At 38.8% G+C, this 144,179-nt stretch overlaps 1 protein-coding gene across 4 annotated transcripts; it reads right to left on the bottom strand.

Annotated features, from left to right (window-relative positions):
• Window positions 1-36,137: 36,137 nt before the first annotated feature.
• On the bottom strand, window positions 36,138-124,927 carry NDFIP2 (Nedd4 family interacting protein 2). 4 transcript variants are annotated; one of them, XR_011246248.1, is made up of 11 exons: window positions 124,607-124,927; window positions 88,233-88,398; window positions 84,104-84,237; window positions 81,093-81,186; window positions 73,081-73,205; window positions 68,069-68,135; window positions 65,264-65,369; window positions 59,599-59,724; window positions 50,164-50,199; window positions 46,973-47,036; window positions 36,138-36,197 (listed from the first exon to the last, which is right to left on the bottom strand). XR_011246248.1 is itself a non-coding variant. In XM_059995682.1 (8 exons), exons 1-7 carry the CDS (start codon window positions 124,925-124,927, stop codon window positions 65,266-65,268), a joined length of 1,011 nt encoding a protein of 336 aa, XP_059851665.1. In that variant the 3' UTR covers window positions 58,944-59,724; window positions 65,264-65,265. The 4 variants fall into 4 exon arrangements, 3 of the variants coding, with proteins under 3 accessions (XP_059851665.1, XP_059851664.1, XP_059851663.1); XM_059995682.1 differs by lacking the exons at window positions 36,138-36,197; window positions 46,973-47,036; window positions 50,164-50,199 and having other exon boundaries at window positions 58,944-59,724; XM_059995681.1 differs by lacking the exons at window positions 36,138-36,197; window positions 46,973-47,036; window positions 50,164-50,199; window positions 59,599-59,724 and adding an exon at window positions 60,329-64,989.
• Between the last annotated feature and the right edge of the window lie 19,252 nt (window positions 124,928-144,179).

Raw genomic sequence — 144,179 nt, 5'->3', positions numbered from 1 at the left:
TCCCTAGAGCCGGACCCAAGTCTGTCCTTGATGTGTGAACTTATGGGAAAGGACTGGGCTTCACACAGGCCCATCCTCAGTTTTCACTTTCTCCCCTCCATCCCCTCCATGTCAGTAATCTCTCTCTCCTCACTCCATCCCTAGAGCTTAGCAGGAATTGCCATCTTGTTTCATGGCCAGAACGGACTTTACAATGTGCAGGTGGTATCCTTATCCTGCTAACTGTTCCCAAATATGAGTTCTGGAAAGCTGCTTTATTTTCAGAACCTCTTAACTCAGGATAAGGTATGAGTCCTACAAACTGTTAGAAAGCTTTGGACTTTGGTTTAAGGGAACTACTCATAATCTGCTCCAGTTATTGAAAATAGCAAAATAAAGTTCCCTGTGGTCTTTTAGTATGTCGGTCTCCAAATACCGAGAAAATAATGTATCAGCTGAGTTGGACAAATGAGTTGGTTAACAATGCTCTGAAAGGAGATAACACTTAACCAACATCATCCTCTGTGCAGTAGAAAAGGAAGGGCCATAATTAGCACAGAGGATTTACATTTATTTTTCCGTTATGATCTGAGCTTAATCAAGATATACACTGGTCATATTTATGTCTATCCAATACAAAATAATTGAGTAAAAGCAATCATTATCTATCTTTCTTTTAACACCTGATGCAGATGCAAATACTCCCAGAATGTCTACTGAAGCTTAAGGATCAAATTAACCGCAGCAATTCCCCACAGCAGAATATTTAATTATATTCTAAAATGTGGATAAAGGGAAACAGTAAAAACATTGATTTGGAGACAGCATAAAAGGCAGATGTCATCAGTAAGATTACACTTTGAATTTTATTTAATGTAGGGCAAAAGAGAAAAAAATGCTTTTCTCCCAACTATATTTTTTCATAGAGGACATAGGCACTTTTTGTCCCTCAGAAAATTACTGAATGGAGGAATACAAATGCTAATAAAAACCTTTTGGCTTCTTTTCAGTTCCTAACACATACTCTAGAGTTCATGCTACGGTTATCAGGAGAAATCTATGGAAAATAAAGCTGAACAGAACTGCAGATCATCACCTGGCTTAACCTTGTCAAGCAGGGATGAGACCGGAAGTGCCAGGTGACACTGACTGACAGAAATGAAAACCCGTGAAGAAAACACACTGAGGAATGGATAGTGAAAAACTTAATGAGATCTGTACCCTACCATGGCCAAGAGCAGAGAAAAGTGATATACGCATTATGTGTTCCAGCAAACGGATAAGTTCCAGCAGCCTTTTTTAGCCTTTCCACAACCCTCTTTACACAGTCTTGATGATGGGCAGAGGGTCATTTGGAGAGATAATATTTCTAATTGTATAAATTATATTCCTGATGTCCTAATACCAAGGTTATTACAGTTCAAAAATCATTCAGTGGATTATGCAAGGTCATAAATTAAAGAAAAAAGATTTGGAAACCACAGGAATTTTTAATTTCCTAGAATTTTTTATTATATTCTTGTTTTAATTGTGGTAAAATATGCATAATATAAACTGTACATTTTTAAATGTGCAGTTCAGTAGTATTAAGTATAGTCACACTGACAACCAATCTCCAGAACTCGTTTAATCTTGCAGAAAACTGAAACTCTATTTCTATACCCACTAAACAACAACTCCCTCCCCCCAACCCCTGACAAACACCATTCTACTCTCTATATCCATTAATTTGACTTCTCTAGGTATTTCATATAAGTAGAATCATACAGTGTTTGTCTTTTTGTGTCGGGCTTATTTCACTTAGCATTACGTCCTCAGTGTTCATCCATGTTGCATATGTGTCAGAACTGCCTTCCTTTTTAAGGCTGAATAATATTCAGTTGTAGCATGTATCACATTTATCCATTCATCTATCGCTGGACACTTGGGCTGCTTCCACCGTTTGGCTGTTGTGAACAACGCTGCTACAAACTAGTCTTTCCACTTTAATCCTATGTTTGTGCCTCAGACCTGCAATCATGAAAAACTGCCATATCAGGTCCTTCACATTCCTGCTGAATGGGAAGACTGACCACAAAAATGTGATGCGTCTCCTACTAAGATACTGAATTCTATTAAAGAACCCTGCCCCATCCCTCCTCCCTTCTGTTGTTTTAATGTGTACCTATAAGACATTTACAAAAACCTTAAGGAAGAGGCATAACATACGAACTTTGAAAAATTATATCCCACCTGGGGAGAAGGAGGTGTGTCAGAATCTGGGGCAAGGGGCTAATGTGTATGACTTTAAAAATCCTGTACTTTATCCTGACACACATAACGTCTTGAGACCTACACCAATGGCTCCCTGGCTTTAAGATTTGACTGCCCAGTTAAATGTAAAAAAAATATTCCTTAAAGAAAAACATTCAAAATTAAGTAGTTTGGAATTTAAGGAAATTCCTTAACTGTAAAAGATTTAACTCAATGAAAAATTCACTTCTTTGCTAGAACAAATAAAAACTATCTCAAGCACATCCCACAGGAACCAATGGTCTGTAACGTGAAATCAGCACCTCACTAGTTACAAGTCAAGTTCCTCCCTTCCTGCCACATGACCTTCACCAGGCCCAAGAGAAAGAGCAGGAGCTGTTAGATCCGTTTCAGGGCTAAGAAAACTCATGCGCTGGGTGGGTAAATGAGCTGCCATAGGCACCATGATCAGCAAATGGCAAAAATCAAATGTAGAACCCTAGACTTTTCTGTGGAACACAGAACTGAGAGTGTTTAGAAACCTTTATAGCAATTTACAAAGCACATTCTGTCTGCTGAATCTAAAAAATAAATTAGGGTTTGTACTTTATGTCCTGGGAGTTTTCTTTTTTTTTTTTTTAACATCTTTATTGGAGTATAATTGCTTTACAATGGTGTGTTAGTTTCTGCTTCACAACAAAATGAATCAGTTATATATATACATATGTTCCCATATCTCTTCCCGCTTGCGTCTCCCTCCCTCCCACCCTCCCTATCCCACCCCTCCAGGTGGTCACAGAGCACAGAGCTGATCTCTGTCCTGGGAGTTTTCATTTCATTTCTCATAATTAATTTCACTGTATTCTAAAAAGTATATCAGCCCACAAAAATTTGAGGGTTAAAGAAACTAATCCTTCACCACGGTTGGACTCAAATTCCTCTCAAAAGCAAATCAACCCCTAATGGGTGTAGGTGAAAATAAGCATGTATCAGGAATTCTATACACCATCTCAAAATACTTTATAAGTAATAGTTAAGAAATGCAAATATTCACAAAATATGAGAATTTTCTAACCAGCTTATCAAAAACAGCATACAGTGCACAAAGAGGTAAACACTGCACTTCAAAATACCAGATGTCAAGGACAGAATCTGAAAGTGAAGGTTAAACGTTACCATCAAGGACAAAAGATGGTTTGACAAGGCATAGTTCCTTCTTCATGGCACATAGAAGAAACCACAGCCCTGCGCAACCACTGCCCCGTTGCTGACCATTCCAGGGGTCTCTGGTTGTCAACCATTCCTTAGGTCACTGAACCTCCCTGCTGGAGAGAACATCCAGTGTCTTCTCGTCACCTAGGGTCACTCTACAGGTCAGGAATAAATGGCAAAAGGGGCATCTTTGGCACCCAGCTAAATAACCACGTCATCTGCTTAGTGCACTCCTGTAGTGTTTTCTTTTTTTCTTTTAGATAATAGTTAAATTCAGGTTCAATACAATTTATAGCATTAAAACCAGATTCTTTTTTGAGGTAATAAACTAGGTTCTACAGTTTCTCTCTCTGGTAAATTGGTCCTTTAAAGCCGCAAAGTTTATAACAGATCTGCCATGAACACTCTTGTAAACATGAATTTTTTCATATTCAGGTTTCTTTTCGTTGCCTTAATTTTCAGGTAATTATACTCTTTTGTTCCACCCCAAGCAGCACGTTACCTTCCTTGGTATTTATACATCCCAATAATTGCAGATGGTTATCAAAGCCTATCTTTGCTGTCGCTAAGCCCAGATGAACCTATTTAATTCCCTTACGTGTCCTCTTAAGTCAGTCCCTCCAGCCCCCTCAATCATCTCCCTGACTCCTTGTCGGAATGTTTTCCAAGAAAACGTCTACATCTTTCCTGGTCTCGGCCTCCCAGAACAAATGTGGTTTTCAGGTGCCATTTCATCAGGATCACTTCCCTACCCCGGGGTAAATCTCTTGAATTCTTCACATCCCTTTGGTCTTTTTCCCCCTTCCTATATCCAGCATGGGTCCACGGTATTTTGCTGCCCAAGGCAAAATGAGGCTTCTCTTCTTTTATGCCATGTAATTGGATTTATTTCAGAAAGTTTCACATTCTCTCCTCCACTCTCCCCACTCCTCCTTCTGTTCCTGAATTATAGATACACTGCTAAATTATCTGGCTGCAAAAGACCATCAACAAATCCAAAGTCTTGTAGTATTTGGAAAGGTCAAACGCTCTAGGAAGTGTGGACTCTGATAAGTCATTTCTAAAAGCCTCGGTGTCCTGTCTGTAAAAGTGGGCAATGACAAAAATAAGAAAATGTTTGTAAAAATATGAAAGAATATACAAAATTATTTGTAACAGGGAAGGAATTCTATAAAGTAAGCGTTTTGTTCTTTTTTATAATAATTCAGGCTTTGTTAGAAATAACAAGGTCACAAAATGACTTAGCAAAAGTAAATACTGCATGTGGAAGAAATGCTACCAGTAATCCCGACTTTATGCTTCCTCTCTCAAAAGTCTTCAAAATCATGAAAGGTCTGTTGCTTAAATATTGTCCTGTATATTTAAGGACTATAAATATAGTCCTATCCGGGAAGGGATTTTGTATAAGGATGAACAGTTGGCCTGCTGGACATAAGGACTGCCTCACTGGGAGAAGGGAGAGCACAGAAAGCCCCTCCCACAGGTAGCAGTTCAATTGTTAAAACTTTCCCAAGTGGAGATCTGGGCCTCCGTGCCCGGGAATGCATGCGCTGATGCCACATATCAGACATTTGGATGCATGTTGCTGGGATCAATAGATGCTTTGGGGAAAGACCATAAACTCCTGAGAGTGACTGTCACCAATTAAAGCATAACTGTTCACGCCAGGGAACTCCTTAAGCTTTACACAAAGAGACTCTCATCTTTTACAACCAGAAGGCAAGAAAAATTTAGGATCCAACCCCAGAATTACTTTAAGAGCAGCAGAGCTCCAGGAGAGGTTGTATTCTCAATCTTGACCCATTCATGACTCCAAGGTCAGGGCTCTGATTCTGAAGTAGTGGGAACGTAAGATACGGGGTGAAGATACCTGAGTGGATACATTAAAAAAAATATTAAATCCTAAGATTTTCCTGAGCCTTCTGGGCCTGCAGAAGTGGTCCACTCCTCCCTGTTAAAGGCTAGTGTCAATGCAACTAGTCACTAAACAATCTATGATGAGGAATAGAAGAGAGTTTTGTTCGAGCCAAGTTGAGGACTCTAGCCAGGGAGCCAGAGATTCGAGAAGCATTCGAATTGTGTTCCACTGGACTACAAAGCAGAGGAGGCTTATCTAGGCAAAAACTGCAAAATTGCACAAATTGTTTGTCAAGAATTAGGATTGGAGCTGGCAAGAAGTAAGGGTGCTTGTTAAACAAGGATTGGTCACATAGTGACAAGGGGAGACCTCAAGACCTTAAGGTTGCAGCTAGGAGCTGGTAGCAGATAACTGTTTTGAGTACAGCTGGTGGTATCCTTGAATCTGATACAGTTCAGAAAATTCAAGTTCTCAGTGATGCAGAAACATGTCTGAAACCACACCCATAATGGCCACTCGGCTCCATTTTGGATGCCTGAGCCACAGTTACTCCATTTGGTTTGTAAACGATTTTAAATATGTCATCACTAGTGACAGACCTCCCTTTCTTAAAAATTATGAAGGAACTTCTGCCTCACAAGATCTCACACACACACACACACACACACACACACACACACACACAGCATTCTTGATCTACTCCCACTTGCTGGCCACCAGACAATAACTAGGACTAAGTCAAAATAAAATCCTGCTGAAGAAGTATTGGATCTGCTAACAAAGCAAAGAGATTATAGCTTAATATTGCCTCAGGGCCCAAAGATGTACGAGCAGAAACTGGAGGAGTACAAGATGGAATTCCAAGTACCACATCAATAGGAGCAGAACATACAACTGGACTAGAAAGAGTTTCTAGGATGGCAGCACTCTTCTGGGATACACAACTTCACATACCGGCAAGGATCCCGGGAGATAATACTCCTACATTGCTAGGACGGCTCTGGGAAGCTTGGAGAAAGTGATAGCACTCACTAAGTGAGTAGAAATGCCACAACTATCACGGTTAATAGTAAAGAAGGGGTCAAAAAACTCAGAGACGTGGGCATGCTAGAGTGGAATATAAATGGTAAAAATGAATGCATAAATGAATAAATATCTTCCCTTACCTTGGAAAGACACATTTATACACTGCTGCCAGAATTTTCTTTCTAAAACTCAAATCTGATCACATGACTCTTCATTCGCACATACCAAACAAAATTTAATTGTTTTAGATTTTTTATTTTTATTATCTGTGCCTGGCATGTATTTGCCATATCAAAAAATATTTGTTGAATAAATGAAAGGACCTGCTGAGCTCTCAAGACTCAGTTCCTCCCGCTACCTTCTCTTCTAAATACCTCTCATTTGAAAGGACAGACACGATGTCTTTCTCACCACTCCCCAAATACGACAACCATTCACAGCCTGGGCCTCTATATAAGCTGATCACTCTGCCTCAAATGCTATCTCAACCTTCTTTCATCCATTCACCCAACAAATGTTTACTGAGTGCTACACACACCCTCTCTGCCAATTCCAATTCACTCTTTATGACATCCTCTCTGAGAAGGGATTCCTGTCTTCCCCAAGATAAGCGGGCTTCTCTGGGCCATGGCACCTTGAACCTTCCCCTCTAGACACCTCCCCTTTGAACTGCTATTTGTCAGTTTACATGTCTTTCTCTCCACTTCACTGAGTGCACTCAAAGCAGGAAGACCACCCTCTAGCTCAGACCCCAGTGAACAGGAAGATGTGTTGCGGATACCTATTTCTTTCATCTGCCTGGTCTCATTTTCAACGTTCTTGTAGCAACACTCCTGCTTCTTTGAGGAACTACTGCACTCTCCCCCTGCTCCCCACTCTGTGTGGCTCCAACTTCTAATCCCAGTTCATCAGTCATGGGTATCACACATGCCCTTAGTCACAGAGGTGGGCACGTGACCCAAGCAGGGACCTGTGTGGTCCCTGCACAGGAAGGAGCTCCCTCTTCCCAAGGGGTGGGGGGGGTCACTAACTTAAAGCAGCCTGTGGCCATGACCTCCTGCTCTCAACCACGTGAAGGAAGCACATCTGAAATAGGGAGAATGTGGCCAACAAGCAGAGAGAAGTAGAGCGGGGATAGCAGACCTAACATTGTTTTAGTCTCTGAAGTCCCTGAGGCCGGATGCACCCCGAGTCATTCAGGTAAATCATCCCAAAAAATTGTTGAATGAACACAAATGAAAATTTTAAATATACTTTCAAAACAGTGTTCATTGTCAAAACTCAAATCAAACATATTAAATTATTCGATAAATTATTATCGAGCCTCTACTGTGGGCTGGGCCTTCTTTTAGATGTTAGGCTGGCACAAGCCACTTACTCTTTTCATAATATAATGCTAATTCGAAATTAGCACTTACCTCCAAAAAAGGAAACAAGCCCTTAGAATTTTATTAAATATTTGTATTTTAGAGTGATAAGCCCAGTCTTTTTTATTGTATCTATTCTTGGTTATTGGGATAATTTATGTTCTAATGTGAAAGCAGATAATAGCCCTCCAAAATGGTATAGATATTGGATCAGTCATGCAAAAGTCAGCTAAACAGTAAACATAATATATCAAATGAGGTCAGGAATAAAAATGTATATTTTACCCACAATTGTATATATTTACCCACAAGAATTAAGATGGATTTGATTCTCAATAAGGCAAGAATGATAATGTAAGAATCGTATTACTTGTTAATGATCTAACTAACTTGCCACCTAAAGGCGCTGACACATTTCCCCTGAAATAGAGTAGCATGGAGTGGAGGTACCAGATGGCACACTCAAGAGGTCAGTGTTCTCTTGGAAAGCATGCAGCCTGAAACTTAACATCCCTAAAGATGTGATCTACCCCAAACAGAATACAGGATTCCTACCACCTGGTACTGTGAATCCTGACTGTAGAATTTTGGCATTCAAGGATTAAATACATGAGGTATAAACTCCTAGAGAATAACTCAAATCAGTGACATGTATTTTTCCCAAGGCACCAAATAACAAGGCTGGTAATTTCAAGCAAATCTCTTAGCTAGACCTATGTGTGTTTCCCAAATCTGGCTATGTCTCAGAATCACAGCTTTTTAAAACTAAAGCTATCTGGGTACTTACCTACCAGTCAGATTCTGAATCAATGGATCTAAGATAAAGCCTGAGCACCAGTATTTTTTTTTCAGTTCCCAAGATCAAAGCGATGTAAAGCCAGATTTGAGATCTAGGAAACAGTCCAGCACTCCTATCTGAATAAATCTTTCTTTTTCTCTACCAGTCATCATGCACACTCAACTTTTTTTGATGTCCATTAAGTGAGATATAAAATTTCAGCTAATATTGGAGAGATGGTTAACTTGCGTCATGAAGCTATACTTAGGAAATGTGATGTTTTTCCATATCCAAGAATTGGGGAATTCATGAAGATCTTAGAACACAACCCTCCTGAACATCAAGAGTCTACTATATCTTATAAATTTTAAGATTGCAATGGCAGCTATATTATATTTAAAAATCTTGAATTTTAGAACTCACATAGACTTGGGAACTCATTCAGTCTAACTTCCTCATTTTACAGAAGAGAAATCAGAGCTATTGATGTTAATGTATTAACATCATTAATGGATTTCATTCGGATGGCAGATGAACTCTGAAATGTATATTTTAGTGTAAATTTTTCAAATTCTGCTTTGGTGAACACAGCAATGTCCTAAATCACAAAAGCCTTCCAAAATACTGAAACTGATCTGTGGAGTCCACTGTGCCATTGGGTCAGTAAATAAATTGGGAGCTGATTCCATCTGTAAAAGCCTCTCAGTTGGCAACCATGACTACCTTCCACCTATTAAAATGGTCAGTTGATCATTTAGATCAACTGATCATTTAGAAAGGCTCTAATCTGAAAAACAAGGAAATTTCTATAAATCAAGTTGAAAAAAATGTTGACAGAGTACTGTGTTCTAAGATGGAGCATATTCTAAAATGGGGTGGATCATAACATAGGTTTGTGGCTCAGGGTTACCTCCAGGAAACACTCAAGGCTTCTGAAGTTTGATTAGTGAATCTGAGCAGAACATGTAACTTTCTAATCATAACAAACATAATGTTCAAAAAGAATACTACTTATTGGTTTTCAAGAGAATTCTACCTCAAGTGAAACTGATACAACATTTCTTGTAGACATGCACAAATTGGTTCATTTGTATACAGTGCCAGCTTTTATAACATTGAGAATAAATACACTACAAAGTTCTCAAAAGTTATCTTCAGATGTTTAATACCTGTATAATTGAGGAGGCTTGTGGCTCTAGGTGACTTATAGTATGTCACCATTTTATATAGCAACACTCCAAAGAAATCTGTCAAGTTTAGACTAAGTTTGTACAAGGCAAGACTCAGTGTGAAACCTATCTCAGATCACTTCAGACATTTTTAGCATACATACGAAGCTGGCCAGAGACAGAATGCCCACACCAGATCTACAGCATCTACCATCTGTAGCATATGTCATTGGTCAACTGTGCTTCAGACCGTGGGGGAAATATTCCTGAGATGCCGGTGATTTTCTAATTTGTAACAAACAGAGACGTAGAACCAGGCCCAAAAGGGTCAGAGCTTGAAGGGGGATTATTTCTTTTGTTCATTAATTTGTTTATGCAATAATCCCATATTAAGCACATTCATTACAAATACAAACTAGCAACTTAGATCTGGAGCTTTCCATTGATAAGTTAACAGGTTATATAGTATAACCTTGTCTGTTTGAGATTTACTGAACTGGAAAAAGAAAATTTATTATTTCAGTGTAAAAATTGACTTAGAGAAAGAAAAATACATATTCTCAACGAGTTATTCATACTGTAGAAATTATTGAAACTGTTATTTAGGAACTATCACAAGACTGTGCTCTAAGATTTTCCCAATAAGGAAAATAAATCCTCCCCTGAGTCTCAAATCAAAACCAATAAGTTCAAGTACAAAGTCAACAAGTAAGGTCATCCCATCTGTGAAGATTTCTTTAAATAGTGACATAATACAAGGTGGATCCCTCCTATTACTTATTTAGTAATTTCATCTTAGCACATCTGAAATTTTAAGAAATAGTAATTTTTTTCTATGCCATCAAGTTTACTGGTTATTCATCCATGAATAATATCAGAGGTAACAGATGCTACATTTAGGAAAAACAATGTCACATGCTATACCAGGAAGTTTTTAAAAGAAAAGAATGGTTTGGAAAAAATAGAACTCAACATCACATTAAAGAAATTTTTATTCTAAATATATTAGAGGAAGTATTTGGAGGGCATAGGCTCATATTTCTAGTTCAGAACTTCCTTTCAACTCTTTCTACTCAGTCAACAAGTTTCTCATTCCAAAAACACGTCTAACCTCACCTAGGCTGTATAATTTTTCTAAAAGCACTCAGTTCTCAAAATGGCCAGTGTCCCAAACCTTTCTATTTGAAAAAAAAGGGCAAAAGACAAAGAAGAACTCAATCTAATCATCTGAATTTCTCTTTTTTCCTATTCAAGAATGAGAAGTATTTCAAAGTAAAAGGTTAGTGACATGTAGAAAAATCCTTGTGCCATAATGCACAGTATAGAAAATACTTAGGACACTTATAATACAATATTGTGTTACCATAAAATGTTTTATTTAAGTCCCTCATCTTTCTCAAAAATAAAAAAGCTTGGAAGAACCCAACAGAAAAAGACATCTTAACATCTTAACACTGATTAAGAAATGAAATTATAAAATAAAAACTTAAGTATTGAGGAGAAAGCAAATATTCTAAAAACATAATTGAGAGTGAAATTTATCTGTGATCATCCTGAGAGGTAGGGATAAAATAAGAAACACAATCACCTATGTTGACCCTTTGAATGTAGAAGTGGAAGCACATCAATTTCTTGACTAAAATAGTATTATTAATATCATCTAGGATTTTATACTGTGTGGCTCAATAGCTAATGTTCTTGACAATGGTTTTCCAACAAATACAGAAGTCCTCTTTAAATGACTCTTTCTTATATAACCCCCAGCTTTCCAGAGAACACATCCTGGAGATAAAAATAGGGTCATGAGAAGAGTATTCTCCAATTCTATGCCAATTGAGAAAGTGCAACCCATGGTAAATTCCTCAACAAATGAAAAGTCCCCAAGAAGGGCCTTCTTGGCTACAATTTGCCATCCACAATTTTCTTTCTATCCTGTTCTATAGTGACAGCTCTGTCACTGCTGAGGCCAAAAATGGTGGCTACATCACTGTAGCTCACAGAAGTGGCCATCACCAATGGTTAGCAAGGACATTAACGTTGTTGCTAAGAGTTGATGTCTGTCCTGAGACTGCCACCTTCCATTTGAATACACTAAGCTTGACTTTACCTTCGGGGCTTGCCCTAGCTATTCCTCTGCCTGGGAAGCTTTTTCCTCATGTCTTCATGTGGCTAACTCCCTCAGGAGCCCGTGTCTCTGCTCAGATAGCCTATGTTTCCCTGAACATGCTACCTAAAGTTATCATTATCCCCTAGTCCCTCTCTATCCCATAACCCTGTTTTATTTTGGACTTGGACCTAGTCACCAAAACAATCAATCACTCCTTCTTTCTGATTCTTCCTAGAGGACCAAAAAACAAAAACCAATCAAATCAAAACAAACAAACAACAAGAAAAACACTTAAAGTTGGCCAAGTTAATGGGCAGATAGTGGGATGAGTTCCTCAAAGTTGTGCAGCATCAAATAAATAAAAAGCAGTCAGTGCCCTCCTTCTATCTGGTTTTGAAATTCAGGTTTACTTCCAATGGGTCCTGATTGGACCTCGTGCAGCAATATAGCAAAATGTTAAAAGGTAGCAAATATATTTCAGGAGGTTTTTCCCAAATTAAATATCTGCACAAGGGGCTTCCCTGGTGGTCCAGTGGTAAAGAATCTGCCTTGCAATGCAAGGGATGCAGGTTCGATCCCTGGTCAGGGAACTAAGACCCCACACATCACGGGGTAACTAAGCCTGCAGTGCCTCAACTACTGAGCTCACACACCTCAACTAGAGAGCCCACGTGCCACAAACTACAGAGCCCACACGCTCTGGAACCCGTGCACCACAACTAGAGAGAAGCCCGCACACCACAACGAAGAGCCCACGCGTCCCAACGAAAGATCCCACAGGCCTCAGTGAAGATCCCACGTGCCGCAACTAAGAGCCAATGCAGCCAAAAATAAATAAATAATTAAAACAAATAAATAATAAATCTTACCCAAAATATCTGCACAAATTAATAAGGTTAATGTACTACTAACCTCAAATTTTCCATTTGTCCCCAAAGTATGATCAATTAAACATACTTTGTTAAAAGAAAAAGTGCTGATCTCTAGAACAGAGGTGTCGGCACATGTGGTACAAATAGGAAGAATTTCGACTGAAACAAGTACATCTCTGAGAAACAGGCACTCTAAAACTTAGAGCAGTGAGGAATCCAGAAAGTTTGGTTAGGTGTGAGAGGAAGTTCTTTACTTAATGGCAAGCCAGAGCATGTGAAGATGGCAGAACTATTTCATAAGATTACACAGTGGCTCCTTACAAACTGAAAGGATTATTTAGCCATAATCTCCGTACTTCCCAAAACAATGACACTGTGATTACAGCGCATGCCCAACACCGATAAGAATATTTTTATTACTCACCAAGCTGACTTCAAAAAGGTTCAGGATTCGTTTGCAGAATTTAAGACAAGATTTAAACAGCTAGAGTACATAGTATTTGTTTAGGTTGTCCTTTTTGAATGTTGGCATGAAATTGAGGCTGATTATGAAATGTTAATATGCTGACCGCCATGGTGTTACCTGAACTGGATGACCTGGCATTGCTGTTGAAGTCTCAAGGCCACAACAAGGTATATTAAACTTTGGGAAATACAGCCACAGGACACACCAGCAGAACTTGCAAAACTCTGCTGTGATATCGCAAGGACTGTTTAATTAGTATTTATAGTTGATGTTTCCCAGCCAAGTCTCTCAGTACAAAAAAGTAGATTTGGCATTGCAAGGACTCATCTACCCTCTCAGACTTCCAGCACCAAGTATTCATGAGACTTCATGACAGTAAACTTAATTTTTTTCCATTAATGTCTGTTACAAAATTGGTGAGTGACTTGAGGAAAATATTTTGACCAAATCTAAAGATCATAAACAAAAAAGAGTTGGTGGGGGGGGATTCAAATTACACTTTTTCCTATTTCCTAAATACAAATTTGTCCTGAGAAGTAGAATCAAACATCTTTAGTTTAAAAATAAAAACTAGGTTTAAAAAAAAAAAAAAGAAAGATATACCATGCTCTTTGATAGAAAGGCAAAAGTATCAACTTGGATTTTTCCTAAATTAGTATGTAAATTTAGCTTAATTCTAATAATCATGCACATGGATTTTTTAAACTAGATATACTAAATGAAAAAAAATAAAAAATTAGAAATAAAACAACAAAAATAACCACAAAATTTGATGAAATAGCAATAGAATATTTCTATATGGTAAAAAAAAAATATGTGTATATATATATATTAAATCAAGTCAAAATGCTAAAAACAAACTGGAAATATTATTTGCAATTCATGTACACAATGGGGAAAGGACAGTCTCTTTAACAAACTGTGTTGGGGAAACTGGACAGCCACATGCAAAGGAATGTAACTGGACCACTATCTTACATTATACACAAAAATTAACTGGAAATGGATTAAAAACTTGAACCTAAGACCTGTATCCATAAAACTTGTAAAAGAAAACATAGTCGGTAAGCTCCTTGACACAGTTTTGGATGATGATTTTCTGAATCTGACACCAAAAGCTAAAGCAACCAAAGCAGAAACAAACAAGGGGGACTACATCAAGCTAAAGAGCTTTGGCACGGCAAAGGAAACCACCAACAAAATGAAAAGGCAACCTACTGAACAAATGAATGTATTTGCAATTCATATATCCGATAAGGGGTTAATATCCAAAATATATAAAGAACTCATACAACTTTATAGGAAAAACAATTTTTTAAAGAGCAGAAGATGTGAAAAGACATTTTTCCAAAGAAGACATACAGATGGCCAAAAGGCACATGAAAACATGTTCATCATTAATCATCAGGGAGATGCAAATCAAAACCACAATGCGATATCACCTCACACCTGTTAGAATGGATATTATATCAAAGAGACAATAAATAACATGTTGGTGAGAATGTGGAGAAAAAGGGACTCTTGTGCACTACTGATGGGAAAGTAAATTGGTGCAGCTGCAGTGGAAAACTGTATGAAGTTTCCTTAAAAAATTAAAAATAGATCTACTGTATGATCCAGCAATTCCACTTCTGGGTATTTATCTGAAGAAAATGAAAAGACTAACTCAAAAAGATATATGTACCCTTGTGTTTATTGCAGCATTACTTACAATAGCCAAGATAACCTAAGTGTCCATCAAATGGATAACTGGATAAATAAAATGTGATACATAAAATATATATATACACACACACACATCACACATGCATGCGCATGCACACACACACACGTGCACACAATGGAATATTACTCAGCCATAAAAAAGAAGGAAATCTTGCCATTTGCAACAACATGTATGAACCTTGAAGGCATTATACTAAGTGAAAGAAGTCATTCAGAAAATAGAAATACCATATGATTTCTTGTATATGTGTAATCCAAAAACAAAACAAACAAACAAAAAAACCCCACAAAAAACAAACTCATAAATGCAAAGAACAGATTGGTGGCTGCAAGAGCAGGAACAGGGGATGGGGAATGGGTGAAATGAGTGAAGGGGTCATTAAGTAATTTTTTTATAAAAAGAAAAGTGGCATTCTTGGAATAGGCTGCATACTCACAAGAAGCAGAGAGATAAAAACACTAGATATACTTATTTATTATGTGATGTGATACAAAATGGTTTGTGGAAAATGCTTTTAAGACACCATATCTATGGTGGTAAGGAACTAATTTTGGATCTAATCATCATTCTTTAGAAAAGACTGTAATCCAAGTTAGAATTAAATAAATAAGTAACCTTAAAACAAAACTTTTTAAAACTCAGTACGGAAACTTACGTTATAACACAACACAACTGAGATTTTATGGATGTGGGTGGTTAAACATGTGGGCCACTGAAAATTTAGTTAATCTGAAAACTTTCAGAATATATTTCCTTATATGTATTTGTCCATAGTAGTGTTAAAGCTTTTAATCTGCAGTCTGTCTAGTGATCAGAGAGGTAATAGTTAAGGAAAAAAAAGAAAGAAAGAAAATGCCCAAAACAAACTGAGAATAATATTTGCAATTCATGTCAAAAAAAAGTCTAATTTCTCTAATACCAGGAGCTTCTAACTATCAATAAGAAAAGACCAACAAAAAGCAATCAAAGTTTAGAAGCAGATTAGTCACTGAAGAATAAATACAAATGTCTCCTAAAAATATGAAAAGATCTTCAATAAAGAGTAATTTTAAAATGCTGAACTCTACTGAAATTCCATTTTTCACCCACCAGATTAGCAAAGTTCAAAAAGTTTGATGAGGTACAGTGATGGCAAGTATATAGTGAACCAGGAATTAAATTGCTGCTGGTGTGTAAATGAGTCCAAACTTCATGGAAAGCAATTGGCAATATCTATCAAAATTTACATGCACATACTTATGGAAATTCCGCCTCTAGGAATTCATCCAGTGGAAATACTTGCATATGTGCAAAACAATATTTACATAAAGATCTTCACTGTAACATAGTTTGTATTAGCAAAAGTTTGGAAATTGCCATCAGTAGGGCATTGCTTAAATAAGTGACAAGTCATCTAAACCATGGCAGCACTCTTGCTTTTCTACATGATGATCATTCTCCAACATCTGTTTTGCTAACAGGCCGTACTTCGCTAATCCTCTCCCCAGCCCTAGGAGATTAGTCTTGAAGTGTGCAAATCGATCATGGTCATTCCATTCTCCCTGTTGGAATACAATAAAACCTCCAGACCACTGTCTCTGGAGGAAACCAGTGGCTGGGGGATAGGAACTGAAAGGAGATTTACTTTTCTCTAAATGCCTCTTTGAACTTTCTGAATTTTTCAACAAGGACAAGTATGTATGAAAAAAATACATAAAATTTGTAAATAACGTCATCTTCCATTTCTAATTAAGAAAACTGAGGCCTAAAAATTATATTTTTGAAGGTTTTGAAAGTAGCAGCAGAAATGAAACCTAAGTCTACGTACTCTAGCTGTAAAGTGAGTCCCAGCAAGGCCCAGCCTATCTGGATATAAGGTCTGTTGTTATTTGCTTTAATATCATCTCTTTTCCCTGGTGAATATGCAGAATGGTTTAAAAACTGATAACCGTAAATTCAGGCAAAAGAGTTCAAATTCTATCTCTGCCACTCCTTGAGAGCTATATGAGTTTAAACAGGTAATGTACTTATTTGCACCTCAGCTTATTCATCATCAAACAAGATAACAATGAAACCTCAGGGCTGTGAGTATTCAGTTACAGTTGACCCTTGAGCAACACAGGTTTGAACTGCAGGGGTCCATTTGTACGCGGATTTTTTTCAATAAACACGACAGTACTACTTACCCCTCCTTGGCTGAGTCTGCGCACGCAGAATCGTGGATGCGCCCACCTTGGGACTTAAGTAGCAGTGGCTTTTGATATCCATCGCGGGTCCTGGAACCAATCCCCCAAGATACCAAGGAAGGACTGTGGTTTAAATGAGATAAATTAGAAAAAGCTGTTAGCCTTGTGCTGGGCTTTAATGAGTGCTCTAGTGGACATTGGTTGTTGTAATGTGCTCACTTAGTGAAAGTAGATTCAAATGAAGTTTTGGTTCAATATTTTGGGAATTTCTCAGCACTCATTAAAATAATCTGAAATACCGCATCAGGGATCGTAAAACTAAGATTGGGATAACTCCTTTTAAATCAGCTAAAAGAGTATTCTGAGCAGTATTTCTCACACTTAAGCTTTGCCTGAACATTGGAATCACCTGAAGAGTTTTTTAAACTACTGATGCGTGAGTCCCACCTTCAGCGACTCTGATTTAATTGGTTTGGGCTGCAGTCTGGGCAGCAGAATTTTTAAAGAATTTTTAAAGGTCTAATGTGCAGCCAAGGTTGAGAACCACTGGCACAGACTCTTCATAAATCATCTGTTCTTAAGTTATAGCTATTCTCATGGTGTTGGTAGAGGTCTGAGGGCTTATATATTTCCCTCAAAGATTACAAGTTTCATCAGGACAAGAATTATCTCTTTCTTTTTCTTTTCAACCTCTGCTTTCTATTTTTCCTTTCATCTCATTAACTGCCCAGGTGAACCTTTATCTTCTTCTGTTGATTGATTGGCTATTAAAGATTGCAAACTCTGACAGCAGCTGGAAGCCTCCCTCCTTAAGAGTTTTCCTCAGGCTCTTTTCTGGGGCTAATGGCGGACTCCGGGAGGACTTATGCCAAGGAGTACTTCCCAGAACTTCCACTGCCAGTGTCCTTGTCCCTGCGGTGAGCCACCACCACCCTCCGCCTCTGCAGCAGACCCTCCAACACTAGTAGGAGAGGCCCTTTAATCATCAGCACAATGTATGGCACATGCAGAAATCGTTTAGACAAAAAAGTGTTTCAAGAGAGATTCCAGGAGAGGGGGAAGATGGTGGAGGAGTAAGACCCGGAGATCACCTTCCTCCCCACAGATACGTTAGAAATCAATCTACACGTGGAACAATTCCTACAGAACACCTACTGAACGCTGGCAGAAGACCTCAGACCTCCCAAAAGGCAAGAAACTCCCCACACACCTGGGTAGGGCAAAAGAAAAAAGAATAAACAGAGACAAAAGGATAGGAACGGGACCCGCACCAGTGGGAGGGAGCTGTGAAAGAGGAAAGCTTTCCACACACTAGGAAGCCCCTTCGCGGGCAGAGACTGCGGGTGGCGGAGGGGGAAAGCTTCGGAGCCACTGAGGAGAGCACAGCAACAGGGGTGCAGAGAGCAAAGCGGGGAGAATCCCACACAGAGGATCTGTGCCACCAGCACTCACCTGCCCGAGAGGCTTGTCTGCTCACCCGCCGGGGCGGGCGGGGCTGGGAGCTGAGGCTCGGGCTTCGGTCGGAGCGCAGGGAGAGGACTGGGGTTGGCGGCGTGAACACAGCCTGAAGGGGGCTAGTGCGCCACAGCTAGCCGGGAGGGAGTCCGGGAAAAGTCTGGAGCTGCCGAAGAGGCAAGAGACTTTTTCTTCCCTCTTTGTTTCCTGGTGCGCGAGAAGAGGGGATTAAGAGCGCTGCTTAAAGGAGCTCCAGAGACGGGCACGAGCCGCGGCTAAAAGCGCGGAACCCAGAGACGGGCAGGTGACACTGAGCCTGCTGCTTCCACCGCCAAGAAGCCTGTGTGCGAGCACAGGTCACTATCCACACCCTCCTTCCGAGGTGCCTCTGCAGCCCGCCACTGCCAGGGTCCCGGGATCCAGGAACAACTTCCCCGGAAGAACGCACGGCACGCCTCAGGCTGGTGATACGTCACGCCGGCCTCTGCCGCCGTAGGCCCGCCCCACTGCATACCCATCCCTCCCCGCGGCCTAGAGTGAGCCAGAGCCACCAAATCAGCGGCTCCTTTAACCCCGTCCTGTCTGACTGAAGAACAGACGCCCTCCGGCGACCTACACGCAGAGGCGGGGCCAAATCCAAAGCTGAGCACCGGGAGCTGTACGAACAAAGAAGAGAAAGGGAAACCTCTCCCAGCAGCCTCAGGAGCAGCGGATTAAATCTCCACAATCAACTTGATGTACCCTGCATCTGTGGAACACCTGAATAGACAACGAATCATCCCAAATTGAGGAGGCTGAGCCGTGTGGATGAAAGGCTCTTGGTGCTGCAGCCAGGAGTCAGTGCTGTGCCTCTGAGGTGGGAGAGCCAACTTCAGGACACTGGTCCACAAGAGACCTCCCAGCTCCACGTAATATCAAATGGCGAAAATCTCCCAGAGATCTCCATCTCAACACCAACACCCAGCTTCGCTCAATGACCAGCAAGCTACAGTGCTGAACACCCTATGCCAAACAACTAGCAAGACAAGAACACAACCCCACCCATTAGCAGAGAGGCTGCCTAAAATCATAATAAGTCCACAGACACCCCAAAACACACCACCAGACGTGGACCTGCCCACCAGAAAGACAAGATCCAGCCTCATCCACCAGAACACAGGCACTAGTCCCCTCCACCAGGAAGCCTACAAAACCCACTGAACCAACCTTAGCCACTGGCATCAGACACCAAAAACAACGGGAACTACGAACCTGCAGCCTGCAAAAAGGAGACCCCAAACACAGTAAGATAAGCAAAATGAGAAGACAGAAAAACACACAGCAGATGAAGGAACAAGATAAAAACCCACCAGACCTAACAAATGAACAGAAAATAGGCAGTCTACCTGAAAAAGAATTCAGAATAATGATAGTAAAGATCCAAAATCTTGGAAATACAATAGACAAAATGCAAGAAACATTGAACAAGGACCTAGAAGAACTAAAGATGAAACAAACAATGATGAACAACACAATAAGTGAAATGCAAAATACTCTAGACGGGATCAATAACAGAATAACTGAGGCAGAAGAACGGATAAGTGACCTGGAAGATAAAATAGTGGAAATAACTACTGCAGAGCAGAATAAAGAAAAAAGAATGAAAAGAACTGAGGACAGTCTCAGAGACCTTTGGGACAACATTAAACGCACCAACATTCGAATTATAGGGGTTCCAGAAGAAGAAGAGAAAAAAAAAGGGACTGAGAAAATATTTGAAGAGATTATAGTTGAAAACTTCCCTAATATGGGAAAGAAAATAGTTAATCAAGTCCAGGAAGCACAGAGAGTCCCATACAGGATAAATGCAAGGAGAAACACGCCAAGACACATATTAATCAAACTGTCAAAAATTAAGTACAAAGAAAACATATTAAAAGCAGCAAGGGAAAAACAACAAATAACACACAAGGGAATCCTCATGAGGTTAACAGCTGATCTTTCAACAGAAACTCTGCAAGCCAGAAGGGACTGGCAGGACATATTTAAAGTGATGAAGGAGAAAAACCTACAACCAAGATTACTCTACCCAGCAAGGATCTCATTCAGATTTGATGGAGAAATTAAAACCTTTACAGACAAGCAAAAGCTGACAGAGTTCAGCACCACCAAACCAGCTTTACAACAAATGCTAAAGGATCTTCTCTAGGCAAGAAACACAAGAGAAGGAAAAGACCTATAATAATAAACCCAAAACAATTAAGAAAATGGGAATAGGAACATACATATCGATAATTACCTTAAATGTAAATGGATTAAATGCTCCCACCAAAAGACACAGACTGGCTGAATGGATAGAAAAACAAGACCCATATATATGCTGTCTACAAGAGACCCACTTCAGACCTAGAGACACATACAGACTGAAAGTGAGGGGATGGAAAAAAATATTCCATGCAAATGGAAACCAAAAGAAAGCTGGAGCAGCAATTCTCATATCAGACAAAATAGACTTTAAAATAAAGACTATTAGAAGGGACAAAGAAGGACACTACATAATGATCAAGAGATCGATCCAACAAGAAGACATAACAATTGTAAATATTTATGCACCCAACATAGGAGCACCTCAATACATAAGGCAAATACTAACAGCCATAAAAGGGGAAATCCGCAGTAACATATTCATAGTAGGGGACTTTAACACCCCACTTTCACCAATGGACAGATCATCCAAAATGAAAATAAATAAGGAAACACAAGCTTTAAATGATACATTAAACAAGATGGACTTAATTGATATTTATAGGACATTCCATCCAAAAACAACAGAATACACATTTTTCTCAAGTGCTCATGGAACATTCTCCAGATAGATCATATCTTGGTCACAAATCAAGTCTTGGTAAATTTAAGAAAATTGAAATTGTATCAAGTATCTTTTCCGACCACAACATTATGAGACTAGATATCAATTACAGGAAAAGATCTGTAAAAAATAGAAACACATGGAGGCTAAACAATACACTACTTAATAACGAAGTGATCACTGAAGAAATCAAAGAGGAAATAAAAAAATACCTAGAAACAAATGACAATGGAGACACGACAACCCAAGACCTATGGGATGCAGCAAAAGCAGTTCTAAGACGGAAGTTTCTAGCAATACAGTCCTACCTTAAGAAACAGGAAACATTCGAATAAACAACCTAACCTTGCACCTAAAGCAATTAGAGAAAGAAGAACAAAAAAACCCCAAAGTTAGCAGAAGGAAAGAAATCATAAAGATCAGATCAGAAATAAATGAAAAAGAAATGAAGGAAACAATAGCAAAGGTCAATAAAACTAAAAGCTGGTTCTTTGAGAAGATAAACAAAATTGATAAACCATTAGCCAGACTCATCAAGAAAAAAAGAGAGAAGACTCAAATCAATAGAATTAGAAATGAAAACGGAGAACTAACAACTGACACTGCAGAAATACAAAAGATCATGAGAGATTATTACAAGCAACTCTATGCCAATAAAATGGACAACCTGGAAGAAATGGACAAATTCTTAGAAATGCACAACCAGCCGAGACTGAATCAGGAAGAAATAGAAAATATAAACAGCCCAATCACAAGCACTGAAATTGAAACTGTGATTAAAAATCTTCCAACAAACAAAAGCCCAGGACCAGATGGCTTCACAGGCAAATTCTATCAAACATTTAGAGAAGAGCTAACACCTATCCTTCTCAAACTCTTCCAAAATATAGCAGAGGGAGGAACACTCCCGAACTCATTCTATGAGGCCACCATCGCCCTGATACCAAAACGAGACAAGGATGGCACAAAGAAAGAAAACTACAGGCCAATATCACTGATGAACATAGATGCAAAAATCCTCAACAAAATACTAGCAAACAGAATCCAACAGCACATTAAAAGGATCATACACCATGATCAAGTGGGGTTTATTCCAGGAATACAAGGATTCTTCAATATACGCAAATCAATCAATGTGATACACCATATTAACAAATTGAAGGAGAAAAACCATATGGTCATCTCAATAGATGCAGAGAAATCTTTCAACAAAATTCAACACCCATTTATGATAAAAACCCTCCAGAAAGTAGGCATAGAGGGAACTTTCCTCAACATAATAAAGGCCATATATGACAAACCCACATCCAACATCATCCTCAATGGTGAAAAACTGAAAGCATTTCCACTAAGATCAGGAACAAGACAAGGTTGCCCACTTTCACCACTCTTATTCAACATAATTTTGGAAGTTTTAGCCACAGCAATCAGAGAATAAAAGGAAATAAAAGGAATCCAAATCAGAAAAGAAGTAAAGCTGTTACTGTTTGCAGATGGCATGATACTATACATAGAGAATCCTAAAGATGCTACCAGAAAACTACTAGAGTTAATCAATGAATTTGGTAAAGTAGCAGGATACAAAATTAATACACAGAAATCTCTGTCATTCCCATACACTAATGATGAAAAATCTGAAAGTGAAATCAAGAAAACACTCCCATTTACCACTGCAACAAAAAGAATAAAATACCTAGGAATAAACCTACCTAAGGAGACAAAAGACCTGTATGCAGAAAACTATAAGACACTGAAGAAAGAAATTAAAGATGATATAAATAGATGGAGAGATATACCATGTTCTTGGATTGGAAGAATCAACATTGTGAAAATGACTCTACTACCCAAAGCAATCTACAGATTCAATGCAATCCCTATCAAACTACCACTGGTATTTTTCACAGAACTAGAACAAAAACTTTCACAATTTGTATTAAACACAAAAGACCCCGAATAGCCAAAGCAATCTTGAGAACGAAGAATGGAGCTGGAGGAATCAGGCTCCCTGACTTCAGACTATACTACAAAGCTACAGTAATCAAGACAGTGTGGTACTGGCACAAAAACAGAAAGATAGATCAATGGAACAGGATAGAAAGCCCAGAGATAAACCCACGCACATATGGTCACCTTATCTTTGATAAAGGAGGCAGGAATGTACAGTGGAGAAGGACAGCCTCTTCAATAAGTGGTGCTGGAAGAAAACTGGACAGGTACATGTAAAAGTATGAGATTAGATCACTCCTTAACACCATACACAGAAATAAGCTCAAAATGGATTAAAGACCTAAATGTAAGGCCAGAAACTATCAAACTCTTAGAGGAAAACATAGGCAGAACACTCTATGACATAAATCACAGCAAGATCCTTTTTGACCCACCTCCGAGAGAAATGGAAATAAAAACAAAAATAAACAAATGGGACCTAATGAAATTTCAAAGCTTTTGCACAGCAAAGGAAACCATAAACAAGACAAAAAGACAACCCTCAGAACGGGAGAAAATATTTGCAAATGAGGCAACTGACAAAGGATTAATCTCCAAAATTTACAAGCAGCTCATGTAGGTCAATAACAAAAAAACAAACAACCCAATCCAAAAATGGGCAGAAGACCTAAATAAACATTTCTCCAAAGAAGATATACAGACTGCCAACAAACACATGAAAGAATGCTCAACATCATTAATCATTAGAGAAATGCAAATCAAAACTACAATGAGATATCATCTCACACCAATCAGAATGGCCATCATCAAAAAATCTAGGAACAATAAATGCTGGAGAGGGTGTGGAGAAAAGGGAACCCTCTTGCACTGTTGGTGGGAATGTAAATTGATACAGCCACTATGGAGAACAGTAGGGAGGTTCCTTAAAAAACTACAAATAGAACTACCATACGACCCAGCAATCCCACTCCTGGGCATATACCCTGAGAAAACCATAATTCAAAAAGTGTCATGTACCAAAATGTTCATTGCAGCTCTATTTACAATAGCCAGGAGATGGAAACAACCTAAGTGTCCATCATCGGATGAATGGATAAAGATGTGGTGGGCTTCCCTGGTGGCGCAGTTGTTGGGAGTCCGCCTGCCGATACAGGGGATGCGGGTTCGTGCCCCGGTCCGGGAGGATCCCATGTGCCGCGGAGCTACTGGGCCCGGGAGCCATGGCCGCTGAGCCTGCGCGTCCAGAGCCTGTGCTCCGCAACGGGAGAGGCCACAGCAGTGAGGGGCCCGCATACTGCAAAAAAAAAAAAAGAAAAAAGAAAAAAGAAAAAGGAAGATGTGGCACATATATACAATGGAATATTACTCAGCCATAAAAATAAACGAAATTGCGTTATTTGTAGTGAGGTGGATGGACCTAGAGTCTGTCATACAGAGTGAAGTAAGTCAGAAAGAGAAAGACAAATACCGTATGCTAACACATATATGGAATATAAGGAAAAAACAATGTCATGAAGAACCTAGGGGTAAGACAGGAATAAAGACACAGACCTACTAGAGAATGGACTTGAGGATACGGGGAGGGGGAAGGGTAAGCTGTGACAAAGAGAGTGGCATGGACATATATACACTACCAAACGTAAAATAGATAGCTAGTGGGAAGCAGCCGCATAGCACAGGGAGATCAGCTTGGTGCTTTGTGACCACCTAGAGGGGTGGGATAGGGAGGGTGGGAGGGAGACGCAAGAGGGAAGGGATATGGGGATATATGTATATGTATAACTGATTCACTTTGTTATAAAGCAGAAACTAACACACCATTGTAAAGCAATTATACTCCAATAAAGATGTAAAAAGAAAATTTTTTTAATTAAAAAAAAAAAGAGTTTTCCTCCTCAGGTGGTTACCTGCTTAGTGAGAACCACATCAGGTGGGGTACATCTGCCACACTGCTAGGGCTCCTTCTACAGGCAAATATTTCAGAGATGCATCTCTGAAATATTTCTCAGCCAAAGCAGTCAAGTTCCCTGTTGTTTTCTCAGCCAAAGCAGTCAAGTTCCCTGTTGTTTTTCCTTTCCTCCCATTTGTTTTCAACTTTTACTGAATTAAATAATGATGCACATGAAACCGTGCCCGGAAGTAACTATCTTGGTTCTTGCCTTCAGGCGTTTAGGGAAGGAGTGTGATACAGCAGAAGAGCACTGGATTTGAAGTCAGGGTGTGGGTTCAAGTCCTGGTCTACCACTTACGCTGAACAATCACTTTGCATCATTGCTAGGTCTCAAATTCCTAATGCATGAGATGGGTAATAATAATATAGGGTTGTTAGGATAATGAGATTAGGTGTCTGGAAAGCACTTTATAAAATATAAAGCATGTTTCAAATAATAATTATTATGATTGTGAAAGGAATAAGTGAAAACCTTAGGCAAAGGATTAAATCGGTTCCATATAACAATCATTTAGCATCCCTCATTTAGAAGAGAAATAATTTCCCTTAAGTCTTTCCTTGTTTGCGAAATCTATCAGATCCTACATCCCTGTCTAAAATTTAACATGGTTACCCTTATTCCCAACCCTGTAAAATTTGTCATCTAAACACAAAGCAAGTATGTCATTGTTGAGATATTCCTTTTCCCAGTGAACTCTTAGAAGGAAGATATGATGTAAAAAGCAAAGGGAAGCCAGCTAGTAGGCATTCGCTCATTTATTCATTCCGCAGGTGTGTACTGAGAACCTGCCATGTGTCTTGAGAGCCTGCCGGGTGGACAGGGCTATCTGAGGAACTGTGGTGAAGTACCAACCAGGACGAGCGGGGGAAAAGTGATAAATGTTACAACTAGGAAAGATGGCGATCATGAGCAGGAAACCTCACGGAGTCAAAAACTATAGAAGTGGGCTTCCCTGGTGGCGCAGGGCCGATGCAGGGGACACAGGTTCGTGCCCCGGTCCGGGAAGATCCCACAGGCCGCGGAGCAGCTGGGCCCGTGCGTTGAGCCTGCGCGTCCGGTGCCTGTGCTCCGCAACGGGAGAGGCCACAACAGTGAGAAGCCCACGCACCGCAAAAAAAAAAAAAACTATAGAAGTGAAGCTTGAATTCACCGTCCAAATGGGGCTGGGCAGGATTGGTGCCCAGGCATGGAGAACAGGAAGGTCTGGGTGAGAGAGAGTACGGTTCGTTAGAATAGCTGAAAGAAACTGAGCATACCTGGAGTGTGTGAGAGGGAAAGTGGTGAGAGAAGAGGCTGGAAGGGTAAACAGGAACCCTAAACCTTGGAACCCCTGTCAAGGGATTTGGATGGTATCCTAGGGGCATTGGGAAATCATTAGAAGATTTGAAACAAGAGTGGGAACCTCAGATTTCTAGGGGGTTTTTTTGTGGGTTTTGCTCTGTTTGGTTGCAGTTTGGAGCATACTTTTGAGAGAAGGAACGAGGCGAGGAAACTGGTTGTAATACTCCAGGGGGAAAATGCTTGTGATCTAGTCTTGTGACAAATGGAATCAGAGAAAGGAAGGGAGCATTCTTCCTAAAACTCAAATCTGATGATGTCACTCCCACACTTGAAACTCTTCAAACTTTTCCCATTGTCCTTAGGATAAAATTTCAAAAACTCTTAAGACAGCTTAAAGGGCCCTTCACGTTCTGGAACCCCCTTCCTCCCCGCTTACACACCGACCCTCTCTGCTCCTTGTATGTACTAAGCTCTTTGGACCTTGAGGTCTATTACACATAAGCCGCCTAGAAACTTCATAAACTGTTTGGTTTACTGAGGAATAAATGAATGAAGTGAATGACTGAAGAGATGTGTATCAGTTAGGCTTGTAATTGATAAAACTCGGAGGGGAGAAGGACATCAAGGATGAAACAGATGTTTCTGGCTTGAGCAACTGGTTGGTTTAGGGAACCTCTGAAGAAGAGGCAGAGAAGATCGTTCAGTTTGGCTTATATTGAGCTTGAGATGGCTGCAAGTTATCCAAGAGGCGATCCTAAACAGGCTATTGGACCTCAGTACTTAACATACACCTGATTCTGTGCCAGGCACTTTCACACCTATTATCTCCTGTAATTAACTAAAGCCAAATGTAGGTAAAAAACAATTAACTATATGATCTAATTTTAAAACAGGCGCTGCACTAATTATGTTAATCCAGACTATGAGTAGCCCACATCTATTCATCTGGGGAAATGAGAAATTTATCCCTGGAGGAGTTTTAAACTATTGATTTCAATCACTTCATTTCCAAAGTATCCCTATGGCACAATTATGGGAAGACTTAAAAAACAAAAACAAGCGTAGATGGGTTGGCGAATAATTTTATTCCCATGGAGACATTTTAACCTGTCCCAGTCTTTTGCATGAGTAATCGTGGGGCCCAGCTCATTTTAAATAAGTCCAACAGAGGTAAAGAGGAAAATGCCCTACCACCTTCAGCTCAGCCAACATTCTGCATTCCATACCACCGTCAACACCAGTCCCTGCAAGGGTTCTCCCTTCCTGCTTTTGACAAAGTATTAAAACCCAGACCTGTGAAATATTTCTTCTACCTGGTTTATATATTTTATGTATCTTTGTTTCATCTCCAGGTGCAACATTAGCATTCCAGAATACATTTCCATTGCATCCTTCAAACCTGCGGACTCTAAGTTCCCCAGCAATAGAACCAAGCTCCTTGCTCCATAATATTTTAAAACAATGTTTCTCAAAATATGATCTATAGCTCAGCACACTGGAATCAACAGGGCTGATTTCTTAAAACACAGACTTGGGTCCTTACCCCCAGATCTACTAAATCATCATTTCTCAAGACAGAACCCAGGAATCTGCATTTGTAAAAAGCTACCCAGGTGCCATATATTCACACTAAAGTTTAAGAATTCGGATAATTTTTCTTAAGTAAGGTAGACAATTCTCACTACACATCTTGCTATCAGAAATAGTTATAGAGAAGTAACATACCAGAACAATAAATACGTTCAATAAGTTAATAAAAATTTGAATCCACAAGTAAAAACAAGAGACTGTTTTAACACTCTGAATTGGACTCCTTGAAAGAAAATTTTAGAAGATTTTACCCACCTACTGCTGCCACTAGAATAATTGCTGGAGAACAAATATTTTACACAGAACTACTAAATACCAGGTAAGTGTTCACTGATTACAAAAAAGTAAGCTAATTAAAGGGGGTACTTTATTTATTTTTTAAATTTTATTTCATTTTTTTTATACAGCACGTTCTTATTAGTTATCTATTTCATACGTATTGGTGTATATATGTCAATCCCAATCTCCCAATTCATCCCACTAAAGCAGGTACTTTATAATTAAGGTATCTTATTGAGAGTAGGGAAGATTCACGTTACAGAGTAATTCCTGTGTTATGAGGGTTTTGTTTTTAGATTCTGTTTTGTTTTGTGCATATTTGTTTGGTTTTTGGTAAGTGCTTTTCAAAGACGTTTTCTAAAAGGAATGGCAGAATTGACTCACTGAATTAAACCCTCAACTATTGCCCACAAACCTTCATTCAATGTTTGTATCTTTCCCATAGAAAGATTCTGTGCGTGTGTGTTTATATATATATTTAATACTCAACCTAAATACAGATATTTCAGTGTGTTTAAAACTCTTGTTTTCCGAGACAAATAAATACTGTTATTTGAGAGATGCTGGACAAACAGAGATATGTGAGACTTAATCTCTGCGTTTCTCTGCATTTTTTAAATTTGAAAAAGAGAAGACAAAATCACTTGTGAACATTTTCATTCACAAAGCTGCAGTCTTTCTTTTATTATTCAGATACTGAAAGGTTAATTTTTAAGTACTTTTCGTTTGCGAAATAAATAGAAAATTCTATTATCCATCAATTAAACATAGGTAAGAAGTAACAGACTTTGAACAGAGGAGAGATACATATTATGCATGCAAGGAAAATTAAAACTCGAGATGCTGCCGGGGTGCGGGGCACGTGCTTTGATGTACAAAAGAACCATTGTTCGTGTGGGACAAAACCTCCCCAGTATGGAACAGAGATAAAAAGGCGGGAGTTTCTAGCAGATCAAGGTCAACTGAGATCTATGAATAACATAAATGCTATTAATCTAGTACCGAATGAATCACGGGAGTTCAGCAGGGTATGGTTATGTGGCAGAGTTCGTGGCAGGAGTGTTTTATGTCACTTTTGTATTAGATAATGAGCATATTCATCCAGATTCCTAAATACCATCCAAACTGGCACAGAAGAAGCCTTAAGGAGCTTGAGAGAACAAATCAAAGAACTAGATCTGAAGCTCAGAAAGGTAATAGGGATGTTCAAACAGTGCGGCAAGTTATGTTTGCAGGCATCCGTACAATCTCACCCTGCAGGAAATAGCGTGAGAAAGGATTTCTTAGTTGGATGGCTAGCAGCTTATTATGTATAATGTTGCCTCCCTCATTATGTCCTAGTTTAATACTTAGGAACGATGCAGACAGTAATACCTTAAAAGACTGGATGCTGGAAAACATGGAATTCTTTTCCTCTGATGACTAATTTAAAATACAAAATGAGCTACTTCTTTCTTCAGGGAAACATTGCAAAATCAGTAAGTATCATTCTGTTTTTTTCAGATTAGAATCTACCTAAACGCTTGGGATTCCTTTCATCTAAGTCTTATTGAAATATATATTTATTTGATATATATATATGTTTATTTATTTACATTCCACATCCATTTATATTTTTTAGTCTTTATTGGAGCATAGTTGATTTACAATGTTGTGTTAGTTTCTGCTGTACAGCAAAGTGAATCAGCCATACATATACATATATCCACTCTTACTTAGACTCTCTTCCCATATAGGTTATCACAGAGTATTGAGTAGAGTTCCCTGTGCTATACAGTAGGTCCTTATTAGTTACCTATTTACATATAGTAGTGTGCATATGTCATATATATGTGTATACATATACATATATATATAGTAGTTTGTATATGTCAGTGTGTATACGTATATTTTAAAAGCACAATTAAAGGAGTTGAAAAAAGGAAAAAAAGAGTTGAAAAGGAAGGAGAACTGGGCAGAAAACAGAGGACTTGTAACTGGTGCTAGTAAACTCATCCAACAGAAGATAGGAAGGAAACAAAAGAAAGAGAAATAAGAATAAAAGAAAGTAAAAGTAAGGAAATAATATAAAGATGAATTTTTTTAAAGTAGACTGCAAAGTCGTACACCTTTCACTAAGGGACTGCATTTCCATCTACCCAATGGAGCATAAAACCTTATAGAAATACATTAAAAACTCACAAAAAGCAAGCACCATAGAAGACTGGCCCATGATGACATCTTAATTTGAACACAGCTGGCCACATGTACTGAGCTCCTACCACTTAGACCCTGTTTCCACTTTATTCATTCTTTTATTCATAAATATTAAATGCCTTGAATTGGGCATTGAGGATACTGCGGTGAACAAGACATACATAATTCCTGCCTCATAAAGCTTGTTGCTTTAAGATTGATTTCGGTGGTTAAAGAGGGTTGAATAGTGTTCTCCAAAAATTCACATCTATCCAGAATCTCAGAATGTGACCAACTGGAAATAGGGTCTTTGTTAGGATTTTGAGATTAAGTCAACCTGGATTCAGAGTGGGCCCTAAGTCCAAGGACTGGTGTCCTTACAAGAGGAGCAGATGTAGAGACACAGAGAAGGTGGCAGAGGAAAGGTGGAGGCAGAGATTGAAGTGATGCATCTACAAGGCAGGGAAAGTCGAGAACTGCCAGCCGCCCCCAGGAGCTAAGAGGGCAGCATGGGATGGTTCTCCCTCTGCTTGCAGAAGGAACCAGCCCTGCTGACTCCTTGATTTCAGACTTCCTGGCCTCTAGAACTGTGAGAGAATGAATTTTTGTTGTTTTAAGCCACCCAATCTGTGGTCATTGGTGATGGTAGCCCTAAGAAACTCAGATAGTGATGCACAGAATTAATGCAGACGTCAAAACCCAGACTACAGTACCACTGAACATGTGAGCAGCCAGAGGAAACAAAGATGCAGACATCAACAAAATCCTTAATAAAGGAACCAAAGAATGAAGGTGGGCTCGCCAACAGAAGGGACTTTAAGATCATCTAGCATCATCCTGTTCATTTTAGAGCTGAAGAAACTGAAGGGATCTGTCCTTTGGCTTCCTTTTTCCTTCGTCTCAAGTGAGATGTAGATGGTCTCTTCTGTGTCAGGCAGGAAAACTCTGGCTGGCTGACACCCCGAATGATTCAGCTGGATTCCCAGGGAGTGGGAAGTTCTTTTATTCTAGAGCACTTAACCTGTAGGTCACAATGGGAGAAGCAAGAAATATGGACTCCCTGTCCTTCAGAAACACATCCACAATCCCAAATATGAGACCTGTTACATTTAAGCTATAAGTCAAACAAGTATATTTTTGGTTCCTTGGGTTAAAACTAAAGGCTTAAAACAAGGCAGAAGGAAGGGAAAGTGTAGAATATTTCCACCAGTGGCATTTAAAACGAGGGCAGGATGTTGCTATCTGGCTGATAGCAGACCAGTTCTATCAAACCAGAAAAGCCGGACAACACACACACACACACACACACACGCACACACACACACACACACACACACACACACACACAGCCTATTTAATTATGTTGAAGGACTACGAAAGTAGCCAAAAGCTTGAGGGGGTCAAGATCCTTGGTAGAAGGAAAGTTAATTGAGAAGCCGGAGAGAAAGTGGCTGCCGAGATGCAAAGAAACTGAGCACAACCATGAACGGTCTCATGGGACAGGAGAGTCAACAACGGGAGCTCAAGACCATCAGGAGACCCAAGGTGTGAGGAACCAAGATCCTAGAGAGAAGGGAAACACAGGAAAATAAGCCGCTTTTGCTCTTGAGACACTCATCCCTTCGTCTGTGGTGCAGTCCAGGAGAGGAGGAAGTAGATCCAAAAGGTGCTCTGCTAAGTGGCTGAAACACTGAGCAGAGCTATTGGCAGCCTTACTGCACTGGGAGATCAAAAAAAAAAAAAAAAAAAAAAAAGAGTATGGGGGCTGCCAACGTGGAGGTGCCCAGGCAAACATTTCAGGGTTTCAAGTGAGATTTCCTACACCTTCAAGTAAGGGCAAACCCCAAGTAGAGACGCCTTAAAGATTGGAACTCGGCCCCAAGTCAGCTTGTTCCCTAATTGGTTTAAGATGATCTGCTTGTCTACTACCTGCCTTCCAGAATCTAAAGAAATTCTCTCTGAAGAAAGAGAACATCTTCGAGCCTTTCTACAGTTTTTCATATGTGAGGTCCAGCCTTCCCTGGAAGGTGAGCAGACACACTCGAGAGAGAGAACTAGAAGGAAAGAAACCATCGTGGAACCAGACCCAGTTATGATTCGGATATGGAAAGGATCAGACCCAAACTTTAAAACCAGAGCAGATTTGCACATCCCTTTACCACAGACAGTCCACAAAGCACCACAGACAAACTTGTAGTGCACGAAACTAGAATGGGACCTAGCTAAGCATCTTGGTGACTCAGAAACTTCTCCTCTGAAGGCTGTTGTCCTGAGGGAGAAGAGGGAACTCTGAACCATTGGGAACCATTGCCCCAGAGGCTCAGTCCTGTACCCCCTTAGTGGCTGAAGCCAGTATTTCCCCAAATACTGCCAACCTGGCAGTCTGCATAAGGGATATGCAGACCAAGTCCTGGAACAGGGATATCCTTGCGGTAACAGCTTCTGGGACCAAGACAAGCAGGCAGAAAGGAAAGTGAGGGGGCCCCTGGCTTTCCCCACTGGCAGCATCAGAAAGGCTCCGAACGGAGAGAGGAGCTCTGATGTTGACAGGTGCCAACCTGGGAGGCAACCACTGCCTCCACGGTACCAGGACAGGCGACGGGCTTTGCTCTGGTCACTCACGTCTGTGCTCTGGGTGTCTTTGCATGCTGAAAACCAAGGACAGGGCTTTTGCCCTCTCTCCCCCTTCCCCTAATGACGTTTAGTGGTGAAGCAGTTAAGGCAGTATTCCTCCTCTTGGCTGGGACTTCGCATTTTTTACTGGCACCGTCTTATCCCCAGAGACAATAGCAGATTGTGTGCCGTGTTCGCAGAGGGATCTTGTCCTGGCAGGCAGGCTTCCAGTCAACACGCTTAACATCCTCTGCAGAGACCGTGCCGCGTGCCTTGTTCCAACCTGACTTTCAAGTGTCTTTTATAAAGACAATCATCCTAATCACAACGGGCAACTGCGTGAGGAACTGGCACAGATCTGAAACCAAACATATTCCTAAGAAAGACTGAGGGAGAAGCAAAGAGAGAGAGAGGATGCCCCAAAGGGTAGTAGGGAAGGTGGCCTCGACTGAAATCCTGGGACCAAAATGCTCCTGACCTCCTGCCTGTTCCCTGATTAGAAAAAGCCCTTCTCTTCCTCATACCTCTGACCTGGTTAACAGCCCTAAACAGCTTTCTGTTGGGTAATTTTAACCACAGCCATCACCCAGGTGAGGAGCTTTCCTGGCAGAAAGGTAAGAAATTTCAAGATACGCAGAACTGCCAGCCAGGGCCCGAGGGTCTGTGTCCCCGACCAGCAGCCACGCCCTGAAACCACGGTTCCTCCCCAACAGCCAGGGGGAAAGCACCCCACAGGTCACCCCCAGGAAAGGCTCTCTCGGGCAACGAGAAATATGAACTAAGAGAAACAATGACTAAAGCCCTCGTATAGTCACAGTTCATAAAGCACAAAGCATTCTGGACTTCCATATTTCAAAAACTTATGTGAAGAAGACAGATTTTAAACATAAGGAGACAAATTCATCAAGGTAAAGCAGCTTGCCAGAGGTCACGTGGCTGGAAGATGCCAAAGCTGGTTATTCAAATAAACTTTCTGGGGGAGAAAAGACAAATCCGTCACACAGAAAAATTCCCAAATAATTTACAGAGATGCTCTGCCCTCAAGGAGGTGGCACGTAACTGCCCACACCGTACGTGTGGGCTGAGCACCGTGACGACCTTCCAGGAGGACGGCGTGGGATCGTGAGGGTAAGTTCACCGTGGAGAAACCTGACACGACCTCCGCCATCAGGTGGTCAATGGCAACATCAACACTGATAAGTCACAAGGATTGGATGTGATGAGAATGGCACTTTACCTCTGTGGTCTGCCTCCCAAAAACCCATCAACCCAGTCCAATCGTGAGAAAAACAGCAGACAAATTCCAACTGAGGGACATTCTACAAACAAACACCTGACCAAACACCTGACCAGCACCTTCTCAAAACTGTCGAGGTCAGCAAAGACATGGAACGTCTAAGAAAGTGTCTCAGCCTAGAGGAGCCTAAGGAGACATGATGATTAAGTGTACTGTGGTATTCTAGACAAAATCTAGACGGGAAAAGGTCATGAGGTGAAAACTAAGGAAATCTGAATAAATTATGGACTTCAGTTAATGATAATGTATCAATAGTGGTGCATGAATGGTAACAAATATACCATGCTAATGTAAGATGTTAACAATAGGAGAAACTGAGTGCCAGGTAGATAAGAAAGCTCAGTAGTATCGTCTCAATTTTTCTATAAATCTAAAACTGTTCAAAAATTAAAATTTCACTTGACTAAAATGCCCGAATATCTCTGCCTAACATCTTTCTATAACAGCACACAGTTCTGTCTCTTATTAAGCAAGCATTTTCTTGGTATGTAACTCAGTTAATTAAGTCTAGCTCCCTGACCAGACACTAGATTCTGAGAAAGCAGGGACCACGCCTGGTTTTGCTGAGCATTTGACCCCTACCACTTTGCACAGTGGCTGGCCCCTAGTAGGTGCTCAATAATGCTGAATGAATGAAACTAGTTCCAAGGGTGTTTAGAACAGCTTTCTCTAAACACATTAAATTCAAACATTCAAAGCTAGGGCAGAAAGGATGCTAAAATATTTAAAGTAGCAAAACAAGAAAACAGGATCCCAGCACTGATTTTAATTAAGGTATTAATTCTGATGGTGGGGATTAACATGGACATTTAAGAACAAAGCACAAAAATATCAAAACACTTAACACACACACACACACACACACACACACACACACACACACACACACAAAAAGAGCAAAGCACAAACCATATGATCCAGCAATCCCATTCCTGGGCATACATCCTGAATAGATGAAAACTCTAATGCAAAAAGATACATGTACCCCAATGTTCATAGCAGCACTGTTCACCACAGCCAAGACACAGAGACAGCCCAAGTGCCTATTGATAGATGATTGGTTTAGGATGTGGTGTATATATATATATATACATATATATAATGGAATATTACTCAGTCATAAAAAAGCATGAAATATTGCCATTTGCAGCAACATAGATGGACCTAGAGAATATCATACTAAGTGAAGTCAGACAGAGAAAGACAAATATCATATGATATCACTTATATGTGGAATCTAAAAAATAATACAAACAAATCTATATACAAAACAGAAGCAGATTCACAGAACTAGAAAACAAACTTATGGTTACCAAAGGAAAGAGGGAGGGGGAGAGGGATAGACCAGGAGTATGGGCTTACCAAATTCAAACTACTGTACACAAAATAGATAAGCAACAAGGATTTATACAGGGAACTATATTCAATATCTTATAATAACCTATCATGGAAAATAATCTGAAAAAAATATATATATGTATAACTGAATCACTTTGCTGTATACCTGAAACGAACACAATATTGTCAATCAACGATATTTCAATAAAAAATAAAAAATTTTAAAAAGAGCAAAGCACAAACTAGAGCAAGGTTACAAGCATGAGTTGGAACCCACATTACAAAGAAGAGGAATCAAAGAGTCAATGAACTTCAAGATACATACAAACAATCTGGTATCCCATTAAAAGTCAGTGGGATCCATGTGTACTCACAGAAATACAGCATTTGTAGGCCTGAAAGCTATCCTTTCACTTTCTTGGCTTCTTGGCTTTATTCAAAATTCTTTGTACAGTCTGAGTTTCCCTACAGAAAGAAGACAAAATATTTAAATGGTTACAGAATAGATAATCACCCCATGAAGAAAAGTTAAGAAGTTGAGAAAGGTTATCCAGAAAAGGAAAAAGCTAATAAGTGATCAATAAAAACTACTTAATGTGTAACAAGTGTCTGTAAGGAGAGACCTGACTACTTTTGTGGCTTCACAGAAACCACATAAGAGAAAAATTAGCTTAAATTGCCATGAGGCTTTTCATCAGAAACTTCCTTTCATATCTTGGAGAGCTTTAAAATTAGAATGGCCAGCCATCTGGTTGACATGGCCCTACCAAGAAAGAAGGGTGGTCTTCAGGAAAGTCTTTTAGATCCTTATCAATCTATGATTCTATTATTTGACTCTGTCTTGACTCTGCACATACATAAAATGATGGCCACAAGGCCTTCTTCCATCACCAGCCAGACCACAATCTTCACGTGGGCAGAAACCATTTCTGTTTTGTTCACCTCTCTCCTCAGCACCCAACCTTAGTGCCTGGCTTTTTGGTGTTCAGTCAACACTTGTTGAACACGCACATTAATAAGTAAATCAACATTGAATCATAAAGAAGATGGCCAATTATTTTCTGCTTTTTTAGACTTATGAGAACTCAAACTAGAAGAACAAGAGCAAAAGAATGTTGCTATCGTTAATTTCTATTCAATCATCTAAAAGAACTTAAGTAGATATTCTACAGAAAAGCCTAGGAAAAGGCATTAACACAGGGCCTGACCCACTATAGTCACTATGGCAAATGTAATTTACAAAGATAGCCACGTTTAATGTATAACCCATCCCACTCTTCTTACAAAGTGACACTGACACACCTCCATTAGGGTCCACATTCCCTTTCCTTGAACCCAGGCACACCTTGTAACTCTCCTAAATGTTACAAAAATGATGCAATGTTATTTCTGAGTCTAAGTTATACAAGGCAATATATGGCTTTCTCTCTTTCCTTTAGAATGTTTACCCTTGTAACCCAGCTACCATGTTGGGGAGAGGCCTAGGCCACATGGAAAGGCCACAGGTGGTGACCCAACATCAAGCACTAGACAAGTGAGTGAATGAGACTTCAGAAGATTCCAGCCCCCAGCCTTCAAGCCTTCCCACTGGGGCCCCAGTCACCATGGAGCCATCTCTCCTGTGCTATGCCTGAAGTTTGGACACACCAAAATCATAAAAGTTAATATATGATTATTTTTATCTTAAACAACTGAGTTTCAGGTAATTTGTTACACAGCATGATAAGTAATATAGGGACTGCTTGATGTTAGTTCAATTAGTTTAACTGGCTTGAATATCCCCAGGTCAGCTGAACAGATTTGCTGAACGCCTACTCTTACATGTCTGGCACAGGTTTAGGCGCTAGGAACACACACACTTGAGTCAGGCCCCTCCCTTCTACTAGCTTCCTGTAGGGAATAAACACAAAGTAAAAAGTTAATTTCAGCATACTATGATCTGTCTTTCTATTACTAGTGGATCCTTCCTGGCTCAAACTTGGATCCTGAAATGGGGAGCTGGTGACCCCTGTGGGCACCTCTTAAACTGATTGGCATGTGATCTCCTGGCTTTTCTTGTGATGGCGGGGACAAGAAAAGTAGCTAAAGAAGGAGGTGGAGGTTATATTTACAGTGGGGTGGGGCTCCTGAGGAGAGGGAGAGGTACAGAACAAGGACAGGCATCGTTTACACAACCCAGGCCTGATTCTGAGTCTCTTTGAGAGGGGAGTCAATTGAGAAGTGAAGAGAGTTAAGCTTTTGAAAGATCTTGTGACACCCTCAGTGCAGTCAGGGCTGTTTCAGGGGCCCAAGTGGTAAAGGCAGAGTCTGCAAGACATCAATACTGTGTTACCGCGTTGGTTATTTCTTATTAAGTTAATACATTCATGGTCTGGGGTTTTTTTAAATTGTGATAAAATATATATACCATAAAATGTACCATTTTGGCCATTTTGAAGAGTACAGTTCAATGGCATTCAGTATATTCACAGTATTGTGCAACCATCACCACCATTTGTCTCCAGAACTTCTTCACCATCCCAAACTCAAACTGAAGCTCCACATCCACGATAACTCCCCGCTCTCCCTCCTGCCAGCCCCTGGTAGCTTCCTTTCTACCTTCTGGCTCTACAGACTTGACCATCCTAGGTACTGGTTCACAAACTCAGGAGCATCCCAGTGAAATCTGAGACCGGCGCCTTACATGGAGCTGCAGGGAGGGACCGAGAAAGAGGCAGCCCACTCCAGGGTGGTAGGTGGCAGTTTTAACAAGCAGGGGAACTTACTTATGAGGCTTGTCTTTAGGGGCCGCACGATGAGTGTCTGTCCGCCCTGCCCGCCAGCATCTTAACTGTTTATACAGACGCCTTAAGGGGGTTCAGTCACGTATGCATTCAGATGGTCTCAACAACACACTGCTCCCTCCAGCCTGCGTCCTTGAAAATGTCTCCTAGTGTGGGAATGGTGAGTGAAATATACATTCACAGAACAGGGGCGGGGGGTAAGGAGCCTCCCATTGCCCGGGTCCAGTTCACGGGTGAACCAGCGGTCACATGCTCGCGATGACCTCCTCCAACCCGCTACCCCTCACAACCTGCTCTTACAATTTTACAGGCCCCTCGTTTTTTGCAATGTGCCCTGAGCGGTCAGCGAGGGGTGTCACTAGCGTGGAGGTAGTTCATTCGGTGGCCCTCTGGCTGCACTGGAGGCCGATACCACAGCAATGATATAGGCACGTGCAAGAGAAAAGACAGATTAAGAAAATGATTCCCAAAATAAGAATGTTTCCATTAAGAGTTCCATCATCCAAACTTTTGATTTTTTAAGTCCCCTAGGCCAGAGGTCAGATCATTCAGAGTGTTCACTAGTGTCCTCATGTGATTTAATAAAGATGACACATGAGCAGACTCATCAGGTATGAACGAACACACAACAGTCTGTTTGGATAATGACACAGGTGCCTCCTGCGAGGCAGTAATAATGTCCAAGGTCATCCTGTTTTGGAGGACAGCTTTTCTCATTAGAGATTTCAGTATTCAGTAATGACAGGCTTTGCCAGGTATTACTTAAGCCTTGTTCCAGGCCAATGGAAGGGACAAAGATGGTGGCCAAATGATTGTACCAGTGGAAAAGGGAACATGCGCACCTGGCCTTGAGGAGAGGGAGGTTGGCAATGTCTGTTACTATGGGGTGGATTCTCTCCTGCACCCAGGGAAAACCCAGGGCACAGCTGCCCAATCTCCCAGGTGGCAGCCGCAGCCACAGATGTGTACCATGTAACCACTGGGTCCCACTGGGGGTGACCCAATAAATACATGGGCGTGAGCGGTGCAACAAGTCAATGCCACACCAGTCACTATCCTTTAATGTGATAGAATGACTGCACCGTTCCAGTGATATCCATCCCTTATTCCTGGTACAATTGTGTTGGTTCTATTTAGAGTGATTTTTCTATTCCCAACATAGGGGTGCCCACGTGCTCAAATGTCTATTACCTGGGTGAGTGACATGAACCCACCCCAAGTCTGAGTATAGTTACCCATCGGTCTGGTGATGGAATTTTTAGGGCCCTGTCGGTCAGTAGGTTGATGCTTGCCTGTGTAGTTTAACTGACAGAAAAAGAACACCCATGCATATTGATAGCGTGTGTCACAGGCCAGGTGTCCGGATCAGTGTGGGTGATATCAGACGAATTAAGAGTGCTAGTCCTAGTTTGTTCTTCCTTAATGTACTGCTTTAGGGCCTTCCAATCCCCTTCCTGGAGTGGCGATGCCCACCGTGGCAATCCTGACAAGCTAGAGAGGGGCAGCTGCTCACATACCCAATAGCTGGATTGATTCCTTTGCCAGGCATTCAAGTGGGCCCGCTGAAGAAAAATATTTCCATCAGGTGCCCATTCTGTGACCAAACACCATAAGGGCAGCAGAAGTCAAATGTTGAAAAGACAGATATTTAGTAAGAACTTGCATGCGAAGGTCTTCCCCTTCTACAAGAATTACGCTTGTGGCCTGACCCTTAGATGTTAATGGGGCTGCAGCGTTAGAAGTCTGACCCAGTTGTGCAGACCCTTCTACAAGAATTACGCTTGTGGCCTGACCCTTAGATGTTAATGGGGCTGCAGCGTTAGAAGTCTGACCCAGTTGTGCAGACCCTCCATGTTGGCCTGGGGAGGCAAAACTGGGAGGAGATGCCAGACGAGGACCCGCACCTTCTCCCGTCTCTCAGTGCTGCACGTGCCATTCCAGGTAGAGTGCATTTCAGCAGATCCGGTGTGCAGCAAGACAACAGGATCCCAGTAAAAGCTGAGGGCTTCCCCCTCGGCCAGGGTGCAAAGTAATCCATCCATCCTCATGGGACATCACATTGCAAATTCCAGTGGATAACGCCTTTCCCAGGCATGATGGGACCTGGTGTTCACCGCAGCTTAGCACGTGGATCCACGGTAAGAATCGGGACAGTGGTTGTTTCCCGTGACTTCCATAACTTTATAGTGTAGGGTGTTTCAGCAGGGGTCCCCAGGGCATATGGGGCAACGCTGTACTGGTTGCTCATGCGAATGTATAAAGGCTGGGATAGTACTTTAGTCCACTAGGCCAAGGCGGCTTTACCTGTTAGCCATTTAAGCTGCTGCTTTAATATTCCTTTCTTCCTTTTCTACCAACCTTGCTGCTTGCAGGTCATAGGGGAGATGGAACCTCCCTTCAGCGTCATGTTCTTTTACTCAGTCTTGCACATCATGACCTTTGAAACATGACCCTCGATCACTATCAGTTTGATGAGGTTATCTGTACGTGGTATTCAGCTTCTCTAATCTCCTAATGGTGGCAGTCTGGTTTCCATGGCAGCAGGGGAAAGCTTGGGTTAGGCCACATGCACTGTCCACACAAAACAGGGCATATTTACAGCCCTCACTCAGAGAGGGAAGGGGCCAATATTATCAATTTGCTAATCTGTCCCTGGTTGGAAACTCCAGTGAACGGCTTCAGACTCCTTTGGCAGTTGCCATGGGTGTTGTTTAGAATACACAGAACGTGCTGTTACCAAATTAACCAAATCACTGTCTATCAAGGGCAAGCCGGCATCCTTGGCAACATGCCATCCCGCCCAGGTGCTCTGGTTGCCACTTTTTCTAAGTCCCTAATCTGCTGTGTCTACTGAAGGATCAGTTGCTAGGCTTCATACCCAGGCTAGGGCAGCAGCTTCCCGATTGCCAGGGGGTGTCAGCACCTTATGAGCCAGGACGAGGAAGACAGTGAGGGTGTCTTTCCACACATCCTGACCCCACAAGGACTTATTCATGATCATCTACCCCTCGGCTTCCCACTGTCCAAGCCACAGGGTTAACCCCTTTAAAACAGCCCAACGATTAGTGCAAAGGGTTAACGGCCAGGGCTTCTGAGTGACCGCCAGCCAGACTGCCCCGTTCAGCCCACTGGCTGCTGCGGTTCGTTCCTGTTTCCATCCAGATGGTGTCAGTGTTGGGCTAATAGAGACTGCAGTCCGTGTGGACAGATGGCCCCAACTAGACCATCTGCACGCCAGACATCAGTGGGAGTTTCCCCCCTCCGTCTCTAAGGGCTGCAGGGGCCGCCACAGCTATGGGGCGGGGAGGGGCAGCTGGAGGATCCACATACTCCACAGGGCCTGGAAGCACCCACGTTTCTAGAGACAGTGGGCTGGCGGGCAGGGTGCTCCTGTGCGACAAACGGGTGTGTCATTTAATCAACGTGGGAGTTTAAGCCATGACAGAGGTAGGTCAACGGAACATATTTTTAACCCACCGCTTGATAGGAAGGGAAGTTCTTGCCAGGATATATTGTTCCTTCATGGGAGGCTGTACCTGGAGGGGCTCTTTGTACACAGCAAGGAGCTAGTGCTCTCTGGGGGTATCAGGTTTCTGCCCTCTTCCAGAACTGAGACCAAAATCCTAGGGGTGCTCTCTCCTTCTGTTGTCTCTGCCACACTGCCCAACCCATACCTTCCAGAGTCACACATGCCTCTAATTCAAACGGTAGCCTGCTTGGGAGATGCCCAGAGCTTTCATCTGCTTCACTAGTTCATTTCTGCCTGCTTGAAGGGAGGTTGCTACTCTGATTCCCAGGCCCACATGTGCCCTTTCTTTACCAGGAGGTATAAGGGACAGAGGCACTGTGCCAGGTGGGAATAAAAGTCCTCCCAAGCCCCAGAATTCCTACAAAGGCTTGCACTTCTTTCACCTTCTTAGGGGTTAGACAGGCTTGCACCTTATCAATCACGGCTTATGGGACACTCTGGGTCTTGCCCAACGAAACGACTCCCAAAAACTTTACAGTGGTGCCTGGGCCTTGAGTTTTCTGTGGGTTTGCCACCCATCCTCTCCCTCACAGATGTTCCAGTAGAGTCTGCAGAAGGTCCTGCAGCAGCGACAAGACTTCATAGGTTAACACTATATCATCAATGTAACAGGCCATTTTTCTGAAGTGGGGAAGACAAACAGGGCCAGATCTTGGGCTACCATCCCGTGACATACATGGGATGTCAGGTAGCCCTGGGGAAGCAATTGTTGCCCCTCCCACGTGAAAGCAAATGGATCTTATGACTAGGTGGCCAGCAGTGTACTGAAAAAAGCATTTGCTAAGTCTAGTACAGCATGGTACATTCCTAGGACAGCAGCCAAGATATCTAAGATGGTGGCAATGTCGAGCACAGCCCCTTGGGTGGGAGCAGTACCTTGTTCAGTGCTCTGTGGTCCACGATCATCTGCCATGAGCCATCTGGCTTTTTCACCAGCCATACTGGGCTGCTAAGGACAGGACATAAGATACCCAGTTCTTGGATGGTTTCTTTTATTTCCTTATGCCCCCAGGCAGTTAACATTGTTTGACAATTACCACTCTTCCCCAGGGGCAGTAGATTTACTGGTTCCCAGTTGGCATATCCCTCAGCACTGGTTTGATTACCCTAGCCTAGAGGCAGAATTCACTGACAGAGGTTTGCAGAGTTTGATTTTGTAGAATATCAGTGCCCTATCTGTTCTCTGGTATTGGAGAGATAAAAACCTCGTATTCTCGAGTGGGAGAACACGCAACTTGCAGTGTCAAAGGGACCTTCGCCCTCCATAACCATTGATGGCACTAAAGGGACCAGAAAACTTCAGAGGGTGACCATGTATTAGAGTACATGTGGCTCCAGTCAACCAGAACTGTCACCTTTTGTTTACTTCAGGGGGAGTCAGTGAATAGTGAACTCAACAGGATGCCTCCGATAGCCTCCAATGGCCCTCACCTGGAGGTGATCTTGGCCTGCATCCTACACCCGGGGCATGGTGGCAGGGGGCACCCTGAATAGGACTGTATCCCTGAGGCCTCTGCTGGAGCAGGCAGGGCATCGGGGATGGTAGGGGCAGATGGGCAGGTCTGCACTGTTCAGGTTTTAAGGGTTTCCACAGGAGACCAACACTGTGTTTCAAGTGGGTCCTGGCAGCAATGAGGTCAAACCACATTCGCTTCCGCGTTACTTTTACAAGATTCTTTACAGCCATTTGGTATAGCCTTTCGGGTTTTTGAGCTCCCTTTCTACCTTGGGTCTCTCCCATAGCCCGTACCCGTTCCAAGGATTTGTCATTTCCCCCCCAGATCAACAGTGGATTGCCTAGCATCACAGATATCTTGCCCACCAAGGGGCTCAGCATGGATATCAGTGTCCAAGCTGGGTGCTGGTGGCAGACTGGAGTATTTTAGCCTTCATTCCTGCAGTGAATGTGGCCTGATCGGGGCTTTCAAAAACAGGGGTGTGATTGGTCTGTCTCATTCCCAGCTCCCTAAGAACTTATCGCACCTCCTCTATAAATTTCCAGGGTCCCACATGCCTAGCGAGGGCCCCCTCATTGGGCCAAGCCTCCCCACAGGCTAGACTAATCCGACCTGTAACAGAGTAAGGACATACTGTGACCCCACCCAGGGGAACATGCAGGCAACACTGAAGGGCAGGGTGTGTGGCTATGTTGCTCATTTTCTCTGCCTCTTACCCAGTCATAAAAATGCCACTGTTCCCACAGCTACACTAACTTTGCCTGTTTACTTTCCCTCCCTTTCGCTGGAACTTAGCAGCTATACCAATAAGCTCAGTGGGAGAAACTTTCCTCATCATGAACGTGTCCTGACTTAGGGGCTGCCCTGTCGACTGGGGTTGTCGCTGTGCTTTTGCTTTCCTTTCTATTAGGGTCCCATGGCACCTATGTCTTAGGGGGCATTTCATCCATTTCACTGTCAGTCACAGCATCCTCCCCTTCACTCTCCTCACTTTCCCAGGGATTCCAGCTCGTAGCCTCCCGATCAGCCTCTGTCACCAGCCCTCGGACCGTCAGCCGTGGCAGGTAGCACCCTCCTAGGGTTTTAAAACCACACCTAAGGTCTCCAGCCTCGCGTCCTGCTCTCCACCATGTCTGCCTGCCCTGAGCTAGTCCTCCTGTAACCTCAGCTCTTCTTCCTGCTTTCTAACTCCAGCTTCAGCCTCTAGCTGGGCATCGGTGGCCACCCAGCAGTCCAGCAGAAGCCGCCCGCCGTGCAGCCATTCGCTTCCTTCCAGCCCGCGGCGTGTCCTGCACAGCTCCTCAAACCAGCGCGGGAAGCCAGCCGGCGCTCTCGGCTTCCCCAGACGCGCGCGGTGGTCCACGGGCATCTAAACCCAGGCCACCCCTCCCCACACGGAGGTCAACAGCCAACCTGGGATTTTCCCTACAGATGCCTCTTTCCCAAGATCCATTTCTTCGGTCTCCTGGCTGGTTCACCAACTGTGGAATGGCAAACTCTGGAGCTGTGGAATTCCAACTGTGGAATGGCAAACTCTGGAGCTTTCCGGGTGAAATCTAAAACTAGCCCCCATACCCAGAGGGCAAGGAGAAGCCAAAGAAAGAGGCAGCCCACTCCGGATTGGTAGGTGGCAGTTTTAACAAGCAAGGGAATTTACTTACCAGGCTTGCCTTGGCGGCCGCAAGACAAGTACCTGTCCGCCCCTGCCCGCCAGCATCTTAAGTGTGTATAGAATCCTTAACGGGGTTTAGTCAGGTATGCATCTGAATAAGCTCAACACCACATTGTTCTCAAGCCTGCATCCTTGAAAACTGCTCCCACTGTGTGAACCGTGGGTGAAACATACACTCAAAGGACATGGGAGGGTGTGAAGAGCCTCCAACCGCCCTGGTCCAGTTACTGGGTCAACCAGTGGTCACATCCTCTCAATGACCTCCTCCAACGCCAGATACATCATGTAAGTGAATGATACAGTATTTGTTTTATGTGTGTCTGGCTTACTTCACTTAACATAATGTTTTCAACTTTCATCCATGCTGTAGCATACGTTAGAATTTCATTCATTTATAAGCTGAATAATATTCTATTGTATGTATATACCACATTTTGTTTGTCCACTCATCCATGGATGGACACTGGATTCCTTCCACCTTTGGCTGTTATGAATAATGCAGCTATGCACGTGGGTGTCCCTGCTTTCAGGTCTTTGGGGTATATCCCCAGAAATGGAATTGCACTACATGCTGGATCACTGGGCTCCCTTTCTCAGTTTATCTCAATTCCCCTGCGTCTTCAATCTTTGCTCAAAGCCAAGCAAAACCCCATCCTGGGATCCATGCTGTCTTCACTGTCCTTGCTGCAGGTGGCTGGGCTGCTGGAACAACTCGTACAGCCACATAGATTGGCTGGAGTACGGGGCCCACCACACTGCCCATCAATTCTTCCGTTGCTCTAGAACTCCATAGCCCACTCCCACAGTGGCTATTCCAAGCCTTTACTGCACTCCTCCAGCCCCACACCTTCCTGGATTCTCTCCGCTCAACACCTTACTTCACCTCTTAAAGTGAGGTTTCCCAATCTCCTTCATTCACATTGCACCTTCATGATTTTTGCTCTAATCATTTACCCTGGAACTATCATTTAGTATGTCTCTTTAAATCATTTAATTTTTAATTATTTATTTATTGGCAATAACATCCGGAAGGGTCCCAGTAGTGCTATACAAGATTTTTTTTTTTTTTTTTTTTTGCGTTGGGTCTTCGTTGCCGCGCAGGCTTTTCTCTAGTTGCAGCGAGCGGGGGATACTCTTCGTTGCGGTGCGCAGGCTTCTCATTGCGGTGGCTTCTCTTGTTGCGGAGCATGGGCTCTAGGCGTGCAGGCTTCAGTAGTTGTAGTATGCGGGCTGAATATCTGTAGCTTGTGGGCTCCAGAGCACAGGCTCAGTAGTTGTGGCGCACGGGCTTCGTTGCTCCGCGGCATGTGGGATCTTCCCGGACCAGGGCTCGAACCCGTGTCCCCTGCATCGGCAGGCGGATTCTTAACCACTATGCCACCAGGGAAGTCCCCAAGATATTTTTTCTATAACACAGCTATTCAAAATGTTCATTCAGACACCACTTACAATTATTACCATCAGTAAGTATACCATAATTTGGAAAACTGTCTTCTGTGAATGAGATGAATGGCATTGAGAGCGTACCTGTTCATCCTCTACAAGCTCTCCTACATCCACACCCAGGAGATCCCACCGTCTGGAATCTTAACTCCATCACCCATTGTCCTTGATCCATCAGGAGCCTCCTCTCTCCTCCCACATTTTGACCCCTTTCAGCTCTTCTGGTTCCCATCTCTTGTGCTAGGACTTCGTCACCTGTCCCACTTAAGTCTCCATGCTCTTCTTTCATCACACTCTACTTCTTGCACAGAAACACTAAACTGCTTGAGTTTTTAGCGCATATTGTTTTCTCTCACCTTCTTACCGTTGCCCAGGGTCTTTTCTCGGTCTATAATTCCTTTCTCTACCTCCCCACCTCATCTGAAAAAAAAAAGATAAGAATCTATGGACTGAAAGAGGATAAGAGGTTTGATTTCTTTCTTTTTATGATCTCTAATTTTAAATGGACACAACATATGGCCAAGTTATATACATTTGCTCAGTTATACCACCATCCCTCATTCCCAGCCACCATTCTTTTATAAAACTCTATTATAAAATTTTTAATATTTTTTCCATTCTTTACTCTGGCATCAAAAGACCTTGTGGATGTAAATACTGACAATAACACTACCAAGTCCACAAGTTCAGCTCTGAGTACAAAGTAAAAGAAATGTGCCCAAAATGTCTTTTGCCACAATATAAAGTCGCTCTCAGCAGATATAACATATTTTTCTATGTAACATAAATTAAATCTTTAAACCATATCTTGTTGCTAAAATAAAAGTGCTCTCTAATTTTATCTAGATATCAGACAATATAAATATTTAGAAAGTTTGTTATACTTAATATAATGATCTTTCTAGTACCAATTAATAATTATAGAATTACTATATATAATGCTTTTGATTTGCTCAAATTATTTGACCAAGGTAATCTTTCCTAGAAGACTTCAAATGGATGGATGGATTTCTTCCTAAGTTTTATTTTTCCAAGGTCACAGGAGGAACAGAAATTTTAGTTTGTCACCTCAGTTTCCAAGTCTAATACCTGCAACTTTTTATTGCAACAGTAAAGCAGCAGAAATTACAAGAACTTTCTTTCTTGCTACAGACTGCCCATAAATCCTACATTCCACTGGATGCTGGACAGTGGGTACTGGATGAGGCACATTTCAAGTGCCAGTTTTTTATAGAACATGTCTACAAAAAGATTAATCATTTTAATGTTGTTCATAGTTATCCTTGAAACCTGGGTACGCTAGTAGTTAGAAAATATCCTGTATTTTACGCTTCAAAGTTCTCAACCTATAAGAACATTTTTTGTTCTTTCACATATCTCACATCATTTCATCGCAACCATAATCTTGGTTGTGTGGCAAGTGCCCTCTTTTCTTATTCCACTTCCTTCTGAGAGAGAATTGCCTTAGTCTGCATTTGGGGAAGCCATATGCTTCAGGGGAAGCTGGGTAATTCTGCCTCTGCTGTGATAATGAGATTGCCTTTGTCAGTGACTGGTTTGTGAATGACAAAGAAATGTGAGGGCAAATCTCTGAGGGACCTCTAGGGAGGTTTTAAAGCACACTAGGGGAACCCCTCTCGTTTCCTGTCTCTGGAAGCTGAAGCCACAGAGGAAGAAAGTGAGCCCATAAGAGGCTGTAGGCCGAAGGCCCAGGCATTAAAGGGAGTGGATGGAAGGGAGGAGACAGAGGGCAAAATACTTATAAACAATAGACAATATATACAAACGTAAAATAAATATATAGAAAACATACAGAAAAGTGTACAATGGCACGCTGACATAGATCCTTAATGCAACCAAAACTCCAAAGCAGTAGCACACCTCAACAAAAGAGAGACTGATGCAAAAAATATCAAGGAATGAACTACAACTACATGTATCCCCTCACCATGTATCCTCTCTTATCGACTCTCTTCATCTCCCCCAACTGTAGCAACTTTATCTAGTCATGGGGCTGGGGCGTTACCTGGATCTGTCCAATACTCTTCTATGCCTCTTGTTTGTGTCACAGGGTTATTATACTTGGGTCCTTCAGAGTTCTGATTTTTGACACTGATTTTCTTACAACTCAAAATTTTTTATCTTCAACTACTGTCCCTGCCATGAATGTCATATGTACATTTGAGAACATGAAACTAAAATTGACTTTTTTTTATTACTCAAGACCCTTACTTGATAGTCCTGGCATTGCTGTTCTAATAAGCAGACACTGAGAACACTTAGTACTACCTTCCCTGCTGCCTGGCTAGAGAACGCATGGTATGACTCACAGGCAGATCAAGGAAAGAAGTATAGGTTAATATTTTAGGTTATCATCTCGTTACACTAAAGAAAAGTTTGCAATTATTTTGATATCTTATTTCAAAATAAGTATGAGAAAATGTAAGACATTTTCCTTTAACTTATCTTAAATAAGTGAAATAGAACATTTATTGATGATGTATTGATGAACAGCAAACCTATTCATGAAAACCCTGATTTATTTTCAGTTTAATTTTGACATATTGTGAGGGTTCTTTGTTAAAGATATGATGTTAAGTTAAAACATTTCTTAAGTATATTTCCAACGGGACAACCTTATCCAACAAAAATCCAAAGTTCCAATTTGCCCGGCCAATTTGACGTAGTCCTAATGTGGATGTAGATCAGGACTGCAACAGTAACATGGGCATTAGTCACAACCTTGCCTCTTTCTGTTGAAGAACATTTCCAGTTTGCACTGGGAGCTGAATAGTTTGCCCTATATGGGAACAGCCCTACCCAGGCTGCCTGCATCCAGGGTTTCAATGCAGTTTAATACAGTCCCTCCACACAGTGTCTTTTCCTATCAGGTTATTTTCTCCTATCCTGGATTTCAGAGCCAGGTGACCTAGGTCAGCTCACCACAATAGTGCTTCCTTATATAAGAGCTTGATGGGAAAGAATAAAGTCTACAACTTGTCAACTCATTTCTGCTTGTAGCACTGCCAAATTTGGGGGCAAATTTCGCTTCTCTTTTGCTCTACATGCCAATGAATGGTTGGGCCATCCTTGGGGCTCCCTTATTCGTTACTCTTCTCCTCCCATTCTGTCTGTCAAGTGAAGTTCTTTGTTCGAGACATAACACACAAGGCACTGCCGTAAGATTACTCAGCCTGCTGTGACAGTCAGCTTGACCATTAGGGTCCCTGGAGCTGACCAAAGAACCATGATCAGAATCTTCATCCTTTTGGCTACTGTTGGAAAAAGCACTGATGTCATATTCCATACAGTTTATAGGCTGTGATTTACCGCTGCTGGACAATTATTGTATTCATCGTTTAATTATTACATATAAAGCTGTCGTGAACGTCTGTATAAAGAATTTTTTCTTCAGTTGAATTTTTTCCACGTGATAAATTCCCATAAATGAGATTATTAAAACTACTACAAATTACAATTATGACAATTGTATAGAAATAAAATTTAGGGTAAAACCTATTTTAGAAAAAAAGAGAACACAACTTGCCTGAAAATTTGTGGCAACTCTGCGTGGGGTCAAGACCTGGGAGGAAAGTGTCAAAATGAAAATTGTATTAAGGTAATGAGATTAGGAGTGATTTTTTTTTCAAAAATTTATAAAATGATGTTAAATTTTGCTGCAATTTTTTAAAAGAGCACTGAAGTTTTCTAATTATAGGGGACATGAGTTTCTCATTGAAAAAGTATTTATTCTTATTCTCTAAAGAGTATGTGGAAAAAGAGTGAGTTTTCTTCAGAACATTAGAGCTTTTAATGACATATTCAAACTATACTGGTATTGTTTGCTGGGGTTTCAATAGTTGAAAAGTATCTAAAGAACAATAACAACAACAAAAAGAATCTCAAAGTACCCTGTTTTTATTGTGCTGCTCTTTGTCATAAATGTGCACATTTGGGGAGTTGTAATAATGACTGATCTACTAATTCAACATAATTGAATAATCATTTTTTCATATTTTAGTCTTCATTCATTCAGATTTGAATTTAGTTTACATCTTGTATGTAGATTCCAGAGGAAAGACAAAGCAAACAATGAGAAGGAAAAAACACTGAGGGTTGGGTGGATTTGCTTTGTGTGAACAAGTAATACAACATTTCCTCTATTTGTAAAATTGTCTTAAAGGATGGAGAATAGCATTAATGCGTTCTAGTAGCTTACTTTAAATCAACATTTAAACTTTAAGTCTTTATTCCTTTTGCTTCTAAGTATCATTATGTATCACTTTGTCCTTACTTCGACAATTAGGTAATCTCTAGCATTTAATAGGAAGCTTTTGTTTTATGTCTAGAATGCCCACGTTCGCTAAAGTAGATACTATTTTTAAAAATTAATGTGCCTCATTAATTTCTTTCTGAAATCACAGTACAAAAGTGCTGTAGACTGCTGCTGTGAATGCTGGGTGTTTTTTTTCTTTTTTTTGGAGGGGGGAGGTTGTATGTTTTGGTTTTGGTTTGGCTTTTTACTTAAGATTTTATGCTGTATGGTGTGTGTCTGTGTGTGTGTGAGAAAGCGAGAGAGAGAGAGAGAGAGAGAGAGAGAGAGAGAGAGAGAGAGATTTGGTAAGGTTCAGCAGGGGAAATACAAGGAAAAAGAAGTTACAAGAAGAAAGTTTCAAGTTTTGCAAATAGGTCACTCATTAAAGTTTATATGGTAAATGCAGGAAGGCTCATCCCGGGGTTTTATAGAGCATTCTGGGTGGGCAGAAGCGTCGGCAGAACCCAAAGCTTACGTAAACCATTGCTCTTTCAAATACCCCTCTAACTCCTCAATGAACATTCAGCTACTCCTTACCCTTAAGTAAACACACTCAAGAATCAAAGGAAGACAAACTCGGTTACACAATTCAACAAACTATTCATTTCTCATGCACCTTTTACAGATATGTGAATGCTAAAGAATGCTGGACCTGGAGGAGAAGAGGGATGTACAATAAATTACTTAAGGAATTAGCAGTACTTTTTATTTTCTTTACTTAAGAATGTCATCTTTTCCATTTTTAAAGATTTTCAAAAGTCACCCCCAAATCTGTGGCATAATCAACAACAATATACACTAGAGATGGAAACATCTAAGATTTTTTAAAGCATTTTTAATTTTTATGGACATGGGCAACTAAATAGATGATCTGCTTCCTTAGGAAAGCATAAAACACTTCTCCAGTAAAAGCTAAAAATGATTCCTACCTCCAAGAATCTTGCTAGCTTTATTTCCCAGGTATTTTTAGAAAAATTTCAGTTTATGGGCTCCACTGTACCTCTGGACTCTTTAGTCTCATAATTCAAGGTCACTACTTCATAGTTCTCTGGGTAACCTTGTTCCTAGAATTCCCCTTCCAAGCTCCCATCACCAGGGAGGGCTCTGGCTCTTATACTTTCCACACAGCATCAAGTTCAGGGCTTAATAATCATAAGGCTTTATCTGCTTCTATTAGCATTCTTGAGATACATTAAAATAAATAGCCAATGACTAAAACTGCTTGGATTTTTCTTCACTCTAAATGACTTACAAGATTACATACTTACTTGAACAGTCACATGAGAATTTCTTGACATTAGTTTTCCTGGTTTAGATTTTTAGTTAACTACACAATTGAAATCCCTGTTATATGACAAGAGATTTTTAAATGAAACCTGGAAGTTTCACATTATGTTTTGAGACTGGATCTTAATGAGTACCTTCTGTTTTAGAGGGCTTTCTCTGGACAGGAAAAGGAGTTGCTGCCTTGTTACTGCAGGCAGAGTGGAAGCCCAGGTCTCCCGCTTGGCCTGCACTGACATCCAAGGAGGGGGCCCCCTCATTACTGCTGAGGAGGGAAGGTTATTCCAGCTCCTCACATGGTGTCCACTAACCCTGAGGAGGGGTGGCGTTGTTATCACTGGATGGCGAAAGTCCTAACTCCCCTCTAGGCCTCTTCTGACACCCAAGTGCAAGCTCCCTACCTGGCCTTCTCAGCCCAGTGGAGGGAGGGTGCCTCGTTACAGCCTGGCAAGCATGGACGTCTAGACTCCTCACTTCGTTGGTGAAGGTAGCAATGAAACCATGTTTATATTCTGTGTGTTTGGCTGCAGCAGAGTGGCTATTGTCTAACAGTTTTCTGTCTTGTTAGGTTGGCCCTTTCCTGGTCCTTTGTAGAGAGATCAGAGTTTTGCTGGGGGCTGTTTGTGTCTGTGGCCTTTAGTGTTTCCGGGATGCTGGCTTCTTTGGCTCCATGTCTGGGATATACAAAGCAAGGAAAACTCAGGGAACTCACCCCCATGTTGTCTCCTTGGTCCCAAGGTTCCTGGCTGGTCTGCCTTCTTCCCTCCACCTTTTCTTAGTTAGCTATGTTCTACATAATGTTCAGATACAAGCCTAGCAAAATATGTGCAAGATCTATATGTGAAAAATTACAAAACTCTGACTAATGAAATCAGAGAAGAACTGAATAAATGGAGAGAGTTTCCATGCTCATGGATGGGTAGACTCGATATTATCAAGATGTCAGTTCTTCCCAACTAGATCTATATAGATTTAATGCAATCCTACCTAGGATAGACTTTCACATATTTGGTCAGAAGTGTTTTGAGAGCAAAATATTTGGGCTTTGAAGTTAAATGGAATTTGAGTGTAAATTGTGGTCATCTCATAAATGGTACAGTTTCTTCAGATTTTGTTCTGGATAAAATAAAACTGCCTAAAAGATTTCAGCTGAGGACTCCAGCTTCTAGGAAGATGGAGTAAACATACTTTCCCTATTCCTCCCACTAAATACAACTAAAATTCCTGCTTTCACTACATCTGCATCAGAATTTTGCTACAAGTTTTGATAACTTGTGTTTTCATTTTCATTTAATTCAAAATATTTTTAAATTTCTCCTGAGATTTCTTCTTTGACCCCCATGTGTTATTTAGACGTGTGTTGTTTAATCTCTACATATTTTAGGATTTTCCTGTTATCTTTCTGTTACTGATTTCTGGTTTAATTCCACCATGGTATGAGAACAAACATGGTATGATTTTTATCCTTTTAGATTTTTGAGGTGTGCTTTGTGGTCCAGAATGTGGTCTACCTTGGTGAATGTTCCATGTGAACTTGAGAAGAATGTGTGTATTGTGCTGTTGTGGATGAAGTAGTCTATGATATCAATCATATCCAGTTGATTGGTGGTGGTGCTGAGTTCAGCTCTGTTCTTACTGATTTTCTGCCTGCTGGATCTGTCCAAAAATCCTGCCCTAAAAGACTTCAAATATAAGAATTCAGATAGTCTTGCGTTTGAGGCATGTGTATTGAAGACAGCTAATGGGACATCTAGTCAACAGCAGACCTAATGGGATGTATATTGTGAGTTTCTGAGGAACCCCAGATTTGGGCAGAATTGGGCAGATGTACTCTCCCCAGGTAGTACTGGACCGTGGCTGGCTTCCCTGGGCAGGGGTGGAACAGAGCATCCCTGGAGAACAGGGCACAACTGGAATTCCTGTGAACCACTAGCTGCAGAGAGGAAGAAGACAAGTTGAGCAGAGCATACCCAGGTATTTACATTTCAGATTTACCCATGAAATAAATTATTCCCCTGGGGAAGAGCTAATAAAGAGGTGGACGAGGTCAGGAGTTATACCAATTACATTCCCTCCACACAGATGAAACATCAAAAGTGGTGACCTCCCACCCCTTCCAAAAGTACACATTGAATCTTAAAAAAAAAAAACAAAAACTCACAAACATGTAAGATATTAGCATTATTGGAAACATTTTCCCAGAATTTGAGGACCCAGAGATTTGTCAACTGTAGATGAATGGCTGAAGTTAATACACAGGATGACGCTCACATTACAAGTAATTTCTCTTGCAGAATATTTTATATTCAGCCTTTACTCTTGCCTTCAGACAATGATAAACTAGGTTTGTGTTGGCCAAGAAATGGTAAGAGAGGAGGGGGAAAGGAAGAAAGGTCAGGAAGTCAGGGAGGTAAGAACAAAGAAGAGACAGGGGGAGAGAAAGGCAGGGAAGAGGTCATCACTGTTAACAAGGAAGTGTGAACAGTCCCAGGGTTTTTCTACCCAGAGTTGAGAGTGTGGTCAGTTTCAGAATCTGGACCCTGAGCAGGCAAGAGGTATTTATCTCTGTAGGGCTTCTTTATATCTTATTGCTTTAACTTTTCTCTGGTAAAAATTATTTTTGTCTGGGGAAGAGAATTTGGGGTGGGGAAAAATGTATTTCTGATTAATATTAAGGGGGAAGGGCTTCCCTGGTGGTGCAGTGGTTGAGAGTCCGCCTGCCAGTGGACAGGGGACATGAGTTCGTGCCCCGGTCCGGGAAGATCCCACATGCCGCGGAGTGGCTGGGCCCGTGAGCCATGGCCGCTGGGCCTGCACGTCCGGAGCCTGTGCTCCGCAGCGGGAGAGGCCACGGCAGTGAGAGGCCCGCGTACCACAAAAAAAAAAAAAAAAAAAAAAAAAAATTAAGGGGGAGCATGAGGCAGCACTCAAAGCCGCAGTAATCACTGCAAACCCACTATGGGGAGGCATCTGTGCAAGGCTTTCCTGGTGTGGACAACCCGTGAAGCTCAGTGTCCACCTCTCACTAGACCGGAGGGCAGAACCAGGGCAGGTGAGAGTGGAGACTGTGGGTTTTCTTTAGGCCCGTATGAGCAGCAGGGTCTTTACCTAGAACCCTCCTGACTCAAAAGAAGAATCAGACTTATCGTTTCATTTCTAAAAATAAAAACCGAGATCACGCATTTGGGAGCTGGATCACTGTAAAGGGAGTGCCTATTTCAGCTGGCCATGTCCGTTTGTTGTTTTACCAAGCAGAGATTTGAAAATGGCACCTGCTTCCCCTGGCAAGGTTTTGTTGATGGCCAGTGTGGGTAGCACTGAATGATCTTTGAGACAGTGGATAAATTGTTGCTGTTGACATTTCCACTAAGCCCAGCTCTAGAAGCAACTGTTGAGAAGTTCATCACTCTGTGGGGCTCCCAACTGGAAAATCAAGAGAATGAAGGGGCAGAGTAAAGCAGATGTAAACCCACTGCTTTCACACTGCTGTTGCAATGACTTGACTGACAATCAATAAACCAGGTGCAAGGAGCTTGGATGGTCAGTAACCCTGTGGGCATGCGAGACTTCTAACTTCTTTTTCATGTTGGTGGCTTCTGATGGCCTGAGCAGTTCTCCCATCAATTTTGGGGAAACAGATAGTTATGCCTGTGTATCAGTTTGAATTGCTCTTAAGTATCAGTAGTAAAAAACTTGACTAATAACAACCAAGCAAATAATTTATTTTTCTCATTGAGCAAAAAGTTGGAAGGTAGGTGGGTCCAGGGCTGGTGCAATGCTCGATGATGTCAGGGAACCTCACGGCTCCTCCTTCCTTACCACTCTACATACTTAGTCTACCAACTGTTGCCTCAATGGCACAAGATAGCTGCTTAAGCTCCAGATGTCACACTTGAGCCCAAGGCAGGAAAAATTTGGGAAAAGGAAAGGAGGGGCTTTAAATATCTGTTGCTTTAGTCAGAGAACCCTGCGACACAATTTTGGTAATGAAGCAAGGAAAATTAACTCTAAACCCAGAATCATTTTGTTCTTCTCTAAACCTACCCAGGCTGGTTATCCTCATCAACCCCAACCCCTTTCCACCTAATAACCTGGTTCTAGAGAATTTCTCACCAAAACAGCTGTAAGAGATCATAAGACAGGACATTTAAATGCTGCAAATACCTGATCCCGGAGCAGCCCAGCTCCCAAAGGCCTTGAAGCCACAAGTCACCCTTCATCTAGAGACTAAAGGACCACGGAAATAAGCCTTGGTTTCTCAGGAGTAAACTACATTCGCAGGAAGAAATAATACTCTCCCCTGAGAGCTGCCTCCTGGGATATAGAGAAAAAGGCACATTCTCTCCAACATTGTGCCTGGGAACATCTCACCTTGATGAAATTAGAAGTCATGGTGACATCACAGAACACAGGGCCATTCTAGTAAAATAATGTATGTGGAAAACGTCTGTGAGAGTATATGATAGTTAACAGTGGTTACTTCTGGAGAGGGAGGGGGAGTTGAGAGATATGTGAAAAGGAGATGTCACAATTGATTCCATATATTTCTTGTACCCGTATATTTGGAGAAGAGGGTGCTTATATTACTCCTGGCTTCTGAAGTTAGTAATATGTCAAGCGGTAAAGTGAATGGCTCCAACGACAGGTGGAGAATCTCGGACTTGACTTTTTAAAGGTGTAACCGTGTGCTGGGCACACTGGACTATGAAGTTACACTGGGCCTGGATCCTACCCTCAGCGGAAGTGACTAGGCATGAATGCAAATTACTCCGACCCAGAGTAGAAGGTGAAGAGGTTCAGGTGCAGTATCACGGGAACTGAAGAGACAATTAGCTCCTTCTGAGGAGGAGCAAAGAGATGGTAACATATGAAATGTTTAAACATACTTGCACACTTCCATCTTTTCAAGGTCTAGTTCCAGTGTCATCTCTTCAGTGAAGGGTGCCCTAGTTCTCTCAGAGATCAATTACTCAGACCCATGATGTCTGTTCCCATCTATCTCACGTTAGCACCTTTTTCGGTTTATAAATCTGCTTCCATTAGCCTCTGAGCTAAAGGGCAGAAAGCATCTTACATACCCAGGGACACACACAGATCCCGGCCCTAGCAGCTATGCCACCCACCCCAGCCATCCATTCATTCAATTTGTCAAGATCTGTGCTAGGTGCTGGGGAGGCAAGCAAAGCTGAACACGAGAAAATATCCACCACTGGGGACAGAAACACAAAAATCAACAGTGATGGCGCAGTGTCATAAATGCCTTGACGGGAATAATAGAGGGGTCTAAGAACCAAGAGGACCAGAGTCAGGGCAGGAGAGAATTTAAGCTCTTTTTGAAGAAGATGGGAAGAGGAATAAGGTAGGAGATGGATTTCATGTGGCGGCAACAGCATGATCCCTTCAAGAACTATGAACTGACACTCAAAAACATCTCACCCCAACTACGATCACGGTAGAGTCCAAGGGACTTAGCTCCAATCTATGTGTTTCCCTTTCAAAGTCATAGACATTAAAAAAATAAATAAATCCAAGACTAAGAACACATCAATCATAAGAGAAAGCTGGTGAAGTAATTTATCCTAGAATCAGAAACCACCTGCCCACGAACCTATTTTCTGTTCACTTCCCAACCAGGATTTCAGTGCACTGGCTCCCTGAGCAAAAGCAATGAGTCACCAATGATAGAGTGTCAGCATCTCATCAGCTCACAGCGGAACTCTGAGGGGACTGGCCTGTAGGCTTCCGAGCTTCAGCCCAGAGACGTGTGTGCGCTTCCTCTGCCCCACCAGTTGGAGCGCTTCCACTCTTTGCATAACTGGGCCCCTTAAAATCAATGGTCATCTAGGCAACTGTTGCTTTAATTCCACTTGCCACAGAGGAGATACAGGGAGCCAGCACTCGATCAACGTGATGCTACTATAATCACCCTTTCCAAAGGGACTGGCAGATAAAATGCCCACATCAGGCAAGGGCTTACTTCAGGTCCTGGAGGCATTTGCTAACACTAACTGGCAGCCCAGTCAGCAAACACACTGAGCCGAAAGATGTAGTGTCTACCTTTTTCTTTGGCATAAATCTCACCTAATCCTCAGGTACATATTGTGCTTCCCAACAAACAGATGGGAAAACTGAGGTGTGTCGGTTAAGCAAATTGCCTGAGCTTGCATGAGAGCTGGTATTTGAGTCCGGGGGTAATCTAGCTCTAAAACCCAGTCTTTCTGTTACACGAAGCTCCCTCTCTTAGTCATCCACAGGCTCCTCAAGGATAGAGCGGGGAAGATACTAGTGGAAAAACATTATACTTTTTTGAGGCGAGAAAAATCAACTATATGGTAATTAATCCAATTCTGCTCGCTTTACAGGATTATGGAGAAAGTAACTGCCTTCTCAGCACAAACAGTTCTATTCTGTCCCAACGCTCCCACACTGCCCTGCAGATACAGCCCTGCGGAGAGCCACGCTGTGTGTTTAAAGGCAGGAAAACCAGAAGGCTCTCAGTGAGAGAGGTCATGAAGCAAGAACTCCAGAAATGCTCATTAACCGTTTGAGATCTGTATTACGTGCCTTTTCCTTGCCCTGTAAAGTCTGACTTATGTCTTGATCCTAACACTTGTAACTTCCTATCACTTGTACACAAGGAGATAGATATAGAGAGAAACACATGATAAGAGAGGCATCAGCAGGACTACTAGACCAAAATCCACAACTTCAAACTATGGGAAGGAAATGTGCTGTCACAGGGCAGATGTATTGCACTGGAACCTCTGGAAATTGAGGCTGGGATGTTAATTTCCCCCCAATTCCCAGTTGACTATAATGCACCATATTGAATAACAATCACAGCTCTAGAGATATTCAAAGAATCATTCAATCAAAAATTCACCTCTGGAGATCCTGTAGAATTAGGGATATGTACGACCCAGCTGTCTCTTAAAAGTTCATAACTCTCAGCTGAAAATGGTATTTAAGGTGAGGGTTTCAGCCATTTTGGCGAGTTACTCAGTTTTTCTGGGTCTTTCCCACGTATACATGTTATTAAACTTTTGTTTGATTTTATCCCGTTTGAAAAAAGAAGGTTCATAAACCTCAGTGAACTGACGCTTTCCACAGTCTCATCATTTTAAAAATCTGGATTTAGGAAGTGATATTTCACACTTTATTATATTAGAATGAGTGGTCACCAATGCTTGCCAGCAATTAAGGGTCTTTAGGTCTTCTCTCTGAATGAATAAAATGGGAATTAAAGGTTTACAGCCCAAATGCCATAGTTAGTCAAACCAAATCACTATGCAGGAATTTACATGGCTGAGAAAACTAAGTTTGATGGAAACGAAATAACATATTTCCACACTAGGGATTTATGCACAAGTACAGTTCTTATACCTCTGAAGAGTTCATCTTTCCAACAAGGTTATTTGTTACTTTTCACATTCTGAGTCCTCCAGATTGCTTCTGAGCTTTGGGCAAACTTTTGTTGTACTTGCTGATCTCACTATGCTTCTGGTAAAGCTAAAAGAAGAAAAGAAACTGCTTTAAGGAAGGATAGTCTGTGGCCCTTCTCGCTGTCACTAAAGGTAAAGCACTGATTTAATTAAAACAAACACGAAGGAGTAGGAAAGTAATAAAGTGGGTTTGTTTGTTCTTTTTGTTTTGCAAGCTTGAGAGGAAAACCACCTCCAAGATTATGTGAACCAGTGTGTGATCTGGGCTTGCTATAACCTCAGCTGTTAAAGGGGCAATAACCCTATCTCTTCCCTATTTAGCTGCTGAATTTTTTTTTAATGGTTTCCATGAAAACTAAGTGGGTTTTTTAGAAGCAGGTAGCTTAATCTCTCAAAACAAAAACAAACAAAAAAAAGAAAGGTAAGTTGAAAACATCAAGAAAGAAAAGTGAAAACAAGCAAACATGTTGAGTTCAAAATAAACATTTTCTTTTTAACTGCTTAACTTTTACGAAGTATGGAATGAGCTTTTTCTGTTTTTCTAAATAATTTTAGGGAAGGTTGCATTTTAGGCCATATGTCCCAAATAAGAACACACACCCATAAGCAGGTCTGATCTATGGTGACGACTAATCTTTTGCAAAGTAGAAAGAAACATAAATTATCTTCATAAAGCTGATGCTTTTGCATTTATTAAAATTAAACTGCAATCTATCTCCCAACATACAAATTACTGTGACAAGTTAAATGATGTTCCCACATTCCAACCTAATTCCATGCCAGTTGTTTTCATGTAACATAAGTTTGATCATATAAACATTTTGTGAGGCCAAGGTGGCGATAATATATTGTGAATCAAACTGATTTTGAAAAACATGCATGACAGGTTCACATTTCCACATTTACTGAACTTTATTAACACATATAAAACATGTTTTATATATGGGCAAGGACATTCAATACTAAATGGCACATTATCCTCTAACAGTTGAACTTTATCAAGAATGAGGTTTTAGAATATAATACACTAATATTTCATGACTATTTGAAGAATTAAATAGCAAACAATTAAAATAACAATTAACAGCAGTTTAAACATACAAAAAGCTCACTGTTTACTATTGACCATAAGCGGAATCATTCCAATACAACTTCTATTTAAAAAAAAAAAAAAAAAAAGGAAAAAAAAAATAGTACCATGTCTGTTCTACAGGCCAAAAAAACGGGTGTCTAGGCAGGGCTGATTAGGTGACTCCTGCCCTAATACTGCAGTTACTTCTCTCAAAGGGCAGTGGGTTTAGGCAGTCACTTCTCAGCACAGTGTAGAGTTATATACAGGGTGATCATATAATTTCTCCTCCAAATTAGGACACTTATGAGAGAGGAGGCACTACATAAGGTGAGGAAATAGGAATAACCAGATCTGTTATGAGCAAACTCAGGATATATATGTCACTCTAGTTAAATACAGTATCAAATGCACTATCATTACCTTTGTGCTTTTGGGGACAGTATAGACCAGTTGAAAAAAATTATATTAAATTAAGAAACCCTGAATTTTTCTCCAACTGGACTTTCTGAACTCCAATTTTCCTGTCATCAGAGGTTTTGCTGGAAATATTAGTGATTATTATCTTAACAGGTTAAAATTTATGAACTTCAAAGGCATGGGATATAGCTTATAGACTCAAAAGGCTAGAGATTAGTATTTTTTTCTGTTAAAAAGAGATTTTCATTTTAACCAACTATAATAGAATTTGTCTTTTAATTTCTAAGATGTATCCTGAACACACTATATAGAAAATGTATTTTTACCTTAAATTCAGTTTACTTCATAAAAACATAAAAATGGATTTTTCTGGCCATAACTAGCTTATTCAAATATAATAGAAATAATGTAATATATTTTTTGTATTAACTTCCGAGCTCCAGTTCACACTCATTCAAAAATTGTTTATAGACACCCTAACAAGGATTTTGATTTTCAATCTTTAAGGCAGGGTGCAAAGGCAATTAAGTATCTCCAAAACACAACAGCAGCTATTCTGTCCAAGCTCACAGGAAATGAAGGGAAGTATGTAGGATCTGATAAATCCAGAAGAGAATGTTGTTTTTTAAAATAATATTCTGATTCTCCTGATTGGATGATGAGATTTAAGACTACCAATGAATTGTACCAATTAAAGAGGATCAGGTAACATCACACTTGAATCTTACAGATTTGGGGGGGGAAAAAAATCAAAACAAAAAGTGAAGTTTTGACATTGGGTCAACATCCACATGCAGAAACTAAGTATTAATGCCACAGAAACAAAAATAAAATTTTAATAAATTGATGTATGATAGATGATCTAGATATTTTATCTTACTATGTATCATAGCTTAATTTCATTAAAAACTATTACAAAGAACAAAGTACAGGTCTACAGGAAAATTAATGTGCAATAAAGAGACCTAGCACGAGTTCACATTTCTTCTAAGTAAATTTTAACTTTAATTAATTTCCAAATCAGGCAACTAAATCAAACATTTTGTTTCTTTACCCCAGGCTATTGTTTTACTTCAATGGGTGTAACACAGGTACTTTAACAAACAATAAAAATTCTAGCAGGGGAGGAGAATAAATGAGGGAAAACAAGAAAATAGGAGGCTCAATTAGCAAAACAAAACATGTTTTATTTATCAAAGACAATGAAATAAATCAGAAAATACAGAGAAATACAAAAAAAGTTATAAAGCGTAATAAATTTTATTTTTTCAGAAATGGAAAAATGACCCTGAATAGTTTTAGATGCATCTTTTAGTAGTCAGTGTCTAATAATAAACAAGCAATATATTTTATATGTTCTATATAGGTGTATCAACTGATTTTTAAGTTTAAAAGATAATTCCCATCATTTTTAATGTTGCATTTCAAAAGCAAAGATATAACTGAAGAGAAAACAGATGAGACATAAAATGATTTGTAAAATGTAGTAGCTTATGAATGTAAAATAGATTCCAGTTGTAATAATATTCACACACACTCTCGCAACACACTCACACCCCTATGTTCCACAGACACATTTCCATAACTTGAAAACAGATATTTCACATATCTCAATTCAGGAAATGATTTTTACAAGTTAATCCTACAATCAGAAAGCAAGAAGCTATTAAAAGCACAAGTTTTTATTTGCTAAATTAAACTAAACATCTAAAGGAAAAAATATTACAATGATATTTAAAGATACTTTTTATTGGCTTTTTAAAAGACAAAATGCAAATGAGAGTATCTTATTCAGAAAATTAATTTTCAAAAATGTCTTAAATGAAATAAATATACTATCTAATACAATCTCTTCCTGCAAGAATCTCTAAGATGAGCAATGCTAAAAACCAAACTTCTCATTTGAGAAACCCTAAAACTGTCAAGTCCCTTTAAAAAAAAAAAAAAAAAAAAGATTTTCTTATAAAGGACATGTGGCATACCCACATTTTCTTAAAATTTGTCCTAAAACTATCTTTAACACCCAAATTTTCTATATATATTAAGTTCACTTAATTTAAAATGAATGAAGAGATATCTATCTAGACACAATTTCTAAGAAAAAGATGCAGAAAGTAATTTATGCATGGTTATTTACAGAAAGTTTTGCTAAATAATGATGTAAATATTGGTTCAACAATCTGACAAAGCCTAATAATCAGCACTGCAGGTTTCAAAAAACCTTATATATAACAAAGGATGTTTCAAGTGTAGAGTTACTAGATAAATCTAAGAGCCAGAAACTAAAGTATTTGACATGGTTAATAGTTTCATTTTTATTATGTTAAATGTCAGGTCAGAAGTCAATGGCATTTACACGCTGGAAGACTGTTTATCATTCAACTCTTTCAATTATATCAAACACTGATTAATCAAATGTGACTGCACTTTACTGCTCCCACTTTATGGTTTCTTTCAAGTATACCCAAATCTTTTAAATGGGCACATATGCAACTGTGCAAAACAAATGAAATATAAATATTTAAGAGAATGAACAGAAATGGCTTTTAAGCATAAACCACTCTGCCATTCAGTTATGAAGCTCTATCTTTTCCTCACTAATTTGTCTTCTGCTTTTAGTAGTCTTCTATCTTATTAAAGTTGCAGGTTTACAGACGATCTGGAAATTTCACATTGATACAAGAAAGGAATGTCTGGTCGATGCAGTCTAGGGACAAAAAGAATTAGCCTTAAAATGTATTAAGTTGCAATTATCTAAACGACAGCATAATGAAAAACGATCTTATAAGCAGTATTACATCAAGTATATAATATCCTTTTGATAAGAATGACATAAGGTAGCATATATCAAAATATATTCTAAAGTTTAGGCTTCTAACCATCTAGAAAATATTTACATTAGAGTTTAAACTCTTGAAAATGCAAACAAGGTAATCACACTGAATATTCACAGAATATCATTTAAGTTAGTAAAATTACTTTGCCTTTTATCTTACAGGTAATGCCGACAAACTCTTAAGGTCACTGCTTGTAAAGACATTTTACCAGTTAAAGAGAAAATGTGACATCTTCTAGGGGTAGGAAGAAACCTTAGTGGAACATTTAAAGTGATATTTAAATATAATCCAGAAATGCAATTGTAATCATTGTTCTCTTCAGCAGAAATAAGTAAATCATGTCAGCTTACGTAAAACTCATATAAGCATAAAATTTAAGCAACCAAATCACAAACCATACAATTTATTTATACTTAAGTCATAGCAACTTGAAGCATTTTGTACTTAAAGATACATCCAGAAGTTAAGTGTTTTAGTAGACATTTTGCTTATGCGGTTCAACTACTTTAAAAGTTCAAATCAATGAAGTGTATGGTACTTGCTTTAAAAGTATCAATAGTATAGCGAGTAGAGATATGAGGTCTCTTCATGTGAAGATCTACTAGCTGCACAATAAATAAATGCCTTTACTATAGACACAGCCTCCAGAAACTCACTGGATAACCAGTAAGACAACCTCTGCTCATTTCTTTATATTCCTATTTATTCAAGTTGCAGCCTTGGTTGTTGATACAAACTGGCACACATTAAGAAAATAGTAACAAAGCTCCTATTTTCTTCACACAACTCTTATTCATTGATCCAGTTTGTTAAGATCAGTGCATGGCAAGTTGCTTTTCAATCAGATTTGTTTTTTTGTTTGTTTTATCCACCAGATATCTATGTGAATTTCACACTGTTTTATGCAAAATGCCCATTCTCTCTGTGTAAGTGCTTTGTCATATTTTGTTTTTCAAGCTTTCAAATGCTGTGCTGGTGGTTACTTCGTATACATCCTGTGGTCAAGCTTTAAAAAGAAATTTAAAAGTCTGATTTAAAGTTTCAGTTTACTCATAATACATTTTTAAAAATTAAAATGTATGAAATTCAATTTTTAAAATGGAAGTTATCTTAAAAGTTCACAACTTCTTAAATTTCAGTAAGTGACTGTTAACAGTATAAAAATCTATTAAATATGCTGAATTTGAGTAAACAACATGAGTACACATTAAGCATTTAATATGCATCTGGTGAATTTGAATACAAAAGGAATAAACAATTAATATATTAATATTTCTTACCTCTATAATAAGAAGAAATATCTTGTTCTATGAGCAGCTGCCATGCTTTCAGACATGTTTCTGACTTTTAGATAATTAACAAATCCTCTGAAGAAAAGAAGCAGGCCTGAGAAGGTTGAAATAATACAGATATGTTATGTTCTTACACAGAAAGGGGACACAATACATTTTAGATAGACAATTATAAACAAGATCCTCTTGGTCTAAGGAATTTAACATGTAGGATTACAGTCATTCCATAATATATTTTACATTATAATGACAAATCTATTGTAAGGAAATATAATAAAATTTAACTGCCACCCCCAAATTCTTTCAATTTGTTACACCTAGATGTATCTAAAGTAAAGTAAATCCAGCCAGGAAATCCAAAATTACACAAAAATACACACTTACTAAATTATTTCTTAAAAAGCAAAGCTACCTAATGCATTTAAACTGATTCAACTCATAGAAGTCCCATTTTATACCAAACTTTTTAATTACTATAACTACTAAGCAAACTAAGACATATTTACTGATATAAAGTATTCAAGAGAGAACATATGCATGTAATTGCTAACAATTGTGGGATAAAACCAATAACAAGCCTGTCTAGCAAGATCAGGTGCCTGTCATCTGCAAGATTTGTATTTAGAGATATGTGCATTATGTAAATAATTTACTTATTAGTTATTATTTTCAAGTAATAAAAGACTAATTTATAATAAAAATTAAGTTGAGAAAAATCAAGAAAGAAGACTTTGGAAGCAGCCACTAGTGATTTCTTAAATGATTTGAGATGTATCTTCTATCTATCTCAGTGTTCTCCTCTGTAAAATAGTATTTTTAAATAATAATCATTTACATTAATAATCATTTATAATAATCACAGGTATCTTTAGTAATCAATTAAACAAAGCCTGTGAAATGCTTCAAAGTTTCAGGTGAAAAATATTAGCTAAGTATAAAAAGCATTACCATTATTAGTAGAGCTAAGTCTTTGATATACTTAAGCATACAATTCTAAGGGCAACATTTATTGACTCCAGTAAATTTTTAACTAGGTAATGGTGGGCGGGAGGGCAGGGACCAAAAGATATGTACGCATGCAACTTTCCTCAGCAGGAGGAAGAGTCTGTCAATTTAAAATGTAAAGTCTCAACTCAAATTTGTAACCCAATTCTAAGACAATAATCGAAGCACTAAAATAAGAAGCATGGTTATAATAAATTAGAAAGGAAAGATAGAAGAGATATACAAATAATGACTTAAACAAGTGGTATAAGTTTCACCTAAATCTGATCCCATCTGCTTCCCATATCCTCTTTCCACTTGTGACCCCCACTCTGAATTCTCCCCTCATGCCCTTCCAGATGATGTTCAAAGATAATGATATTGTGATCCAAACATAAAAGTACTACTGAAAAATGTACACCAAAATTATTTGTGAAATCCTTTCTTTTGTCTATGAAGCTGCTGATTCTAAGACATATTTTGTTCTGCTCAGGCATTTTCCAAAATAAGCCAATTCACATCTAGAAACCGATCACTCAGCAGCTATTGTTTCTCAGCATTCTATGATGTGCTCAACACTCTTCTGAGTATTATGTGAGAGGAACATTTTGATCATGAATTAAGTTTTCACATTCCCCTAAATGCTAGATTATGGCTCTGATATGGAACTGGGGCTGCCCTCTGCATTCTACTCTGTCTCACAGTTGCCTTCCGAAGGCTCCTCAATCCGCTAATAATATTTATAAGCAAGTATCTCATTCAATATGCTTAAATACCTAAAAGACTTCATCAATTTTTTCACTTTTACGGAAGAAACTCAATAATGAGCACAGAATCAGTCAGAAAACAATTACCAATACAAAAAACTGGCTAAACTTTTGTACAAGTCTGCCTCCCCAACAAAATCACAACATTAGAATAATTTCATTATAATTATTAGAGAAACAATCTAGGATTTTTAGTGACCTTAACCGACCACTAAGATTTTGTTTCCCCAAAGATCCAAAAGATGCAACAGCAGGACTAAATATAAACTCAAGGAGAACACTGCCACCTACTGAAATGCTATTTTCTGGTATAATTATGTTACTAGAGAAATGTGGGCTCTTAAACCTAAAAAGAAACAAAATGTATTCTTCATGTCGGTAAATAAATTTGAAATGTGGATTAAAGGTATCATGTGATTTTAAGATTAACTTAATTATCATATATCTAAAGAGGAAAACACAAGGGATTGGAAATCGGAAATCCATAAAATTCATCAATATTAATAAAAGACATGCCTTGTAAGAAGAAAACTCAACAGAAGTACTGTGATCATTAGGCATGAAGCCTTTCCTTATGCCTGACTGATTAATGATTAATGCAGGGTACACTTCCAAAGTGTAAAGAATGTTTCAATGATCCAAAAATAAAAGAATGGACAGAATATCCAACTATCCTCCTCTCAACACTTCCTACGATCATTAAAAGAAAATTATGCATGTATATTTTCCAAAATAAATGCTGAAGGTAACTATTTTTTAATCATTTTAGGATTTTCAAGTTTTGTAGGATTGACTTATCATTCAACCACTGATTCTTTAAATTGACAGGCTCTGAATTTTAAATCAGAAATCCAGAATGCTACATAGAATTATCTGAATAGCAAAGATGATATAAGTGTTTGGATATGAGAATTTTACAACAGAAAAAATTTTTTCCACATAAATTATAAAACAGTATATTTACATCTCACATTTTTAGGAAACATCAAAGTTAAACTAAATGCAAATTAGTCATACTGAAATGCATTAAGAATAAACTTACCAAGTACAAGAAATATCCACCAAAGCCAATACTGTCCATTGAAATATCCAGTAAAATAATCAGAAAACTGTGGAGTGAACATAAATATATTAACCGTATTTGTGTACCTAAATTTGAAAATCATAAGTCTTAGTTTCAGAATGATTTACCTCAAATAATCTTTAGCAGTTAAAACAGCACAAAAAGAAAAACAGAAAAGAAAAAAATACTTAATGACATACACATATAATTATTTGAGAAAAAATAACAGCAAACACACTTATGCAAAATCTTTTAGAAACAAAAAATAGTTTCAAACTGCTTGTAAAGAAGAAAGATAAGTGCTATATATCTGAATCCAACATTTTCTCATTAAGGAGTTCACATGTCAGTTCTTTTTTCATAATCTCTCAAAGCCACAACTACCATCCCAAACACACTACAGCAACCTGCTGCTTTAGATATTAACACCAAAAGCCACATTAGTTTAATCTTATCAGATGGGGATGTTCTGCTGACCTCTAAAAAGAAGAGCTTTTGACCTTCTATACACCCCCTACTGTTAATCACTGCCAAGAATACTAGGCACATAAAGACCCCCAACTCATTAGAGTCTTTTTATTTTCAAACTAGATGCTCCAGCATTCATTTCCCAACAGTGAGCTGAGAACAGTGAAATGAACCTTGAAGCGGCATTTCAACAGTTCCTATTAGTGGCCGTGGTAGACAGTTTATATTCTCTGTGAAGTGAGGATATGAACAGGCAGACGGAAGGCAGGGTTTGATGATATTGGACACAGGTATCTTTTTCTTGATTAGACTAGGGACATGATGATTTATTATCTTCGAAAAGTTTTCTTTTTAAATCAGTCTAATATTCCTGCTTATTTAATCTACTCTGTTTCCATTGGTCTCTGAATCGAATCTGATTTAACTAAAAATGAGTTTGTTAAATGCAGATTTGTCCTCAGATGTATCTATCTCCAACTTTATAGGTTATTATTTCCAACTATTCATTGGTAATTTCCATAAAAGCTTAAAAATCTTATAGGTGTGGTTATAACAAAAACGCTTACAAATTGTAATGTTACTAGTGAGGAAGTATATCCACTAAAGGTTATCTAAATCTGTTTTTAAAAGCTTTTAAATTATTCTCACAGGAAGTATTTACAATATATGAACCATGATCTAGGTTCTCAGCTTAGAGTTTTAGAAATTACAAAGATTAGAGATTTCAGAGTACCATCATAGATGCAAATCCCACATACTCCTACACCTTTAAAATATGTACAATAAAGGGAGAACTAGAAAATTGTGGGAATATAGCTTGTAAAGTAGTAAAGCACTACACTACTTTTTAATCAAATGATTAATAATTAGAAATAAAAGGTTTTCATACAGGTTTTAGAGATTATAAGAACAAAAGGAATAAAGAACCTAAGCAATACATTTTTAACTTTCTAATTTTTAAATATATTTAAAAATATATTTCTAATATTTAAAATATATTTAATATATAATATTACCCGACAAGAGGCAACCAGAAAAGAACAATGTCATTCTTCACCAAAAATACGAACCTGCAGCTATTCTTTATTTATTCCCAAGTGAAGAATAGAATTACCTTCACTTTGAAGTCAAAGAGAAAAACTCACCATGTAAAAAGGATAAACTAATAAGCTTTGGGGTTCATTACTAAGTTGTCAAGTGTTTCAAAATACTAAAAGTCATAGGGTTGAGCCAAGCTGTGTTTTTGGTTTTTTTAAAATAACTAAATAACTCATGTTGACTGGTCAACCGCAGGCTGCAGAAATCAAATTTTGGAAAATAAATTAACCAACAATAAGAATTTATCTGATTTAAATTTGACAAAAAAAAATTCATCTGATTTTATTTTATTAATATGACACCAGTATTTTATTGTTTACATCCTGTCTACTTTCTAAAAGACTTGTCAGTTTTTAATAAAATATATATGACTTTTAAAACAAATAATAGAAACATCAAAAGTCTTAAAAATAATATCAGAATCTGGGCTAAAGATATTTACACTAAATATGAGGTTCACAGCAGCTCATGAACAAAAAGAAAAGCAGCAGTTAATTTATAAATTGCTTATTATCTAATAAAAGGAAACACCAGGCTTTCAGGAGAAAATCTTTCTCTCAGCATTGAACTACAAGGGAAACTTATTGCCTTAAGCATTATAATAAAAGTCAAAGTACAGTGTTACAGAGGCAGTAGAGAATTAGGAGAAGAGGCACTGAACTGAAATCAAGCTAGATCCAAATCCACATACAAACTGTGGGACACTGAGCAAGTTATTAGACTTTTTATTCTTAGTTTCATCATCAATAAAATGGCTGGCTTGTCTCCAGCATCACTGATACAGACAGGGTTAAAGAATTTAGTGCCTGTAATGAATTATGACTGGAACATAGTAAGTACTCACTGAATGGTGGCTACTGTTATTTTATAACAAAAGATTTTTTTTTTTTGGTACGTGGGCCTCTCACTGTTGTGGCCTCTCCCACTGCGGAGCACAGGCTCCAGACGCGCAGGCTCAGCGGCCATGGCTCACGGGCCCAGCCGCTCCGCGGCATGTGGGATCCTCCCGGACCGGGGCACGAACTCGTGTCCCCTGCATTGGCAGGAGGACTCTCAACCACTGCGCCACCAGGGAAGCCCTATAACAAAAGATTTTTTAAAATCTTTCTCTTATATCAATTCTCAATATACACTACAGGTATAATATTAACCTTAACTCAGTAAAGGTATTTTAAAAGGAAACTCAACAGTCCCAGTGATTAAACTTGACACTCTTATATACCTTACAAAACGTTGAGAAACTCCAGTCTTTGAATTTAAGGTCCCCATCTTATCACAGTGACTGGAGTTGATTACTAGACAATCTAACCCCTTCTCAACCTGGGATTCTAAGAGAGAATTAGGCCCTAATATCCTAGAGGCAAAGGTTGCATATAATGCACTAATTTCTTTTTTATGAATGTAGAATGATACTAGCAATTCAATAACTTTAGGAGAATTGAGAAAATCAAATCATTTTCTGTGTTCTGTGACTCAGACAAGAAATCTCATTTGAATAATTGTAATTAATTCTATTACTAACATAACCAAGGTTGGACATTACCTAGTTCCAACTCTTTCGAGATTTTCTAGTAATAACTTCTGCAAAGGCAGGGGCTGTCTCTTTATCTCTGCATGCCCCATAACACCTAACAGATTTATGCTAATGGTGGGAACCCACTCTACATTTTTTAAATGAAATTGAAACAAGTAATTGCCAGGGGGGCAGTTCTTACAATGGCTCAGGTTTTAATCACCTTAGAAGAAGCCAGTCCACAGGTCCCACCAAGAATCAACTGTTTAATAACCAAATCCTATAATCTAGTCTGAACAGAGACAGGGTATGAGAAGATTACTGAAACCCTGGGAAGTAATAAAATAAGTTTAAAAATAATGAAGAAACACATAAAATTCAAAGTTTTAATATTTTTATAATGGGTAATTTTTTAAATCTATTTGACAATGTAGGTGCATAACTGAAGTGTGTGAAGCACTTAATAAAAGCCGACATATTAGTATATGATTCTACTGAAAATTTCAGGAGGACTTGACTCATTCAACTAGAAATCAATGTTTAAATATATATGATTTGTAGAAAGTATGTATTTTATTAGTTGTATATAGCATTTAAATGTGTGGGTAACTTTTAAGAAGAGTTATTAATTAACAAAGCCACTTTCCTAGCCTTACCTAAAGAAATCAGGAGAAAAGCTTTGTAAAAAGGAGCCAAAAGGGGCCTTCAAGAGGCAAAGGAAAAGAGCTGGGGGAAGATTATGTTAACAATACTCCTGCCTGTACAACGGGTACAAAAAATTATTCGGGGGCTAGAAAAGCTGTTGAGATAGGAGAAAGAAAAGGACTTCTTGTTATCTCCCTACACATTACCTCGTAAATGATACGAGATAGACAGAGGGTGATTTCCAGGAACAACAGGAAAATGAGAAGAAAGGCTTAGAAGGAATGTAAAGGAAAAAAAGATGAGTTCTTATAACCACCTCAAAGGCCTGTACTGTACTTTTTTAGCTCTTAATGTTACCAAAAAAGAAAAAATAAAAATAAAAAAGAAACAGTGAGAATATATTTAAGTCCATGATAATTTCACTAACCAATGGAAATTTTTATGTTTTAAAACTGATTTTAGGCAGACCTACACTATATCACAATAGTGGCAGCCATGATTTACTGAGCACATATACTTGTGCAGCAACTGAGCAAGGTACTCTCAATATGTCACGTTCATGCCTCACAAAAATACTGAATGGCAGCTATTATCAGCTTACCATGAAGAAACTAATGCTCAGAACAATTTAAAAACTTAAAGTCAGAACATTGATATACAAAAAGATGAGATTCAAACTCAGATTTATCCGATTTCAAAGTCCTTTCCACTTACTGAGGCTTCCCTGGTGGCGCAGTGGTTAAGAATCCACCTGCCAATGCAGGGGACACGGGTTCGAGCCCTGGTCCGGGATGATCCCACATGCTGCGGAGCAACTAAGCCCGTGTGCCACAACTACTGAGCCTGCGCTCTAGAGCCAGCGAGCCACAACTACTGAGCCCACGCGCCTAAAGCCCATGCTCCGCAACAAGAGAAGCCACCACAAGGAGAAGCCCACGCACCACAACAAAGAGTAGCCCCCGCTCACCACAACTAGAGAAAGCCCTCAGGCAGCAACAAAGACCCAACACAGCCAAAAATAAATAAATTAATTAATTAAAAACAAACAAACAAAAATTTCTTTCCACATACTAACAAGCTCTCATATAATACAGTCATAAAATGTCCACACCACAGAGATCACTATGATAGTTAAGGATAGAAGTTAAGAATAAGTCTCAAAATAATTGAGCTCATATACACAAAATGAACATTTGTGAACCACATAGGAAATTTTATGTATTTTAATTTTAGAGACAAAAGTGATAGAGGCTATCAAGACACTCACCCTGACAATAAGGATCCATTTGATCAATGAAAGGCCAAATCCACAGATGGCACCATACCTTCCAGCTATGGTATTGGTGATACAGAAGGATAAACAAAATCCAAGCCAGTTGAAAATAAATGCCACTGAAAGCAAGAGAAATAATTCTTTTAAAGACCACACTTTGGAAACAAATTAACAGAGACATAATATAAACATCAATAATACTTCATAACTCAATGGAAACAGCAGTTCTTTCTCTTAATTCTGTACTAATTAAGTCTTGTTTACAGACTATAGTTTATCTTTTGCAAATGTATTAGTTATTTACTATACATTAACAAGTGGGTAAGCTTGGTTTCTTGTCAGTTTGGTCAACAAGAATCAATACCTTACAGCTTATCACCAAAAGGTGAAACTGCATTTTTTTTTCTTTTATACATACATTTGTTATTGAAGCTGCATTTTTAAACCAGTTAAAAATTAGATCACAATGTAGCTCCCATGTGATCCTACCCAAAAATTCTAGTCTAAGCCATCATCAGCCAGCCAAATTAAAAAGCAATATTAAAGATGAGCCGAATAAATTATAAACTATTGTTCCCAGAGCAGATACTGTTCATTGCCTTCTCTTCTTACCTAACAAAACCTGTTGTTCCCCTTCCCAGGAACCCACCGACCTCTAGAGCCTGTATTTTTAGGAAAGGCTGGACCCCATACTTAGCCCCCAAAGGTGAGTCCTGTCTGGGAAAATCACAGAAGGCCCAAATCCCTTGCCAGTGAATTTTTTTTTAATAGGACTTCTGAAAAACATTCTTAAAAACACAGCAAGGAGAGGGAAGATGGAATATAGGTAAAACAACAGTGGTTTTGAATTGATCATTGTTGAAGCTGGGAGATGGATACACAGATGTTTATTACACTCTTGTCTAGTTTGAGAATTTCTACAATGAAAGTTTTTTAAAAAGAATAGAAGAAAAGGCCCTTCTTCCACTGGGTATCACGTTTAACTGTAATGCCTGGAACTGCTGCAGGGAGCTTGCTATCAGCCTGAGGATTAAACCATCACTCCAAATAGTGGGGGAGTGAAGAAAACCGAAGTAAAGCAAAGCAGAGCCACAGCACTGATATGGTCTGTGCCTGAGGTCTGCTCATCCAGGGACTTCTTGTTTTGTGAGATAATCTCCTAACTATTTAAAACAGTTGAAGGGTTTTCTATTTCTCATAGCAGAAACCATTCTGACATAGGTCCTTGAGATATAATCAGAGTACCTTATTTACGTCCAAGACAGCAACATCATCAAAATAATAATAGTAATAATAATAAAACTAAAGATCAGTTTGAACCTAAATCTTGTTCAGTGCCCAGCCTCTTACCCTAAATATCTCCAACCAAGCCTCAGGGAGAATAAAGTAAATTACCTAGAGAAATTCTAGTTTTTCAGAATTCTAAAGACAAAGAGGAAACATTTTAGGATAAGTTTAAATGAAATGGCTATTTTTTCGAAGTAATGCCCCTACTCCTGTTAATTTCTTCCTTCCTAATACTTTCTAGTCGCAGCTTTTTTGATCATTTATGGGAAACTGTACTATATGGTGTGATAGTCAGAAAAATCAATTTTGAAATAAGAGACTCGTGTTTGAGTCACATCGTACTCACTCACTAGATATATGACCCTGGACTCACTGCTGACTTCTGTTGAGCCACAGTCCTCTGATCTTTAAGTACCTACTTCACAAGATTGATAAGAGGATTAAGTGAGAATGTAAAGAGCTTAAGCATAGTACAGAAGCTGGCACACGGTGACTGCTAAAAAAATGCTAGCCATCATCACTACCCATACAAAATGATCTCTTCACATTACAGACTAGGTCCCATCTTTCCTGCAAAACAACTTCAAGAGACACTACTATAAATAAAGCTTGTTTACTCTCTACCGTACTGTACAACAGAGATAGGATATTTCCATCATTGTAGAATAATCTATTGCACATAGCCACTCTGTATCAAACTGGCTAATATTTGTGTTAGGTTAGGGAAAGCACATAACAAAAAATAATTTTATATCTATTTAAACTAAAGAATTTATATTACCAAACAGCAGTAGAGATTCCCAACTGGTTGCTACCTATGTGTTAATGGCAGGCTGAGATATGTCTCTCCTCAGCCCTTAGGGCAGGCAGGTGAGGTCTGGGGCAGAGGACAGACTGCCACCAGTCCTGAGCACCTTACTCTTTTATCTCATTGTGCTATAAACATTCTATCATTTTGCAAGCATGTCGTGTTGTTGAAACATAGGAGGCACTGATGGAGAAAACCCAAAACAGCAAACATTCCAAAAGTGTATTTTCACCTGAGTATGTGTATGTTTAGCTTTGGGGAAAAAATAATTTAAACACTGTCCAATTTCTTCAAAATCAGATTTACCAATATCTATTATATGTATCATTGTAGCCAAAAGAGAAATAAGATTCAAAAGAACAAAAAAGTAGTTAATGAGCCACCATGTTTTCTTTATGCTCTCCGCCAGCAGTATGAATTCCTATAAATTGTGCTCATGTGATATAATTTGTTATAGACTAAACTCTGTCCCCTCAAAATTCATAGATTAAAGCCCTGACCTCCAGTGTGACTGTATTTAGAGATAGTGCCTTTAGGGAGGTGGCTAAAATTAAATAAGGTTATAAGGGTGAAGCCCTAATACAATAGGATTGGTGTCCTTATAGGAAGAGGAATAGACACGAGAAAGCTCTCTCTCTCTGCACACATGTAGAGAAGAGGTCATGTGAGGACACCACAAGAAGACAGCCAACTGCAGGCCCAAAGAGAACCCTCACCAGAAACCAAATTTTCTGGCACCTTAATCTTGGACTTCTACCCTCCAGAACTGTGAGAAAATAAATTTTCATTGTTTAAGCCACCCAGACTGTGGTTTTTCGTTATGGCAGCCTGAATAGACAAATGCGTAATTTAATCATCTTTAATTGGTTTAAGCACTACAAAAACAGAGAAGTTGTGACTACTGAAGCATAAATAGATTCACTTTTTATGCCCCTTGGCCTACAAAATAGAAGTAAAGCTGAAGAGGTCTTTACAGTACAGAAAGAGCAAAGCATTCAATTCTGGATCCTCTAGGACATGTCTGTCTCAGTTGTCAAAAAAGAGAATTTAATAAATTGTACACTAAACCTTAAGTATGTAAAATCCATAAAAGAAATAATGTGTAGTAGAGGCAGGTGAACATATACATGCCTAAGAAAGAAGACAAGAACAGAAGGACAAGTTAAGACTGAGAACAGGTAGGCTCCACACAAAGTCACAAGCCAAGTAAGAAGCATAGCTGGGACTGGAGTATCCACGTCTTTTATGCCTATATCGAGTGATCTTTTCATTATATACACCTCCCACCTACCCAAAGAGGTTGGCAGAATAATCTAGAAAGCAATATTGTACACTGTAGTTTATCCATTAACTAGTAAGGCTACACTTTAAAATTTTCAATAGCCACAAGATACTTATAAATAATAAAGGGGAAAAGAGTAACTTCATAGTGAAGAAAGCTGGCGGACACTACCTTAACCTGACGAGAGTTAACATCACTAGTAATAAGACATATCTAGATCATTGCTTCTGATTTGATGTACTGAAAAGAACACATCATTTCTGTGGTATTCTTGAGGGGGAAAAAAGAAAAAAAAAAGGAAAGAAATGCAAAACCTGAATCTAATCATGAGGAAACATGAGCTAAATCCAAACTGAAAGACATGCTACAAAATAACTGACCAGTATTCTTCAGAAGAATCAAAGTTGTTATGAAACAAAGAAAGACTAAGAAACTGTTCCAGGTTGAGGCAGACTAAGGAAACACAGAAACTAATATAATGTGTAATCCTGAAATAGATCCTAGATCAAGAAAAGGACATCAGTGAGACAACTGGCAAAATGTGAATAAGGTCTACAAACTAGTTAGTAGTATTTTGTAATGTTAATTTCCTAATGTTGATCATTGGACTGAAGTTACATACGTTAACACTTGGAAAATGAAAGTTATATGGCAATTGTACTATTTTTGCAATTTTTTCCTAAATTTAAAATTATTTCAAAATGAAAAGTTTAAAAAGTTTTAAATTAAATTTTGACACTTGCTTTGAAAATAAACAAATGAGTATCATAAATGAATGATACCAATATACTAACATTATGCACTTATTAAATTTTTTATCACAGAAAAATCCTCATTATATATAAATGCACCAGGTTTCAAACACAGTAAGTTCCCAAAGAATAATCAGTTTCACTATACTTGATTCTGAACTGCATAAAGGCAAATTCCTATCTTATCCTCATGCAATTCTCTTTGTTTAAACTATCAGCCATTGAGAAAAACATAAAGCTAACAATTTATTAATTTTAAGACATTTCTACTAAATTATAAGCAATGAAATGACAAAATTTTTTTCTTATAAACAGAACAAATTCAATAAAATGTTCACAAATATTATGAGTTTCTTAAGGTGTAGTTATAATTCTTAGATGTCCCCCCTTTCTGGATTCACTTACAGTATGTGACCTCATCTAAAAACATAGCTTTACATGAACAGAATAAGTCATCAATGCATTGTTTTTCAGTGTGTAGTACCCAGATAACCCCTCTAAGAACTGTCACTTTTATGACTCATCCATGGTAGGTACTTGAAAGAATTTACTGAATAAAGATGCTCAAGATCACTAATCGTTGGGGAAATGCAAATTAAATCACAAAGAGACACTACCACACAACTATTAGATTTCTAAATTTTTTTTTTTTCCTGTGGTACCTGGGCCTCTCACTGTTGTGGCCTCTCCCATTGCGGAGCACAGGCTCCGGACGCGCAGGCTCAGCGGCAATGGCTCACGGGCCCAGCCGCTCCGTGGCACGTACCCATGTCCCCTGCATCGGCAGGCGGACTCTCAACCACTGCGCCACCAGGGAAGCCCTAGATTTCCAAAATTTTTAAAACTGTTAATACTAAATGCTGACGAGGATCAGACCAATAGGAACTTTCATTCACTGCTGGCAGGAATGCAGAACAGAACTGAAAGACAGTTTGGCAATTTCTTACAAATCAGAATTCACGTTTCAAAACACCTTTCTAATTCTTTTTAAAGTTACGTACAAGTAACTTAATATCTTTTAAATTATGCTTCCCTCAAGTCTAAAATGGGAATAATGCCGGTGATTAATTATTACTATAGCATGCTGACGTGAAGATTCACACACAGTACAAAAGGCTAAACCTTAGAAAAGTTTTCTAAACAGAATCCATTACATTTTTAAGCATTAGAGTTCAAGGTCATTTCCACAGAACATCAATTATCCAACGAACCAAACCTTAATTTCTAGCTTTTAACTAACATATAACTGACTTCTATTCCATTCTTTTAGAGACAAAATCTCTTAAAAGTATGCTCAGATACAAGCACATAAGGCACACATAGGGAATTTTTCAGTGACATTTCAAGGGATTAGGAGAAGCAAAACATTATCAGGGGATACACACATTTCGTTCTTTACATTTTCTGAACATGGACAAGAAATTATCTCACCAAATTTACGTGTAAACTTTTTTTTAGGGTTACATGTGGTAAGAGACTGAATTGTAGACATTGAAAACAGAGAAGGAAAGAATTAAACTGACAGAAGGTCTTAACTGAAATATTCTTATTGATAATCACTGCAGTTTTATTTGCACAACTTGTATAACCTGAAATGGTTAAATTATAAACCACGCTAAAGAAAATCTATTTCCAGACCTTAGAAATAGACAATAGAACAGAACATAGACAATAGCTACTGGATAGTTTAGAGTTTGGAAAATATAGCAAGTTGCAATTTGTAGAACAGCCACTAGGTGGTAGTGACTACAAATAAATCTATGCTCATTAAAGCAAATAAACTGAAGTACTGGCCTACACCCTACCCAAAGAAATGTATCAGGAAATGAAGGTGAAAAATAATTTATAATCTTACTCTTATAATACTGGTGCAGTATTTGTAGAAGAGGAAGCATAAAGATATAAACTGTAGAAACATAATTTAGTAAAAATGTAATAAAATGCAGGTAATTTACATTAATATATTAAATGTAAATATTTATATTCATATTAATTAATGTAGCACCAGTGGCCAAAAATAAGGTCAATCTTATTTTTGTGCCTAGGTTACTGTGCATTTACAACACTGGTGTATCAGTGAAATGCTGTCAGATCTAAAAAATAAAGATTGATAAGAAGATAGCATGGTTAAGTGAAATATAGAAATGGAGAGATAATAACTAAGCTCTGAGTCAAATAATTAGATGGTGTCAAATAACATGTTTCTATTGCTAAGCAACAGGTATTTATACTAACTACAAATAACTACAATAAATTTAAATTCTTTCTTTTTCCAATGAAGATTTCTTAAAAGACATAACCATGAAAGGAATTAATGTTTATGCTACTCTTTTTGTAAAGAAAATATGTGGGAAGCCTGTTATTAATATAAAGGGTTACCAGGTTGAACTTAAACTAAGAAAAAAATTAAAGTTCACTAGACTAACAGTACAAAACAGAGTTATTTGTAGCCAAAGTGTTCATTTCCTTTTCATCATACTTAACATCATATCTAACTACAAATTATAACTAAAACCACAAGACATAAATATTGCATATACAGGGAGCTTCCCTGGTGGCGCAGTGGTTGAGAGTCCGCACGGGTTCGTGCCCCGGTCCGGGAAGATCCTGCATGCCGTGAAGCGGCTGGGCCCGTGGGCCATGGCCGCTGGGCCTGTGCGTCCGGAGCCTGTGCTCCGCAACGGGAGAGGCCACAACGGTGAGAGGCCCATGTACAACATAAAAAAAAAAAAAAATTGCATATACATTAGCTGATTGCCAACCTGAATATAATTTAGTAAATCTGAAGAGAAAAATGTAACTGCCTGCCCATCCACACACACATTTCTGAGTGGTTCAACTACTATTCTTCAGTAGATGAAATGAAATAAGGAAAGGAAGCAAGAAACCATTTGAAAATGGAGGAAAAGGTAAGGGAATTTTCAGACTCAAAAGTAACTCAACTTAGGAAGTATGTATTTTCTATTTTGTCTATTTTTTTTTGTCTGTTATTAAAATTGAATGTGGTACTTTACATAGGTAAAATATTCCTCAGTTCTAGCTTCAAAATTAACTCTACAGCTGAAATAAATTAAATCAGCATTCTATCAAAGAAGGTATGAAAGCGTGGTCATTTAACCAGGTTGAGGGCAGAAATTAACCCTACCATAATCTAATAAATGTACTTAGTTGAATACTGGGTTTCCAAAAATTATTTTATCAATTTAAACAGTTTGAGTGTCATAATATTATGTACTGAGTGTACTATGTGCCATTCCTGAGATAGGAACTGAAATAATGAAGACTCTAATGAAGTCTTTCCACAAGTAGCTTAAGTCTACTTTATAAAGTCAAATGTTAATTTAAGAATGTTGCAAAAAGTTAAAATTTTACGGTTTCTGGTCTTCTAATTACTCGCCATTCTGCACAAATAAGACAGAACTTCATACTCCTGTGTCTCAAATCACATTGTTCCAGTTCCCCAGAATATCTCCTTTTCCAACCGTCCTCCTGTTTAAAGACACTCAAGTGGAAGTCCTCTGCTCCAAAAGCAGAATTTATCATTTCGTTATACATGCTCCTATAGCCCCAAATGGACATGCAGCATTTCACATACAAAATCATATTTAGCTTTAAATATGCTTATATATATATCTATACAGTCAGCATCTAGCATAATAACTGCAATACAAAGTTTCCTGATAAGCGTTTTAACAAATTCTAGGATTTGTATCATATGATCACAGCTAGTTAAATGTCAGGATCAATTTACATTTTAAACAAGGTAAGACACACACTGACAATATCTGCCTTCCCTCACTGTCTATGTTACTTTAAATACATACACAACCAATAAATGCAAACAAATAGTTTGGAAATAGTTTCAGTTTTCACTTACTGAAAAACGCCAGCATGAAAATCCCATCATTACCCACTCTGAGCTGGTCTGCGTCACTGAAGTCATCTCTTGTTGGACACTCTTCCTCTTGAATCTGTAAAACATAAACTATTAGAATAGCTCACTAAACTATTGATAATTACAACTTTATTATCTTAAGTGTAAAGATAAAAATTTAAATAAAATCTAATGTCCTCAATGTATTGTATAGGCAAAATGAGATAATGAGTACAGTATCTGATACATAATAAGTACTCAAAAAACATTAGCAAGTATTAATTTTTCATGGGCACCCCTAAAAAGAGTAACTTTAAGAGTAAACACAAAAAAAGATAAAAATTGAATAACATCGAATTAATGAAAATGACATCACAAAAGATTGATGTGACACTGCTGCATCAGTGTCAAATGGAAAGAGGATTTTTCATAATCAGTGGTGAACTCTAAATTGGTACAAACTCTATGGTTGGCAATTTGGCAATATTTATCAAAAATTAAAACGTACACATCCTCCGACACAGTAATTCCAGCTCATGAAATATACTTATAAGAAATGATGTATTACAGATAATTCACTACAGCAATGTTAATAAGAGCAAAAACTTAGACACAATCTAAATGCCCATCAATAGTGGGCAACTGTCAGGAGATAATTCTCTGTGAGTCTTTCATGTTTCTACATGTCTCCCAGGTAGAGGCATTGGCTACGTTTTTTCTGTATTATCTTTTCAAGGATGTTTATATAGTAGATGGCTTTGGGAGGGAGAAATAGTATCTCTCTCCAGAGCAGAGATGTAGGCATGCTTATTGGCCATTAGAAAATATTGGGTTCCCCTGAACTCAGAGTTCCACACTGCGAGCAGAGGCATCGCTTGGCCCTCTCTGAGTTGCCCTGCAGGACCTGAGGCTCAGGAAACGGCCATGAGAAAATGCTAATACCCTGGCTACTACTACTGCCGTGAATAATAAAGTTCCTGTCTCTGACCCAGCAGTCCTGTGTCTCTGTAAGCATCCACAAAACTGTGACAAGCTAATCAGTTACCTTGCAAGTAGGCTAAAATCTCAGACCGTTTATAATTCTTGAGATCAATGAAATAAATTATTGTATATCTAAAACAATGAAATTCAAAAAGCAATGTAAAGATTTAAAAATAAATTACAATCTCCAAAATATATTAAGTAAAAATCATTTATATAGTACAATACTTTTGTGTACAAAAATAATATACAAACACATTACTGTAGTTGCTTATAAATGTCGAGAAACTTCTCTGGAAGCACGTACAAAGTCTGTTATCACTAATTGCCTCCAATATTCAACAAATATTGATAGAATACCCATTCTACATAAGACTTTGCTTCCTGGTACTTGGGATATATGAATGTATGTAAAACAAAGATGCTTGCCTTTCTGAAGCCTATATCCCAGTGAGGGGAGCTGGACAATAAATAAAGACATAATAAATAAGTTACTTATACAAAAGGTATATAAATGCTCTGCAAAAAATAAAAAGTAAGGAAAGGATGTTTAGGAAAAAAAATGTAAGGAAAGGATGTTTAGAATGTTTAGTAAGGGCTACAGTTTTCAATATGGTGGTCGCATAAGCCTCATTAAGGTGACACTGAGCAAAGAATTAAAGGAGAGGTAAGAGAGCCATGCAGATATCTCATAGAGGAGTGTTTTAGGCAGAGGGATAAGCCAGTGCCAAGTTCCTAAGAGGGAATCAGACCTGGCATGTTACAAAAATAGTAAGGAGGCTAACATGGTTGAAACCACAGTGAATAAGAGAGAAAACAGGAAGAAATAAAGCCAGAGTCCACTAAAGGACCCTGGATTTTACTGAGTGAACTGGGAGGTCTTACAGAGTTTTGATCAAATGATTGACATGACCTGATTTACAAACTCACTATCTCCATGTTACATATACATAACCTCAGTTGGGTGTTAATTTTCAATTTTGTGGCTCAGAGAAGCTCAGTGCCTTGCCCAAATCACATAATTAGTTAGGTCAAGGCAGGCTTAAATCCAGGATACCAATGTTCTTTCCATGCGATCATGGTAGTCTCACTACAGATATTGCTTTTCTGAAAGAAAAAGACTTTCAGGGACTTCCCTGGTGGCGCAGCGGTTAAGAATCCGCCTGCCAATGCAGGGGACACGGGTTCGAGCCTTGGTCCAGGAAGATCCCACATGCCACAGAGCAACTAAGCCCGTGCGCCACAACTACTGAAGCCCCCCGCGCACCTAGAACCTGTGCTCCGCAGCAAGAGAAGCCATTGTACTGAGAAGCCCGCGTACTCCAACGAAGAGCAGCCCCTGCTCGCTGCAACTAGAGAAAGCCTGCGCACAGCGAGGAAGACCCAACGCAGGCAAAAATAAATAAATAATCATATTAAAAAAAAAAAAAGACTTTCAAAACCATATTGCTCATTATTTAGGCAAAAAGATCCCTTCAACTCTGCAATCATATATCTTTATGGTCTTATGGTCAATTTAATAACTGGCAATGATCAAATACATATTAATGAATTTTTATATCATTTCAAGTTAATTCAAGAAATAAACATTAAAGCACAGTAGAAGGCCAAAAAAACACTGTCAATATGATGGCAAGAATATAAAATTTCATACTCTTTTTGAAACACCAGTCCAAGAGATTTTATCATAGGACATCACTTTTTTTTCTTTTTTTTAATTTATTTATTTCTATTTTTATTTTTGGCTGCATTGGGTCTTTGTTGCTGTGTGCGGACTTTTCTCTAGTTGCCGCGAGCAGGGGCTACTCTTTGTTGTGGTGCGCAGGCCAAAATTCCATTCGAAATCGAATGAGAAGGTCAAGGAATGCAGAAGGTAAATTTAAATAGGAGAGTGCCAAGAAATGATGACACAAATAAGTAGTAGTAAATACTAAAAAAACTACAAGCACAAAGAATTACTTTTGATATTACTGAATATACATATCAATTAACACAAATAATATTCTCAGAAGGAAATGATAACATTGTCTTACTCTTTGAGATGTTTCTGCTGCTGCAGCTGCCATTGCAGCAGCTTTGGCCTTCTCAGCTTCATCATACGTAGGAAGAGAGGTAGCAACACTGTAAGGAGGTGGCACAGGATAAAACTCACTGTAAACTTCTGTATCTGAAGAAAAGGATTTTTAAAAAAGATAACCATTAAAACAAACTAATATTATGTTTATAGCCAGAACGTAATTTAATAAGTTACAGAACGCCACTAAAGACTATCACTATTTGTAGTCCTATGTTATAAGCTATATAACATATAAATTACTACTACAATGTATATATTATTTTAGTCCTATATTTATTATCAAGAGAAAGAACTGACAAATGTCATCTAACGGCTGATATACCAAACAAGAACATCAAGAATGAGACTCTGAAAATGTGGGCAACACAAAGGAGGTAAACTCACCTCACCATATATGAGCATCCTCTATGTTCCTACTGCTATGCTCAAAGATTTTATTTGCCCATAATCTCACAGACAAAAAGTAAAAATATCAGGAATAATGGTAACAAACACTGAAACAGCACTAGCCATTTACTATAACACTGCTAAATACATTAACCTTAGCAACTCTGAGGTTCAGTTAAGTGATTTGCCCAGTATCACACAATCAAGAAGTGGCAGAAGCCAGGGATTTCCTGACTCCAAATACTTTATTATTTATTTATTCTCATATTTACTTGATAATATATAAGACGTTAATTTTTCTACACAGGTCAATTTTAACAACTCCTAAGAAAACTCAGTATTTCTCTTTGCTAAAAGATTGATGATTTTTAACTCTTTTTTTACTCTTGTCCCTTCTCCCATTTTCCCCCCATCTACCTAGTTCTTTAGGTTTTCTTTTTTAGAAGAATTTCTCCCTCCCCAATTTTTAAGCTATTTTTGAAATATGATCTCCAGAAGTATATTGCAGTATTAAATATAGACTGCTAATTTTTTTAAAAAACTGCATCATTTATTGCCAACTTTGGTATAAGTAAAATCATACACACAGGTCAATCAATTGATTAGACTTACGCTAGAATCACCGACATAAAAAACAGGCAGATTCTAAAAGTAGTGCACACCACAACGTTTGACATCACCTCTGTGGTTTCCTCCATCATAACTACAGCATTTTTACGTCTTCCACATTGTTTACAATTTTACCTATCTTTATCAGATTTTCTTGCATTTTCCACATGAAAAAACACTGCACTCCAGCAATATTTTTCCTGTTGTGTTTTAATATACATAGGGTTTTTTTTTGTACATAGGTTTTAAAATAAGTATTTTTAATGCTATCAATAAGAGCTAAGGATCTGAAGTTAGGCAATTTTCAATCTAATAACAGGAAGTGGTTAGTGGGAGTATAATACTGAATGTTATCCACCAAAAGTCACAAGAGTCATAAATTCTTAGAAAAGACTTATTATTAGGATGTAAAAACACCATATACCGTCAAGTAAATAGATTTCTTTAATTCTGAAGATGGCAGTAGAAGCAAAATTTAAGTAAAAACCATGATTATGAATTTAAACAATAACATTAAAACTATACATTTTTAAAACTGGAACAATGGCATATATATATATCCAAGGAAATGAGATCCTTACATTAAAAATAGATGTGTAAGTTTCTGAAAAATTTTAAGACCCAAGATAGAAAAAATATCTCCACCAATAACAGGTGAAAGTTGGGAAGGAGCACCTTTAATTTTCACTTGTTAATTTTCCTTACTTTTCTTCTACCCTTTGAGGCAGTGGTTGGTTCTCAACCACAGAATTTAAAGTCTGGGGAGCTCCAATCCCAGCTCCTCTTCTTAGAAGTTATGTGACCTCAAGCAAATCACTTAAGCACTGTGAAGTTCCACTTTCTCATCCATAAAACTGACCCAGAGAGGCTATTACTTGCTATTATGGGACGAAATAGAAGAGTATTCAAGAGGACTCTGTGAACTGTGCAACGCTATGCAAATGTCACCTTTTATAACTGATGTTGCTCAGATCTATAAAAGCAGCCATAAGGTGACCTACTGAAGAACATAATCTCCACAGAAAACGGGCACTGCCCATGCCTATAATATAACAGCACTGACTAAAAAGCTGAAGAAAAATAATATCAACAGTTTTCATTAAACAGAAACCCCAAATTCTAGAATTACTCAGTTCTTGTGCTCAATTATAGTCAGGAATGGCCTTTTAGCACAGGTGAAAAAATTAAAAAGACCAGAAATCACAGAGGAGACTGTGAGAATAACTGAACTTCTAGGTACCAGGCTCCACTTGTTTCACAGTTGAAATTTATCTAACCTTTAAAAATGTCATGCTACATTATCAAAACTATTCCAGATCACAGAAAAATGAGAAGCTTCTCAATTCACTTTATGTTGCTTCCATAATATTAATACCCAAACCAAAAAGACAGCACATAAAGTCATAGATCACACTAATAAAGCCACAAAAACTCTAAAAAAATATTAACAAGTTTAAATCCAGGAGAGACTAGAACATGATGACAAAAAGAATTTATTCTAAGAATAAAGGGATGGATTAGCTTAAAGAAGAAATCTGTTAATAATACATTTCATTACAACAAAAATTGAAGGAGAAAAACCATGTAATTTTACAATAAGGTACCAAAAAGATGACTCCCAGGTTTCTGGCCTGTTGGAGCCATTTATTGAAATGGGGCAGACTGTCAAAGGAGAAGCTCTAGAGGGTGGTAGAGGGAAGAGGCTGTATACAGTTGTGGTGGTGATACTCTTTGAAACTCTTCCCATGAAGAGGTGGAGACTAATTCCTCAATAATCTTGAATAGAGACTAAGTGACTCACTTCTAACAGCTTGAATGTGACAGATGTGACCCTGTGACTTTTGAGGCAATGTCACAGATTCCATTTGGCTTTCTCTCAGAATGCTTGTTCTTAGAAGCCAGCCTCCATTCAGTGAAGAGCCCAGGCCACAACAAGAGGTCACATATAGTTGTTCTGGCCAACAGCCTCAGCTGAGGCCCTAGCATCAGCCAGCAAACGTGTGAGTAAGGAAGCCTGCAATTACCTCCAGTCCCAGAGTCACCATCAGACAACAATCACATGAGACCCTAGCAGAGAACTTCATAAAGAAGCCCAATTCCCCCCAAACCATGAGAATTAACAAGCATAAATGATTGTTATTTTACTCCATTAGGTTTGAGGTAGTCTGTTAAACAGCAATAGCAACAGTAGCCACAACAAAGGGATTGCAATTTCACTCTCAGCATCTTCCATCATAGAATGATTAACTTAGCATTACTGGGAAAATACAAATCGTGACCAGAGAAATAGATGAGGGTAGTTCTTCAGAATGACCTGCAAGGATGAGATCAAGCAGTAGCAAGCAGTAATCACATCAAGGATGAGTAGCAAGCAGTAATCACTGCCTTGTATCCAGGAAATATTACCATGAGTGGGGGGGACATTATGTGTATGCTTCACCTCCATTCACATGTACTTACCACATTCTCACATTCATCATTAATAATACCTTGTTTACGACTATATAAGTAAACACACACACATGGGTATGTTTATATATTCATGTGTGTATGCATTATATGTGTGCATGAATATATATGTATATATGGTTATTTCTTCCAAAAGTTATATGGCTAATCCACTGGGAAGGGATTCTAGTAAGCATAAGAAAGTTTAACAAGCTACACTTTTAAATTAATTTTTAAAACAATGAGACAGGTAATCTATGAAATATTTTATAAACTACCTTTAGAAAAAATTTTTTTAAAATAATCATAAAACCGAAGAAGCCCATTAACAGACTTGATAATTACACAAAACCATACTGGTAAAAACAAAACAAAAAATCGAGCTATTAAAAACATTACTAGGGCTTCCCTGGTGGTGCAGTGGTTGAGAGTCCGCCCCGATGCAGGGCACATGGGTTCGTGCCCCGGTCCGGGAGGATCCCACATGCCGCGGAGCGGCTGGGCCCGTGAGCCGTGGCCGCTGGGCCTGCGTGTCCGAAAGCTGTGCTCCGCAACGGGAGAGGCCACAGCAGTGGGAGGCCCGCGTACCACAAAAAAAACAAAAAACATTACTAGTTGTTTCACACTAAAAACAACAATACCTGAAGTTGTAGGTACTTCCACAGTAATACTGCTATAAGGTGGAGGAGAAGAGTCAGTCTCAAGTCCAGACGCTGAGGGAGCAGCCTGCACATTTTGTGGTGTTGGGTTTGAAGTTGACGGCTGCTCTACAGCAGATGATTCTGAATTATCCTCTTCATTGTGAAGCTAAGAGAACAAAGGAAAATGAAAACATTAATGTGAATCAACTTAAAAAAAATTTTTACAGATCATTTCAGGCAAAGAATCATTTTTTAGCTAAAAACAAGGTAAAATAGCATTTAAAAAGATGAACAAAATTTTTAAGAGACATAATCAGTCAATAAGAAGTTTAGAATTTTTATAGTTTCTTTACAATAAGGATGAAGTTCAAATTGTTAGGATTTATAGAGGAAAAAAGTCATGATTACAAATAGATTCAAGTTCTCTCAATCCTACAATAAATATTGTCTACCACGCATCAGTCACTGTGTACTGCAAAGAAAACTTCTAATACAACCACAATACCATATCTATTACACTAGTATCTAAAATAACTAGAAATGTAAAATGAATTAATGAAATAGAATAACAATATATATACATTCCAAAAACGTGGAATACTCTGAGGAGGTTTTCCCAAGTACCAAAAGAATTACTAATAAAGCAAAATAAGTCAGTGTGCACATAAAATTCTGAAAAACGTCATTACAACAAATTTATTGAAAGTTCAAGAAATGCTAGATACTATATTGAGATCTTTATCACTTAACTCATTCAATCCTCACAACAAACCTGTAAGATAGAGACTATTAGACTGTTATCCCCATTTGACAGATTAAAAGAAAAAAAACCAAACCAAAACCACCCTGGACGTGTAGAGACTTAGAGTAACTTGCCAAACATCACAACAGCTAGCAAGGGTAAAGCCACGAATCATACCCAAGCAGTGTGGCTGCACACCTCTTACTTCATTTATAAGGAAGGAAGGAAGGAAGGAAGGAAGGAAGGAAGGAAGGAAGGAAGGAAGGAAGGAAGGAAGGAAGGAAGGGAGGGAGGGAGGGAGGGAGGGAGGGAGGGAGGGAGGGAGGGAGGGAGGGAGGGAAAGAAATTTTGTCACAGAGCAAATCTGTGTGTTGTGATACAATGCATTTTTGGATTTTAGAAAGAATAGGCGAATTATTACTCCACTTTCTAGGAGCTTTGATAAACTTAGTTTCTCTGTACCTCAGTGTCTCCATATGTAAGTTCTGAATGCAACCAAAATCCTCACAGAATTGTAAAATAATATTTGAAAATCATCCAGCATAATGCCTAACACAGAGAAGGCATTTAACAAATACTAGTTCCACCCTTCTTCCCTTTTATTTAATATACTTTATTTTATAAACTCAAAAGCAGAAATTATGTGGTACTCTGTCAGTCCAATAAGTAGTCACTCACTTGCCTCTAAAGAATTTTTTTAAATATGCCAAGTAAAACAGGAGGTCAATTTACTTCACTGCTGTCTGCATGTGTCTTGGTAAGCGATTACACTAGCAAAACACTTTTGGGAGTTCATAAAGGTATTATAACTTTTAACAAAACAGTATAAACAAACCTAAAATCATCTCAAGTTTAAGAAGACAACTTTTTCCATAACACTATGGACAAAAAATGTTGCCTGCCATTCCAGTAAACAATGAATGTTGCCCACCATCAAATCATCAGCCACTGCAGCTAACCCCACACAGTGCACCCTGAGGGGAGCTCAGGATGGAGAGAAACAGGATACTGGCCCTAGATAGTTAAGAAGCATATCTAAAGAACAATTTCAATAAGCCCAGACTCTTGCATCTCCGCATACACAGAAAAGCCCTGAAATCATTAACTTAAGATGTCTGTTTCGTGTGATCAGCGGTAATCTTCTCATGCCCTACTCTCCCCCACCACCCCAGCAAGAACTCCAGTGCACCCCGGCTCCTCGCCGTCCTCTTTGCAACAGCACCTCATAGCTATCTGAGAGGCTGTCTCTGGGGCTATAATCCTCAGTACGGTCCTCAAATAAAACATAACTCGCAATTTTTAGGTTATGTGTTTTTCTTCAGTCAACAGCACCAAAGTTGATACAATAGCATCCACTCACAGAAACTGAATTCTAAGGTCAAATAAGCATAAAGTCAACTCTGTATGAGCTTTTACATTTATTTACTTGCAGCACTTTTCCAAGTAGGCACTAAATGAGCACCCTCTTGAATAGCAACACTCTGCCCTGGTGTCATAAAGCATCTTCTGTTTCCCATTACAAGGCACCCAGGAGAATTCCCAATGTAGTCATCTTTGACAACACTTTTAAGAGCAAAAATGTCAGATGAACAAGTTAAGGCAAATAAAGTACAGATCAATACTTAGCATATACTTAGTAATTTAGAATATATTAGTATATTTAGTATATATAGTAATTAATATTACTAAACAAATAATAATGAAGGTGTCAAAAAAGAGGAAGCCACTTTTCCATATCTACTATTAATACTGCAAATGTAGATGAAATGTACTAAAGAGAAAATCCTACATGACAAACAACTCTCCTCTAGTTCCTCACAGGAAACACCCCCTACCACATCAAATATACAAATACGCTCCCCAGAATGACCAACTCTCTGCTTAAACCTGTCAAAATATATTCAAATAACTACAATAAAAAGAATAACTACAGATACTTTTACATATGATCTCAGAAGTAAAGCTTTGGAACTTATAAAACACACCAATTTATTTCAACTGCCTTACCTAATACCTCCAGTTTTATTTTTACAAAATTATAATATAGGGGACTTCTCTGACAGCCCAGTGGTTAAGACTCCACACTCCCAATGCAGGGGTACAGGTTCGATCCCTGATCGGGGAACTAAGATCCAGGCATGCCACACAGCACAGCCAAAAAAAAAACCCATATATATATATATATATTACAGTGAACAGTTGCTCTGTGTTAACCGTAAAACCCAATAACTCAGTCAACAATCTCTACCCACTGTAGAGAACTTCCAATTTACTTTAAATGCAACACTGTATTTTGATATCTTTGGTGTCTCCATAAATTAACCTACTGTGTGATGAGACAAAATTACTTTTAAGGAAGGACAAGAAAAATTTTAACATAAAAATTTTTCTGCCATTTGAGGCACTACCCCCTCCCCTTTAGTGTGCATTGTACGTCTGCACTATACATTAACTAGATCCCCTTAGAAGACGCAGGAATGCCTCCTCACTCAAAAAAATTAATTTCCATCTGGTGCCAGCAAGGTAACTCCTTAGGAGATAACATTCCTTTCTCAATTCTGTAAAGAGCCACAATGACCCCACTACTCACCTTGTTGCACTATGTAAACTGCCAATATGTTACTTTGTCTCAAAAATTTAAATAACTAACTGCGCTTTGACCTCTAACCAGCAGAACAGCCCTAGGAGCTCTCTGAAAGACTGTCTCCCGGTTTATAATCCTTAGACTGGCTCGAATAAAAATTTCCATTTTGGGCTTTCCTGGTGGTGCAGTGGTTGAGAGTCCACCTGCTGATGCAGGGGAAAAGAATTTCCATTTTCTTAGATTGACTATTGTTTAATTTTTTCGACATTTGATTGCCTTTTACCTAAGTTCTTACAAGGGTTCAAATTAAGTTACATGTTTATCAAATTAGACAATGCCAATTTGTAGAAATTTTTCCTTAATCATGCTGCTATGTTGTTAAATGGTTCTATTTTACATTCTATAACAATTACCTAAACAGCAAGAAAAAAGGGTGGGGGAGGAGTGGGGTGGGACCTACATATATTCAGTAATGAACCAGGCTCTGTGTTCCATCCACACATCACCTCAAAAGTTATCTTCCCAGGGAATTCCCTGGCGGTTTCACTGCAGAGGGAGCAGGGTTCGGTCCCTGGTTGGGGAATTAGGATCCCGCAAGCCAAAAAAAAAAAAAAAAAAAAGTTATCCTCCCAGCTTGTCCTATTTATGAGCCTCCTGGAAAAAAATGTGGGCAATAGCACGTGAAAATTAAAATATCTTTAATCTAGTGACCAGGGTGATGAAAAGTTGCACACTAAACCACAGTTTTTTAGTCCGAAGGGTAAAAGGATGACAAGAGGGCTTTGTTAAACGTATCTATCTATCGCTAGTTTTTATAGATGTATATTAAGTATTTTTAATGATAAGGAAACTGTAATCATTATGATTAGCTAGCTGGAGGTCTAGCCTTCCTGTGTATAAACTATTGTTTCTTTTACTTTAATTGGCGTGTCTCCTATACATATCCCTTTATTCTATTTTAAGGTGATAAAATACTAATGTAATAACTAGAAACTTTATTTCTGAGAAGCTAGAGATCTCAGTGAATGTTTTCTAAACATACCAAGATGAGAATTATGGAAGTGCAGTCAAGTGTTGTTTAGTGAACAGTGCCCTGTACCAGGGCCTCGTAGGTTAGCCAGTTGTATGGTCTTTTTTTCACCTTTCTTCTCATTTCTTTTCTCTTCTTTTGTTTCAGTTTGGGCACAGAAATTGAACTACAGGGCAGAACTGTAAGATTTTTGGGAAATAAAAACCGAGCTATCTCTAAAGTTGTTTATTTAAAAAAGTTTCTAAAGAACTAATATATGTTGTATACTGCCATATTCTGACTACATTTATTACCAAAGGGCAACACTGGGAAGAAGAGTTAGTAGTTGCAAGGAGATAAATTTTAGCTCAATAAAAAAAATTTTTAATTTTTAGTTAGAACTTTTAAATTTTTAGAGTACTAGGTTTTCTGTGGGGCAACAAATCCTTTCAGATTTTGTATGACTGACTATCTGGCAAGACTGTTTTATAACTAGGATGACCATACAGCTGTTTTCCCCAGGACTGTCCCACTTTACACCTGTTGTGTCACAGCCCCATTCAATTTAGCGTTTTCTCCACCCCGTTCATTCTCAAAAAAATTGTACGGTCGGTCAACTGACATATAATGGGATTCTTGGCCTTTGTACAAAATTAGTAGATGACAAAGGTTCCTTCTGACTCTAAGATAACATGATTCTAGAAAAAAACCTCTGGTAGCCTCTATCATTCAATGTTGCCTTATCTAACACCTGATTTAGAGAAGCTAATAGGTATGTGTTGCAGTAAAATCAATCTGTAGAGTCAAGCTACTCATTTTAGTCACCCAAGAAGAAAGTGAGCTACCTTATCTATGCTGCTAGGGATAAGGTGCTAAGAAATTTCTACAAACAGCCCAAGTGTTAAAACCAATAGCTCAGAAGACAGCGTCCCACAAAACAGTGCTGCTTAGCAAAGGGAGCTAGATTTTCTACCAATAACACTAAATTACAGCAGTCGTCCTCACGCACACACATACCATTAAGCAAATGAACAGAATCTTAATTTGAGGTTTACTCCCCACCAAATTTTTTCCACTAAACTTTTGCTGTCTCTGGATACCTTTCTTCTGAGAACTAGCCTATGATAAAGCAATGATTAGCAAATGATTCGAAAATGATACAAATGATTAGGAAAGAGCGCATAAGCAACAAGTAAATATTAAAGGAAAAATATTTGCCGTGTCTAATTTTCAGCTTCTTCTTTTGGAAGTACAGAAGTTTGGTTACAGTTTTATATTTCATAATATAATACAGGCATATTTCTGCTCATAAAAACCTTTCTTGTTAGTATGAGAGAATATCATTATTTCATGGTGTTCTACAAAGAACACAGTGGGCTTCAGATGCTCTGTCACCTGAACAAGTCTGCAAAACAACTGTTAAAAACCAAGTATCATCAGATGTTTTATGAAGACATAACAAAGTGTCTTTTAAACAAAAAGGATTCTTACTTCATTTTTAAACTGTTACTGTCTGCTCATGATATGTCAACTGAAAGAAAGGTGCAAAAGAATATATACAGTATAACTGAGTCTTTTTAAATAATGAGAGAGATAAACACAACACTGTAGATCAACTATATTTCAGTAAAACTTTCTTTTAAAAAGCTTTTTCCTACAAATTCCAAAATAAATAAATAAATAAATAAGAGATTATTTGTGTAGTACATATAGGCAACCAAAATTTCCGGAAGGACACACAAGAAACAGCAAAGAGCTGCAGGTGGGGAAGAGATTTCATCATTCTCTACTATTTGATTTTTCACCCTAAGCATAAATTACTTTGAATTTTTTAATTTTTAATAAATAAAACCAAAATGCAAAAGTCCTCTAATTTCTGGTTTGGCATGTCTCACAGGCAACAATGTACCTAACACTATATCCTATGATAAAAAAGCTTTTTCCACAGAAAATGTAATATCACTATAATACCTTCCCTGGGTTTATGTATATACAACTTTCTATTAAAAATGACACAATCTGAAACTGTAACCACAGGAAAAATATATGTGAAGAATGCAAATGAGGAACTGTATCTGTTTTTTTAAAGGAAAAATTGAGAGGGATAATTAATGGGGTAACAGAGTGATTAAAGAACATAAGACCAAATTTATATTGCCACACTAGACAGTTCTTCTGAGCTTCTGACCTAGATACCCACTCATTAATTCATTTCTTAAAACAACATTAAACATAATCACATACTAAAAAGGGGCTCTAGGCTCTTTATGTACAATTCTTTTCCTCCCATACTGCACTGCCTAGTTGACTTCTACACACAGTTCAGGTCTTAGCTTAAAATCAAGTTCTCAGACTTCCCTGGTGGCGCAGTGATTAAGAATCCGCCTGTCAACGCAGGGGACACGGGTTCGAGCCCTGGTCCGGGAAAATCCCACATGTCGCGGAGCAACTAAGCCTGTGCACCACAACTACTGACCCTGCGCTCTAGAGCCCGCGAGCCACAACTACTGAGCCCGCGTGCCACAACTACTGAAGCCTGCATGCCTTAGAGCCTGTGCTCCACAAGAGAAGCCCCTGCTTGCCGCGACTAGAGAAAGCCCGCTCAGCAACGAAGACCCAACGCAGCCATAAATACATTTTTTTAAAAAATCAAGTCCTCAAGAAAATCTTTCCTATCTCTCAAAAGTAGATTAGGACACAATCTTAAAGCACCCTGTTCTTTAGCACACTTACTACAATAGCAATTATTTATGTGCTCATTCATTTACAATCTGTTTTTCCAGCTAAAGTAAGAGCTCTACAAAACTGGAGGTTATGTCTGTCTTGCTGAACACTACAAAAATAAGCTCCAAAGTATTTGGAATCAACTTTGGTTAAAATTAAAAGGAGGGCTTCCCTGGTGGCGCAGTGGTTGAGAGTCTGCCTGCCGATGCAGGGGACGCGGGTTCGTGCCCCGGTCCGGGAGGATCCCACATGCCGTGGAGCGGCTGGGCCAGTGAGCCATGGCCGCTGGGCCTGCGCGTCCGGAGCCTGTGCTCCGCAATGGGAGAGGCCACAACAGTGAGAGGCCCACGTACCGCAAAAAAAAAACCAAAAAACAAAACAAAAAAAAAAACAAACAAAAAAAAAAAAAATTAAAAGGAAACGCAATATAGGTCACCAGTCACAACAGTATAAAATGGAAAGACTGGAGAAATAACCTTGCTATAACCCAAGTACTGTGAAGTCTGTAACAGCTAGTTATTACCTTAGTAAGTTAAAGGAGAAAGAGTTAGAGTATATTTACATCCCAATGACCTCCAAGGAACAAAGAAACCAAACAGATGGGATAAAGATCTTATATAAATTGCTATTTTCAGAAGAATTCAGCCTCCAGTTAAATTCCTTTTTATATGCTAAAACTGCAGTGTAAATCGGCTAGATCCTAAGATTCTCTCTTTGAATACAAAGTCCTCTATATGGTACGCTCATTAGTCTGTGTTCATAGTCCTTTAATTAAATGACAAATACTTGACCTTATTCTTAAATGTTTATATCAACAGAAAGATACACTTTTCAAAATTCTATTTAGCTTACTCAGATCTTACCTAAGAAAATACATATTTACAAATCTGCCCTATAATTATGCCTCTTTAGCAATAGGTCAATATGATCTTAACACAGATTATCATAGTCCAAGGGAAAAAAAGAGAGAAAAGAAAAAAAAGAAAGGAGAAAAAGATATTTGAGCGGCTGGGCTGGCAATTTCTCATACTTTCATCTAAGGTTGTCTGTCTACGGGGCACTGCTCCCTGCCATCCCCCACTTACCTTCTTGGTCTCCCGCTAATTTCTCAATCTAGCACACATGAATTGAGCATGAAAAGACCATAATGTACGCCATATCTGTCTATATATTTTATTATAGGAAGATGTTCGGCTTCAGCCTCATCTTTCGTGGTTTTATACCAAAATATGTGTTACATAACATATTTTAAGTTTACTTTTTTTTTCTTTTGCATGTACAAAGTTTATTTTATTTTATTTTTTTTTTAACATCTTTATTGGGGTATAATTGCTTTACAATGGTGTGTTAGTTTCTGCTTTATAACAAAGTGAATCAGTCATACATAAACATATGTTCCCATATGTCTTCCCTCTTGCGTCTCCCTCCCTCCCACAAGTTTACTTTTAAAAGACTGCATTTTTCAAATCTGGCCAGTACTTGGGTTTTTGTCCTCTACAACTCAAGCAGCTTTTTGAGATATATTTGTTGATGACTACGCTGTGGTCTTAAGCAATTAAGTTATCTGTGGCAGACTTGTGATTGTCTCCCTCAAATCCCTTCCATCCCTCTTTCATTATAGATTCACAGTAATGTGGGTGGGACTGAGCCCACCCTACTACCTATGTTGGTCAGGATAATTTTCTCCTTTGGCACTGCAACTGCTTCCCAACCAGCCTGGCCCTCCTCCTGGGCAGGGTGGCTGTGTCAAAGGTGGGCAATAAAATAAGCTAAGATTATCCACTTAGAGGATATAGAAAACTGCTGTGGAAATAATGATACAGAGCAATTCCAGGGTTTAAGATTTCCTTAATTGGTTTGGGGGCCATAATTTACAAACCCCGATGGAGAAGGTGCCCCTACGCATTTTTTATAAGCAGAAGAAAATTTTAATGATAATGTTTGAATTTACAAAACTATTCAAACCCTGAGTTTTCAAAATAGCTCAGTGTTCTGATTTTTATAAGCTAACATACTGGTATTTGTAAAGAAATAAATGTTCCCTGCCATTCCAGTTCTGTAAGGATAAAGCCATTAGCTACTGCCAAGGCCCAGGGACAGCGCACCCTGAGGGGGATTCAGGATGGTGAAAAACAGGAAACATTCTGTGCTTTGGATATACTGGCCCTTAGATAGTTAAGATACATTTCTAAGAAAACATTTCAAATGACCTCAGATTCTTGCATCTTCCCATACACAGAAAAGCACCAAAATCATTCACTTCAGATGTCTTCTTTGTGCTTAGCAGTAATCTTTTTATCTTGACTACCTGGTTTTCCCAGCAAATAAAGTTCATAGGCATCCTGGCTCCTCCCTTACCTCTCTGGAGCAGTTCCTCGGAGCTGAGAGGCTATCTCTCAGGCTATAGTCCTCAGTAAGGTCCCTGAATAAAACTGAACTCACAACGTTTATGTCGTGCATGTTTATTTCAGTCAACATATCCTATCCAACATAAACAATGATAAATATAATGACAATGGCAACTTGTAATGAAAGGTTCTCTTCTGTTTCCATAATCAAATTAAATAAGAACCCTTTGACAGATTCTCCAGAAAGTTTTTTACCTGCATGCACCAAAATAAGTCAGGAAATGTCATAACTGGTAAAGTTTAAAAAGCAAAATTGGCTAAAGAGTATACTTCATAATAGAGAAGTGAATCTCAGATATTAAAGTATAGTAATAATATTAAAATTAGCCCCCTTCTAGCAATCAAAATCTGAACATTCAAGAGGTTTTAAAAGCAAAACTATTCAGGCATGAGAATAAAAAACAAGAGCTAGTAAACTCTAACTGCAACCATTTCCTTCCAGGAAACTATCAGTTCCAAGTTTGTGCTGTACTTCATGAGTCCCTAGAAGCTTAGAGATCCTTTAATTAGATCTGGGAATATTATTACCTTCCTAGTCAGATCATAAGCATGTGAAATTTAGGAAGTATGCTTTATTCATCGTGGTATCCCCTAAAACAAGTAGCAGAGTTTAGGACACAGAATAAGCTTCACATTAAATATGCAGTCCCCTAAGCCTCCCAGAGTTTTTCTTCTACCAAAAGGCAAGAGAGAGCTTGGTCAAGTAATGGATGCACTGAACATCTCAAGATCAATAATCACAACTCATATATTCTATGATTCCCATGGTGTTTTTACACATAGTAGAAACCTGAAATATTTAATCATTCAACTTTTGCGGGCAATCACCATAACTTAATAAGTAAATATCTGTCCCCCAAAGCTTACTGAATTAAACTAACGGTGTTATCCAAAAACCACAGATAACTGAATTAACACACGCTAAAGAAGAATATAAATTCCATCACCCAAGTTTTTAGAGTAACTACTCTAGAGACATTCTTACCACAGCTAGACAAGACAGTCAATAGTAAAGAAAGTCACAAAAATCACAAAGAGCTGCCCCCTCCCAACACAAAATCAAAGAGCTGGCAAGGCTAGGTCAATGCATAAACTACCTGAGACTCTACACACTGAAGAAAGAAGCATCAGTGACTTTGAGCACAGAACAGTAATAAATGTTCATACATAGGACTTTTATCCATCAAAAAGTAGTTTACTATTAAAGAATAGAGATACAAAAACCAAAAACAGGTCACAACAGGGGTGACCTTTTGATATAAGTTAATAAAAATGAAGACTCTAGGAAAAACAGATTTTATTAGACAAAAGAAATGAAACAACAGCACACAGGAAGAACATAAATCATTAATTTAAAAAGTAAATATTTCTAATAATTAAAGACGCAAAAACGGTGTGTTAGAATGGAGTAGAAGTCGAACTACTGCTAGTAAGAATATAAATTCACTCAACCACCTTGCAGATCAATTTGGCAATTCCTAGTAAGGCTGAAGGTGTGTAGGACCCAATAATTCCACTTGTAAACGTCAATATTAGAAAATTCTCACACTTGCACATAAAGAGGCACATACAAGAATGCTCATGGTAGTACTATTTGTAATAGTGAGACACTGATAACAACTGTCTGGTCAGCACAAAATGAATAAATATTATTCCACTATTTGTATAACAATTCATTTTAAACTTATTAATTAGACCTACATGAGTCATCATAGATAAATCTTTAAAACACGGTAAGTGAATAAAGCAAGCTGAAAAAGTATAAAATAGTAAAATACTGTAATAAATACATGCTAACATCTGTTATCTCCACAGTGGATATAGAAATATCTTTTACATCATTTTCTATACTTCCCTTTATGCTTGAAATGTTTCATAGTTTTAATATTTACATTAAAACAAACAAAAAAAAGCCAGCTAGCCAAGTTGTCTTCCATGTATAAAGTATATATACCATCCATGAGTCCTTGGGAAAAACTACTCCATGATGAAAACCAGGCAATCATAAAATTAAGCAAATAAAAAGTAAATAAGGAGAAAAGCAATGAGAAAAGATATGGTGGTTAACACTGAGTCCTTTCAAAGACAAAACTAATGCTAAACATTGAGCTAAAGACTAAATAAATAGCCGCTGGCAAACAGACAGCAAACCTGAAAAAGTAAAAATATAAGCAACATAAAAATCAGGAACTGGGGAAAGAAAACATGAGAGAAAGTATTAATACCACTCACCTCATCTTTCACAGCAGGGATTTAATCTCTAATATCTAAAATTAAAACATGAGGTTTTAAAAATTACTCCAATTTCTTACTGATTTTTATACTCTTTTAATTTTAGTGAAATCCTACAGAACCTAACAACTCTGTGGTAAAGAAACCTTTATCTAGAATTCAGCAGTTCTTTAAGGATTTTTTCCCTTGCTGTTAAATCCAAACAAAATCGTATTTTGTATTCTCATTTAAAAAAAATAGAATAGTGGGACTTCCCTGGCAGTCCAGCGGTTAAGATTCCACGCTTCCACTGCAGGGGGCATGGGCTTGATCCCTGGTCTGGGATCTGATCCCGCATGCCATGTAGTGCAGACAAAAAAAAATAAAGAGAGAGAGAGAGAGAAAAAAAAAAAGAGTAGTGTCCCATTCTTATTACATTATTCCTGTCCATAAGCACAAATGGAAATGTGTTCACCAAATGTCAACATAATTTATTTCTGGTTGGTAAGATTTGGGTGCCTAGATTGCTTCTTTTGTACTTACACTGCTTGTATTTAAAAAAATAAGTATATATCACTTTTTATAAGAATATACTTTAGCCTAGTAATTCTCATTTTAAGAGAATTCTTAAATTCTACATCCAAAGAAACTAATCAGAAACTTAAAACAGGATTTCTTTGTAAAGTTGTTCATCATAGTGTTATAAAAATGGAAAACCGAAAACAATCTATTCATCCAAAATAAAATAAACACACTGTATCAATATAATAGAATCCTATACAGACATTTAAGGTGGTGTTTCCAAAGGATACTTAATGAAATAGGAAATGCTCATGATACAGTGTTAAAGAAGTAACAAAATTGTGTGTGTGTAAATCATATATTATTCATATTATTTTAAATAAGATGAACTGTTAGCAGTTTCAAAATGATTGTTAACAGACAAATGGGTAGCATGGGTGCTTGAAAACTATATTTTGTTGGGGTTTTTTTTAACTTTTCTGTATTTTTTCTAAGTTCTCTAGAACAGAGATGAAAGAAAGTATGAAACAATCTTTTTTTGTTCTTAATGTAGGACATATGTGATAAAGAGATTTCCATCTATGCTTACAGGAGTAAGTTTCTCCACGTTAGAAAACTGACATTTATAAAATTGCTCAATGACACTAAAACTGAAAGAAAATCACCACAGACTTTATATCCATTCAATAACCTTTCATAATCATTCTTGTCTTTACAAGAAAAGAAAGGTACATAAACCCAGATAGATGATGCTTGTTACTTTCCATCAACCAGTTAACAGTACTAATACATAAAGTAATACCAGCATGTAACCATTTGAGTGTTATGATATTCTAGTGAAACTCATTTGGAGGTCAAAATGATTCATAAAGGCTTTCTCTTTGTCTCTTTCCCACCTATAACAAGAGTTTTCTTCATGGTGCCCTTCTGTCTTAACTAGTTGTTAATCACATTATATATTTGTCTACATAATCTATTTTCACAGTCAGTAATATTATCTATTCCTTAGAACTTCAATGAGGATGGCACACCAACACTGTGAGCAACACACCACCAATGTTCCAACTGCTTTATTCTACGTCCAGCTGATAAAAAACCTCCACAAACTTTCCACAAACAACTCTGAGAAAATGCTCATTAAGCACTCAGCACAGCAGCAGTAAGCTACTGTGGCAATAACTGTTGTATCGGTCACCATTCTTCCACTGCAGCCCTACATATAAAGCATAGACAGTGCTTCCTCCATCCAAACTAAACTTTAGAAAGCAGATACATTCACATTATCTAACTGCTATATGGTAGGAAAGTGCAAAAATGATAGGGACTTGTCACAAGGACATACGAGCAGATAGTCAAATCTGGGATGATCTGAGCCTCAAAATGATGATAGTATGAGACAATAATCAATAGAATAAAATTAAAATCCATGAATTCATACTAATATAAATGAATAAATAAACTGGAGGCTACAGGAGTTCTTCCTTATAGAATCCTACATAATAAATGCAGAAGAAATGACAGAATTAGGAAATCACCATTTGACAACCATCGTTATAACTCTTTCAGGTAATCATAAACAATGAGTTCTAAAACCAATGGGTGAAAGTATAATTTTTTAAAGGAACTTTGTGGGGTATACTATAAAATAACTGATATGAATCGTTCCAAAACATTAATGTAATCCATGACAAATAAGATTAAAGAATTGTTCCAGCTTAAGGGAGACAAAAAGACACTAAGCACAATAGCTAATCATGGACTAGATTCTAATCTAAAAATAAGTTTTTTCTTTTGCTATAAAAGACACTAGTAGGGAAACTGGTAAAATATGTTTATAGATTACAGTATTGCATAAATGTCATTGATTTTGATAACTGCACAATAGTTTGTAAAAGTATGTCGTTTTAGAAAATATACACTGAAATATTTAGATGTAAAGGGATAACATGTCTGCCACTCATTTTCAAATGCTTCAGAAAAAAATATAGCGTATGTGTATATATACACATATATACAAAGAAAATATCACAAAGCATATGTGATAAAACATCAACATTTGAGGAAACTGGGTGAATGGTGTACAGGAAATCTGTGTACTATTTTTTCCACACTTAACTGTAAGTCTAAAATTAAAATTATTTTAAAATAAAGTTAAAAAAACAAAATGCTATATGGCAAGAAAATAGAAAAAAAAATGTTGTATTAACAAACAGATTAATTTAAAACTCTACAATCCCAGCTTCTAACTTCCACTCTATCACTAGAGACCTATATGATCATTAAAAACCTCTACATCTTCAGTCAGTTTACAAAATGATTTCTCTACATTTAATCAAAATCCTAGTTTCCCTGGATGGCACTACATCCCTCAAAAGCCTCTCAAACGCGAAATGTTAATCCTCACACCACCACCCCTTATCTGGAAACAAGAAGACAAAGAAAATGTTCTTGGATACAGCCAATGCTAGATCAAGAGCCTTTCTCGAAATTCACACTGTCTCTACAGCCTGCCAGACTTTCTCTCATCCTGTTCTTAGTATTTACAAGGGTCTAAATCATTCCCCAATGAGTAAAACTTACAAGCCAGCCCCCTACCTCCAATATCATCTCCTCTACCTTTATTCCTACTATAATACAAGACAGCTAAACCAACTTAACACTTCAGCTATGAAACAGGAAGCAATAATATGCAAAGTTGAATGGTCTAATAACTCCATCAGTTCTCTACTTCTCTGACCTGAGAGTCATCTAGAACTGCTTCTACTAGAAACTATTAGATTTCTACCTCTTAATTCCTGGTCACAACCTCCTGGCCTTTTTTACTCCCTTACTTCCACTTAGTCTATTCCTTGGGCCTTCCATTTGCTGCCACCTGGTTTACTTTCCATCCTACGTAGCCTGGACTATAAAGTGAAAAACCTGCATGACACTCACCCTCAATTTCCTAGTTCCCATATCCTCTGCCACAGCTACCCCACCAACACCCAATTTGGGGTGAGTCTGTCTACTATCTCCTGGTAGAAGGAGAGAAGCAAATCCCGTAACTGTATAGACGGGCGCCAAGTACAAATTTAGTTTCCAATTCCAGCAGGGCCATCAGAACTAGTCATCACCATGGCAGGCGTTTCAGCTCCGCCACTCTTCTAGCCCCCGCTTCCAACCATGGAACTCTCAGTCCAAATCTTTGCCTCCTACTTCTCAGAGGAAAACAGGATTTCAAGCAAAAACTCCTTCAGCTTCTCTCCCCTGAAGCTCTAAATTTAGCGTACGGCTTCCATTTATATTCTTTACTCCTAAATGCCAAATAACTGTACAGAGAAGATCCTGCCTCCCAAAGGATTGTTTGTTTGTTTTTTCTTTATGATATGTCTCTCCTTTCTTTTCTCCACTAACTTCTTTCTCTCTGCCCACATGTATATTTTATTCACACCATACTTAGAAAAAACCTGCCCACAGCTAAAATTTAAATTTTTATCTTGTGCTTTTTGAACTATTTCCATCTCATCTCGTCCTTCTTTTCCTTCAATAACAAGCATCCTAGAAGAAGAAAAAAAAAAATCTGTGCACTTCTAATTCCCATTTCCTACCCAATCCATTACCATCTGGCTTTCACTCAAACAGCTCTTACTAAGAACAATGACCTTCTTTCTAATTGTTAGATCCAAGAACCTACTCATCCTATCAAAAATCTTGAATACAGTCGTCCCTGGATATCCTGGTATTTATTCCAGGACCCTCCACTCCCACCCTGCAGATACTGAAGGCCCACAGGTGCTTAGATCCCTATATAAAATGGCATAGTGCAGTCTGTCCTCCATATCCGCAGATTTCAGAACCCAAGAATACGGAGGGTATGGTGTACATTCAACACAGTTGAGTGTAGTTCTAATTGGTTTTTCTTTAGCTGCCAGCGAAGTAGTTCCTCTGGTTTTCCTCCTACCTTTTTTTTTTTAAGATTTATTTTATTATTTATTTATTTAATTTATTTTGGGCTGCGTCAGGTTGTACTTGCGGCACACGGGATCTTCGTTGCAAAACGCGGGTTTCTCTCTAGTTGTGGCGTGAGGGTTTTCTCTCTCTAGTTGTGGCGTGTGGGCTCCAGAGCACGTGGGCTCTGTAGTTTGTGGCACGCAGGCTCTCTAGTTGAGGCACGCAAGCTCAGTAGTTGTGGCGCGTGGGCTTAGTTGTCCCGCGGCATGGGGGATCTTAGTTCCCTGACCAGGAATCAAAACCGCGTCCCCTACATTGTAAGAAGGATTCTTTACCACTGGACCACCAAGGAAGTCCCTGGTTTTCCTCCTACCTTTGACTATTCATTGTTTCTTTTGTAGGGGTCCTTACTTTCCTCTGCCAACTTTAAAGAGTCTTAGCAAAAACTGAATCCAGAGCTGTGGATACTGCCTCTTACACAGAGAGTACACTGAAGCTCCAGTCTACGTCATTAATTAGTTTGATTTAGTTTCATTTGCAAAGGCATAAGACAACTAATCCCATGTAATACTGTTAAAGTTACTATCACAAGCATTCATTTGTCGTTTAAAAAATTACTATAGTGTACTGTCTAGTTTGATTTCACATTCTTTAAGATAATCAAGTAGTTGCTAAATGAATAGAAGATAGTTTGATGCCAAAAAATCTAAATTTGAGTTCTAGATATACCACCTCCTGTATAACTCTGACTGAGTCTTCGAGCCTCATCTTCTTTCTGCAATTCATTCATTTTCAGTCAGTCAGCCAGTTATCAGTCGCTCAACCAATGGTTACTAAATGCCTAATACAGCATGGGTGCAGGAAATAGGTGCAAATCCCAACCCATCAGTCCTTAGAACTTCTAAATTCTAACAACTAGGAGTTCTGAGGCAAGGGCATAATACAGTATGACTAGAGTGGCAACAGGGGGAATAAAGAAAATTAAAGTTTGCATACTGTATCACAGGTAAACCAGGGAGCCAACACCAGCAAGGACCAGGCCTGAAATACGAACCTTCTTCAGAGTTAGTTTTGTTCTTTCCTCAGCAAACACAGAGAAGCTAAGAACGGAATCCTCAAGCAAAACTAAATACAGTAAAATCAATTACCAAGACATGCTGTTGTTGATTAGTCACCCAGGAAGCACAGAAAATGCCAAGATGCCATTGGCAGCAATAGTTAGAGGGTTCATCCATCAAAGTGTTACATGCCAAAGCAAAGCCTCAAAAACTGGCTGATAAAAGTAAATACATAATCTGAATAATTTCATAATATCAAAAGCTAAATACACATACAAATACACACACACTCTCTCTCTCAAAAAGTTGACATTTATGTGTCCCTAAACTGATTTCTTTATTTCTGTATACTTATTCTCATGTTACAATGATCACTATAATGCCATATTTCTAAAGGTATTTATCAATAAAAAAAAGAAAAAAAACACTGTTACACCAAGATTTTCCACAACACTTGACATGACTTTTTCTAGTAAAAATTTACACACATGTGAATTCATTACTGCATGGATTTGCACTAGGAGCAAAGATGCACAAGACAAAAGTATGTTATAACTTGTGCCTTTGAAGAAATCAGAGCGAAAATACTATCCAGAGAGAAACTGCATAGGTGGTTCTTTATGGTACTCAAATTCCAACTGTCAGCAAACCCATCTCAGCACACATAATAAAACGAATTTACCAAATAGTTTTGGAGGGGTAGAAACTCTGGTAAACTAAGTTTTTAACTTTATCTTTTGAAAGACTGGATTCTCCTTTAAAGAGAAGCCTTAAATGTTTTAGCATACTAAAACACTGATAAATGTTAGTATGCTTAATGTTTTAGCATGCTAAACATTGATAAAACAGGACTTAAAAATATTTCATTACATACTACAGTAATTTTTGCTTTTAATTAATAAGTCAATGAAAAGCACTACGTAGGAATATATCATGTACCAATAAGCAAACTAACAAAATACTGGCACGAACAGTTCTGAGACTATCCTCAACCACCTACGTTGGACTAAGGATATGAAGCATACTGGTTAAGTACAAAGGCTTCGGAATCAACTTTTTAAGACTCAAATCTAGACTCCAGCACTTACCAACTCTGTGACCTGCTTGGACCTCATTTTTACCATCTACAAAATGGAATCTATTTTCTTACAGGGCTTTCAGAAGGATTACAAAAAATAACACCTGTAAATACTTAGAATAATGCCTGACATAGTAAAGGCCCAATAAATGTTACTTTAAAAAAACAAAACAAAGACACTTTATGTATAGCATCTACTCTAGTTCCTACAACAATCCTCTGAGGTGAGTATGGCAGAACAAACTTTAAATAACTGAACTGACACACCTAGTTAGGGGCAAAGACAGGATTCAATTTCAGATTTTACTGTCTCTAAATTCAGACTCTTTCTATGTCAAGATGCCTCCAAAAAAAATTCACAGGTAGTAATCTACCCTTCCACAGGATTACCCTTATGAGTATTTCTGATGCTGATTCAAGTACACACACACACATACACTACACACACCTTTGAATTCACCCATCTACTTCTCTTTAATGCCACTAATTATCTAATTATCTAATCCAAGCCACCATTATTGCTTACCTAACTACTGCCATAGCTTCCTAACTAAATGGCAGACCCTGACATTTGGGAGGTCCCCAATGAAAAGGCTGGCTCACCAAGAAGTGACACAAGCCTTGATTAACAAGTCAAAAACACACAAACACAGCTTATAGAATATAAATAAGCAAAGAAAGAACACCCAAATTTAAAGAAAACCTCCAACATGAAAGAAAAACAAAACAAAAATATTAGAAGGAAAGTTAATACAGGGAGTAGAAAAACAAAAACCTCAAAAATCTTTAGTTGGCTCAAGTTTCAGCATGGCAGTATAAGCCCCCAACAGTCCAACCCTCCCACTGACAGCCACTATAACCTTGAACAAAATATGAAAAACAACTATCTGAGCATTCTGAACATTAAGGAAAATAGGGATTTGGAGGGAAATTAAACCTTGGAGAAGCAACCTGCACAAAGAGTTTTCCCTTTTTGTTCTTTTTGCAGCTTTGCTGCAAGGCAGAACCATAGTTGTGGAGAGGAACCTTGTCTTGGGCTACTAAAACCTCAGTAGAACCCTTGCTATTTCTAGCCAGAGGAAGCATGCAACAAATGGAGCCCAGGCAGGCCAGAAAGTGAGGGGAAATCACTACCCCTTGAACCATGCATGTGTAGGACTGAACTAAAACAGATGAGTAAAGGCCTAAGGAATTAAGCTTAGATCTGAACCACTGCACACAGAATGGGAGACAGTATTTACATTTTCCAGAGTACCATAGCAAAACACTCAGAAGATCCAGTATAAATCCAAAATTACCAGAAATACAAAATACTAGGAAATATAAATCACTCCACAGGGAAAAGGCAATCAAGAGATGCCAGTTCTAGGATGATTCAGATTACTGTTACCATACAAAGATTTTAAAGCTGCTATTACAACTACGTTCTGGGAAGTAAAGCAATATTACCTTGAAATCAATGAAATGGCAGGGAATCTCAGCAGGTAAATAGAAAACAAAAAATTGAACCAAATAAAAACTTTAGACTGGAAAAATAAAATACATGAAATAAAAAATTCACTAGGTGGGATCCACAGCACAATGAAGATAGAGGAAAGAGATAGTGAATTTAAATTGACAGAATTTATCCATTCTAAAGAAGAGAAAAGAAAAAGGATTGAAAAAATAAATAAGCTAACAAACAAACAGAGCCACAGGGACTCTAAACCTTTAAAAGGTCTAGAAAACATGTCATTTGAGACTCAAAGGAAATAACAGACTGCAGCAGGAAAAAAAAAAAAAAACGGAAGAAATAATGTCCATAACTCTTCAAAGTAGTGAAAGGAGTAAATTTACAAATTCAACCTCAGTGAGGCTAAAACAGAACAAATTCAAAGAAAACTACACCTAGACACATCATAATAATAGAACTTCTAAAAATCAAGATAAAGAAAAGTTATTGGAGCAGCCTGAAAAACCAATATATTACATACAGAGAAACAATGATTCAAATAACTACAGATTCCTCATCAGAAATCATGGTCATCATAAGAAAATGGAACAAAACCTTAGAGAGCTGAAAGAAAAAAAAACTCGGCCAAGAATTCTACACCCAAAATATGTATCTATAGGGGAGATCCCTGGTGGCCTAATGGTTAGGATTCCACGCTTTCACTGCCGCGGCCTGGGTTCAATCCCTGGTAGGGGAACTGAGATCCCAAAGCTACGGAGCACAGTACTGCCCCACAAAACAAAAAATCTAATACTTCAGGAATGAAGGTAAAATAGACATTTCGAATAAAAGAAAGAAAATTGATTAGAGTTGATCTGCATTTTAAGGAATGATAAAGGAAGTTCTTTAGACTGAAAAAAAATTGATAGTAAAGAAAAACTTGTTTCTTCAGGAATGAAGAGAGAGCATAGGGAATGGTAAAAGTCTAAGTACATATAAAAGATTCTTTTTTCCTCATAAGTTTTATAAAATATGTGTTACAGGCTTCCCTGGTGGTTGAGAATCTGCAGTGGTTGAGAATCTGCCTGCTAATGCAGGGGACACGGGTTCGAGTCATGGTCTGGGAAGATCCCACATGCCGCGGAGCAACTAGGCCCGTGAGCCACAACTACTGAGCCTGCGCGTCTGGAGCCTGTGCTCCACAACAAGAGAGGCCACGACAGTGAGAGGCCCGCACACCACGATGAAGAGTGGCCCCTGCTTGCCACAACTAGAGAAAGCCCTCGCACAGAAGCGAAGACCCAACACAGCCAAAAATAAAAATAAATAAATTAAAAGAAGGCTCAACGTTTAAAAGAAAAAAAAAATGTGGTACTATTTAAAACAAAAATGATAATGTTTGTTGGGGATTTCAGTGAATGTACAGGTAATACATATGACAACTATAGCGTCAAGTTTGGCAGGGGGAAGGGAGTACACAGTATACAGTCACAAAGTTCTACTTTTTACATGAAGTCATATGACATTAATGTTAAACATATATGTGTGTGTATATATATATATATATATATATATATATACACCTAACTTTTCACTGGTTATTATAATCTTAGAGCAAGCACAAAAATAATAATATTAACATTAATAATTGATAAATAATAATATTATTAATATTAATTAATAATAATAATATAAAGAGGAATAGCTTAAAAAAGCAATAGAAATTTTGAAAAGGAAACTAAAACAATTATTTTGATCAAATGATCCAAAAGGCAGCAGAAAAGGATGAAAAGAGGGAAAAAAAAAGGGGACAAACAGAAGGCAAATAATACAACAGTAGAAGTAAACCAACCATACCAATAACTACACTAAATACAAACACTCCAGTTAAAAGGCAGAAGCTGTCAGAGTGAATAAAAAAGCAAAATCCAACTATATGCCACCAACAAAAGGCACACATTAAGGACTCAGGTTGAAAGTAAACAGAAAAAGATATGCCATGAAAAAAATAAGAGAAATAAAAAAAAATAAGACAGGAATGGCTATATTAATATCAAATAAAACAAACTTGAAGACAAAGAGCACTGCCAGAGATAAAGGGGGCATTTCACAACAATCTCAGAACATAGGAAGCAAGAAATTGAGACAATTAAAGGGAGATAGACAACTCCATAACCACAACAGATTTTAACACCCCCTTGCTTATCGACTAGTAGAACAACACAAAAACAAAAATCAGCAAGGAATTCCCTGGCAGTCCAGTGGTTAGGACTCAGCACTGTCACTGGCGGGCCCTGGGTTCAATCTCTGGTCAGGGAACTAAGATCCTGCAAGCCGTGTGATGTGGCCAAAAACAACAACAAAAACAAACAAACAAAAACAAAAATCAGTAAAGACACAAGATCAGATCAATACTATGAACCAACTTGATATGACATTTATACAACACTATATCCAACAACTCAAGAATATACATTCTTCTCAAGTACACATAATACATCACCAAGATAATATACTGGTCCATAAAACAAGTCTCAATAAATTTAAAAGGAATGAGACCATACTGAGTGCGGTCTCTTACCACAAAAAAATTAAATTAGAAATTTTTTAAAAGATATACAAGAAAATCCCAAATAAATGGAAATCAAATGGAATTCAAGAAATAGCCGATCCAACATAGTAAAGTGATGAAGGGAAGTCTCAGTATGACAGCTGCGTACTAGGCCTAGAGAACAAATACTACAGATAGAAACAGGAGGATGGAGGGCTCTAGGAAGAATGTCTTCAAAGAACAAAATAAAGGAACTAATACTTATCCAGTGCATGTGACCATGCAAAAAAAAAAACGTAGCTGGAAAGCAAATTCTGAAAAATGACCAGAGGATCTGCAAAGAATTAACAACAGATACATAAGGGGGGTGGGGGAGGGATAAATTAGGAGTTTGGGATTAACATACACACACTACTATATGTAAAATACGTAAACAACAAGGACCTACTGTATAGCACACGGAACTATACTCAATATCCTGATATATATATCAATATATATTTGCTATACACTTGAAACTAGCATAACATGGTAAATGAACTATGCCTCAATAAAAATTAAAAAATTTTAAATCAATAAAGAAATAAAAGTCATAAAATGTGAACACTAATTATCAATTTAACCAAATATTAGGAGCTTTTCATACACTTAATCCTCACAATAATTCTATGAGGGAAGTACCTATACTATCCTTACTTTATAGATGAGGAAGCTATGGCAGACAGAGGTTAAATAATCAGCCCAAGGTTACAGTGCTTGTAAGTGAGAAGCCAAGATTGGAAACTACCAGGCTCATCCTATACCATCCGTACTCCTCATGTCTGGCATCGCCGTCAATTAAAGAAAGTTAACTATAATGAAAGTTCTGTTTCCCAGGACCTTTTAACTCAGCTGACATGTTTACAAGTAATAGAATAAAATTTGTCCTCCAAGCTTTGCTGCATAACCTTAAGCAGAACCTCCCTGAGGCAGCCTTCTGTAAAATGAGACGGTTGAAGAAAATGACACTAACTACTTCCACAATATCTGGAAACAATTTATTTTCCTTTTTCCATAAGTAAGCCAAATAACCTACCCATGGTTAATTATCTGGCAAATGCAAGTCACCAGTCAGATGAGGAATTATGTAAAACTACCAGAATTCATCTAAACAGGTTTCTCGGTACTATTCTAAAAGCAAAGTACATACCCTAATTATGGATATTCAGAATATCAACACTGTATGGGCTGGGCAACATACTGTTACTTTTACATAAGAGAACTCTGGAAAACTGTTCACTTTATAAATATATCAGTAACCTCATGGATACACTTGAAATCATTCAGAAACGCATTCATTTATTTCTTCAGTAAGTATTTACAAGGCACTATATAATGGGCCCAGAACTACACTGTATACTATTATAAACAAGATAGACCTAAGCCCTACTTCCCACTGAGCCTACAAAACACATACCATGGAATAAGGACTATGATAGGGATAAGCGCACAGTGTTAAAAGAATACACTGAACTTGGTAAAAAAAAAGGGAGGAAATGGAGACGGTGAGGGAAGGTTTTCTGGAGAAAAGAACATCTGAACAGATTTGAATAAAGAATAGAAATTCATCCCGGAGGAAGCAGAACGAAAAGAAAAAAGGGCAATCACATGTTCAAAAGCCAGAAGAGTCCGAAGGCAGGGGAGATCATGGTCGGGAGTGGTGCCTGGAGAGGAGCAGGGCAAGAGAACAAAAGTATTACAGTTTACAGTTCAAGACACGGCACGCGTGCAGGGCAGTAACAAAGTAAGCAAGGTGAGGTTAGCGGAGGCTCATGTTGTTCTCTAAGGTTACAAACAAAAACTTAAAAGGGTCTCAAGGGTTATTTCCAGTGTTAATCCTTCCCCTTGTGGGGAAATCACACAAAAAGTCATGCTGATATAAATGAATGCCCTACCCAAACGAGAACAAATGTTCTCTAAAAACTATTGGATTTCTTCAGTCTAACATCCAACAGGCTACAAGTCCTACGAGCCTCAAAATTAGTAAAGAAGTAAAACTATCCAGTTTATTTCCTTATTCTCAAAGCCTCTGCCAAATAGCACAATTTCTTTACATAATGTAAAGGGTAAGTCTGGAGAAACATCATAGACAAACTAAACCACAGCACATTTCTAAACTTTTAAAATACTAAATCGCTGATATTCAAATCTTAAAAGTCAAAACCTTGAAATAATCTGATAGTAAATCTTAGACTACTTGCAGTATTTCCCAACTTGCACTTGGCATGTCTTTAACAAGAATTTTACCTACACCTTAATTCCAGCTAAATGATCAAACTTTTGGAAGAAACCATAACAACAACATGGCATGAAAACATAGAGGATGATTTATATAACCAAATGGTAGATAGGCTAGCCTAAATCACAAGGATCTTTTGAGTAAATTTACATTTAATAAGGTCAGCAGAATGTATTCCATAATTATTTAAATTTAAGTCAGGCCTACACATGTAGAATATGTATAAAATTCTAAAATAATATATTATTAATACACATATAATCAGACAGTGTTTTAGCATGTAGGTGTGACATTAAGGAAAGAATAAAAAGAAAATAGTCTCTAAGTAGTCAATATAAAGCAGATGAGAAAAATCAAAGCAGTACCCACAACTCCACAGTCAATGAAGGTACTAAGCAGGACCACTGCACGTGGCTTCATGGGTTTCTTACTGAACAACCCTATGGGGCCAATCATATATCACAAACAACCTGAGAGAGCCCAAGTCTCAGTAGCAAAAAAAAAAGAATTCTTATAAAAATAAGTGTGTGTGTGTGTGTGTGTGTGTGTGTGTGTATGTGTGGAGAGAGAGAGAGAGGGAGAAGGGGAGAAGGAAGGAGGAGAGAGACACAGACACTAAGCAACATACTGTTAAGCTGTAAGGTAATGCAAAACATGCACACACACATACACACACACACACACACACACACACACACACAATCTGAGAGAGCCCAAGTCTCAGTAGCAAAAAAAAAAAAAAAAGAATTCTTATAAAAATAAGAGAATAAAATAACATAAGCAAGGTTTTGAGTCTATGGAATTGCTCTTTAGCTAGCACCACTCATTCAGTCATTCTTATCAAATACTTCCTAAGTGCCTACCATATGCCAGATAATGGAACATACAGCAGTGAACAAAACATACCTGTCCTCATGAAGCTTACACTCAGGGGAAAGAAGGAGGTAGGAATTAAACACGTAAAAGGTTTGAAATTATCAGGTCGTGATAAGTACTATGGGAAAAATGAAGCAGGAAATGGGGCTAGGGAGTACTGTGAAGGGGGTATTGTGATTTTAAATGGCCTCAATGAGGTGACCACTCCAACAGAATGAAGATTCCATCAGACATGAGAAACTTGTCTTTGCTGTTCTCATAGGAAATTTTATACTCTAACTGGGATCTCCACACCAATTCTAGTGATAGACCAAGTGCCTGCCTGATTAGCAGGTACAAAAAGTAAGTGATGCAAAACAACCTTTACCACGTTCCTAAGGGTTTATTTCAAGACTCAGTGAAATAAAAATTTGTCAGAAGCATCCTGCAACAGGCCCAAACTTAAGGCCTTTATGAGGTGCATTCCTCTTTCATCTACACCAGGGGTGGGCAAATTACAGCTAGCAGGCCAAATCCAGCCCACCATCTGTTTCTGTAAGTGAAGTTTTATTAGAACACAGCCATGTTAACTTGTATACATATTAAGTATGGATACTTTTGCACGAAAGCAGCAGATCTGGCACACAGCTGTGACACAGACCACATGACCTGGAAAGCCTAAAATATTTACTATCTGGTCCTTTACCGGAAAGTTTGCTGACCCCTGGTTCTAGATCATCACCACCACCACTACCACCGTCATAGTGAGATTCCTTTCAGGGCCCTCTTCACGAACACATGGCCAGTGCAGTCACGTGGAACCTTGCCTCAGGAGGGCCTCATGCTTGGGGTTTAATGCTCTATGGTCACCTTTCAATTCTTAATAATTTTATCTTTGAATCCAAGTTTTTTAAGTGAACTCCAATGGGACAAAAAAGCATGTGCCAGGGACCTGGTGCCTCGGCTCACAGGCAGTCTGCCTCCCCAGGAAAGATTCTCAGGCAGCTGAACGCCCTGGCTCAGCTCAACTCACCACCTCATGACTAGGAGTACGGCAAGGTGGTAGCTATGCCCATCCCAGGCTGGCGTCACCATGATACATTCCCAAGCAAAGCAGTATCTAGCAAGTCCTGGCATGGAGGCTGCAATCCCTTGGGGGTGCTGTGGGCTAAGACAGCAGGCCTCTCGGAAGTGGAAACTGGCTTTCCTACCCAAGGCCGGGACCCCACGTTTTCATCTGGCAATGCACCGGACTTGACTGCTTTCACGAAACAAAAATTACAAACGAGAGTTCCATTCTTCTATCAAATCTATCATAAAATTGATTTCTTTGTTTTGTCCCATTCCACTGAGCCATCCCCCTTCACCTTGCTCTAGGCACACAGCTCTCTTCTTATTTCTTAAACCAACAAGCTCATTTGCACCACAGGCCCTTATCACACCTGAAATACTCATCAGCTAGAACATTTCAATCAAGTCTTGGCCTGAGTGTCACACCTGCAGAGTGGACAGAGTTTCCTAATAATCCTGATTCCAATCCACTGAGGAGTCAAACCCACTGGTGAGGCATACCATCTCCAAAGATGCCACCATCAATTTTTTGCCTCCATGTATGTGCACTGCCTCTCCCTCATTGGGAAATGGAGTTTATTTCCCCTCCTTATGAACCTGGGCTGGATTTACGGCTGCTTTAACCAACAGAATGCAGCTGAAATGACATTCTGGAGTTCTAAGCTGAAGTCTTAAGAGGAATGGCAGCTTCCTCTTCCTTCTGTGATGTGAAAGGCCAAGGTCACACTGAGAGGGCACATGAAGAGGACACACAGAGGAGAGCTGAAATGATCAACATTCAACACTGCCAGCTGAGCTCCCAGTCAACAGTCATCAACAACTGCTAGCGAAGGGAATGAGTCATCTTGGAGGTTCCAACCCAATCAAGCCCCCAAATGGCTGGAGCCCCAGCTAACATCTCATGGAACAGAAGAACCGCTCTGCTGATCAGAGCCAAACCAAGGAATCTTGAAACATAATAAAATGCTTGTGTTTTGAGTAGTTTGTTACAAAGCAATATAAAACTAAAACACCAAGATTTGAATACCAGATCCATCACACCTAGATCCACACACATGCCTGTATATATGTAACCTCTTTATGTCTCATTTTTTTCATCTGCAAAATGAAGATCATAACATTACCTATTTCACAGAATTATTCTAGGGAATAAATTGTGCTCATGTGTGTAAAGCACATAGCAGAGTGCTCAGCATATTCCTGACATAATGCAAAAAGATATTATTATTCTATTATTGCTATTTTATTATCGATAAAATGTATTACTTATACCATCATCCTGCTTTACCTTCTTTAAACCTCTATTACTATCTGAAATTATGCTCACTTATTTATCTGCCTCCCCTCCATCAAAGTATGAGCCATAAGACACGAACTTAAATGTCTTGTTCACCAGCACCTAAAACAGAATTTGACTGACAGAGATACTTTATAAATTAATATTGAATAAATGAGTTATAGGACCTCAGTTTCACAGTTAATCAATAATGATATCTGTTCGTGCCCCGGTCCGGGAAGATCCCACATGCCACGTGAGCCATGGCCGCTGAGCCTGTGTGTCCGGAGCCTGTGCCCCGCAATGGGAGAGGCCACAGCAGTGAGAGGCCCGCATACCGCAAAAAAACAAACAAACAAAAAATAATGATATCTAAAAACTGCTCCCATACCTTGTCTTAAGTATAAATCTGACAAGAGGCACTCAAAACACAAGATACACACATAAACTATCTATAATATGTTATTTTCAGGATACAATTCCAATGCATTTACTTGTTACTGCACAAATACTACACCATTACTGGATCATGTACTGTTCAAATATGCCTAAGTGATGGCTAGCATCTGACTCAGCACCGTTCAGGTGCTCTAAAGTAGCTTATTCGTTTGTATAATTTTTTTTAAATGAACTGTACTCAATCAAACTAATGACACACTCTCAGTTACTATTGCTACATGCACAGAAACAGCCAGAGAAACTTCCATGTGGGGTCCATTCAAAACCAAATTACCCTGGCAACACAAATTAACATAATACTAATCTTCAAGCTATGGAAACTTGGTTTTAAACACATCTGAGAGTGAATTTCCTGAATTACAGTATTTTAAAAGTTTAAAATCTATATTAAAGATGAAATAAAAATCAGACATTCACAGAGCCCTGAAGCACCTCTGAGGAAAAGCAGCAGTCTAGAAGGTACACAAAGATACACAAAAACACAATTCAGTGTAACAAGTTCTCTAATGCTGTGATTCTCAACTTTTCCTCTGCCGTGATGTAGAGATGACAGATGCAAGAAACTCACCCTGCCTCCCTCTTCCAATTACAATTTCGTAGGCGTTTTTACATCTAGGAACAGGATTTTATAAGGCAAACAAACCACAGGGGTGTGGTACAGAACGTTAGGTGAGAAATAAACACATGTAAAGTCAGGGAAGTAAGTAAGAGAGAAGACATTATGGTTGAAGCTAATAATAAGTATACCCTGCTGAACTCCAGCAGTTAGTGCATAAAAATTAAGACAGGCAGGGGGGCGGGGAGGAAGGGGGTGGGATTGCTAAGATGTGGCATTGTATAGGTATGGAAAGGTCCATTCAAGGAACTTGTATGTTAAGAACAGAAATTTATACTTCAAAATCCAATAAGCCTGGGCTTCCCTGGTGGCGCAGTGGTTAAGAATCCGCCTGCCAATGCAGGGGACACGGGTTTGAGCCCTGCTACGGGAAGATCCCACATGCCATGGAGCAACTAAGCCCGTGAGCCACAACTACTGAGCCCATGTGCCACAACTACTGAAGCCCGTGCTCTGCAACAAAAGAAGCCACTGCAATGAGAGGCCGGCACACAGCAACGAAGAGTAGCCCGCGCTCACTGCAACTAGAGAAAGCCCACGCGTAGCAACAAAGACAACACAGCCAAAAATAAATAAATTCATATAAAAAAAAAAAATCCAGGGCTTCCGTGGTGGCGCAGTGGTTGAGAGTCTGCCTGCCAATGCAGGGGACACGGGTTCGAGCCCTGGTCTGGGAAGATCCCACGTGCCGCGGAGCAACTGGGCCCGTGAGCCACAAATACTGAGCTCTATGCGTCTGGAGCCTGTGCTCCGCAGCAAGAGAGGCCGCGACAGTGAGAGGCCCGCGCACCGCGATGAAGAGTAGCCCCCGCTTGCCACAACTGGAGAAGGCCCTCGCACAGAAACGAAGACCCAACACAGCCAAAAATAAATAAATGAATAAATAAATTTATTAAAAAAAAAAATCCAATAAGCCCACCAGAATGGCTAAAATTAAAAAGTCTGAAACACCAAACTTTTGGCAAGGTGGTGAAGCAGCCAAAGCTTCCATACATCGTTGGTCTAAGTGTAAAATGGTACACTTGGAAATGGTACACAGACTTGGAAAAAAGTCTAGTGGTTTCTCATAAAATTAAGCATACGCCTACCCTATTACCCAGTAATTCCACCAAAGAGAAATGAAAACCTTCGCCCACAAAATGATTTGCACAAGAATATTCCTAACCACTTTGTCCGTAAGAGCCAAAAACCGGAAACAACCCAAATGTCTATCAACAGAGCAATGGATAAACAAACTGCCCTATATTCGTACAAGTTATACAATGAAATACTATTCAACAATAAAAAGGGATGCACTACTGATACCCACAATAACAGGATCAATCTCCTAAACTTCTTGCAGAGTGAAAGAAGCTTTGTAGACTATATGCTGTATGATTCTAGAATAGGCAAAGCTCATTCGAAGTGAAAAACAAAAACGAAACAGTATAGCGATCACCTGGTGGGTAGGAATCAACAGGGAAGGGTCATGAGTGAACTTTCTAGGGTGACAGTAATGTTCTTTCCCAGTGGTCAGGAAACTTACTCTGTAAAGGGCAGAATAGCAAATATTTCAGGCTTTCTGGGCTCTGCCTCAAATACCCAATTCTGCCACTGTAAATGAATGGCATGGCTGTGCTACCACAAGACTTTATTTACAAAACAAGAGTTAGAATGTAGTTTGTTGATCCCTGCTCTATACTTCAAAAGGGATTTGGGTTACACAGATGTATGTACTTGTCAAAATTCATCTAATTGGCCATGGAAGATTTGTGCATTTCACTATATGTCAATTTTATCCTAAAGGAAAAAAACCATAAAGAAATATTGAACTCTAGGCTGATGATAAGCATGTGGTTGGCAGTGAGGTACACTGATATCTGCAACTTATTTTGAAAGCTCAAAAAATAAGATGGAGGGGCTTCCGTAGCGGCGCAGCAGTTGAGAGTCTGCCTGCCAATGCAGGGGACACGGGTTCGAGCCCTGGTCTGGGAGGATCCCACATGCCGCGGAGCAACTGGGCCCATGAGCCACAACTACTGAGCCTGCACGTCTGGAGCCTGTGCTCCGCAACAAGAGAGGCCACGACAGTGAGAGGCCCGCGCACCGCGATGAAGAGTGGCCCCCGCTCGCTGCAACTGGAGAAAGCCCTCGCACAGAAACGAAGACCCAACACAGCCAAAAATAAATAAATAAATAAATAAATAAGCTCAAAAAATAAGAAGAAGAAGAAGAAGAATTGACAGATATACGATAACACAGATGCAACAAAATGTTGGGAATTGTAGACCCTACAACTGGTATATGGTATATGGAAGTTAACTGTGCAATTCTTTCAACTTCTGTATATATTTGAAAGTTTTTTCTTTTGTTTTGTTTTTGGCTGCGTTGTGCGGCTTGTGGGATCTTAGTTCCCAGACCAGGGATCGAACCCATGCCCCCTGCGGTGGAAGTGCAGAGTCCTAACCACTGGACCACCAGTGAATTCCCTGAAAGTTTTAATGTTAAAGTGGCAGGAGAGGATATTCAGTAAGAGACCACTGAAGATTTTTAAGCAAAGAAATGAAAATCAAATTTATATTCTACAAATACAATTTATGCAGCACAAACAATACACAGAAGGATGGTCAGATGAAGGAAGAAAGCACTAAGCAAGCTATTACAATAGTCCATGCCATAGAAAGTATCAACATTTGAGGAGTAAGTACAAAGTGAGTTCATGCAGAGAAGGAAAGTCAGGGGAGTAAAGAGTAGAAAGCTCCTTCATTTCAGGAATGAGGAAGGAGTTTCAAGGAAAACGTTCACAATGTCAACGTAAAAGAACTTAAGCAAGAAGAGAACTGAAAAGTACCTAATAGATTAAGCAATGGAACTTGATGATGTAAAAGAGGTGTGGTAAGAATGTAAACCAGATAAAGGATATTGATAAGTTCAAAGGAAACAAACAAGTGATGATCAAAGGAATCTAGCTGGGCCAAGAGAGGAAGGCAAAACTAGGGAGCATCGTAAAGTAAAAGACTGAAATACTTCTTTAAAATGGAAAACAAAAGTAAACAACTGCACCTAAAAATCACCATATATTATCTCATCCATAAAATGTACTCTTGGGTAAGGCAGGCTGCTATGGGCCTGAGTGTCCCTGCACATTCTTGCTGAGTGTGAAAGAAGGTCAAGGTTACCACAGCATTTAACTGCCTCTCAGAGAGAGGTGAACTAGCTTGTTTGTTATTTGCTACAATGTTTGCAGCTTGCTAAAAAACAAACAAAAAAAAAAAGTGCTAGACCCTTGGTCCTGAGTTCCTTAGCTGTGATCCACTCTGTTCTTCCATTAGACCCATCACCCTCATGGGACTTGGTTACAAGGAAAACCAGCACAAATATGCTGATGTTCATGAGTCTACAGGGCTGTGAGTAATAATGTCATTTGTTTCTGACCTGGGAGTCTCCTGTTTTTCTGCCAGCAACCATGAAAAATTAACAGACTATCAGCTTGTAAACACGGCAAAATCAGATCTTAAGACTTTTCACTGCTCTTGACACGGACAACAAAGAACTAGTTGATATTCATGTTGCTAAATAAAACAAGAGACAAAAACATAGTCACTAGCAAAAACTGAAATATATACAATATTTTATAGTTTATTTACCTTACATTATTCATAATATTTATCATGTACCAGTCTCTACACTGTATTTTTTACTTGCACTACATTATATAATTCTCATAATAATCCTAATGAGGTAGGTACTAATATGAGGAAACTGAGGCCTCAAAATGCTATGTAACTAAGCCAAGGGCTCACAAATTGTAATCAGCACAACCTAAATATAAGCCCAGATAACTTTAAAAGATGTGAGGGTTTTTGTTAACTATTAATAGTCAACCTCCTTACCAGCTGATTTATCAAGGGCAACTCTAATTCATATATAACAGCAAAGTATCTATATCATCACAGTATGGATAGTTCATTATTTTTATAGAAAACTAACATTTTGGAAATGTTAATATAATCAAAGTTTTCTCTAAAAATCTGTGGTCAAGGTTTAGGAAGAGCTAAGTTAAACAAATCTAAATCACCGTCTTTACGGCAGAAGCTCTCATGGTTTTAAATGTACAAATGGATGTCTTTATATGCTAATATATATTATAAATCTTCTAAGACCATCTATTATCACCATTCTGAATGACACAGTTTGGGAAACTACTGCTGCAATCCACAGTGCCAATTTAACTTATACACAGAATACCTCTGAAAGCTTAGTAGTCAGCTTGGTGGTTCACATACACAAAACCTTTAAAAGGGAGAACATCAAAGTTAGAGTGTGGCATAACAGTTCCAAGCCAAGTCACCTACTTCATAGTTTGGCAACACTGCCCATTTCCTACCAGACAAAATTGAATTTCCCATAACACAATGGAACTACCTGGCTTTTTCTGAAATTAGAAGGGTAACAAGTCAAGGCTTTTTGTATTTGTAGCTCTGTACATTGTTATCACTTAACAAAATTTGGACGCTTTTAACAATGGAGGAGAGATCACAGAAAAAGTAGTTTCCACATAAAGCTGTGAATTGGTTAATGGTAGTAAGTCATTCTGATGGTCCTAGACATCACCATTAACATACCAATACGGAAAGCTAAAATTTAACTCTATGAATAAGTGGAAAATTAATATCGTATACCATTTCAACACCAAGCATGTTTTCCTGTCTCCTACTTAGTCAGCTCTAAACATTCAACAACTGAACCTGTTTATTGCTCCATTGTTATTAATCATTCCAGAGTTTTTTAAAAAAAACAAAATTGAGTTAAAGTCAGCCACACAACAGTTGTGTTCATTATACAAGCCAGAGCTGTAAGCTGTAGATTGGTCCCTAGCTTGCTGCAAACCAACTCAGATGCTTTTTTTTTTCCTTTGCCCTCTGCTCTGAAGGAATGACTCCACCCATTCAAAGTCTATGTAGGACACATCTCCAGTAGTTTGGAGTGGGGGGCATATACCTAGGTAAAGTTACTAATCAGGCCATTCTCAACAAAACTAAGAGTTATTCTAGACAGATGAAATTACCATGTAATTACACAGGAATTGGAATCAAAATCTGAATGTAAACTGTACTAAGATTTTCAAACACTTCACATTACAAGGAAAACAAATTGATGTCCTACCTACTTGAAGCAAGAAGTATCTTTAGAAGGGCAGATTTTTGCCCTCTGCTCTGAAGGAATGCCTCCACCCATCCAAAGTCTCTGTGGAACACATCTCCAGTTTGGGGGGAAAAAAAAGGCAATAAAATATGATACTGTCGGGACTTCCCTGGTGGCGCAGTGGTTAAGAATCCGCCTGCCAATGCTGGGAACACAGGTTCGAGTCCTGGTCCAGGAAGATCCCACATTCTGCGCAGCAACTAAGCCCGTGCGCCACAGCTACTGAGCCCGCGCTTTAGAGCCGGTGAGTCACAACTACTGAACCCCGCGCACCTAGAGCCCGTGCTCTGCAACAAGAGAAGCCACTGCAATGAGAAGCCCGCACGCAACAAACAGTCCCGCTCGCCGCAACTAGAGAAAGCCTGCATGAAGGAACGAAGACCCAATGCAGCCAAAAATAAATAAATAAATTTATTAAAAAAAGAAAAAAAATGATACTGTCCACTTATTTTGAAAGGAGTTGTAGAGAAAAAGAAAATATCTTAAAGCTGACAGCAATTTCCAACATTTTGGTGTTAGGAATTCTTAAAAATAATAATCATAACTACTGAAAGCAAATGTGACACTATAATAAATTAAGGCACAAATACATCAATTAAAAATGTTTTGAGGGCTTCCCTGGTGGCACAGTGGTTGAGAGTCCGCCTGCCGATGCAGGGGACACGGGTTCGTGCCCCGGTACGGGAAGATCCCACATGCCGCAGAGCGGCTGGGTCCGTGAACCAGGGCCGCTGAGCCTTCGCGTCCGGAGCCTGTGCTCCGCAACGGGAGAGGCCACAACAGTGAGAGGCCCGCGTACCGAAAAAAAAAAAAAAAAAATGTTTTGAGCAGTGATTTTCATATGTGAACATGGTGGATTCTGATAAGCAAAACCCCCAAAGAGAAAGAATTCGAATCAGTTAACACCATTAAGGAAAACAAATAGCAACAGGAAAGAAGAGATTAGAGAAAAGAAATCCCACTAGTAAATGCAATAGGTATTCAATATTTACCTATTGCATTTTATTTTTACTAACATCTGCAAAAATAGTAATGCCTTAAAAAATAAAATGTGTATACACTAACAACCTGAAAAATGCCTTCCCAAACTGGCAACATTTTCCAAACCATTCCAAAAATACTGATAAATTTTCACAGAATTCAGAATATACATCATTTGGAGGTTTTACCGGATGTAAACCAGATGAAGTGGAAGCCTCCTGAGCTTTTATCTTAAAAAAAAAAATGCAAAATTACATACATCGGGATTTCATCTTTCAGTAGCCTTTGCATATGTCAAAATACACTTTATTAATAGAAATTCTTTACTTCACAACTTAGTGTCTCCTGTGCAAATAGACCTGAAACATGAAATCTGCACTAACATACCTATATTTGTAAATTTCACAAACAGTACTATTAAATTGCATCGTCGGTGCTCCATATTAATGTTTTTCTCCTCTCCCTCAGTAAATAGGTTTAACTAAATTTCCACCTCAAAGTTTACAGAATAACATGCTACCTAGCTGCAACGAAACAGTCAACTATGCTGGGTCCATTTTTAAAATAAGGTTTACGTAGGAATCTCCAATGACACCACCGGAATTAGTATCAGAGAAAAAAAAATTAGAAAATTTGACACGGAAAACATAGAGGGGCACTTTTCACTCATTTCAACATACAAAGGTTTATACGGTTAAGCTGGAAAACCTTGTATTTAAAGAAAAATTTTCAAACAAGATTAGCATTTTTTAAGTAAAACTTCCTGTTTCCCCTCCTACCAAAAAAAAAAAGTGATAGAAAACAGAAGGCAATCACTTTTAATTCTAACAAAACAGAAAAGGACAAAATGACAAGGTTAACTAGAACTGAGAAACAAGTTCAGCCCCACGACTATTCTCTACAGTTGCACGATTTTTAAGCCCACATTTTTTTTTTTTTTTACCAAATCCACTTCCCACCCTACGTAGGGCTTACACCTGCCTCCTCCCCACCGACTCCATCTATGACGGCGACACCTTCCCAGCAGGTATGTGAACTCATTTCCAGTATACAATCCGCAGGAATATCTCTGAAGTGTCTGGGTCAGGGCATAACGAAATGACCGAGAAAGTGAGACATAAAACAGATACAAGTTTTAAAGGGAGGCGTAGGGGTATCTAACAGCGGAGGGATGGGGACCTCGAAGGAGACTGGGGTGTGGAAAGAAAGGTCTCAAAGGAGCCACAGGCAGGCTCCATCCGAGAGGTGTGAAGGAAGCAAGGTCCTGCCAGAAGAGCCAAAAATAAATTAGCCAGCACGTCCATTCCGCGAATAACCCGAGGAAAGGGACTCTGGGGGCCACGGCGGGGGGCAAACCCGGGGTCCCCGGCGGCGCAGGAGGCCCGGGCTGGGGCCAGAAACTCACCACCTGGTAGCGGCCAGTCCCCGGCTGGTGATGATCCATCCTGCCCGGCTCGGGATCCGGCTTCCGAGCGGGCGAGTGCCCTCGGCGCTCAGCCCCCTCGGTCACCCGGGTCGACGACGTCGTCGCCGCAGCGACCCTTCCGCCTCTGTTTGTGCCGCCGCGGTCGCCCAGCCGGACCACCTCACTTCCCGTCACCGCCGCAGAAGCCGCCGAAACCTCCGCGTCGGCCGCAGCTCTGGGCCGAAGGTCCGGGGCACCGCAAGCGCTACTGAGCATGCTCGGGATGGTCGCGCATGCTCGCTGGGGCCTCCGCCGTCCCATCCGCGTCGCGAGTTGGCGGGGGGCGGGGGGTGGGGGCGGTGTTTAGCTGGGTGGGTGGAGGTGGAAAAGTCAGGCAAGTCCCAGGGAGCAATCTAGGTTGTCAGCCTGTCCGGAGTGGGCGGTGGCAAAAGGATCAGGGGAAAAAACATCACCGTCCTTGATTGGTCTTTTTGTTTGGACGGGTTTCGCGCAGGCACAGTCACAGCGCACAGATACAGATGTCGAGGAGAGCGGGGACGCATTCCTAGAACACCTGAGGACAGGTCACCCTGTTTCCCAACACTTCCTCGTATTACTCACCCAGCCTAGGACAAGGCACAGAGATCCGTCTCTAGGACCTTCCTAAAACTCTTATTCAGAATCATCAGTGAGCTAAGGGATGTCTTGTCAGCTTGTTTTGTTTGTCCCCTTCCTGGTAGTAAGAGATTTAAGAATCCAACAGGGACTCTACAGCCATACTCATGTATCTCGCCAAGGAAAGAGGCCTCTAGCCTCTAGAGCACTAGGTTGCTGGAAGGATACAAGAAAATAATGAAACAATATAGGACTCTTGTGGCCATATTCATATCAATAATTCCAAAGGGTTTAACAGTAAGGAATTACTCCGTGTTTAACATTGTCAGTCGATCTCAGTATCCGGTTAACCACACATGACCTACTATGTGTGAGTATCTCCCACGGGGTGCAAAGCATGTTTCTCTAGCAAGTAGAAGAGTATGATGGGGCAGCGTACTCTTTAACCCAAAGACCTGCTTTCTATACCCTGAAAACTATGATCCCACGTGACCTGGCTCAGCTATCTTTTTTACTTAACTTCCCTCCTGAATCGCCAAAGGAGATTCCTGGAATGAAGAAGGCTACTGGGTGGGCCTGATCACCTAATTAAAATAGCAAAAATACAATAAAGAGAGAAACTCATTGAGAGATCAGCTGAAAAAATGTAAGCCTTCCTCTGATTGCTTTATTCAAATAGATGAGCAGTTCTTCGCATTTTTGCCGTCTTGACACATTTGGTGGTTAGAGAGTGTTAATTAATAGGCTAACAATAAGAGGCAATGATATTGTCATACTTAAATGTCCTTAAACTTTCTTTAGGTCTAACTTAATGTGTTTTAGACTCTAAGATAATAAACATGACATTTCATTGTGTTACTGTACAAGAGCTCACTCTCACAATTTCACCCCAAATGGTATCACCTTTCAATGATCAAAACAACCCCCAGTTCAGCAAAATGCAATTAGATTCCTACACCATTTATGGTCTGTACGGTTCATTTAGAACTTAATTTTATACGCAGTTGCACTTTCATTAATCATTTATATGTCCATTTGTTTTTCAAATAGACTGCTGCTCAGGACAGAGGCCATTCTTTACACCTAGCACACCCGAACAGTAATGGGAACATACCGGTGAAAACCAACATCCTGACAAAAAGCAAACATCCTAAATCTTGTTAGAGTAACAAATTCTTTCAATTTTACTCTCCTCCCAAGTTTTGTAAATGTTTTGCTAATCTAGAGAGGTGACAAAATTCAACAGGAAAGGGGGTCTTCAGTGAAGAGGAGGAAGAGAAGTAGAGTAACAGCTGATACGTATTGAGCCCTTCCCAAGCCAGGAACTGCACGTGTTATCTCATTTCATCCTCACAACTGTTCCATGATGTAGGCACGATTGCAATCCCGGTTTAACAAATCAGGAAACTAAGGCACCGAGAGCCACTTGTCCAAAGCCAAATCACTCGTAAGTAGTGACAGACTCCAGAGCCTCCACTATATTAGGCACCATGGTATAATACACCCTTAAAACGAACAAAGAAACAAACAAAACAAGTCTTGTCTCTTTCTGTCCACCACTACTGTGAAATTTCTGCAGAAGACCCCAAAAAAAAAAAAGTGATGTGTCACAAAGAGCCAATCTGACTTCCTTAAATGCCACCTCCTTGATCTGTATGAAATAAGAGATTCTCATTGTTCTCCAAAGAGCTACTCTGAGCTCCTTTTGCCCATTTCTCCACGAAGCCAGTGTGACCTGTAATGGGCCATCACAAGCAGAGGCCCTGAGTTGTCCCACTAGGAGCAACTTTTTGGGGCAGATATGGGGGTAATGATATTCTTATCATTCTAGAGCCCTTAAGCAACATTTGAGATGTTGATATTTAATCTTTTGGTGGCGACAATTTGATATTTTATCTTTTGGTGATGACAAGTCTAGTTACCTAAGGAATTGGTGGTGGTCTACCACTATAAACTCAAGTGGGATTTTAGAATTAGAGTACACTTCACTAACACCTCTTGTTCTGGCCTAATCAATATTCATCTCCAAATACACAGCCACCAAAAATTTAACTAGTGCCACACTGCCAGTGTGACAGACATGGAGATAAGATGGCTGGATTCCCTGTCATGAAAGCACACTCTGCCTAGCGCCATCCAGCTGTTAGTTTTGTTGATGTTTCCTTGGCTTGGCTTTCTACCTTGAGGTCATGCTGTCTTCAGGGTTGCACCCTGCTGTTTACTAAACAAGGCAGTAGTCTAGCCCCACTTTTGCCTCACGTTGGACCCATTTAAGGGGCAATCTCTGCTTCAGAGTTCCCTGCTGAGCTAGCTGAGATTTTGTCAGCTCTGCAGTATGAAGTGACAGCTCTCCGCACTCAATCCTTTTTGCTCTCACAGATGTTAACTCTCCAATAAATCTCCTGCACTCATAACTTCATATCAGCATCTGCTTCCTCGAGAGCCCAACCTAGACAAGTACCAATATTGTCGACTGAAAGAAAAACGCAAAACGTTGTGAGTTAAGTTTTACTCAGGGAACTTTCTGAGGACTGCAGCTCTGAGACAGCTTCTCAGATAGCTCTGAGGAACTGCTCCGAAGAGGCAAGGGCGGAGCCAGGATATCTATGAACTATTTTTGCTGGGAAAAACATGTAGTCAAGCATAAAAAGATTACTGCTAATCACAAAGAACAGACATCTCAAGTTAAAATGATTTTAGCGCTTATCTACGTATGGGAAGATGCAAGAATCTGGGGTCCTTTGAAATTTTTCCTTAGATGTGCATCTTAACTATCTAAGGGCCAGTATATTCAAAGCACAGAATGTTTTCTGGTTTTCTCCATCCTGAATCCCCCTCAGGGCACACTGTCAGAGGACAATTGCTGTGCCTGATGGCTTGATCCTTGTAGTAGAACTGAAATGTTGGCAGGCAACTCTTTTTTTATAAGATATAAAGTGATAGAACGTTATTATCAAAATTATGTTCAATGACTACAACTGCCCTTTCACATAATTGATGTTTCATCTCCAGAATAACCCTCAGTACCCTCCATTGTTACCATTTTCTCATGTGGACACAATGTATCTACAGCCTTCCTGTTAAGAATGACTTTGATTTTGTTCTTTAAAGTGATGCTGTCAAGCCAAGTCACAGGGACCCCTTTGCCTGGACATACTTCCCACTGGGAATCCCTCTTACCTTCCCAGAAGCAGAGGCATTCACTCCAGAAGTAAACCAATTTCTTATCCTCCCTATCCTCCTCTGAACCTCTAAACAGGTATGCTAAACTGTGTATACATGTGTAGGATTTTTGTTGAGATTCCCACCAATTAAAGAGCAGCAGAGGACTTCCCTGGTGGCGCAGTGGTTGAGAGTCCGCCTGCCGATGCAGGGGACACGGGTTCGTGCCCCGGTCTGGGAAGATCCCACGTGCCGCAGAGCGGTTGGGCCCGTGAGCCATGGCCGCTGAGCCTGCGCGTCCGGAGCCTGTGCTCCGCAACGGGAGAGGCCACAACAGTGAGAGGCTGGCGTACTGCAAAAAAAAAAGAGCAGCAGACATGCCATTGCCTGCACATGACCATCTACACTGGCCTAAATCACAGGTAGGCAAATGCTCCAAATTTTCCTACTTCTTCAGTGATTTTTAGTTTTTATATCCCTTCCTCTACAACACAGAACTACTCCTCAAGTAGCTACTGATGGTTAGTGTGACCATAGGTCCTAACAGTTCGTTGCTTTGGAATATGTATGATTTTGTATATTTATCTAGAGAATGATCAAAAAGAGGTAAAATCACATTCTCTGTCTGAAGATTTCTATCTCTACCTAATAAAAATTCACTAGCCATTATTTTCTGTATATTAAATTCTAAAGTAGATTTTAGAAAATACAAGACACTATCGTCATTTTAGTAAATGAAAATAAGCATAATTATTACTGCAGTTTTATCTCTGTTACCATGTATGTGGATTTTTTTAAGCAGTTTGTAGGCTCGAACCTCATTTTAGCTTCACATGGTGTTCCTTATTTAACTGGTTCTGACATTCCTGTCATCTGTTCAGCTCTACAATTTTAGAGAGGAAATCTTGTAAAGCGAGCAACTTGACAATCAGGTATCTACTTCCTTTGTCTCTTTTTTCTCCTCCAGTATGTTGAAAGACTCTAAAACATAGCTAATGTTCTTTTTTAAAAATATATATATATATATTTATTTATTTATTATCTTTGGCTGTGTTGGGTCTTCATTGCTGCGCGTGGGCTTTCTCTAGTTGCAGTGAGCGGGGGCTACTCTTTGTTGTGGTGCGTGGGCTTCTCATTGCAGTGGCTTCTCTTGTTGTGGAGCACGGGCTCTAGGTGCGCGGGCTTCAGTAGTCGTGGCACGTGGGCTCAGTAGTTGTGGCTCACAGGCTTAGTTGCTCCGTGGCATGTGGGATCTTCCCGGACCAGGGCCCAAACCCATGTCCCCTGCATTGGCGGGCGGATTCCTAACCACTGAGCCACCAGGGAAGCCCCATAGCTAACGTTCTTTATCAGTCAGAGTTCAACCAGAGACAGACCAAGAGCAGATAGATATGAAGAGATTGATTGCAAGGAGTTGGCTTACCCTGTTTTGGGGATCTGCTAGGCAAGTCCAAAATCTGTAACTCAGGCCACTGGAACTCTGGAAGCTGCTGTCTACGGCAGAACTTCTTCCTCCTCAGAGAAGCCTCAATTCTGCTCTTAAGGCCTTTCAGTAGATTGAATCAGGCCCACCCAGATTATCGAGGCTAATCCCCTTTACTTAAAATCAACTTATTTTGGACTTTAGTCATATCTCTAAGATACCTTCACATCATGCTTAGATTAGTGTTTGATTGAGTAATTGAGACTATAGCCTAACCAAGTTTACAAAGAAAACTGACTATCACATGTTTATTTAAATGCTACAAGCAGAAATTGTCTCTGTATAATAAAGGACGGGGTTGCGGGGGGCGGGGGCGGGGGGAACAGAAGAGAGAAAGGGAGGAAGTACCAGAGAGTTAGCTTAGAGAATTAAAATAAATTTTCATGTTAAGTTATTTCCTATCAGCTTTATTTTTGTGTAAGTACTGTTGTGTATAGAGGCACCACCAGGCAACAATTAGAAAAGGTTTGAATTTCGATAAGCTACAATATTTTTATTTAGCATTTTCATTTTCCCTTTGTGTGGTCATGAGCAACAAATGTGAGCAAATCGACAGCCATTTTACCTTAAGGATTTTACATATTTTAAATTGGGCTAAGTTGTAAGTTATTAAAATGGTCTTTGCTTTACCTTGAATACGGAAGGCTGTTCTTTGACCATACTAAAGCAGGACATTTTTGTGTTGTTGTTTGTTTCCTTTTCTTCTCTGAAAGCCTGATAATCACTTTCGTCACAGAAGCGCAGGGCTGGCACTGAGTATATTGCCTATTATGACAGGTTTCTCTTGACTAACGTGTGATCATCGTGTAAGAAGACAAATACTATAAGTGTGTGGGAGCTGTGGGAGAGTAAAAAATACTAGGAAAGAAAAATGGCTCCTACATATCAAGGTGTTCTTAACATGTTAAAGATCATGCTCTTGCTTTCTTCATAAGAGGAACCAGGCCTTATTCGTTAAACAGCCTGCTGTCAGTATGCTGCTTCACCATTAACAACATAATACAACATTAACAGTAGGGTCACCATATAACAAAGTTGCCTGATTTCAGTACTGAGGATAAAGGGCATTCAACATCTGAAGGGACAAAATGATGACAGTAATTAGACAGAGTGACTTACCAGATGCTGCCTTTCTGGAACTAGGAAAAAATTCATAGCCATTACCTGGCCTTAAGATTCAAATCGGGGGGAAAAAACTAAGGGCCTAACAGAGCCAAAGTAAGCCAAGATAATGAAAAAAAGGGGGGCGAGGGGAGGGGTGGAATTCCCTTTATATCTGGAAGTTATGTCCTAGAATAAATAAAATATTTATAATGTATCCCACTTCACCTGTCAATAATATGTAAAGTTCCCATGAAATATCTGTAAATTCTGCTTATAGAGAATGATCACTGAGAAATCTGGCATTATTTCCCCAATAAGGGTAAAGACACCAAGCTCAAATCTTCTTTATCTAGCGTCTTAGTCTGTTTGGGCTGCTACGACAGAATACCACAGATAGGGTGGTTTATAAACAATAAAAATTTATTTCTCACAGTTCTGGGGGCTGGAAGTCCAAAATCAGAGTGCAGTATGATCTGGTTCTAGTGAGGGCCCTCTTCTAGGTTTCAGACCGCTGACTTCTCATTGTATTCCCACCGGGCAGCAGGGGCAGTGAGGGATCTCTCCAGGGACTCTTTTATAGGGACGTTAATCCCATTCATGAGGGCTCCACCTCTGAACCTAATCACGTCCCAAAGACCCACCTCTTAATACCATCAACTTGGGCATTAGATTTTCAACATTTGAATTTGGGTGGGACACAAACATTCACACCATACCATCCAGATACTGACTTTTAAAAAGAAAAGCATCAATGTTACAAAAACACACACATACACATAAATATAGCACATAGAGTAGAAAATCAAGTTTAGTTTATTTTTGGTTTGAATGGGGCAGATGATTTGGCTCACTATAGGCCCCTGAAATTTCTTTAGAATCCAATTGTTTGGAAAAGAGAGAATCCAAATGTTTGTTTTCATGGAGCCATAGAACTTTAGCATTTGAAGGGACCTTCCAGATCACCAACGCTTCATTTTTAAAACAAGGAGACTGAGGCTCAGAGCGGTGAATGCAGCCTTAGAGTGCTGTCTGCGAAACTGCCACTCCACTTTCAGCTTGGTTCAAATGCAGTAACTCATAAAACAATCCAAAATACTCCATTGACTGTTCCCACCACATCCAGCAAGAAATAGCCATCCAAAACAGTACCAATAAAAATCAAAAATTTAGAACTCTGACACATCAAGAACTCAACATGTGGGACTTCTCTGGTGGAGCAGTGGTTAAGAATCCACCTGCCAATACAGGAGACACAGGTTCAATCTTTGGTCCAGGAAGATCCCACATGCCGCGGAGCAACGAAGCCGGTGCACCACAACTACTGAGCCTGCGCTCTAGAACCCGCTTGCTGCAACTACTGAAGCCCTCGCACCCAGAGCCCGTGCTCCGCAACAAGAGAAGCCACTGCAATGAGAAGCCCGCGCACCAAAAAGGATTAATTCTGAAATAGTTGCTAATTCTCTCAGGGGTTGCTGCTTTGGAAACAAGTAAAATATCTTCTTTTTAAAATACAATAAATGGACCCTCCAAAAATACAGTCTTTGAAAGCTGAGTAGATACCTAACATTAGTTGTATGCATGCAAGCTTAAACACCAAACAATCCCAACCCCATACATACATACGTGTCCATTCATATAAGGTTGGGATATAAGATGACCTAAACACATAAAGTTAGCCCCTGACCATGGGATTTTACCATGATTCCTGAGACAATACAGCTGCACATACATACAGTGGCCCCTAGCTACATGTGACCATTTAAATTCAAATTAATAATATTAAAAATTTAGTTCCTCAGTGACACTAGCCACAAGTGTTTAGTGGCTACCGTGTTGGACAGTGTGCTGATAAAGAACACTTGCATCATCACTAAAAGTTGCATTGGACACCATTGCTCAAACAAAGATTCTCTTACTATTCACCTTAATCACCTTCATTTACGTCCTGAATGATCCACATAATTTTCTAATAGCTTTTGTCCCAACTATGCCATATCTTAGCAGTGAGGCTCCTAAGTAAGTCACTGAACTTGCTGAGCTGGTTTACTCATCTTTTTTTTTTTTTAAATTATTTAATTTATTTATTTTGGGTGTGTTGGGTCTTCGTTTCTGTGCGAGGGCTTTCTCCAGTTGCGGCGAGCCGGGGCCACTCTTCATCGCGGTGCGCGGGCCTCTCACTGTCGCGGCCTCTCTTGTTGCAGAGCACAGGCTCCAGACGCTCAGGCTCAGTAGTTGTGGCTCACGGGCCCAGTTGCTCCGCGGCATGTGGGATCCTCCCAGACCAGGCTCGAACCCGTGTCCCCTGCATTGGCAGGCAGACTCTCAACCGCTGCGCCGCTACGGAAGCCCCTCCATCTTATTTTTTGAGCTTTCAAAATAGGTTGCAGATATCAGTGTACCTCACTGCCAACCACATGCTTATCATCAGCCTAGAGTTCAATATTTCTTTATGGTTTTTTTCCTTTAGGGTAAAATTGACATATAGTGAAATGCACAAATCTTCCATGGCCAATTAGATGAATTTTGACAAGTACATACATCTGTGTAACCCAAATCCCTTTTGAAATATAGAGCAGGGATCAACAAACTACATTCTAACTCTTGTTTTGTAAATAAAGTCTTGTGGTAGCACAGCCATGCCATTCATTTACAGTGGCAGAATTGGGTATTTGAGGCAGAGCCCAGAAAGCCTGAAATATTTGCTATTCTGCCCTTTACAGAGAAAGTTTCCTGACCACTGGGAAAGAACATTACTGTCACCCTAGAAAGTTCACTCATGACCCTTCCCTGTTGATTCCTACCCACCAGGTGATCACTATACTGTTTCGTTTTTCACTTCGAATGAGCTTTGCCTATTCTAGAATCATACAGCATATAGTCTACAAAGCTTCTTTCACTCTGCAAGAAGTTTAGGAGATTGATCCTGTTATTGTGTGTATCAGTAGTGCATCCCTTTTGATTGTTGAATAGTATTTCATTGTATAACTTGTACGAATATAGGACAGTTTGTTTATCCATTGCTCTGTTGATAGACATTTGGGTTGTTTCCGGTTTTTGGCTCTTACGGACAAAGTGGTTAGGAATATTCTTGTGCAAATCATTTTGTGGGCGAAGGTTTTCATTTCTCTTTGGTGGAATTACTGGGTAATAGGGTAGGCGTATGCTTAATTTTATGAGAAACCACTAGACTTTTTTCCAAGTCTGTGTACCATTTCCAAGTGTACCATTTTACACTTAGACCAACGATGTATGGAAGCTTTGGCTGCTTCACCACCTTGCCAAAAGTTTGGTGTTTCAGACTTTTTAATTTTAGCCATTCTGGTGGGCTTATTGGACTTTTTTCATATAAATTAATTTATTTTTGGCTGTGTTGGGTCTTTGTTGCTGCGCATGGGCTTTCTCTAGTTGCGGCGAGCGCACGGTGCGCGGGCCTCTCACTGTCGCAGCCTCTCTTGTGGAGCACAGGCTCCAGATGCACAGGCTCAGTAGTTTGTGGGTCATGGGCCTAGTTGCTCCGCAGCATGTGGGATCTTCCCAGACCAGGGCTCGAACCCGTGTCCCCTCCATTGGCGGTCAGATTCTCAACCACTGCTCCACCAGGGAAGCCCCTGGTTTACTCATCTTTAATATCAGATCTTTATCTGTCTCACAGGTTATATTGAAGTTCAAACGAAATGTAACCATACAAATAAAAAGGGTAATTGTTTCTGAAGACCCTTTTCCTTTCTTTCATTTTCCAGTGACTGCCAGAAAAAAAGTGATGTTTAATACCTTTTACACTTAAAATGTGGAATAAATATTACAATATAGGGAAGATAGAGACTACCTAAAAGAACACAGAAGCTGGTTAGGCCTCCCAACTAGGCCAAGTGACTGGGCTTATGCTCTACGTGAGTCATCATAAAATAAGTAATAGCTCCAATCTGTGTAACCATAGAAAGTACATCAGTTGTTGTTATCCAGGAATAAAACTATTCCATAGTATATTTGTCAGCCATTGTAATTATCATAATAATGGCTAACATTTGTTGAAAGCTGCCGCCATTTTTGCTAAGTGCTTCATATATATCTCACTATATTTCACAGCAAACATATGCTGTAAGTGCTATTGTTATTACCATTTTACATATCAGGAAACTGAGACTTAGAATCTTAAGGAATTTACCAGAGGTCACAAATCAGTGAAGGAAAGGGGATTTGCTGGGTTGGTTTTTATTTCACTTTTAACAATTTTTTTATTGAAATAAACATACATATAGAAAAGTAAAATTCCTAAGTGTACAGCACAAAGATTTTCCATAAACTGAACCTATGCTACCAGTACCCATTAAGAAATGGGATATTTCCAGAACCCCAGAAATACCCTTGGCCCACTTTCTGTCTCTACTCCCATACAAAGGGTAACCATAACCATACCATAACCAAACCTTCACTTTCTGCCTCCTTCTCTTATGCGTGTGTTCAAAATGCCAAAGGTGGGGACAGGGGGACTCATACTCTAAAATAGGGTCAGGAGGAATAAATTGGTACAGAACTATCCATCATCATCTGGTCTATTTGAATATATTTTCATATCTGACCTTTAGTTTCAGAGAGTGAGAGTGAGCATGTTTGTCTCTGTGTCAGGCTGCCATCTCTCTGTCTATTCCTTTCAATGCTCCCTTCAAAAGGCTTTAGCCGTTTGGCCTGCTCACCTCTCTTTTTTACAGCTTTTTGTACTTCCCCTGCCTTCAGGCTGGCTGTAGAGGATAAGATGTGTCTACTTTCAGTACCTAACATGGGACCTTGCATAAAGTAGGCCCTCATTATTGATTTATTGACTATAATTGATTCAAGCCTTCATTTCATTGCTATGTAATAGATGCATAGCATCCATTCTTAGGATGCTGTCTTATTTTTTAAAGCATTTTTGATATCAACAAGGCAATATGCCAAAAGGTAACCAAAATATCACACTTTGTAAATGAGGTTTAGGAAATATCTAATAGTTCTCTATGAAATTTTCCCTCATTTATCCTAAATATAAATAGAACTAGGCCTGACCACTTAAATGTCATCGCACTAATGATCTCCCCTTCCCACTTCCATTTATTATTATAGGTAGAGACTTTTATGATCCTCAACGTTGTATTTGTTCTATAATGGGCTAGAACTCTGCTAAAGAGTTTTCATGAGTTACTTTTTATTATGGTAAAATATATATAACGTAAAATTTACCATTTAACTCTTTTTAACTGTACATTTCAGTGGCATTAATACAGTCAAACATTGTTGTGCTACCATCACCACCATTTATTTCCAGAACTTCTTCATAATCCCAGACTGAAACTCCCTACCCATTAAACTTTAACTTCCCTTTCCCCTCTCCCCCTAGCATCTAGCAACCACCATTCTACTTTCTGTCTCTATGAATTTGACTATTCTGAGTACCTCATACAGGTGGAATGTACATTATTTGTCCTTTTGTGTCTGACTTCTTACATTTAGCATAATTTCCTCAGGTTCATCTGTGTTGTAGTACGTGTCAGAATTTCCTTCCTTTTTTAAGGCTGCATAATATTTCGTTATATGTTATAAATCTTCACAGTTACTACCCCTGGCAGACCTGAATTTGAAAGCTGGCTCTGTCACTTATATAGCAACTGACCTTGGCCATGTTGAATTTTCTCTTTGCATATAAATTTTCTCATTTGTAAAATGGAAATGAAATTACCCAGCTCACTGGACTGGAGTAAGGATTTAATAAGATAACAAAATACCTCGTGTAGTGCCTTACAGATAGTCAGTGTTCAGTAAATGGCAGCTGGTAGCATAATGATTCATGTTGATAGTAAGCAATTCAAAAAGTCTGTTACATACATTTCAGGAGAAGTCCAGACTAGTGTGTGCAATGTAGTCCCTGCTTTATGGAAAAGCCATCTTAGGTCGTATACATATGGCATATCCAAAAGGTATTTTTGGTTTCTAAAGTACTCAGATCAATGAAGGAAGACAAAAGTCATTTGTGAAACATGTACTTTTTATTCCACCCACAATCTATTTGCCAGCCTTAGAGAGGTTAAAATGTCAGTTCAAAGAGCTCAGTCTTAAGGACTACCAATGACTCGTTTCTTCAGGGAAAAAAATGTTTCATTTTGTTTATCAGACAAATAAGTAAAATCATATCTTTAAGGAATATGGACTTGATAACTTATTAGAAATAAAAGTATCTTCAGAGTCAACTAAGTCATTCTCAGAGTGAGCATATGGGAAAATAAATAGCCAAAATTTTCAGGAGAATTTTTAATAAACGTTCATAACAATCTCAATTTAGAGTTCCTCTAATACCAAATATTAATATTAACCAAAAAGAAATTTTAAATATGCTTTATAATTTTAATAACTAAAGTTTTTTCATAAACATTTTTCTTTTTTTAAGATTTATTTTTATTTATTTATTATTTTATTTATTTTTTGGCTGTGTCGGGTCTTAGTTGTGGCACGCAGGATCTTCACTGAGGATTGCAGAATCTTTCATTGCGGTGCACAGGCTTCTCTAGTTGTGGCGCGCAGGCTCCAGGGTGTGTGGGCTCTGTAGTTTGTGGCACACAGGCTCTTTAGTTGAGGCACACGAGCTCAGTAGTTGTGGCGCATGAGCTTAGTTGCCCTGCGCCATGTGGGATCTTAGTTCCCTGACCAGGGATCAAACCCGCGTCCCCTGCATTGTAAGGCAGATTCTTTACTGCTGGACCACCATGGAAGTCCCATAAACATTTTTCTTATTATAGAAAATTTGAACATATAAAAAAGATAGACAAAATATTTACTTCTGGTCTTTTTTCCTAAGCATAGTTTTTTATGGGGGCAAGGAGAAATAAACATAGTGAATGATTCTCTGTATTCAATTTTATATCCTTTTTCACTTAACCTTATAATGCAATACATTGCATAGGATTTTTCCAAAGTGATGAGAACTCCTTATGAACACATTTTAATAACTAATTAATCATTCTTTCTTAATCCTTTTCTAGGCAAACTATTTCTGGAGAGGAACTATAACAAAGCAATTAAGAATGTGAACTTAAGCCAAATTTCTGGGTTCAAATCCCAATCCCACAAGTTGCTAGCACCAACCTGAGTAAGTTACTTAAAAAAAAAAAAGGAACTATTAATAGTGTCCCTACCTGTTAGGTTTGGTATAAGGATTAAATGTGTTAATCTTTAACACATTGAATATATAGAAAATTATTAGGTATATATAAAATGTCATAATAGTGCCTCACATTTGCTAAGGATTCTATAAATGTTACCTATTATTAGCTATTAAAAATCCTTGGTATGTTACACTAAAAACTATAATTGTAAAACAAGATAGATGTAATTGACTAAATTTAAAATACATAACATTATTTGGAGATAACTTATAATGCTTTCTCAGTTTGAATTTTAACATCATCTATAAAGTATTTCAGATCAAGTATTATTAGACTTCTAATCTTCAATTTTTAATTTATGGACTAACTTTGTGATGTTTTTCACTTGTCAAAGGCATATACATCTTCACTGACAAATATAATTTGTCAGAACTTCTAATGAAAAGCACTTAAAAATACGAGTGAAAATCAATAAAATTTAAATTTTTATTTCCCAGTTGCACTAGCCACTTGGTCATACCAACCAGCTCAATAGCTGTATGTATAGTGGCTACTATATTGGAAAAAACTGATACAGAACATTTACATCATTGCAGAAAGTTCTGTTGAACAGAGCTGTATTATGTCTTTTGACAAAAGTAGCATGTTTGCATTATGTATCAATTTATGAGTAACGTGTTTTTGCCCCAATTTTATTCAATTAATTATACAAATTTTAGTAATTAAAATTTTTTTCTAATATTATAAAAGCTTAATATCATTTGAGAACTGCACAATCATCTATGGTAAGGATCAAATGCAAGAAAAGCAATATGTGAGTGTGATATACATGTTTTATTTCACTTTTTTCTTTTCTGCATTAATTGAAAGGCTACACTCACCTTACTTAACAAATATTATCCTTTAAAATACTTAACTTACTAGATTAAACACAGCTTAAAATTTTTTTTTATAATGAAAAATGACAATTTCTTCAGAAGTAGAGAGACTAATATAACAAACCTCCCCAGATCCATCACCCAGTTTCAACAATTATCAATTGATGCCCTATCTTTTTTCATCTATAACCTACCTGCTGTTACCCTCCATCCTCCACTGGATCATTTTGGAGCAAATCTCAGACATTATTTCATTTTTTCTGTAAACATTTTAATAGGTATCTTTAAAAGATAAGAACTCTTTTTGTTTACTTTTAATATTTTGTTTTGTCTTTATTTTTTCAGTTTTATTGAGATATAATTGACCTCCAGCACTGTATGAGTTTAAGGTGTACAGCTTAATGACTTGACTTACATATATTGTGAAATGATTACCACGATAAGTAAGAACTCCTTTTAAAATATAATCATAGTAACCATTATCACAGCTAAAAACAAAGAGACCTAAAGTAATTTTTAATATATTCAAATATAGTCATTAAACAGACAAAAAAAGGCCAGTCACTTTTTCTGACTTTAAAAGCAAATTTTGAGGTTAGGAAGTACATGTGATATTGTCATCAGTTCAAGGTCACTGATCATTTGGTGTCAGAAACACTATGGATCAATATTCAGGAAATGAGAGCAGTATGTATTATCTGTTATTTGCTAACAACAAAAAAGTTTCATACACGAAGTCAAAAATAACCAGTAGAAACAAAAGTAGGCTATCCAATTATTCTAAATAGGCCAAATCATCCTAATAATAAAAAGAAGTTACTACCTCACACCAATTAGGATAGCTACCATCAAAAATCAGAAAATAATTGTTGGTGAGGACATGAAGAAATTGACCCTTCTCCACTGTTGGTGAAAATGTAAAATGGTACAGCCGTTGTGGAAAGCAGCATGACATTTCTTAAAAAAATTAAAAATAGAGCTACCCTATGCTCTAGCAATTCCACCTCTGGGTATATACTCAGAAGAATGGAAAGCAGAGCCTCAAAAAGATATTTGCACATCCACGTTCATCGCAGCATTATTCAAAATAGCTAAAACATGGAAGCAACCCAAGTGTCCATGAATGAATGAAATGGATAAGCAAAATGTGGTATATAGGTACAATGAAATGTTATTCAGCCTTAAAAAGAAAGGAAATTCTGACGTATGCTACAACATGAGTAAACACCACAGACACTGTGCTAAGTGAAATAAGCCAGTCACAAAAAAGGCAAATACTGTATGATTTCACTTATATAGGGTACTTAAAGTAGTCAAAATCATAGTGACAGAAAGTAAAATGGTGGTTGCCAGGGCCTGGGGGAAGTTACAGGGTTAAGTTTTGCAAGATGAAAAGAATTCTGGAGGTGAGTGGTAGTGATGATTGCACAATAATCTGAATGGACTCAATATCACTGAACTATACACTTTAAAATGATTAAGCTGGTAAATTTTATGTTACGTGTAGTCTACCACAATAAAAAAGATTGGAAAAACACAACGCACTGTACTATGCTCTTTGCAACAGAAGACAAACTGTGCATAAAGGGTGAAACAAAATAGATTAATAAATATTTTGCACATGTGTTTGCAAATATACCATACACAAATACAGGAGTGATTCCTGTATATCTTGAAGAGAACGGTATTATTCACATAGGAACTCATTTTTGCTCAGAGTTTTTATGATTTCTACATAATGTGGAGAAAATAATAGTAAAAATGTGCAGAAAACATAAAAAGTTGATGATAAATGCTTGCACAGGTGGAAGGAAATAAGTTGTTTGACTCAGCTAAAACATCCTACTTATAGGCCAGAAATAAGAGACAGAAAATGGATTGTGAAACATTCAACCTGTTTGGCACAGAGATTCAGATACAGGGATGAATAGACAAGACATACTATCATTCAAATTGAGGTTACTAATTGGATTTACTGGATGCATTGAGAAATTTGGTAGCCACTCTAGGATTTTATAATAAAGAGAAAGATAAACAAAGGAAAGGTCAAAGAATTAAGAGTACAGGAAAAAAAAACCAAAATAAAACAGGGAACATAGCTGAATACCGACTTAGTTGGTTCTGATAAGATGTGTAAATTGGAATTACATTTATTTTTTATTTACTTATTTTTTACAGTATTTCTGTTAATTAATTAATTTTTTAACATCTTTATTGGACTATAATTGCTTTACAATGTTGTGTTAGTTTCTGCTGTATAACAAGGTGAATCAGCTATATGCATACGTACATCCCCTCCCTCTTGCATCTCCCTCCCAACGTCCTTATCCCACCCCTCTAGGTGGTCGCAAAGCACTGAGCTGATCTCTCTGTGCTATGCAGCTGCTTCCCACTAGCTATCTATTTGGTAATGTATATATGTCAATGCTACTCTCTCACTTCGCCCCAGCTTACCCTTCCCCCTCACCGTGTCCTCAAGCCCATTCTCTACTTCTGCGTCTTTTTTTTTCCTTTTTTGAATTTTATTTAATTTATTTTTTTATACAGCAGGTTCTTATTAGTTATCCATTTTATACATATTAGTGTATATATGTCAACCCCAATATCCCAACTTATCACACTACCCCCCCCCCCGTCGCTTCCCCCCATTGGTGTCCATACGTTTGCTCTTTACATCTGTGTCTCAATTTCTGCCCTGCAAACCGGTTTATCTGTACCATTTTTCTAGGTTCCACATATATGCATTAATATACGATATTTGTTTTTCCCTTTCTGACTTACTTCACTCTGTATGACAGTCTCTAGATCCAGCCACATCTCTACAAATGGCCCAATTTTGTTCCTTTTATGGCTGAGTAATATTCCATTGCATAAATGTACCACATCTTCTTTATTTCTCTGTCGATGGGCATTTAGGTTGTTTCCATGACCTGGCTATTGTAAATAGTGCTGCAATGAACATTGGGGTACATGTGTCTTTTTGAATTATGGTTTTCTCAGGGTATATACCCAGTAGTGGGATGGCTGGGTCACATGGTAGTTCTATTTTCAGTTTCTTAAGGAACCTCCATATTGTTCTCCACAGAGGCTGTATCAATTTATATTCCCACCAACAGTGCAAGAGGGTTCCCTTTTCTCCACACCCTCTCTCCAGCATTTGTTGTTTGTAGATTTTCTGATGATGCTCATTCTAACTGGTGTGAGGTGATACCTCATTGTAGTTTTGACTTGCATTTCTCTAATAATTAGTGATGTTGAGCAGCTTTTCATGTGCTTCTTGGCCATCTGTATGTCTTCTTTGGAGAAATGTATATTTAGGTCTTCTGCCCATTTTTTGGATTGTTGTTTGTTTTTTTGATATTGAGCTGCATGAGCTGCTTGTAAATTTTGGAGGTTAATCCTTTGTCAGTTGCTTCATTTGCAAATATTTTCTCCCATTCTGAGGGTTGCCTTTTAGTCTTGTTTATGGTTTCCTTTGCTGTGCAAAAGCTTTTAAGTTTCATTAGATCCCATTTGTTTGTTTCTATTTCCATTTCTCTAGGAGGTGGGTCAAAAAGGATCTTGCTGTGATTTATGTCATGGAGTGTTCTGCCTATGTTTTCCTCTAAGAGTTTTATAGTGTCTGGCCTTACATTTAGGCCTTTAATCCATTTTGAGTTTATTTTTGTGTATGGTGTTAGGGAGTGTTCTAATTTCATCTTTTTACATGTAGCTGTCCAGTTTTCCCAGCACCACTTATTGAAGAGGTTGTCTTTGCACCATTGTATATTCTTGCCTCCTTTATCAAAGATAAGGTGACCGTATGGGTGTGGGTTTATCTCTGGGCTTTCTATCCTATTCCATTGATCTATATTTCTGTTTTTGTGCCAGTACCATACTGCCTTGATTACTGTAGCTTTGTAGTATCATCTGAAATCAGGAAGCCTGATTCCTCCAGCTCTGTTTTTCTTTCTCAAGACTGCTTTGGCTATTCAGGGTCTTTCGTGTCTCCATACACATTTTAAGATTTTTTCTTCTAGTTCTGTAAAAAATGCCATTGGTAATTTGATACGGATTGCATTGAATCGGTAGATTGCTTGGGGTAGTATAGTCATTTTCACAATATTGATTCTTCCAATCTAAGAACATGGTATATCTCTCCATCTGTTGGTATCATCTTTAATTTCTTTCATCAGTGTCTTATAGTTTTCTGCATACAGGTCTTTTGTCCCCCTAGGTAGGTTTATTCCTAGGTATTTTATTCTTTTTGTTGCAATGGTAAATGGGAGTGTTTCCTTAATTTCCCTTTCAGATTTTTCATCATTAGTGTATAAGAATGCAAGAGATTTCTGTGCATTAATTTTGTATCCTGCAACTTTACCAAATTCATTGATTAGCTCTAGTAGTTTTCTGGTGGCATTTTTAAGATTCTCTATGTATAGTATCGCGTCATCTGCAAACAGTGACAGTTTTACTTCTTTTCCAATTTGTATTCCTTTTATTTCTTTTTCTTCTCTGATTGCCGTGGCTAGGACTTCCAAAACTATGTTGAATAATAGTGGTGAGAGTGGACATCCTTGTCTTGTTCCTGATCTTAGAGGAAATGCTTTCAGTTTTTCACCATTGAGAATGATGTTTGCTGTGGGTTTGTTGTATATGGCCTTTATTATGCTGAGGTACGTTCCCTCTATGCCCTCTTTCTGTAGAGTTTTTATCATAAATGGGTGTTGAATTTTGTCAAAAGCTTTTTCTGCATCTATTGAGATGATCATATGGTTTTTATTCTTCAATTTGTTACTATGGTGTATCACATTGATTGATTTATGTATCTTGAAGAATCCTTGCATCCCTGGTATAAATCCCACTTGATCATGGTGTATAATCCTTTTAAAGTGTTGTAGGATTCTGTTTGCTAGTATTTTGTTGAGGATTTTTGCATCTATATTCATCAGTGATATTGGTCTGTAACTTTCTTTTTTTGTATTATCTTTGTCAGGTTTTGGTATTAGGGTGATGGTGGCCTCATAGAATGAGTTTGGGAGTGTTCCTTCCTCTGCAATTTTTTGGAAGAGTTTGAGTAGGATGGGTGTTAGCTCTTCTCCAAATGTTTGACAGAATTCACCTGTGAAGCCATCTGGTCCTGGACTTCTGTTTGTTGGAAGATTTTTAATCACAGTTTCAATTTCATTACTTGTGATTGGTCTGTTCATATTTTCTAT

The sequence above is a fragment of the Delphinus delphis genome, chromosome 18 (assembly GCF_949987515.2).
Source record: "Delphinus delphis chromosome 18, mDelDel1.2, whole genome shotgun sequence".
In the NCBI taxonomy this organism is placed as follows: domain Eukaryota; kingdom Metazoa; phylum Chordata; class Mammalia; order Artiodactyla; family Delphinidae; genus Delphinus; species Delphinus delphis.
The sequence above is the reverse complement of the archived record's forward strand: the minus strand, read 5'-3'. Positions and strand labels throughout refer to the sequence as shown.

Coding starts and splice junctions, on each gene's coding strand:
- NDFIP2 (XM_059995682.1), bottom strand. CDS start 124,927: ATGGGACGGCGGAGGCCCCAGCGAGCATGCGCGACCATCCCGAGCATG. Junction 73,206..81,092: donor TTTCATGCTGGCGTTTTTCA/GTAAGTGAAAAC, acceptor TCTTGCTTTCAG/TGGCATTTATTTTCAACTGG. Junction 68,136..73,080: donor AATGGATCCTTATTGTCAGG/GTGAGTGTCTTG, acceptor TTCACTCCACAG/TTTTCTGATTATTTTACTGG.